The sequence below is a fragment of the Engraulis encrasicolus genome, chromosome 24 (assembly GCF_034702125.1).
Source record: "Engraulis encrasicolus isolate BLACKSEA-1 chromosome 24, IST_EnEncr_1.0, whole genome shotgun sequence".
In the NCBI taxonomy this organism is placed as follows: domain Eukaryota; kingdom Metazoa; phylum Chordata; class Actinopteri; order Clupeiformes; family Engraulidae; genus Engraulis; species Engraulis encrasicolus.
In genome coordinates this window covers 19,303,710-19,444,425 of record NC_085880.1, presented here as the reverse complement: position 1 = coordinate 19,444,425, position 140,716 = coordinate 19,303,710, and the positions used below count along the sequence as shown (strand labels likewise).

The 140,716-nt window shown below is 43.0% G+C and overlaps 10 protein-coding genes across 25 annotated transcripts in view; 3 read left to right on the top strand and 7 right to left on the bottom strand.

Moving 5' to 3' along the window:
- Window positions 1-2,291, bottom strand: part of LOC134441292 (girdin-like) — a 100,914-nt gene extending 98,623 nt beyond the window's left edge. For all 5 annotated transcript variants that reach the window (XM_063191543.1, XM_063191539.1, XM_063191540.1 and 2 more), the window contains exons 1-2: window positions 1,523-2,291; window positions 1,301-1,401 (exon numbers count right to left, since the gene is read on the bottom strand). In XM_063191543.1, coding sequence (XP_063047613.1) covers window positions 1,301-1,401; window positions 1,523-1,585 — 164 coding nt within the window. In that variant the 5' untranslated portion in view covers window positions 1,586-2,291. The remainder of the gene's footprint in view (window positions 1-1,300; window positions 1,402-1,522) is intronic.
- A 3,746-nt stretch (window positions 2,292-6,037) lies between these two features.
- LOC134441230 (serine/threonine-protein phosphatase 4 regulatory subunit 3-like) lies at window positions 6,038-21,107 on the bottom strand. Of its 9 annotated transcripts, none has more exons than XM_063191440.1 (17): window positions 20,673-21,107; window positions 18,854-18,909; window positions 18,487-18,585; window positions 17,000-17,623; window positions 16,307-16,384; window positions 16,060-16,176; window positions 15,282-15,398; window positions 15,155-15,190; window positions 13,804-13,959; window positions 12,469-12,628; window positions 12,086-12,133; window positions 11,552-11,710; window positions 11,018-11,187; window positions 10,770-10,909; window positions 10,115-10,263; window positions 8,538-8,788; window positions 6,038-7,679 (listed from the first exon to the last, which is right to left on the bottom strand). In XM_063191440.1, the coding sequence occupies exons 1-17, from the start codon at window positions 20,812-20,814 to the stop codon at window positions 7,563-7,565; spliced, it is 2,619 nt and encodes an 872-aa protein (XP_063047510.1). In that variant the 5' UTR covers window positions 20,815-21,107; the 3' UTR covers window positions 6,038-7,562. The 9 variants fall into 9 exon arrangements, with proteins under 9 accessions (XP_063047510.1, XP_063047517.1, XP_063047513.1 ...); XM_063191447.1 differs by having other exon boundaries at window positions 8,538-8,713; XM_063191443.1 differs by having other exon boundaries at window positions 12,086-12,136; window positions 12,517-12,628.
- A 6,376-nt stretch (window positions 21,108-27,483) lies between these two features.
- Window positions 27,484-38,164, bottom strand: LOC134441868 (polyribonucleotide nucleotidyltransferase 1, mitochondrial). The gene is made up of 28 exons (XM_063192291.1): window positions 37,703-38,164; window positions 37,391-37,451; window positions 37,222-37,296; window positions 36,937-37,042; window positions 36,772-36,821; window positions 36,598-36,661; window positions 36,397-36,444; window positions 36,157-36,270; window positions 35,637-35,823; window positions 35,480-35,531; window positions 35,348-35,405; window positions 34,797-34,893; window positions 34,392-34,494; window positions 34,179-34,249; window positions 34,023-34,059; window positions 33,875-33,941; window positions 33,693-33,782; window positions 32,135-32,188; window positions 31,935-32,044; window positions 31,618-31,689; window positions 31,447-31,510; window positions 30,873-30,956; window positions 30,685-30,768; window positions 28,490-28,596; window positions 28,243-28,298; window positions 28,048-28,126; window positions 27,893-27,940; window positions 27,484-27,758 (listed from the first exon to the last, which is right to left on the bottom strand). Exons 1-28 carry the CDS (start codon window positions 37,840-37,842, stop codon window positions 27,606-27,608), a joined length of 2,331 nt encoding a protein of 776 aa, XP_063048361.1. The 5' UTR covers window positions 37,843-38,164; the 3' UTR covers window positions 27,484-27,605.
- Window positions 38,165-38,361: 197 nt separating this feature from the next.
- Window positions 38,362-54,708, top strand: ppm1g (protein phosphatase, Mg2+/Mn2+ dependent, 1G). 2 transcript variants are annotated; one of them, XM_063192058.1, is made up of 10 exons: window positions 38,362-38,888; window positions 42,724-42,793; window positions 42,964-43,049; window positions 43,394-43,523; window positions 44,678-45,183; window positions 45,780-45,917; window positions 46,191-46,425; window positions 46,856-46,985; window positions 53,352-53,448; window positions 53,937-54,708. In XM_063192058.1, the coding sequence occupies exons 1-10, from the start codon at window positions 38,778-38,780 to the stop codon at window positions 54,123-54,125; spliced, it is 1,692 nt and encodes a 563-aa protein (XP_063048128.1). In that variant the 5' UTR covers window positions 38,362-38,777; the 3' UTR covers window positions 54,126-54,708. The 2 variants fall into 2 exon arrangements, with proteins under 2 accessions (XP_063048128.1, XP_063048127.1); XM_063192057.1 differs by having other exon boundaries at window positions 44,678-45,243.
- Window positions 54,709-55,835: 1,127 nt separating this feature from the next.
- si:zfos-1056e6.1 (uncharacterized protein LOC107988029 homolog) lies at window positions 55,836-58,275 on the bottom strand. Of its 2 annotated transcripts, none has more exons than XM_063190931.1 (9): window positions 57,963-58,275; window positions 57,535-57,602; window positions 57,285-57,329; window positions 57,101-57,165; window positions 56,916-56,953; window positions 56,590-56,663; window positions 56,414-56,476; window positions 56,255-56,305; window positions 55,836-56,146 (listed from the first exon to the last, which is right to left on the bottom strand). In XM_063190931.1, the coding sequence occupies exons 1-9, from the start codon at window positions 58,030-58,032 to the stop codon at window positions 56,093-56,095; spliced, it is 528 nt and encodes a 175-aa protein (XP_063047001.1). In that variant the 5' UTR covers window positions 58,033-58,275; the 3' UTR covers window positions 55,836-56,092. The 2 variants fall into 2 exon arrangements, with proteins under 2 accessions (XP_063047001.1, XP_063047003.1); XM_063190933.1 differs by lacking the exon at window positions 57,963-58,275 and adding an exon at window positions 57,831-57,848.
- Window positions 58,276-58,321: 46 nt separating this feature from the next.
- Window positions 58,322-79,150, top strand: dna2 (DNA replication helicase/nuclease 2). The gene is made up of 23 exons (XM_063190930.1): window positions 58,322-58,535; window positions 58,783-58,833; window positions 59,231-60,330; window positions 60,755-60,928; window positions 61,390-61,573; window positions 62,081-62,229; window positions 64,415-64,546; window positions 64,901-65,129; window positions 66,696-66,813; window positions 67,736-67,895; window positions 68,898-69,089; window positions 69,650-69,886; window positions 70,271-70,387; window positions 70,843-70,952; window positions 71,144-71,253; window positions 72,920-73,141; window positions 73,434-73,627; window positions 74,461-74,550; window positions 74,770-74,977; window positions 75,469-75,558; window positions 76,708-76,890; window positions 77,478-77,624; window positions 78,521-79,150. The coding sequence occupies exons 1-23, from the start codon at window positions 58,509-58,511 to the stop codon at window positions 78,572-78,574; spliced, it is 4,278 nt and encodes a 1,425-aa protein (XP_063047000.1). The 5' UTR covers window positions 58,322-58,508; the 3' UTR covers window positions 78,575-79,150.
- A 2,279-nt stretch (window positions 79,151-81,429) lies between these two features.
- LOC134441484 (phenazine biosynthesis-like domain-containing protein 1) lies at window positions 81,430-86,401 on the bottom strand. The gene is made up of 9 exons (XM_063191816.1): window positions 86,264-86,401; window positions 86,020-86,119; window positions 85,597-85,695; window positions 85,120-85,229; window positions 84,927-84,956; window positions 84,745-84,833; window positions 83,662-83,837; window positions 82,829-82,891; window positions 81,430-82,312 (listed from the first exon to the last, which is right to left on the bottom strand). Exons 1-9 carry the CDS (start codon window positions 86,375-86,377, stop codon window positions 82,203-82,205), a joined length of 891 nt encoding a protein of 296 aa, XP_063047886.1. The 5' UTR covers window positions 86,378-86,401; the 3' UTR covers window positions 81,430-82,202.
- A 608-nt stretch (window positions 86,402-87,009) lies between these two features.
- On the bottom strand, window positions 87,010-96,654 carry LOC134440915 (phenazine biosynthesis-like domain-containing protein 1). The gene is made up of 9 exons (XM_063191069.1): window positions 96,571-96,654; window positions 96,321-96,420; window positions 95,776-95,874; window positions 95,370-95,479; window positions 92,707-92,736; window positions 92,511-92,599; window positions 90,088-90,263; window positions 89,060-89,122; window positions 87,010-88,679 (listed from the first exon to the last, which is right to left on the bottom strand). The coding sequence occupies exons 1-9, from the start codon at window positions 96,652-96,654 to the stop codon at window positions 88,570-88,572; spliced, it is 861 nt and encodes a 286-aa protein (XP_063047139.1). The 3' UTR covers window positions 87,010-88,569.
- Window positions 96,655-97,186: 532 nt separating this feature from the next.
- On the top strand, window positions 97,187-108,875 carry hnrnph3 (heterogeneous nuclear ribonucleoprotein H3 (2H9)). Its single transcript, XM_063192084.1, has 11 exons — window positions 97,187-97,264; window positions 101,321-101,415; window positions 101,529-101,684; window positions 102,604-102,747; window positions 103,279-103,417; window positions 104,042-104,235; window positions 104,443-104,538; window positions 105,267-105,391; window positions 106,524-106,659; window positions 107,686-107,742; window positions 108,131-108,875. The coding sequence occupies exons 2-11, from the start codon at window positions 101,328-101,330 to the stop codon at window positions 108,220-108,222; spliced, it is 1,227 nt and encodes a 408-aa protein (XP_063048154.1). The 5' UTR covers window positions 97,187-97,264; window positions 101,321-101,327; the 3' UTR covers window positions 108,223-108,875.
- A 1,807-nt stretch (window positions 108,876-110,682) lies between these two features.
- rufy2 (RUN and FYVE domain containing 2) lies at window positions 110,683-138,661 on the bottom strand. 2 transcript variants are annotated; one of them, XM_063192219.1, is made up of 19 exons: window positions 138,084-138,661; window positions 135,400-135,573; window positions 131,003-131,120; window positions 127,875-127,976; window positions 126,794-126,917; window positions 126,619-126,683; window positions 126,294-126,359; window positions 125,948-126,017; window positions 125,744-125,845; window positions 124,407-124,523; window positions 122,590-122,616; window positions 120,705-120,872; window positions 117,736-117,833; window positions 115,037-115,156; window positions 114,261-114,390; window positions 113,189-113,283; window positions 112,819-112,867; window positions 112,311-112,391; window positions 110,683-111,853 (listed from the first exon to the last, which is right to left on the bottom strand). In XM_063192219.1, the coding sequence occupies exons 1-19, from the start codon at window positions 138,412-138,414 to the stop codon at window positions 111,710-111,712; spliced, it is 2,181 nt and encodes a 726-aa protein (XP_063048289.1). In that variant the 5' UTR covers window positions 138,415-138,661; the 3' UTR covers window positions 110,683-111,709. The 2 variants fall into 2 exon arrangements, with proteins under 2 accessions (XP_063048289.1, XP_063048290.1); XM_063192220.1 differs by lacking the exon at window positions 122,590-122,616.
- Window positions 138,662-140,716: the final 2,055 nt, after the last annotated feature.

The window sequence follows — 140,716 nt, the reverse complement described above, 5'->3', positions numbered from 1 at the left end:
GCAACTCAGAGGATGACGAAGACAGTGACGAAGGTCTACTAGAGAGGCAGGTATGCATGACTCTCCTCCCCACTGATGGCATGAGGCTGCAAAAACAACACAGGACTCTCTACCGTGATGTGAAGAAGTAGGGTGACACAATCTGACAGGGCTGCCATTTAGCATGCTAATGTCATCATCAATGGCTCATACAAAGGTCTTGTTTATCACATCCTGTGACAATGTGAGCTCTGTGCAGGAACTACACAGCACTATAGAATCAGAATCACCAGCTGCCCATCACTAAGGAGCAACCCAGACAACACTCACTACTACTCCATCACGAGTAGAACACCACCAGAGTAATACAAATGGGGCCAAGTCATTAGTCACATCACATATCAAACGTCTGATTTGCCAACCACTATGGGAATCTTTAGAGTAACATAAAACAGTGCGTAAAACATAAAGCCTACAAAGCCAACATGAACTTGCATGTCCAGGAGGCTGCAAAAGTTATGTCAGATATTGACATCATTTAGTGGGTGGCCTGCCCATTAGAAAAATATGCCTTTTCTTCTAGCTGTTCCAAACATCAACATGTGATAAGGTCTATGGACATTCCTTTAATGGCCAAGCCAACCTTTCCAATTTCATCCAATTCAATTCGGCATGTCTGCCAAGATAACTCATTTCAGGTTGCACATATCACACAGGAGGGGCATGTCCTCATAGGAGTGATGCACTACATTAAGGATGGGCACACTGCCTCTTCTGCATCACCAAGGCCATTAGGATTCAATTACCCAATAATTTATGGTCAAAATGTTGCCAAAGACATTACTAAAAAAGAACCAAAACCATGCCAAGAATCTAATAGTGTCTAGACAGAATTGCTCTGCTGAGTGACAAAGCATGTACAAGCAGTTCTAATCTACACTATTCCATCTGGGTCTCCAAAGCGCATGCATGGAATATTGTCTGTGCAGACGGAGCAAGCAACTCAAAACACTGCCCTGCTCGCAGCTCAGGAGTGCAACACATTCAGAAGGAGCGTCAGGGCGACTTCCAGTAAGCTGCAGATGACACTTTTAGTTGGAGACGCCTAATGTGATACCCAGTCAACTGGAAGCACGTCTGCTGTTGGTTTGGATGGCGTTGCCGTTGTCGTCTGCGTTGGAAAGGGCTGCGTCAAGCTACACGACCCGCTGACAGATCCCTTTTGTGTTGGTTTGAGAGTTATTGGGGCTCGGGAATAACTGAATAATGAAATATAACGTTAGGCATGGATCACGTGCAATGTTAGGACCAATCTACTTACATTTCCAGCATGATTTCGTTGAGAAATACTCCATCCACTAATTCAACGTATTCCGACAGATTGTTTCCATCCTTGGTAGATAACTGGCCGACTGTCTTCACCTAGAATTTGGGTGAGGAAAGGGGTAGGCTGTAGTTAGTGGTTGTGTCGGCAACAAAACCAAACAGTATTGTAAAATGTGCACACTTATTCAGGTAGACTGTGATTCATGTCAGGACTTACCCAGGCGACCAACGGGGTGAGCATGAATTGCTCCAGTAGCGGAGCAAAGACCTCGTTATCCATTTTGTCGTCGTCTCAATATCAGATACAAATTAATCTAGCTTTTTATTAGCTAGATGGGGTTAGTTGAATGGTCCTCTTGCCAGTCCTCAGCGCGCGACCTCAATTTAGAGGCTGGCTACTCATGTGGTTGATTTAATTAAACACACACTCATTTTGAAGATAGAGTTCATGCATAGCCTCAGTTATGCAGCTTTTGTCGTAGTAGAGAACTGTTAAAAGAAAGCCTGGAGATGGCCTTTAGTCCAACAAGCCTTGATAAATGGAAGCCTGTTAACCTTTCTTCACTCAGCCAAGGAATGCCTTGCATTTCTCAATAAAAGTCGAATGATCCCATTGATTATTCCGCGGTTCTCTCAATAGGTTAGTGATTCCTGCAAGCTTCCACATAAGCCAAAGGCGCACACTTCCCCCAGAAGACGTGTTTGGTTTTAGAAAGAATCCGTTGAATTTACATCCTGATGACAAATCTTGAAGAAAATTCAAAATTCCTCCAGAAGCGACCTGTGAGAAGTCTTTCAAATCTTGAAGTCCCAAATCCAGCTAGTTCTCCAACCGGCGCGTGCCTTGAATGGCACGCGTCACAATATTGTATCCTTTAAAAAGAGGGGGGGGGGGACATACGTGGAGAGTATACTTTTTTTGTCGGTTCTACTCTACTTTACTCAGTCTATCTTTCCAGCAGATGAGCGTAGCCTGTCGGAATAGTAACGGCACAAATCTGCCGGTGGGGTGAGAGGATTCTGCTGTGCGCGAGACCAAGCACCGCCTCCTCCCGTTGCGCCGCCAGAAGCATCGATGCACCCTTGTGTGTCTACCTCCGCCAGACGTACGCGTGTACAATTTGAGATGGGGAAAGAAATAGAGCCAGATGTTGACTGTATAACCTAGTATCGGCGGTTTACTCATTCATAGGCTATTTGTTATCAATTATTAATTTCCCAGAATACGTAAGTGCAGGCCATATTAGCCATAGAATGATAAAAATGATGAACATCATGCACACGGTAGACACACTGTAAATTCGCATTCCGGAAGAAACACACAAGCACACTGTACGCTAGGTTATTAGTGCCACATCATATACTTCAACAAGCCCTGTAAGTGGATGGAGGCTAATGAATTGAATGTCACGCAACATCAAACAGGGCTGTGTAGATCGGTTGGTTTTGTGCGGATTATCTATCATATAACACTGGAATCTGTTGTGTGGAGAACGGCTCACATAGGACTGCAGTTTATTAATTTAACCTTACAGTCCACCGGTTATCATGGTCGACTTTATACAGTCTCTATTGTCTGCGCCAGGCGTTGAACAGTATGTTGGGTACATTGGCCTCTCCATACTGGAACAGCGTGCGCACTGATTTCTGGAGGCAAAAGAGAGACATCTGGTGGACATTTGGGGTCTTGTTTTCCTTAGTGAATGCGCTTCTTCAGCAATAAGGCTCTCAGAGGTGTCAAGTAGGCCCAGTCATTTTATTTAGGAGATTACAGAATAACCCTCACGTTTGTTCATCGCAGAATTAGCTGTTTTTCTTGACTTTTAAAAGGCTCACAGTGTTGTATTTTATAGGATGCAGGGTGTTTGGGGTATTATGGATATTTCCAAATCTTAATTGTACCAAGTGCCCATTTTCTACACACCACCACAAGGAGACTTGATATGACATTGGCAATAAGTGATATTCAACAGAAGAGTTTAAAATGTAACGTTGTAAAGTATCATCAGACATCATCGTTTGAACTTACCTTTATGGGGCAGATTTCCATACAGACGAGTGTTTATTTCCACTCATTTATCTGGTCCCGCTTATGCTTCAGTCATATGGTATCCCAAAGTTGTTCCCTTTTTATGTATGCATCACATGGGATGCACATACACAATAGCCTACTTATGTTGTTGATAGTGTTATTCTCTACCTCCATATTAGGGCTGTTCAACAATTCAATTTAATGAAACTTCACCTGGTCCTTAGGTTAAATCGGGTGGGGAACCTAGTCTCGAGGGCAGTTTACGGCCCTTGAGGCCGTCTTATCCGGCCAGATTATAATGTAATGCAGTTTAATTTTAATGTTATGCAGTTTCACATGAAATATGACATGTTTTGTAAAGAAATCTTAGAAATTTCACTTGCAATACAATCAAGTTGTATTTTCAGAAGACCTAGTGAAGGTGTGGTCTGTTGTAAAGGTATCTGCCTTCAATATAGGCCTAGGCCTAAAGTGCAGGGGGAAATCCTGGTATGTGTTCATACATCCCTTGCAGGACTTTATAACATTTGAAGTGGCCCCTTGAGTGAAAATGGTTCCCCACCCTAGTTTAAATGATCAAATCCAAAATCTCCTTGCATAGGAGGTTACCCAGATTTTCCACCTAAGTATATCTCCCACTCCCAATCTCTTGAGGAGTTATATGATAAACCATTTCCCTATATGCCACTATTTAATGCAATGAATTACGCATGTTGTAATTTACCTCTGCTTGTCAAGCACTTTAATCAGCTGTGAAAGTGTTGCAACATACAGTAAGTAGGCTATCTTGACTTGACCATGGCAGCCTGACTTCTGTTGAGAATGCAGAACATAATGGAAATGAAAGCCATAGCACGGATTAATCCACCAAGCTTGATACACTGTCCAAAGCCAATGCATTAACCAAATCAAGCGAGTAGGACTCAGTAATTCTGAAGGTACATTAGTGCAGTAAAGGTACATTAGTGCAGGTGTTACCACCAAAGTGAAAGTCCATCTATTAGAACTTCCAAATGCCTGTAGTGTAGGGTTTCCACTCACATTGATTTGTTTGTCTGTCTGTCAGCAGGATAATTCAAAAAGTTATGCATGGATTTGGGTGAATTTTGAGTTGTTGGAAATGACAAAAGGAACAAGTGGTTAAATTTAGGTGGTGATCAGGATCATGATCCGTATCCAGGATTTAAAAAAAATATTCTTCATCCATGCAGGATAGGGTGAATTTTGACATTCCAGCTTCTAAATCCACTAAAACCAATCAGGAAGACTTGAAAAAATGAGGGTGCAACATAGAACATTTGACTATCAAACAGCTTAGGGCTGCACTCGGAGTGCATTTCTAGTTAATTTTATTGCCAATGTGCTGCTCTCCATCTAGGAGACAATTTAATTGTAATTTCCATTGTACAGTAGAAATATGAAAATGCTGTAGTCAGCAGGCCACACAGGCAGAGCTTAACAGCTGCCAGACTCAACCTGTCTAAATCCATAGCAACTGCAAAAAAGAACTGGTAGAATCTCCTCCATTAATCTGTTACCATAACAACGGCAGGAGCAGCCACCCAACCCCCGCCCGCCTCCCAACCGCGAGCATCAGCCCCTTCTCCATCCTGTACTGCACTGTGCACGGCCTCCCAGACAAATCCCCTTTGATTAATGCTGATGCACAGTTCTGAAGTGTGCTGCGCGGGGAGATCACTTTGACACATCAGTCACAGTGCTCTGCGGTGTGAAATCAACCCTGTAAACAGATGGAGGGAGGCAGGCAGGCAGGAAGGAAGTAGAGTATTGAAGGAGGAAAATCTTTTCAGGAAGGAAAGGAACCTCTTTTTTTTTTTTTTTTTAAAGAACCACTGTGCATCCTACAGGGTGAAGAAAGGCCCTGTTCAATAATTCTTCTGAACACAGCAGGTTTTGGAAATGGGAAAGAGATCAGACTCCACCAAACACCTAGTGCATTATTGTGAGTGTATTATTTTTTTTTTTTTTGCAAATAATCCAAATCCCCATTTCTTGATGCTAACCCAAAGAAGCATTGGCACAAAGAGAAAAACAAAACGCAAAAAAAGGGAATGCCTTTCTCTCTCTTTCGAGGCTCGTCTGCTCTCTCAGCTTGGTTCCAGGTTCCAAACAAGCCGTGCATGCTTTAAAAACACCCCATACATAATGTAGACATGAGCCTGCTGGAGGAGAGACTAGCCAGGCGTGTCGAGGTCCCTGGAGCATCTGGGCAACAAAAGACCTTGAGGTCACTGCAGAGGGCAGAGGGATTCCTGTACCAGAGCAGTGACACTACTGCAACAACAGTGTTGCCAGATTGCAATTGTTGAAATTGGGCGGAATTTAGCACATTTTGGCGGTTTTTGAGAACCTTTTGGGCGGAATTTGATCAGACACATCTGGCAACACTGACTGCAATTACATTAATATAGCTTTACAACTCCACTTAATTGCTTATAGAGGTACTGGTAACATCATTTTGTTGTATGTACTGTAGTACCTTGACACCTTGTTCCAATTGAAATGGCAGCATTTCTGTTAAAACAATGAAGTAGAACAAACCACACAAATGCGTTGTTAGCTCGCATGAGATTTGAATTCATATCACTTCGGTTAAGCTAAGAGCATGTTCTGGATAAGTTGTTCTGTTCCCTCCCCCCCAAAAAGGATTGTTTTCATTCAATAGCCAGAAACAGAATATAAAGATTCACGTTTAATGCCAGGCTCACATTTAATCTGAAAACGCCCCAAATATCAAATGTATACAAATGGTTTAGAGAGTGGAGATAGTGGTAGTAAATGCACTTGTACAAAATTTCCATGGAGTAAAACAAAAACCTACAGTGCGCTCTAGACATTTTTGAAGTTCTCTTCTTTTTTTAAAACAATTGGGCCCTCGCAGCTTTTCCATTCTTCATCTTCAATCTGAAATGTTTTCCATTTCTAATGTGGATTGCTTTTTTGATTTTCCTTTTTTTTTGCTACATCTGTCAATAGGAATGTCTACATGCTGGGAGAGGCTGGTTTAACCCATCAGTGCTTACAGAAAAAAAAAAAACATCTCACAGAAAACCTAAAGCACAACTAACCGAGAGAGCCTGTGTGTTCCTTAGAGCCGACAGCTGGTGTCGGGGGAACTTGGCAGAACGTAAACACTTCTGGAGACTTGACATAGCAGTGGGCCACATCTTACTTTAAAATCGTATTACCAGGCAACATCACAAACAGACTCCCCAAAAACGTCTGCCAATCAGCTGCGAAAAGAGAATTCTTTACTGCAGAGTTTAATACATCTTATTAAAAATCAGTTGTCATGACTATTCTACAATGAGTCAAATTATCTGATTAAAAGGGTAAACAGTGGTCCCACCTTCTTGTGCAAAAAATATTACACTGGCAGGAATTGACTCCCCCCAAATTACAAAAAAAAATCATTTAAAGAGGCAAAACAATTAAAAAGGAAAATAAAATAGCTGTACAGTACTTTTTAATAGACTCATAAACGCAAGATTCCTGGCTGATGTAGTTCTGCATGAGCCTCTGCAGGGGGAGCTCCAGCTTCCATTCTCAAAGTCCTGTGGCTCACCTTCATAGAAGCGGCTTTTCATCAAAATATTCTTTTTTTTTTTTCTTTCTTTCGTCCTTCCATCCATCCCTCCTCCTCCATATCTCATCTCATCTCTTTTGTTTTGTTTTGGCCTGATTCTCTCCACCCAAACCCCCAAAGTGAAATGTGGACATTGTGGTCGTTCGTTCTTGCCAAGCTTCCGTCACTGAGCGGCTAGTCCCGCTAGCCTGGCCGTCCAGTCCCGTCGTCCCATCCCATCCCATCCCGTCCCGTGCCCCTCTTCTCTGCTGCCACAAGGGGGAGTCTGTAGCGCTTGGGGAAGTGCTGCCTGCATCCCTGCTGGTGTGGCTGCCTGGGTCCCAGAGGGAGAGACAGGGAGGGAGGACGAGTAGCTGTGGAGTGCCTCTGGTCCACAGGCGGTGGGGAGTATGTGTGTGTGGCTGCGTGTGTGTGTGGCTGCGTGTGTGTGTGTGAGAAGGAGGTAGAGTTGGGAGGAGGAGGGTGTTTGTTTTGTGTGTGTGTGTGGGTGGGTTTGGGGGGGATCGTCAGGTAGGTCTCTGTTCAGTGGGCCGTGACACACTGTGGCAACGTGGGACACCAGAGCTCAGGATCGCTTGTGTGGGGTTTTTGTGTTTTTGTTTGTTTGCCAAAACGTCTTTATGAGCCGAGACGGGGTCGTTTCCGTGGCGCCTGCTCCTCCTCCTCTTCCTCGTCTTCCTCCTCCTCCTCCTCGTCTTCATCGTCAGGGTAATCCACCAGGCCCACCAAGCCAGTCTGAAGAGGCACCAGCAGACCAAACACAGTAAGTACACAGCAAGACTAACAGGTTGATCACACCAACACAAAACCAACACATATCAAACCAAGGGTCACCAACGTGGTGCCCGCAGGCGCCAGGTAGCCCTCCAGGAGCTTCTGAGGTGCCCTCTAAGGATGATAAATAATAGTGACGACCATGAGATTTTAGTCACAGTTGGTGTTTTTTTTTCATTTAAATATGAGATTATTTCCTTATGACCTATAAACAAATTATCATTCAAACACAGTATGATTTGGGAATGATGTCAAGACATCAGTAGAGGATTGGTAGTCCTCGGGTGGCCCTTGGTAGTCCTCGGGTAGCCCTCAGACCCAGAAAGGTTGGGGACTCCTGCACTAAACCTTCACAACGAAGTAGATAATGGAGAGAGAAAATAACTTTATTGCAACCCTCTTACATTTAGTGTACAAGTGAATTGGCATTTATTTTCCATGCACTGGAGAAAAACTGTCAAACAGGACTACTACATGAAAATATCAAGTGCATAGACTTCACAAGGAGTTCTACTCCATCCTCCACGGCTGCAGGGATAACAACCTCCCAAAATGTCTCACGTGAGCTCTGACAACATCACCTGCCCACTTTCCTCTTTATACACAAACCTGACTACAAACACAATTATTATACAATGCTTATTAAAAATTAATCATTATAAAAAATGGCGCGAAAATATAGCATGCCAAGTTGCCATTGGAGCTCTGAGGACCGCAAAACAAACTGTCTGCGTTGTTATAACATACTGGATGTGGTCAGCTCACTACAAAACAAGCTGCCTGCGTTATAAAAAAAATACTGGGATGTGGTCAGCTCACCTTGACGACGGGGGTGGCGGGGAGAGCAGCTGGCTTGGCGGAGGCCCCGTTGGGGGAGGTGGCGTTTGTGTTTGCGTTTGTATTGGCATTGGCATTAGCATTAGCGGCGGCAGCGTTAGCGGTGGCCGAGGTGGCGGGCTTGCTGTTGGCGGCGGCGCTAGCTCCGTTGGCACCTCCTGCAGAGTGAGAGAAGGTTAACTTAACGCTGCCAGATGAGGAGCTCCACTTCTCCCCGTCCTCACTGGCTTTAGCTGCAATGAGAGATCATAAAAAAGCAGCGGTAAGGTGAGGAACAGCTGTTCAACAGAGACACAGAAAGAGAGACAGGGATGGGCATAGATATGAACACTAGATACTGCTTTGACCACTCCCTTGTATTGGGAGGAATGGCTGAATTCAGGTCGCAGCCATATTGCTGCCATTGATTGGTGACGAGACAATACACACATTAACCTGTGCGTGGTGGTAACCGCTATAAGAAACATCATTATACAGGGCCTAAAACGGCAGGGCCTAGGGTTGGGCCACGGTGAAAGGCAGAGGACGGCACCAAGCGTTCATATCTGAGGGGTGGCATAAAGGCCAGATTAGACTTCAGCAACTGCGAGCGTGAAAAGTCGCGTGGGAGTGGCCACGAACCAATTTTGTATTCATGCATCTGCGAGCTCTGCGAGGTCCGAGGTCTCGCTGCCAGCCACATTTGAAATTGCGCGATTAGGCTACTTTCACTACATTGTAAGCACTGCGGTCATTATTAAGCAATGTTGCTTTCTATCCCGGTTAGCTAGGTATTTTCACACAAATTGCAAAGGCAATGCAGTGGTATCATTATTTGACATACCCAGTCTGTTTTCACGAGCAGAAAATGCAAGCATGTAAAGACAGTTGATTCTGCCGATGTGTGTTTACATTCGGTGGAGGAACGGTAGTAAAACCGCAGGCATTGTGCCACGAGTGTTCAACTGATGCATTGTTTGCTACTTAGCTTAGCTTCGTGTATTTACACACATTTACACACAAGGCATTAATAAAGTTTGCAGAATGCAGCTCTGCTCTCGCAAACTACTGGCATTGCGCTGCCACAAGAACAGAACAAGGAAGTAGCGAGACGACCAATCATAGTGCCTTTTTGTCTGCGTACTCCGCGTCCGTCCGACGGATAGTTAGAATTTTTTCGAGGCGCTAGACGACGGGCGCAGAGCCTCTGAGAGGGGGGCGTGGACTCGCATAGACAGAAAACGGACGGACGCAGATTCTATGCGAGCGAAGCATAAATCTAGCTTAAGCCTGATTATTTTCGACTTTCCAATCTCCTCGAGACTTGGTCTGACCAAGAGCATAACATTTAACATTGTCCAAACTGCATGGTTGACCCTCCTCCCTTGGTTTGCTACCGTTTGTTTGCTTCCCGACAAAGAGGGAGGAGTTCCGGATTTTTCTGGAGCTCAGAGACTATATTTGTATTGGTCCTGGTCTGACTAGGAGCAACACAGACTTTGTTGCGTCACTAGGAGGGCTCGGCCTGGCTAGGATGACATCTAGTGTTCATATCTGTCGGGGATGGCGTTTCAAGTTACCTTTCTTGGCCTCCATGAACTTTTCGTAGCTCTCGGGGTACTCTTCATCAGAGCGGCTCTTCTCTTCCGCAGCCTCGTCCTCATCATCCTCGTCTTCATTTAACCACATCTCCTCGTCGTCCTCAACGGGGCGAGCCTCGCGACGATACCTGCACACAGATAGACAAGAGCTTTCAGAGCTCTGGCACCTTAAGATAGCATTTTGGGCAAATTAATCCCAGTCTGAGCTCACACACATCCAATTTCTTTTTTTTCCGGGTGCAGGGTCAAAATGTAAAGTTCATGTAAGGCAAGGAAGCCTCGCACACCGATGAGCTCCCTTTAAATCATTCTTTTTTTTATTTATTTCCGTGATGTTTTGGGCTACCACTACATGACCATTTTGGCCACCCCATGATCTCAGGGATAGGCAAGTTAAGCATAGTTCAATTTTCCAATAAACAGAGACACTCCGCATAACTGTGCAAAATGCATAGCCATCTAATCATTTAATAGAGGTGCGTGTGTACATGTGTGAGATCTCAGTAAGTGAAGTTTAAAATGTGACTAGCCACAGGAAAGCTGGCCTCATTTAATGTGCATTGCCTGAGGACACCCTTCTGCTCAGCTTTACCGTTTTTCCAATAAGGTTTCTTCATGTCAATGTGCTGCTCACCTGCGGAAACGCTGCGTCTGTCGGTCCTTCTCCTGCTCATAGCGGCCCTTCAAACCCTTAAACGTTTGGACGTACTCGATGGATTCAAGTGCTTTGTAAAAGTTGTCCACGATGTGCGCGATGAGGGACTTGATGTCCTCCTTCATGGAGAAAAAAAAGAAAAAGGAAGTCACCAATCAGTTCAGTACAGTTATAACACCATAGTATATTTAGTTCGCCAATTATTATTATTAAAAAAAAATACATACCACTTTGATAAACTCGAAGAGTTCAATGATGGCAGAGTTTAAAAGGTTGTATCGCGTTCCATTGTCCAGCAGGGCGTTGATGACTGGCTCAAACAGATTCCCTTTGATGATGTAGCGGTTGTAATACTCATCTTTCAGCCCAATGATCCTCCTCATAAACCGTAGGGCACCTGTGGACACAAAGACAACCCCAGTTCAGTAATGGAGGAAAGAATCTTCCAGCTAAATACTGGAGACTGGAAGGCAACAGAACTTTGCATCTTGTTGCACCACAATGCAGCATCATGTACAGGGCAATTGGTGGACAGTGACAATGAGAGAGAATTTAATTGCAAGCACAAAATAATGGAAAAATGTATAAAAACATCCAACTCAAATGATCCTTTGCACAATTGAGGGTACACATTTAGATTTCAGAGAGGTGATTTGTCAGACATTAAACGGAGCTATGGATTTGTTTTCTCGCAGCAGTGCCTGTGTGTGTGTGTGTGTGTGTGTGTGTGCCTGTGTGTGTGTCTCTTGCGTGCTACTTACACAGTGCCAGGAAGGTGTGTTTGGAGTTCATGAGCACGAGGACCCTCCTGAGCAGGTCCGTGTTCATGATGTAGTTCTTCATGTGGTACGTGTGGTGCTCCACACAGAACGTCAACAGTTCCAGGATTAGGGCCAGCAGCTGCGCCGTCTGGAAATTATCTGGAACCAACACAGACAATTACAATCAAAAACTCATGCATGGAGACGACGACACAAAACACACGTAAAACTCATCAACTCATGATGATTGTCATCATCAATTAATGATGACAATGATGACAATGACAATTACAATAAAAAAACCTCATGCATGGGGGGGGAGGAGACAGAAAAAAACAACAACACACAAGACAAAACATTAAAATGAATGCTGGCACACAATTACAGTCAGGAGGGAAAGACAACACACAAGACAAACTATTTAAATGAATGATGGCACAGGGACAATTACAATCAAAAACTGATCCATGAGGCAAACAGGACAACATTTTCAAATGAATGCCTGTAGCATCCCACTGTCTTTCATGAACTTACCAGGACACACTCGGTTGATTTTGACTGATGATGACTCTTCCTGCATGTCTGCTGGGCAAAAGAGGGAAAATTATTAAAAGCAAGCTACAGGCACACATTGAAAGCTGTTGACAACACTCAAGTTCCATTTTGTTTGTTTATTTTAAAACTTTATTCTTGCCCATAGACATAGGTCTATAGCATCATGGTAAAAAAAACAATTTTCCTAAACGAAAAGAAAATCAGACAAAAAGAAACTGAATGACACACTGAGGTTTGCCTTTAAATATTGACGCACAAGGACAAACAGAACATAGATATGCCATGTCAGACTAGCCTAAGAAAACAACCTGCCAAAGTGGCTATTGGAACTGGAACTATTAAAAGCCACAGCCAAGTTTTACCCGTTTTTGGCTTGCTGGCAGATGCCAGCGTCGAGCCCTGATCCTCACCTCCGGAGTCTCCGTCGTCCCCATCATCTGCCGTGTTGGCCAGCAGTGGAGCCGTGAGCACCTGCATGCAGTACTTGTAGAAGAAGCTGAGGAACTCCGTCTTCTCCGTTTTCTGTGGGGGCAATTACAATAGAATTACAACATGAAAAGGTGAAGACAAGAGGACAATGCAAGGATCAGACTACAGCTTAACATCAAACAACAAACAATATTTTAATAAGCCTGCAATGTCATTTTAGTCTGGATGACTGATACAGCAAACACTAACTGTACGCACACATTACAAGTGTCAAGAGCAGCAGAACCACAGTAATTGATGTTGAAGAGCATTTGGTGGGCCCGGCTGTTGCTTAAATGGTTGGGGCATTGACCGTTGGATTGGATACCTGCCCCACGCGCTCACACTCACTTACTGTCACCATCTCACACTATCCTAAATAAAAGGCATACAAGCCCCTAAAAATATGAAGGGTTTCTTTGCAAAAAGGTGTATCCACCATTTTTGCCTTTCGTATTTTATTATTGGAAATTACTGTTCAGGTGCCATCACATGTGTGAGAGTTCTTGACATTCAAATATTTTGGGAACAGGCTTTTTAAACCTATATAAAATGTATTTTGTAATGCAATGCAATGGAACGGCCAATAAAAAAATGAGGAAAAGTGCTTGATGGATGGCAGATTTTTCATTGTCAGGAGATATTTTGTGGTTTGAGCATCAGGAGAGAAATTTCATTTCAGTTAATTTTATAATAATGAGACATATGGTTTGGCAGCAGCCAATCAGAATATCTAAATGCCACAAAACACAACATTCCTGATCGAACATGAAAATGTTTTCAAGTCATCGTCCATTTTGATGGCCTTGGCTGTGGCTCAAGCATCTAAGGCACAGTAGTGCTGCGCCAGGGGACCCAGGTTTTTATTCAGGCCCAAGATCACCCCACCCCCAACCACAAACTCACTTCCCGTCACCATCTCACGCAGGCCGTTTCCCAATGTCTCGTGTGTGTCCTTCGAAGTGTGTCAGTCTTCGTAATCACACCCAGTGATTTGATACTCTTTGGTGAACTCTGCGGATTATCCAATCACTGGGCGTGACTAATAAGGCCGACACACTACCAAGGCTCATACACTCGACACTGGGAAATAGTGACAGTCCCATCAAATGAAGACATAAAAGCCCCTAGAACAAAAAAAATATATACATATGTTTTTGCTGGCTGTCTGTACAGTCCAGCAGGGCTGTTTGTAGTGGGCTTTTTGCCGTGACAGGAGGTGTACGTACAGTAAGAGTTGCCCATGGCCTTACATTGGTGGGGGCCAGCATGTTCTCTGGGTCAATGAGCGTCCTGAGCAGCCCCATGAGCTGCACGGCTCCGCCCAGCTCTGGGTCCGAGTCGCAGATCATCTGCTTGATGACCACGTTGATCAGCAGCACGTCCTGCATGGGGGAGAAAAAAACAGATGAAGGAGTAGGTTAAAGCCTGCACATCCAAAAACATCGGACCTGGGAGCAGGACAGCCACATGACAAGATGAAGGAGTAGGTCAAGACCGTCTGAGGTCAAAACGCTGTGTTGATTAAGTCGGTGAGCAGCAACAGTGCGCAGATTTTTTTGTCTTTTACGCATCTTTGTTTGTTCCAGCACCTGTTTTACAGGATGAACGCACATTGCTCACACTACTTTTGGAGTAGGTTAAAGCCTGTTCATCCAAAAATTTCTGACCTGGGAACAGGACAACAAAATGACGAGATAAAAAATTAAAAAGAGTCTGAAGGAGGATTTTCACCCGAAACGTTACACGAAAAATAAAAAAGTGGGAGCAAGAAAACCCTGGTTGAAGTGGACATGTTACATGGAAAAACAGAGGTGGGCAAGAAACTCTGGTCATCACCAGAGCAACAATAGCTGTAATGTTAAAAACACAACAAATCACCACAGCAACAATTTGTGCTTGAAGATCACGTTGTTCAGCGGAACGTTCTACATGGCAGAGGAGTGGAGACACTTGATCATCAAAAGAGTAAAAGTATGCACATCCCACCTCACTGAGGCCAGGTGACTGTGTAACAAAGGGGGTCCCCGGCCCAAGAAAAGCTTGAGATCCCCTGACATGGAGGATTGAAGATAAAGCACAATATGACTTTTACCATGATTATAACAAAGAATCAACAGAGAGAAGAAGTCAACTTACTGCAACTCAGATAGATGGGTTAAACCTTCTATAGGAGTTGCAGTTAAGTGAGCTTCTAATATCCCTGTTGATTATTGGTTATAATCATGGCAAAAGTCATATTGTGCTTTATCTTCAATCCTCCATGTCAGGGGATCTCAAACTTTTCGTGGGCCGGGGACCCCCTTTGTTTTCTTCACAGTATGGCAAGGGGAAACAGAGATAGAGAAGACACTTAAGTCCCCATGATGTGCACTTGATTAAAAAAAGAGTCAAAGTGTAAAATTGGTCAAAATTGTTTAAGTCAATTTGTACTTGATCATCAATTCTCTATGCAACACAGAGGATTGAAATTGCATTTCACCAAATCACCGAAGCAACAATTTGTGTAAGGTCAACAGGAACAAAGTAGAACTTGATCTTAAAAATGCTTGGGAAAATAACAGTTACTATATGACAAACCTGTGCATCAGGTTTAACCTTCCAGCGCCTGACAATCTAGAGACACAAATAACACAAAAGGCCCATAAGAATCATATTTTACACTCTCTCTCACACACACACACAGGTAGGTTAAGAAGATACTTACATCATCTGCCTGTTGGGGTTCCTGCATGACAAACTCACGCACCATGGAGGGGCTGAACTCCACCAGGTAGGACAGGATGTCTGTGGCAGCAGCGCGCACCTGAAGGTCATCCATGGCCTGAACACAAAACACAAAATCAGTCCAAATTTTTTATATAGCACATTATCAAACAAAACGACCATTCAATATGCTTGAGAGTAGAGAAAGGGAAAATAGGAGGAAAAAAAAGATTGTGTTATAAATAGTAGATAACTACCTAAAGAACCACCAAAGGTAGATGAAAATAAAGCTGTTTTTAATTTCTTTTCAAAACAAGATACACAGCACAATTAACCCCATGATCAGAATCTTTTACATTCCATTACACTTAGCTGATGCTTTCATCCAAAGCAACAAACAGTTATTTACAGGGTATTGGTTACAGTCCCTGGACCAGTGTGGGGTTGGGTGCCTGGCTCAAGGGCACTTCAGTCATGGATGGAAGTGTACTGTAGGGAGATGGCTGGGATTCAAATCCGCAACCGTCTGATATTAAGACCATCTTCCTAACCATTAGGCCAGGGCTGCCCACCACCACCAATGAACGCCACCATCAGTCTCAGTACCAAAATCAGCACACCAACAGACTTTTACTACGAAAATCATTACATCCCAACGGGCATTTAGAACTACAATATATTTTATAGACAAAGTCTTAAAGGTTGAAAATAGCATAGATGCCTTGTGTAACCAATGCAAAGGCTTCCTTACTAGATCACATGTTTTGATGTTAACATACCATCACAATTTCCAGTGCTGGTAGAATCCCCAGATTTGCCAAGGTCTTGAAAAATGCGTCTCTATTCTGAGGCTGTAACGTTTGGGAAAACGCACAGAACTCTTTGAAGAAGTTCACCTGTTAGAGGAGAGAGACATGCAAGAACAGCTCACAATACCATTTACAGTTATGTGACAAACGTATTTACTTAATAACAAAGCTAAGCACAAAATAATAAATTAATTTTCTCCGGTCATTCAAACAATACCAATTCTCTTCGCTTGCTGTCTTCTGTAGCCTCATCCGTCAGTTGGGCAAACACTTCTGTCAGGAGTTTCTCATTTTCCTGTTTTCAAGAGAAAATGAGGTAGCTAGTCAGTTCGGTACATCCTGCTACACGGTTGATCCCGAGCTGGCATACATTGAATCATCAACCAAGCTGTCAGGATCAAAGGAGGAAAAAAAAGGGACAAGACAGAAGGTATACCACGACATTTTAAACAAAGAAACAGGAAATACTTTTAGTTGGCACACTAGGTACAAAGACTATTTCATGAACACTCAAGAGAAAGTAGCCACATTTTTTCCAAGACATTTATCCATCACATATTCAGTTGTAACTTCAAGTCAATACAGCAATCATTCAACAAAAGAGCCAGACTTTAATGACACTTTAAATAAAAGCTCAGCAATGGGCAAATGCAACAACAGTTATCTTGGGAATCACAGTGAGGTTTTTGAAGACAACACAATGAAGATGTTTTCTTTCAATGTCCTCTGAACATTAAATAATGCTGCTCCAGGGTATACAGCACATCAGTAGACCACCATATCCACACCACACTTTACATGAAAAGGCATAACAAAAAAAACATTTGGCATGAATAAACACAAAACAATGACATGTTAGGATAACTTGAATGGGTACAGCATTTTTTACAATGCACGCTCGCTAACATACCTGCAACATGCTAACAATCTCCACCTTGTTGAAGAATATGAAAGAGGTGAGGGTGGAGAGGAAGTTCTCCTCGAAGACGGACGGAGTGGGCAGGATGATGTCCTGGATGTACTGCACGCGATACGTCTGGTGGATCTTCTGCCGCAGCTCCGAGTCCGTGATGGGCACCACCTCCTTGAACTTGGCCGTCTTGGTGAGGAACTCGCGGTGGCGTTTGGGCTGCACGAGCGCCGGGTCGTACTCCAGGCAGCCCACAACGTCCATGATGCAGTCGTCGGAGAACATCACCTCGAACAGCGCTGCCTTGTTGAGGAACAGCACCCCGCGCACAATCTCATAGAGATGATGGAGGCCCTCGAGATCCTCCAGGTCCTCGCAGGTCCTGAAGAGCTGCAGCAGCTTCTTGATGTAGCCCTCGCTCATCAGCGCCAGCGCCAGCTTCTCGCGCCGGATGGGCGAGGATAGCACGGACGTCACGAGGTCTGCGATCTCCTCGAGGCGCGCCAGCTCGCACGGCGGCAGCTCCACCAGGTGGCTGGTCTCGGGCAGCTCGTCCACACGCTCCTCCTCCGACTCGTCCATGGGATCTTGCGTGATCTCCACTGTCGGGTCCTTGCCCTGCTCCTGAGGAGGAAGAGGTGGGGGTGGGGATGGGGAGTCACGTAATGGGAGAAATGTTAGGAATGGTTTTCAATGTACAGCTTGATTTTTGAGCACATTTCAGCTGGTGGGTGCATTAGCGATGACCCATAGGTCGCCAATCAGGGGGAAAAAATCCTGTACGCTAACCAGGTACATCAGGTTAGCTTTTTTATGAAGTTCTAAGACCAAAACATTTGAATTATATAAAGCGAAATGGTGAGTGTGTGGGATTATAAAGGAATGGTTTTCAAAACAAACAAAAAGTAACAGGATGGCATGTTAAATACAGGTTGTCTGAAGATTCTCATTCATTCAGACACTACGGAGATAAATACCATCCGATTCCCAAATCGAAATTTAGAACTCGAGAAGTGCCAGTTAAGACAAAATATTTACAAGTTCCAAAAAAAAGTCTAGTTGCCTTCAACTAAACTATTTTGACTTAAGACATTTAGAAGGTAAAAAAAAAACCCACAGGTTACGAGTCGCTACCCCCAGCCCAATTCAACCACTCAAAAGCTCAGTAGCTTCCTCGAAAATGTAATTAAGGGTTAGTACAGAAAGGCCCCAGCTAATCTATTCCAGAGATGTTGTTGATAAAAAGAAAACCCAGCAGTGCCATATAGGGCTTAGGTAGACGGGTAGTGGTGTATTTCACGTCAAATGACAAGATGAATGAATTGGCAGTCAGTTGTTTACATAAGTTTGGTGGACTGTTCAGGTGACCTACACACGAGCTGTTTGACAATCCTGTCTAGTTAATAAGTTCCCTTTCATGGGCCCAGCAAAGACTCATAACAACAACAAAACATCTGAATCATAATGTTTCTAGGAAAAGTCAATACCTGACAGATTTTTTCCCAGATTTCATCGCAACCAGCTTTCTCCTGAAAACTCAGTGCAAGCTCGTAGTTTTCAGCTTCTGACCAGACAATCAAGGTGTCCTATGGGGAAGAGAAAGGAAAACCAAGAGGCGTCATGCTAGTGTCCAAGCTTTATGGCCATGCCTCAAAGTAAGTTAACAGCCAATGCCATTGTTCTTCCAGATTACTGTACTTAACTACAATGCATTGATTTACAGACTCCTACAAAGATAAGGTGAAACCAGAAGAGACACAAAAAAACAAATACTCTTGCAAATAAATGGAATTACTAAAATGGAACACATTCTAAATAAAAAAATCATCCATATAACATTTTGGTTCGACTCACTTGTTGTTTCTGATATGCCGTGTTAGGACTGATTTTGGACTCGAGGAGAAGTGACCCTGCAAGAACAGGAAAGAAAATGTGTGATGTTAGTGTCGGGGGTGGGGGAGACGGACATTGCCTTCACTGTTGGCAGGGCTTACAAATTACAATGTTTGATAAATACAATAGTCTGGACACAGGCGCCACATGACTGTTTAAGACAGTATCTATAATCTGAACGAAATAATCTGCTGATCTTGCTATTGTGCTTGCCAATTTGTCAAAATGCATACATTAAAACGCTTATATGGGTGATTTCATAGCAGCTCTTGCACTTTAAAGGAGGCTGTGTTTACACTCTGGATGGCATCAGCTAATCAGAGCTCAATCGGATCTCGTCTGGTGCTTGCTGCTAGTAAACCAAGTTGAGTTAACTTTGAGATAGTGGTCAATCGTCTAATAGAAGAGCCTGGAACCCTCATTTTTCTGAACTAAATGACACCTGTGGGCATGGACGTAATTTTAGGGGGTGATGGTGGGAACGTGTCAATAACACTTTTCAGATAAACCTAGCTTGTCCCCACCACTTTTTCACGAATATAATGCAAAAACAGCATACCCGGACAATTTGCCTTTGAAATGTCCCTACCACTTTTCGAGCCAAACCTACACCTTTGCCTGTGGGTATGTCTATTAGTAGGTCAACCATCTTCATGGAATACCCCCTGTATTTGTGAAACCAAATATCAACATGTCCATATCACTGAGGATTACCTGGATGCAGTGAACTAATAAACTAACAACACATCAAACACTTAAGACTTCGATTGGGCACTGAAGTCAGTACATTGGACTAACAAAGACTTCAGCTTAGATGTTGATGTAATCAAAACATTACCTACGACTACTGCCAGCCTATCAACACTACATACCGTGTGCTGCAGTGCAATACAAACATCAGCTTGCACAATGCCACCGCTGAAACTAGTCACTGGGGGGGCCATAGCATTTCTCCCAAACTTAAACATGCAAACAGAAGGGGCCTAAAACCACGTAAATAATTAAGGCCCTGTATGATTTAATGCCATTGCCATTGTAAATCGTTCAGGGCTTTCGAGCCAATTGCTCAGTAAGGACAAAGTTCCTGTAAGTTAGGAGTTAACATTGCCCTGACAGTTAGCTATTACTAGCCACTTGATTAGCAAAGTTACTGTGAATACGACGACTGTACACTCCATAGAAGGTTATTACATCAACACTTTTTTTTAGTGATGAGGTAGTTAGCGATGGTTATGAAGGCATGTGTGGGTGCTGCTATCTTTGTGTACATCAGTTGACTCTAAGGATAACAATGAGAGCACATCTTATCTCCATGCAAGGCAAACTTTGGGGGTTGCTAGCCCAGTTTTTGCATAGACACAATTAAGTAACGTGTATGGTTATGAGCCTTTACAACTTTCATAATCAGATACTTCGCTGATGTCCAATCAGTTTGCAACGCTACAATGGGCGAGAGAAAAGCTAGTGCTACCTTTCCAAATGGCTAACATTGTGAACAAGGTCTACGTGGAGGACATGGGCCAAACTGACCAAAAAGTTCAGCGACGATTTATTTTGCGGCCTACAGGCCAACGGCTTGACTGATAAATAAAGCAAGCGGTTGCCACCAGCTTCAACTAAACTACAAAAGCTGATGGACTCGTGTGTCCTGGCATTGGAGATTTTAGCCACACGACAACACTAACATCTTGTTAAAGAACAGTCCGGAGCGGAGCTCGAGAGAAAATGTAAGCGCCGCGAGCTCGCTTGGCTAGCTAGCCGACAAGCAAAGGCTACTCACCATCAGACTCGGCCCGAACCAACAAACATAGCCCCTCAAGTCGTTCGACATAAGTAGACGAAACATGTCCAGTTCCTCTGTCATCCCACTGCCGGTCTTCGTTCAGCGTGTAGACTTTTACACGCCGCCGAGTATCCGACATCGTTTTCTTGAGCTCAGATAGCTTCACCCTAATTTCAATTTTTCGTATGTCTCAACCCAACGCCTCAAACTTTACTACTACCCGCATGTTCTAGCCACGCCTCCGACAAATAGCTAAAATACACATATATGAACTTCATAAATGGCTTAAAATGATAAAAACTATTTTTCGCACGTAAGGCCTAATATCTATAACTGCACTCTAACAAACACAACAACTAGCTATGTCTGCCGTTCTTCTATCCGCCATGGACCGCCATCTTGTAATCGGATCTTGTGTCTTTTTCTTCCCCAACGTCAATCAAAACGTTCACCGCCGCGGGGTCTCCTCTAAGGGGCTACGGAAGCCGAAAGTTATAAACCAAACGCCACATTTTCATGAAAATAACCCATATTTCTGTGACAATAACCACCTCCGATTTGAGGCATGATGGACATTAATTGTGTAGACCAGGGGTGGGGAACCTATGTCTCCCGGCCCCCGATATAATTTTAATGGTATGCAGCTTCACATGAAATATGACATATATTTTGTAAAAGCATCTTAGAAATTACATTTGCAGTACAATTAAGTCAGGGGAACTAGAGACGGGTGGGTGGCTGCCTACAATATAGTAGTGGGGTCGTAATTGGCTCAGTCATTTCAAATTGGTGTTAAAGTTTGGTTTTCACTTCCAAGTTGAAGTTTAGGGTCTATAGAACAATTTGAGTTCGAGTGTCAAACACATAGATAACAAAATGGCCTGCGGGGGGCGCTCTAAAATATATAAACGGCTATAACTTTTGATTAGTTAAACCAAATTTAACACATGAGGTATGTATGGATTCAGCATTAAGAGGAGAAACTGTTGGGCTAAATAGTTGGTTACCAGATTAAAGACACACTATGTAATAAACACACTTTTAGCCAATGGACAGCTAAATCCGGGCTTTTTTAAGATAAAGGGTGGACATGCCCTCAAAGTTGCAATGAAACATCATTTATTGTTACAAGTTATTGTAAATAAAGTCTGGGTTATCACTTCATTTGATTTGTTCAGAATATCCCTGAAGCACACAGATACTTAGGATACCTATACACAAATATGGCTGCATAAAGCCTATGCGATATTTAGCACCCAACTTGCAACTTTGAGTTTATGAATTTAGGATAATTTATTTCAAGCCATCATTTTATTCATAACTTAAATACTTTATATCTGGAAGAAAGTAAATCAATAATAATAATAATAATAATAATAATAATAATAATAATAATAATAATAATAATAATAATAATAATAATAATAATAATAGTAGGCCTAATAGTAATGATGATGACAATAATGATGATGATGATAAATACTATGGGGAACATCATTTTTTCCTGCATTCAAAAAGCAAACAGAAGACCATAGGGCTAACATTTATTCCAATACTCCACTCTACAATAACTATGACAGAGAACAGATGCAAAAACAGTCAGTGGTCAGTCTTAGAAATTGCATGTGCACTTACACAGATGTGTGCACTTTAACTCTGCCTTCATGCACTTGCACCAAGATCTGGTAGGTCTATTTGTACAAGTACTAGTACAGCTGCACTTCACCTCTAGTTGGAATGCATATTTGGCAACTGCATCTTTGGTAGTGCAGTCCAAATCTGGGAACTGTTCATTTGCTACCAGATTGGCAGGCATTTCAGGCAATTTCTTGCATTTTTCGCTGGCCTACCCCCTTTCATTTGTTCACCAGACATTTTTTTCTCTCTGTTTTCCCCCTCATTGAAATGAATGGTAGAATGGTCAAGATGATGATGTCACAAACTGTGGCAGTTAGAGTGAGAGGTGACCTGTCCTGGGGTTTTTAACTAGGTATCAGTGGTGGACAGTAACGAAGTAAATGTAATTCGTTACTGTACTTAAGTAACATTTCCATACTTTCATACTTTACTCAAGTATTTTTATTTGGTAAGACTTTATACTTTTACTTCACTACATTTCAAAGCGAAATTTAGTACTTTCACTCCGTTACATTTACAGAAACACTCGTTCCTTACTCGTTCCTTTTTTTTAAAAGGCGATACACGGCAGGTGAATTAATTCATTTTTAATGCCCTGGTCAAATGAAATCTGAGATTTCACGCTTGTGTGAAGAAAGTGAAACTGAATCCGATTGGCAGACTCAGAGATTCGGCATTGTGATTGGTTGTAATGTGTCACGTGACAACAAGCTCTAGGCCTACAGAATTAGTTTCAGAAGGAAAGCGAGCAGAGCAAGACCAGACACTGATGTGTCCACTGTTGCGCCTTGCGAGACGAATTGAAATATGAAGAAACGGTACTTTGTAGTAACACGCGGAAAGCACAGCAAAACAATAAAGCAGGCGACAATAACGTTGTTAGAGTGTAGCGTCGTATTCGTTGTGTGAGGGGGAGAGGTTTAGCTCGTAGGCTGCACTCGCCTGAAAAAGAGGACATGTGTCAGATAGGTTTCGCGTTTGAACTGAATAATCAGCGAATTGATACTTAATGTTGGCCCTACTGCTTATTTGACTTACTGTGCTATATCTGTGTTATGTCTTACAATAGAGTCACATAATTGCCGCTTTTGTAGCGTGTTGATTTCTTGAGTCGAGTACACAGGATGCCTAAACATGCTGCTTATTCCAAACCATCAGGTCCAGGCGCACAAACGTGATAGCATTCTTTCCCCTCAATACGTTGCAGTATTTTCTGAAGTAGTTTGGGATATCAATTACTTGTCTAATAGACTCCCCTGTCACCAAAAAAATGATTTGCTTCAACTTTATGGAAAAGAGGCTTGTGTAAAGGGTTTGTATCTTTACATGAGGATTGCCATGCCCACCATATGTTGCAAAGTGAGGCTACATGCAACATGTCCTTGCAACATGTATCCTTTCCCTTAAGTCAGGTCAGTAGGCTACAGTGGGTATGAAAAGCACTGGCAATACCACCAAAGTGAGGTTGTAAAAAACAAGAGTAAGAACGTTTTTTTAAAAAAGAGAAAAAAAGTGGACTTTGGCTAAATATTGGCCCAGTGATGTGCACAAGCACAAAAGGCTTTTTCATGATCAGACAGATAAGTGTTCCAATTAAGTTGTATCAAGTAGGCTATTGCAAATCATTGGCATCTAGCAAATAGAGACCATTACAAGTATATGAAGATGTTCCTATCTTTAAAGGTAGCTTAGAATCGCAAGAAGTCTGTTTGTCCATACATAGGCCTAAGCCAACCTTAACATAACCAAACACTACATAATAATAATAATAATAATAATAATAATAATAAGAAGAAGAAGAAGAAGAAGAAGAAGAAGAAGAAGAAGAAGAAGAAGAAGAGGTCTACCAAAACCATAATTATAACAAAAATTAAACATAAAGTACTTTATTGGCTACTACTCTAACTCCTTGCTGTCACAAATAAGTAGGCCTATACTGGACTGTAGGCCTACGGCTGGGGTGGGGGTATTGTAGTAGTTGTTCTAATAGGCATATAATACATTTCAGCCTAATCATTCTTAATATTAAAGACCCTTTCATGTGTTATTTTGGGCATGTTAGGGTCAGTAGTAAATGGTTAGAGAGGTGAAAATGAACTTCTGATGCTATAACATCCATGGACTTTCTCCACAGTGTTTCTGAGGCCTGTTATGGCCTAGTTCTAACATGTTGGTATAGCCTATATGCAAATCAGGGGATATTTAATTAGATATGACCAAACTAGGCCTACAACACTTAAATATTACAATTGCACCAAAGGCTTCATTTTTAAGTTTTTACTTTTTACTTTTAGTACTTAGCCTAAGTATTTTTGACGGCAGATACTTTTGTACTTCTACTCAAGTAAAAAAGTGAGGTGAATACTTTCACTTTTACTTGAGTAGTTTTCAATGCAAGGTAACTGTACTTTTACTCAAGTACATAACTGGTGTACTTCGTCCACCACTGCTAGGTATCAACTAGGTAGGCCTAAAGGCATTGTCAGAGAGGTCTTGGCTCTGAATACAAACTTTGTGAAGATCATAAGCCAACTCTTAAAAATGTTTCAAAGACAGCAGTTTTAAAATCCCTATGATGTGACCCCATTCACTTACAAAAAAATGTGTGAACAGCTCAGCGCATAGGCCTGATGGTGCATTCATGTGGTCTTCCGAAGTAGATATTGTCTAGTTGCGAAGTGGTATTTACAAGTGCGTTGCGTTCATGTGCTTTTTTGATGTTGTTTACAAATTAAAGATGGCGAACCAGATTGAGACTTTTTACTACAACGATTATAGACTGTTGTTCATCAGCTACAGCAAGCAAATGAATTAGGAAGTTAAAGGTAAAAATGCTGTATATTTTCTGACACGGTCATTTACCATGACTGTCTAAACATACTGAATGCCTGTTTTTGAGTATTTCAACTTAGCGGTTGCCATGGTGAGAGTAGAGCCAGCTGTTGGGTGCGTCATCATCTCGTAAACTCGTTTCTTAAAATTTGGAAGTTGTCCAGTGGTAAATACCAGAAGCGGTGGCGTTCATATGTGCTTCGAATGTCGGCGTTTGGTATTTACGATAATTACGAGACCACATGAACGCATTATGAATATGTCAATTTTTTGACTGAACCATTTGGCTTAGAAAAGTGATCTCAGCTTTGACATGAAGAGCAGGGTTCTGCCATTTGTGTGTCAATATCATCTGACAACTTGCAAAACTTTTGGCGATATGACAGCATAAAATTAAGGCTGCACATATTATTCAGCTATTGAGTGCGTATACATGCAGTTCATTATCCCGAATATGATCGGGATATTAAGTATCCTGAATTTGCGTTTTCGCATATAAACACTTCAGTATCCCGAATAAGCCCTTATTCGGGATACTGAGAAATCGGGATATGCTAGGTGGAGTTCTCCGAAAGAAGCCGGGATACTGACGCATGTATACACCTTATCCCGAATACAGGGGCTTCCCATGGAACGCTGTTGCTGGTATCCAGGCTACACGCATTTGAAGAGAATTCTATAACGGCCAAGAATGTAGACTGGGATATAACGTTCTGTGCGCATATAATCACATTATCCTGAATATGATCATAACCGGGATATGCCTCATATTCGGGATACTGAACTGCATGTAAACGCACTCATTGACTGCCAAACTGTCACCTTTAGAATCTGCATTCATACACACACACATGCAGCCTTGTAGAACTTTAGACCTCTGCTGTCACCTGGGCAACCGTGGTCTGTCAGAGGGTTGCAGGTTCAAATCCCACCCTTACCTCTCCCTACCCACCCATTGCTGAAAGGCACCTGAAGCATCTCCATACACGCACGCACACACACACACACACACACACACACACACACACACACACACATCTCTCTCTCTCTCTCTCTCTCGCACAGAGAGACAAACACACAAACACAGACCTCTATCTCTTTCCCTCGTGCTTCTGTGTGTGTATACAACAGCTCTGTGTGTGTGTGCATAAGCCGCAAGCATACTAATACTATTAGTAATAGCATTGTCTCTCCGGAAATGCAGTCTAATTATTATTATTATTATTATTATTATTGATTTCCAGATATAACAGTTTTTTTGTGATTTTATGTGTGAATAGAATATGGCTTGATTGAAAAAAGTTGATACATGATCCTAAATTCATAAACTCAAAGTTGCAAGTTGGGTCCTAAATATCACATAGTCTTCATGCAGCCATATTTGCGTATAGGTATCCTAGGTATCTTTGTGCTTCAGGGATATTCTGAACAAATCAAGTAGAATGATATCCCAGGCTTCATTTACAATAACTTGTAACAATAAATGATGTTTCATTGCAACTTGGAGGGCATTTCCACCCTTTATCTTAAAAAAAACCCTGAATTTTGCTGTCCATGGGATAAAAGTGTGTTCATGACATAGTGTGTCTTTAATCCGGTTACCAAATACTTAGCTCACCAGCTCCTCCTCTTAATGCTGAATCCATGCATACCTCATATGTTAAATTTGGTCGAACTAATAAAAAGTTATAGCAGTTTATACATTTTAGAGCGCCCCCCGCAGGCCATTTTGTTATCTGTGTGTTTGACACTCGAACCCAAATTGTTCTATAGACCATAAACTTCAACTTGGAAGTGAAAACCAAACTTTAACACAAATTTGAAATGACTGAGAAAAATTGCACATGCCCACGACCCCACTATAGGCCTAAAGTGCAGGGGGAAATCCTGGTTTGTGTTCATAGTGGGGCCTTGGAGGAATTTGAAGTGGCTCCTGGAATGAAAAAGGTTCCCCACCTAGACACGAATAACCAACCATGTACCTTGGGGAAAAGCAATGTCTTTGCATCTGTATTGGTTAAAATACCCAATCTGCCCAAGTCAATATTAAGAATAAATGAATAAATGACCAATGATTGATTAGAATCAATCATGGGTTCAATCAGTCCTCAGTGTACATAGATGCTCAGTTATACATTTCATTGACATACTTTCTTTTTACATTGCTATCGCGATTTTGTGAATTCCAAAAAATTAACTTCCGTAAAAGCATACGAGCAAAGTTGCCTGGAAGCCTACACAGCGTCCCACCACTGTTGGACAGTATTGGGTACCAAAAGTGACTGAAAATGCAAACTGCCATAGATTCACAGGCTGATATTATACAAGACATTTAAAAGAATGTTCACACATTTATTTTTATTTACACGTGATTTCTTCATAATACAGACAGACATAGAAAAAACATGCACATGTAAAAAATGGTACATTTACATAATAGCCTATATGAGTCCGTTTACATCAGGAGGCACTAGGAGTATGGTTATTTCCTGTCCCCATACTGATGCTTTGTTTGTCATTCAGTGTTTTAACCACTGTTGCTGCAGGAGACAGAAGCACCTTGCGTGAGAGTCTCATTCTACCATCTGTTGGGTCACGTCCAAAGAATTTCACCTGTTAAGAAGAAAGCACACCTTATTTTCCAGACAACAGGTGAAAATACCAAAGTACATCAACTATGTAAATCAAACACTATTACTGTGTTGAAAACAACCTCAGAACCCATGACAAATCTCTAAAACACTTACTTGAATCTGCTGCCCAACTTCAAACCCAAGTGCAGTGGGATGCTTAATCTGGAATTTAATATACAATTTGTTACTTTTTTTAAAAATTTGCTACTTGACATGCAGTCTCTGTTATTGTACCTTCTCGCCTCTTACACAGATGTTCACTGACTTACCCTCTTGTGGTCCAACTGAGAATTGTGCAGCAGTACAGGAGTCATGTTAGGATAAAGCTTTACCATCACTCCGATATCCCTGTAGGAGACAAGGCGGCATGCCATCTTATTATAAACCTCCATTAATGAATCATATGACTGATTAAAAAAAAAAACAGAAAAAAAAAGATTTTATGAGGCAAGTAATGCATGTACCTTATTTCAGTGATGGTTGCTGTGTAAATAGCACCAAACTCAAGCTGGTGGTCTTGCTGTACACACACACACACACACACACACACACACACACACACACACACACACACACACACACACAAACATTTTTTTAAACCATTTCTCATACATGACAAATTAATTCCATAACAATAGAATTCAAACCACTTAATGTTAGATATGCCTTGAATACATATCAAGAGTTGACATAATCCATTTTGCCACTCACATCATCCTTAACCATCTCTGTTATGAAGTCCTGTGCCTCACTCATGGCTCCCGGTGTAGGTGCGAACACAGAGAAGGTCTCCTCATCCACCTGACTTATCGTCACACCTATTGGAAACAAAACACTTACAGTGAGTCCAATACGTATTTGATCCCTTGCTGATTTTGTTGGTTTGCCTACTAACAAAGACATGATCAGTCAATACATTTAATGATAATATGTATTTTAATATGTAGAGGCAGAATATCAAAAAGAAGATATAGAAATAAACTTCTGAGAATATATATTAATTTATTTCTATTTCACTGAGGGAAATAAGTATTTGATCCCCTGCCAACTGATAACAGTTCCGGTCCCACAGATCAGATAGGCACTTCCTATCAACTTGTCCTCTGAATTAAAGACTCATGTACATACTAGCATGCATAAAAGACACATTGAATCAGCAGAAGCAGAATCAGTCCACCATCAGTTCAGTGAATCATTCATACTGCAACCTCACCAACATGGGAAAGACCAAAGGATATCAGGGACAAGATTTTAGACCTGAACAAAGAGGAAATGGGCTACAAAGTCACAAGAAAGAGACTGGATATTAAAGACCCAACTATTGATGCATTTATTCCGAAATCTAAGGAATACAAAATGACCATCCATCAGCCTGTCTGGAGTTCTATACACGATTTGACCTTTTGTAAGGATTCAATAATCGTGAGAACAGAAAGAAAGCACCCTAGACCTGTACGGGATGAACTAGGCAATGATATCATTTTCTGGGACCAAAATCACTGAGAAAACAATTGGTAGCACTTAATGCCACAGAGGATTAAAATCCTGTAGTGCACACATGGTACCCCTGCTTCAGACGGAACCTGTGCACTCCAGCCTGAGGTTTGCCAATGAACATCAGACTGGTTTAGGATATGAAAAGGAGGTACTGTAGTCAGATGAAACCAAAATCAAGATGTTTGGCATTAACACAGTTCAATGTGTTTTGAGAAAGAGCCTATGATCCCAAGAACACCGTCCTCACCATCATGCATGAAAGTGGTATCATTATGGTTTGAGGGTGTTTGTTTGGCCAAGGCACAGGACAAACTTGACATTGTCAACGAATGGATGGAGGGAGACATGTAACGTGCAATCCTGAGTGCAAACGTCCTTCCCTCCACCACTATAATGAAGGTGGAACATTTTTGGATCTCCCAAAATGACAATAATATGCAACATACAGTCAAAGCGACGAAGGAGTGGCTCAAGAAGAAGCTTATTAAAGTCATGAAATGGCCTAGACAGTCTCCAAACATTAACCCTATAGTAATTCTATGGAGGGAACTGAACCTCCCATTTGCCAAACTACAGCCACAAACTATTTATGTTTTAGAGATAATGTGCAAAGGAAAGTTGTCAAAAATCAATTCTAATATATGCACAAACATTGTCAAGAACTAAAAGAAGCATCTGAATTCTGTGCTAGAGAACTAGGACTTTGCCACAAAGTACTTTGTCTTCTTTGGATATAGGGGTCAAATACTTATTTGCCTACATGAAATACAAATCAATTAAAATATATTCTTTAAAGTTATTATCTGGAATTTCTTTTTGATATTCTATCTCTCCATGTTAGAATACATATTATCATTACATTTAAAGACTGATCATGTCTTTATTAGTGTGGAAACTGGGAAAATCAGGAAGGGGTCAAATATATATTGGACTCACTGTATCTTTTAGATTAGTATTTCTCAACGGGGGTGCTACAGCCCCCCATAGGGCATTGGGGAGCCCTAGGGGGACGTTGAGAAGGATACGGCTGAGTAAGGGTGGGGCTTAGGTCCCATTGGGGGGCATTAGTCTATTTTATTTTTCAATACTAAGGGGGGCGTTGGCAGACTTATGATGAGGTCAAGGGGGCGTTGGGAGGCTTATGATGAGGTCAAAGGGGTGTTTGTTCAACAAATGAGGAGAACCACTGGTTTAGATATTAGTTATTTACTGTACCCCATGATACATAAGATAATTTCCTTTCAAACAGGATAAAAGTAGAAGGTAAACAACTCCCTCATGCTGTCCTCCTTTGCAAGTTTATTTGCAATGCTTCGGACTAGTGAACTTAAAGTTTTAACATTGATGACCCTTGGAATCTCGTACAACGCACCTGACCAAAGGAGGAGTGCAAGAAGAAGAAAAGTAACCTGTCTGAGCTTGGAGTCTGCGTAAATTGTAGCCACCAGGTCCCACAAAACGAGCTCTCTTCGAGACAGGTACACGGACGTTTTCTAAAGACATAAGGGCAGGCATACATTTCACAGTCAGGACAACAAACCACCACGTCTGTAAAAAACAAGAAAAAACAAGAGCATCCAAGTGATAAAGGTCTTACCAACCACAGGCCCATTCTCCTTTCTTGAGCTTCTCGGCTTGGCAATGGTCCGCTGCATGATGCCCAAGATCTCCTTTCTGGCAACTGGCAAAACAGGAAATCAGTTTCAGGAGAATGGTATACGGATCAATGACATTTTAGAAGTAGCACACGTTGAGGTGGTGCAACAACAACTAATGCCACTATTGTATGGATTTTTTTGCGTGTTTGTTTGTTTTTAGAGGATTATCTAAGAAATATATTCATTGCAGTACATCGATAACCAATTAACTAATTAATTTATGGGCATTAGCTGTCATTGTACCACCTGATGTCTGAGCCCAAAAAAGTTGTTGACCCACAGGTAGCAGTAGCACAAAAACAACATTGTTTAACCCACCATCATGACGAAGTTATTTCCCAAGATTCAAAAGAAAAGATCATCATGTGTTAATTATTATTTATAATACTAGCTATTTATGATGAACAACTATAATTTACTTCATTTCTTTTCATTTTTAAGGTTCTGATCCAGTACATGCACTGGTGTGTTCAGTGGGGGTTCTCTTGTCATTTTAGATTTCCCAACACTTACCCGTGGCCTGCTGAATAGCTTCCATCACAATCTTCAGTGGCAGCCCAGGTATCTTGATATCCGCCTGAGACAGAGCCATAAGCATGTTAGTGCTATTACAGAACTCTGTTGTTCCAGAACATGTTGGAAAGTAAATAAACTACATTTGACAACAATTTGTGGTACTTGTACCTGTAGGGCATTGATGCCTTTACTTGTTCCTGCCATTTTGAAGTCCATATCACCATTGTAATCTTCTATTCCCTGTATTGATGGGGGGAAAAGGTAACTTGTGTGGTAACTTCAATGCTAAAACACTTGTTTTTTTAAGCATACAGTGAAATGGCTGTGTAATGTAGAAATAGGACACCATTTACTGTGCATCAAGGAAGCAAGTACATTCTATCTGCTTGTTACTGAAGCTTTAGTTAAGTTTAAGTTTAGATTCGCCTTTTATATTGCCTCAACATATAAACGGCTGCCTGTGTGACAATTAAATGAATTCATACCAGAAGATCTGTCAGCAGCCTATAATCCTGAATTTCAGATGGTTTCTCTGGATCCGGCTTGGAGATCAAGCCAATTGCCACACCAGCCACAGGCGATGATATTGGCACACCTAGAAAACAATGAATACACATATTGATTGATGCAGCTCTAGATAACATCCCCTGCCGTGTTTGAGTCATACAGCTCCTTTAGTGCATACCAGCATCCATTAGTGCCAAACTGCCTCCACACGCGGATGCCATCGATGAAGAGCCTGGAGAACAACATAGAGAAGTCAGTGAAGGCAAAACATATTTCTTAGAATATACAGGTCCTTCTAAAAAAAATAGCATATTGTGCTTTAAGTTTTTTTTCTCCATAATGTAATGACAAAAATAAAACTTTCATATATTTTAGATTCATTGCACACCAACTGAAATATTTCAGGTCTTGTATTGTTTTAATACTGATGATTTTGGCATACAGCTCATGAAAACCCAAAATTCCTATCTCAAAAAAATAGCATATCATGAAAAGGTTCTCTAGACGAGCTATTAACCTAATCATCTGAATCAACAAATTAACTCTGAAGACCGGTAAAAGTTTCCTAAGGCTTTAAAAAGTCCCAGCCTGGTTCATTACTCAAAACCACAGTCATGGGTTAGACTGCCAACCTGACTACGTTTAACATTGAAGTCAATGGCAGTGGCATTGCATGAGAGTTATGGAAGCCCAGATATCCTTGAGGCTTAGCTGTCAGCTGTTTTTTGTTGTGTTCCCTCTTCATTATACCCCATACATTTCCATACCACGTTTTGGTGCTTTGGTGGTTATGGACATTCTAATTAGCCAGAAATGAAACCCCATTGAAAGTCAATGGGATGTTATGTCTGGTGATTTAGAATGTCAATAACCACCAAAGTACCTAAGCATGGTATAGAAATCTATGGGGTATAATGAAGAGGGAAGTGTGGGTCACCAGATCAAAGAACAAAAAACAGTTGACAGCAAGGCATCAATGATATCTGGGCTTCCATAACTCTCATGCAATGCCACTGCCATTGACTTCAATGTTAAACGCAGTCAGGTCAGCAGTCTAACCCATGACAGCGGTTTTGAGAAATGAACCAGGCTGGGACTTTTTAAAAGCCTCAGGAATCTTTTGCAGGTGTTTACAATTAATTAGCTGATTCAGATGATTAGGTTAATAGCTTGTTTAGACAACCTTTTCATGATACGCTAATTTTTGAGATAGGAATTTTGGGTTTTCATGAGCTGTATGCCAAAATCATCAGCATTAAAACAATACAAGACCTGAAATATTTCAGTTGGTGTGCAATGAATCTAGACTACAATATAAAGTTTATTTTTATTCATTGTATTATGGGAAAAATGAACTTTAACACAATATGCTAATTTTTTGAGAAGGACCTGTATTTGTATATGTAGTATAAGTGCTGCTTAACCCATTGATGCCTGATGTTGCGTTGCGCAACATTGGCCCTGGCGCCTGGAGCTGCATTACGCAACATTCAGGTTCATGAGATTTGAGACAACTTTACTAAAAATCTCTGTTTGTTTGAGATGAATGAACACATTCTAATGAAAGAGGAGGGTCTTAGTGTTTAAATGCAACTTTGTGCATGTTTGTATGTGCTTCAGAAGCTGAGATATTTAGGTTTGTATAGGGTGAGGGCAGCTTTTCTTAAAAAGGGCTCAGGCATTCAGCAGCCTTTTTTGCAGGTGCCTTAGGCGTCAATGGGTTAAGAAAGACATACCATTGGATTCCAGAACTTCAGATGTGACACGAATTGTGAAGGGAAACTCCTTAGGGATGATACATCGCAAGGATTTCTCAGCAAGTGCTCCTGTCCATCAAACACAAAGATGGGAAACATTAGGAATCTGATGTTACAGCCAACCCAGGTGGCATATTGTTTGGGATTAAACGAACACTGACCGTGTCCAAGTTCTCTTCTGTTCGCCCCGCCCATCTTTCCAATCTCATTTGTTGCATATGGTGGGAACTGGAAGAGATGATGTGTAAAAATGTGTTACCAAAAAAACCTCATAGTTCTCATACCCATGCTAATCACTGTGGTGCTTACCTCATAGTGCAACATGAAATTTCTGTCTTTAACTCCACTGTTGAATGAATAAAATGAGGACCAGATTTTAATAGGATTCAGTACAGAACACTCACATCCTGTACAACATACATATCGAAATACGTAGGAGTGTTGATATTTGAATGGAAGACTGACCTTAAAGCAGTGGTAATCAAGTCAGGTTTCACACTGGACTCTATGGAGTCAAATGTAACAGTGCAAAGAACCTATGGAACGAGTCAAATAGCTATTTTTAGTGTGTATTTCAATATATCAATTAGTATCAAAGTCAATTAAAAAGTCAAACAATCATACTACAAAGCATCAATGTACTATATTATCAAAATTGCAGATATGTGCATCTTATACCTGGGTCTGCCCTCTTTGGAAAAGTGCAGAGCCATGCAAAGGCTTCAAGACATCAACTTCACAAGAGATATCCCTTAGTGCTGTCAAGCTCCTGCCATCACACCTGGAATGGGGATGACAAAGACGTGAGTTAGTCCTGATCACTGCAGCATGAGTTGTGGGTTGTATGTAATGAATGTATGCAGGCCGGTATATAGGCCGGAGTCCTCTGTTTTTGTCAGTGGTGCAATAGTCTTGTGATGTGATATTATGTGTATGTCCTAAACGAGTATTGCTCAAGGATGCAAAATGAAATTCAGTGCAAACTGACAATAAAGTATCATTGCATCGTATCGCAAACACACTCATCTACATGGGAACACACTCATCTACAGTACATCGAAGGTTGACTAGTTAGTAGCTTACCTTTTGTACTCATTTAGCACTAGGTTTCTAAACACCTCCTTGGAAATCACATTAAATGATTCGATCACATCAAAGGACTCTGCATGCTGATACTTTTCTAAAAACACAAACACATAACAAGAGTAAGACACAAAAAAATGAATGAACGGAACAAGCCATCTTACAAATAAAAAGCGCTACAATGCTAGGGCAGTCATGGGTAAGCGGTTAGAGCGTCAGACTTGCAGCCCAAAGGTTGCAGGTTCGACTACCAACTCGCCAGGTTGTTGGGGGGAGTAATCAACCAGTGCTCTCCCCCATCCTCCTCCATGACTGAGGTACCCAGAGCATGGTACCGTCCCGCCGCACTGCTCCCCAGGGGCGCCATTGAGGGCTGCCCCCTTGCACGGGTGAAGCATAAATGCAATTTCGTTGTGTGCAGTGTACACTTGTGTGCTGTGGAGTGCTGTGTCACAATGACAAAGTTGGAATTTCCCAATGGCCTTTCGCTTTCTTTCGCTTTTCGCTGTAACATGTTGTTGATGAATGATGTGTGATTTTTTTTAGGTTACCTTTAACTTGCTCTTCTGTCTCAAGTCGGATTTTGTTTACAGCCTCATCTCTGGAAACCTGACGATAAAATTGGTATGAGTTGTGCATTTTCACATATGGACAATTTATTTAGACCAATAACTTAAGCTCACCTTGTCATGGGTGTAGTCAGTAAAAACGTCATAGATTTTTTCACTAGCCAGTCTGTAACGAAAACATTCACAACATGTTCAACCCAACTGGTGCATATTTGCATCCAACATCTATAAAAACACAGCAATGACAGGGCAGGCATTGAGGATTTCTTACTTGCGAACGTAATCCACCATCTCGGGAGGGGCTGTAAATAACTTTTGAGGTGTTCGTTTGACCACTTTCTGCTCTCTGACGAGCTGCTGAATACCCAAGATGATCTGTGTTATGTGTTTGACCCCCATCTTGATGGCATGACAGAAGTCTTGCTGTAGAACATTATCTGCTGATGCCTCCATCATTACTGCAACAAGACAGATACGAAGGAAACCGTTATAAATAAGATAACAGTTACAGTACGCTAAAAGAGACACATTTTGTTTTCAATTATTTCCTTTCAAAAAGTTAAACTTTTAGTGATACCTCTTTATCATAATACTTAAGTCTGTGTGAAGCTTACGCTTTCAGTCAACTGTTTATCAGGTAACAGGTTACTTCTGACATTTGAATTTGACATAATTTGCAATGAAATGTCCAGTCTCAAAATGTAGAGCTATGACAATATGAAAACTGTATTTAACGTCTTCACCTGACTCCTACTGAACTCTATCTAGGTGGAGAAGTGGGAGTCACATACCAACTTGACTGTGTGCCGCTCCTGCTATTACAAGGTCCAAGGTGCTGTCAGACATTTCTTTCCGTGTTGGGTTCACAACCACTTCACCGTCAATCAGGCCCATTCTTACCGCACCTTAAGACACACCATATTCATTAGACACAGCTGTCTGCAAAACACACTTGTACACTCATTCCTTTATTGTTCTACAAAAGATTGACAATATTAATACATTAAGAGAAAGGATCCATCCTTGCCTACCTATTGGGCCGTTCCATGGAATGTCTGACAGTGCCAGTGCAGCAGATGCTTTTGGGGAAAACACACACACACACACACACACACACACACACACACACACACACACACACACACACACACACACACACACACGAGAGGTGTCCTTTACAACTAAATAATAATTCTGCCATCTCATGATAAAAAAAATCAACTCATACTCACCTCCATTGATGGCAAGCACATCTGGATTATTCACGCCGTCCACTGCCAACAGGTTGCAAAGCACCTTCAACATGTCAAACACACATTACTCAACATGATGTGATTGATTTTATAACACCATTATTTCAGTAAACACCCTTTTCAGTGCATATTTTAAGAAGCTCCATTACTCACTTGCGTGTCATAAAAATAACCAGCAGGGAAGAGTGGCCGTATTGACCGATCTAGGGGGAGAAGAATAGACAGTAATGTTTCTACCCACGACCATGCTGAATTCAAGGCAGACTTTTGATCTTGCCGTCAGAAAATAAGAAAGAAGAAAAATGAAATTGGCCTCACCTATGAGTCGGCTGGTGAGTATTTCGTGATCTGTGGTGCCAAGCTCTCGCCTTAGATAGTTGGTTGGTATTCGCCCTGCTGCTGCGGCTTTCTGCCTGTAGTCCACCTAGTTATCAGCAAACAGAACAATAACATATTGCATTACACACTGGTGGTGTCAAAACCAAAGTACATACTTCCTAATGCAATACCTACTAAGATCTTCTCATTCTGATGATCTTATAATGTATTGGGAAAGTTAGGAACCTAGACATGACTTAAGACAGAGAGGTAACAGGCACTTACAACAAGTGGCATGAACTGTGATGGAGAGGGTCTGGTCTTGCTGACGGCTGTCACCATGACTGACGTGTCTCCAAGCTAAGGTAATGGAAAAAGCATCAGACTCCATCACAGGACCAAAAACAGTGACAGTAACTAGCCTATTACTATGTTTTTAGGTCCTGCTGTTTACCTGAACAACTGCAGATCCATCCGCAAACCTGGCAAGTTTCCCAGTAGATATCTCCAGTTTCCTTCAGTGACAAAAAAGGAGAGCAAGTTATGCAAAAACTATACGTTCGTAGATTGGATACGTTCATACATTGACTGCTTCATGCATTCACATGCTCGCGTTTTGGGCGAAAAGGCGTGTATAGCAGCCCACTACCCAATGACACTGTATTCCACACAAATCGAAAACATTAGGAGTAAAGAATATTGACGAAAGTTAAACAACTATCTGAAATGTGAATAGGCCTATGATTGATTGAGACATGTTACTTACCTTTCCCCTAAATCCACAGCAACTTTCCCGATAGTCCCACGCTTACTCCATACACTTTGGTGACAGCATCGTGCACTACATCGGCCCAATAAAGGCCTCAGCTTGAATAACAGTCTCATGTTATCACCCAGAAATTGCATTTCTATCTTCTTATTTCATTGGCACTATTGACAGGTTGGGGTTACTGTACAGCGCCATGTTGAGTCACATGGCCGGAAGTTGTCTCTGAGGGCAGTTCAGGTTGATTATTCAAATCAAACACGTTGTGCCTTTGTTCACTGTGAAAGTATATAACTTTGACTATAAATACACTAGACAATTCATCATATGTTCTTCATTAAACCGACTTTCTGAGAAAATAAAGGGAGGCTGTTTTTTCAGCAAAAACGTGCAGTTTAACGCACTTTTTTTTAAGATAGAGAAGACCGGAGATCTCCAGTACAACAAAACACTCCAGAAACAATCAAATCATGCATGACACAATGTCAGTGTGTAAAACAGGTCATCTGTCTGACTTGGTGTTGATTAATACGAAAGACTGTCAATTAATATGTACAAAACAGCCATAAAAAAATACTCTTTGCTTCTGTATGAAAGTCAGGGGAGTGAGGCGCGCGCTCCACCACGTATGACGTATTTCCTTTTCCGGTATATCTCTGGTTCTTTTGAGGGTCTGTTGATAATGTTGGCAATTACACGTGCTGGAATTTTTACTCAATTAGATTAATATCTAGGTGTTAGATTAACCATATCTTGTGCCAATATATATGTCTTATGCAATACGTTCATTACATTGTATTCGATGCGTTCGTTTTTGCAAACGTTGACTCCAGTTTGCAAGAAACTCAAGACTGCACCTAGTTGTGTTAGCTAGCAATTACACCGGCTAGCTTCAAAGCTTGTTCCACCAGCCACTGTTCCGTGAGATGCTTGAAAGTGTTCTTCGCCAAAATTAGCGAGTTGGCTTGCGCTCTCTGTCGACTTCTATAAAGCAGTGTTTTGCATCTCTTTTGTCTAATCTGAATTAGTTCTGTAGTTTGATATTCTTTTATCTTCATAAAGTTCGTGTTCCATCATGGGAGCTTACTTGTCGCAGCCTAGTACGGTTAAAACAAGTGCCAATGGAGGAAATACCAGCATAAGCTATGGATTTTCAGCCATGCAGGGATGGCGTATCTCTATGGAGGTAAGAACCCCATGTGCTATCAAAACTTTTTAAATATTCTTAGTGGCCTTTGTCACAACTTGGAGAAATTGCTACACTGATGTTGGGTTTACCTAGCCTGATGCTAGCTGCTGGAGGCATTCAGACTGGGACTCCCAACGGAGTTCGCTCCCGGACGTGCGGTCCCCGGTGTTTCTATCACTCCCGGACTTGCGGTCCCCACCCGATTATATCTCACGTATTATCATATATATACACACTGCCACCTGATTATATCACACGTATTCACCATATTATTTCTTAACACCACTTATTTTTTTCTCCAGTGGTAAGAATACAGTGGTAAGAATAACACTACTGGATAAGACGAAGCGGATGACGGAGTCTTTTCTACATGCAGTTATAGAAAGAAATGACGGCGGAGTCAAATAAATGAAGCTTGTAAAAGTTAGCAATATTGTTAACGCTTGTTGTTCGCTCTCTTCTACATGCAGTTATAGAAAGTTATAGGACTTATAGAAATGAAGCTCTGCGGTAAAAGTTAGCAACGGAAACGGAAAGCGGGTACAATTATCGGAAACGGAAAGCAACCAAGCGACCAAAACAAAAGCCAATGCCATTTTCCAACCTCACGTGTAGTAGTATAGTAGGTATATAAGTATAGTAGGCCTACTGCTATATATGATAATTTAACCATAAAGTATTTAACCCCCTCCAATTCCACCCTTGCCAGGAGACTAGTCTAGTCAATATAGGGGGTCCACGCGTTGTGGCCACTCATTTCTTTAACCATTAAGTAAAACTTTTGAAAAATAATGCAAAGTAAAACTTTTGAAAAAATAATGCAAAGATGACAGTAATTGCAAGCATTTACGACTTAATACATTCCTCGACTTCGGGTGACTACCATACTGCTGTCATTAACATCAAAACATCCCTGCAACCTTTTAGGGCTAAGCTTATGCTTAGTCAGGTTGATGCCAAAAGCACACAATATTAGCAAACTTGACCCTCACAAAACAATTTTGTAATTTCAATCAAAAACATTAAAAGGGCATGTCCAGGAATATTGGCACCCCTCCTTCAAGGGTTAATGCACACTATTAGACAGCAATGGCAGCATCTGAAGGTTTTGGTTTTCATCAATGACTGTGTTCTTTTCATTTTTACAACCAATCCACTGTGCATTTGGTTGTGTTCTTTGGGTTTTTGTCTTTCTGGAGTGCACATGATGTTCAACTCAAACCAAGTGTTCTTGCCATGGTTACACATTTTACTGTAAATGATGATACCTGTCATGTCATGATGCCTGTCATGATACCTGTGATACGGTCAAATCCTCCAATACCTGATGCAACAATGGGGTGACATAATATTATGGATCGGACACCATGCTTGCTTTTTGGTAGGGTGTCCTTTTCCTTAAAGACTTTCTTGCAGAGTATGCAAACATGCTGTTTGTGTGAGTCACTGAAAAAACTGTGCTATTGCTTCATCTGACCTTAAAACATTCTTAAAAGGGCTGTGCTAGGCCTGTATTTTTTCATACAGCCGTCAGGTGTTCCCTGTTATGACTTTTATTAAGCAATGTGGTCTGCCTTGCTCTCCAACCAAAAGGCACTACTTTGTGTAGTGTTTAACACGGGGTGCTTATTGAAAAAAAACTACCCAGAACAGTTCAAAGTTGACCGTCAGGTCTGTAGATGTTAGTCCCTGTGTTTTTTCATTATTTGCACCGACTTCCAAAGACTTTTATCATAATATCTTCCTCTACCCCCCACATCCAAGGATGTTTTTTTACAGTTCCATGTTTGGCAGATTTCTGAATAACACAACACAGTGTAGAAAATGGTTTACCAAGGTCTTTTGAGATGATCTTTTATTATTTGGAGGTCTTGTTTTTGTAAATAATAGTATTTGTGGTGTCCTCAGGCAGCTCCTCTGTCTTCAGATTGGTGAAAGACACACAAGATGTAACAGGTGGCTATTTAAACACAAATATCATAATTCCTTGCCTAATTCATGTTCTATGGGCAAAAGCAATTAGTCAAAAGTGATTCCCATTTGCGATTTACCATAATTGAGTCAAATTAGGTTTCCAAAATGGTATCCAGTAAAGGGTGCCAATACCAGTGATCCTGGGAACTTTACCATCTTCAATTATTTCCCTCTCATAGTTTAGTATTTAATGCTGTTGATATTTTTTATATTTAGTTTCAACCACAAGCTATCTATAGAAAAATCATGGTTGACCATATTATTTGTTTTCTGGAGATATGTCCCATAATGTACTTAAACTTCAAGGGTGCCAATAGTACCTGGCGGCACTGTACGTAGAACATTATTACTCTGTGTGTACAAAACTTCTGGCAGATTTTTCAGTAGTATCAGATGTACGTAGAACATTATTACTCTGGTGTGTGGGGCCTGTGCTCTGCTCCAAAAGCACACAATATTAGCAAACTAATATTAGATACAGATACAGATAAAAGTATTTCAAAACACTAGGCCTAATGCAAAATACCCAGCACTGTAACTGTTAGAAATAATCTACAAGATACAGTTACTGCCGTGCATCTTGTATCTTATTTCTAACCGTTTCATAATTACTTGGAAATTTTTCTAGCGGTTTCATGACTACACAGTTAATGTTGTGTACTTATAGGTTGTTTTAATGCTGGGTAGGCCTACTTCGCATTGAATTTGGAAATACTTTTAGATGTATCTTTGCCCATCCCTGATTACTAGGCCTACAACTTCAACTTCAACTTTTCAACTTTATTGTCCCCAGAAGGGGCGATTAGGTGTGCAGCAAGTCATAAGCACATATAGACAGCAACAAAAGATAGGCTACCACAGGACAGACATAAAGTGCAGTGGTCAATAAAAGGTTAAAATGACCATAAATACAACAACTACAGTTACTACTACTACATCGTACCACCAAACCAGAGGCATGGCGAACTCTGGAGTATCTGCAGAGACAGTTCAGATACCTTCCTATCAAAATCTCTGGTATCTGTGGTGTGACGTTTACTGACCGGAAACGGAAAGAGGATGTATCCACCACTTACATTTGAAACGTAACGACAAAGTCAATTCATAGCCTAATGATCATATTGTAGGTGTATTTGAAACAATCTGGCGCTAATTATATGTGAAATACACTTGTACGTAACAAAAAACTAACATCAACAAGATAACTGGCTCCGTAATATGGCGGTGGTACCGCTAGTCTGGCTAGTGGGAGCGAGATGAAATGGGAGTGTAATGAGATGGGAGCGCCAGTCTGGGAATCCTGCTGGATGTCCCACACTATCAGTGGCTGTACCCGCCTTTGCTGGTTATTAACGCAAAGACTGTGTAGAGTGGTTAACCACAGCAAGCGTCTTGGAAACATTTGTTGATTTATTTTTATTTCAGAATTGAAATGTATTTTTATGTCACTATCTATATTGATTTGTTGCTGCAGCGCACATGCTAAGTGGACATCATGTAACTGGAGTTTGAATCATTGTTCAGCGTGATGACTAAGTGGCAGTGATGTTGTTTATTGCTTTGTTTAATTAATAGTTTGAATTTTGTACGGCTGTCTGCTGTTTTGCTTAAAGTGATGTCTTACTGGATGACCCACCAAGGCTATGAATCAAAAGAAACGAAGCCTAGTGGGGAAAAATGAACGTGTTGAATTATTTTGGAAACTTTCTTTTCGCAGCCTATTCAATGAACATGTGTGGCTTGTGTTACATGTCCAGTCATGCCTCAATACCCATCATGCTTATTTCTGGAAGCGTTACTTTCATTTGCAATAACGTTTCTTGCACTAATGGAAGTTTTACACCACTTATTTCTTTAGGATGCCCATAATTGTATTCCAGAGCTGGATGATGAAACCGCTATGTTTGCAGTCTATGACGGCCATGGAGGTATGGCATTGGTTTTTGGAATTTCCTCAAATTTTCTAGTTACTTTAACTCGCTATGAAAGTTCTCATCTTCACCAACCGCTCTGTAATGGCTTTCAACACCACGTGCCCTTATAACCTGTAGCCTACCTGCCATGACTATTTTGAATGAGTTCTATGGTGTCTCTGTAGGTGAGGAGGTTGCCCTGTATTGCTCCAAGTACCTGCCAGATATAATCAAGGAACAACAGGCCTACAAAGATGGCAAACTTCAAAAGGTAACACACACGCATAGACGTGTACAACAGTTTTCACAAATCATGGGCATTGTACTTAATGCAAGGCCAACATGTTTTCATTGCTGAAGACTTTTAATAAGGACCTTAATTCACACGATAACAATGATATGATGTTGTGGTTCAAGATCTGGGCTTGCATGCCTGGGTCATTTCCCAGCCCTAGCCCATCTCTCTCCCACTGAATTCCTGTCATTCTCTCAACTGTCCCATCAACAACCAAGACAAAACCCTTACAAAAAATAGACATGATGATTATAATAATACCGGTAATAATAATAAAGATAGCCAGCCATAGGAATACTAAGTTGCCTTCTACATCGCAGGCCCTGGAAGATGCATATCTGGCCATAGATGGAAAGATCACAACGGAGGAGGTGATTAAGGAACTGGTTCAGATAGCCGGCCGGCCTACGGAAGATGCCGCCACTGACAAGGTGGCCGATGAGGACGATGGTGAGTGGCTATTGTTACATTACGCTACATTACACTTAGCTGACGCTTTTAGCCAAAGCTACTTACTTAGTTATACGGTAATGGTTATGCCTTGCTCAAAGGCACTTCAGTCATAGATGGAAGTGTGGGGAGAAGGGTGGGATTCGAACCTGCAACCCTCTTAAGACTTCCTCCCTAGCCATTAGGCCACGAGGGCTCCTATTATCATGTTGATGATCACCACCTCCCAAAGCCGTTAACCCCCTGGGCCAGAGGTTTGGGCTTCTGACCGAGTAACTGCTTTTATTCGTAGACAACAGGAAACATAGAGTGTTGCAACAACCATTTACATAGAATATCTCATACACACATCCAAAATGTGCTTACACAGTGATGATAATAATAAGTACTCTGATATTTAACATTTCAGTTGGGTGGCCGTGATCATAATGAAATTTCAGAAAAATGTTAATGTTCTATCATACTTGCAAATATAAGAGTTTTGAATTTAGCTACCTTAGTGGAGTGTGTTTTTGCAGTGTTTCTCAGGTATTAAAAAAGAGGACCTGACCCTTGTTGTCCATGGAATCTTACTCTTACTTTGATCGTCTCTTTCCCTTCCTTTTAAGTGGACAAAAAGAGGACATGTTCCCTTGCAATACATGGATGGATACTTAGTTCTATATCTCCACGTCATTGTGACGTATGTTGTTCTAGACTTACAATGTTTTGGACCATGTTCATGGTGATACACTCTAATACAGTGTTTCTCAACAGGGGTGCCGGGGCACCCTGGGGTGCCGCGGGCCCCCCTCAGGGGTGCCCTGGAAACCTGACTGATAAATAAATTATAAATATAAATAATTCATATTTGTCTAAATTGATAAGTTAATGCTAGTCAGTGGAATCTTTCATCTGCCATTTATGCACAATAAAGTAAATATAGGTCGCCTCAGTCATGTCGTGTGTCATCTCCAAATGTGTTACTTTTCTAAACTTGTGTGGTATCGGATGCGATGTCATGTTACGGCTTGTTGGTTTGGGGTGCCTTGAAATTTTTCATGAATTGAAAGGGTGCCTTGCCTAGAAAAAGGTTGAGAAACACTGCTCTAATAAACTGAAATTCAATTGATATTAACGTTACTATCTGTCTGTCTGTCTGTCTCTCTCTCCAGTGGACAGAGAGGAAGCGGCCCTGCTTCACGAGGAGGCCACCATGACCATTGAGGAGCTGCTGGTCCGCTACGGCCAGGACCTGAGTGCTGCCAAGCACGCCAGGAAGTGCGGCGGGGGTGACGGCTGCAAGGGGGCGGCAGAGGGCAGCGAGGGGAAGGGCATCAACGGGGAGGTAGAGAGCGAAGGGGCAGCAGGGGCTGAGAGCAATGGCAAGGCCAACGCAGCAGCAGCAGCAGGAGGCTCCAAACTGCGAGCCTGCAGGAGGGCAGCTATGGGCACTGCAGGGGACTCTGGGAGCTCCGGGTCTGGGTCTGGGTCAGGGTCGTCGTCCAGTCCAGACAAGGCGGGCAAAGCTGAGGGAGGCTCCGGCTCTACGGGGGATGCCGGTCCCTCCTGCTCCGCGTCTGCCACCCAGCCACAAGGCGGCAGCACCAAGTCCAAGTTCTTCGAGGACAGCGGGGAGTCGGAAGATGGCGAGGATGAGGAGGAGGGCAGCGACGAAGAGGTGAGGACTGCCTCGCATGCCTCGTTTAATCTAGCCTGGCTGTACCAGACCACATTACCGGTAATTACTTTAATTCATTTTTGATCTGCATCCTCAATGAGGAGTGCTTGGGTGGGAGGAGTTACCTCAGCTCTGATTTGAAATGAGTGGTGACTAATCGCTGACAGTTGACGTTCAAGACTTATGTAATTATGCGCCCAAATATGTTCGCTTATTGGCCGGCTGCCTGGAGGACGACTGAACCCTCCTCAGACAAACGTAATCTGACCATTTGTGAATTACAAAGAAATTCAAAATGAATGGTCTGACCTGTCGGGCTACGTTTATTCCCGTCTAAAGATTTCAGTCAATTCTGGTCATATGTTCTCAAAACAAAGTGGAGTTGTACAGCAAGCCGCTGCAAGACCTCTTGAGCTTGATGCATTTCAATCAGGAGAATGATGAGACTACTCATGAAGTTTCATGGATGAAGAATAAAAAGTTCATCAAGCTCAAAATTGTGTATTCCCCTTTATATATTCCTGTCATTAGAAGGATAACCGCAGTTATTGGAAGAACGGTTTGAATTGACCAGCTGTTTTTGTTGTGATTGACAGGACTGCAGTGAGGACGATGAGGGAGAGGACAGTAGTGAGCTTGATGACACGGAGGATATTGAGGAAGACTCTGAAGACGAAGAGGAAGACGAGGATGAGGAGGAGATGTGCCTACCTGGCATGGATGGCAAGGAGGAGGTACTGTAGACATGGGCTTTCATTGGCTGTTGGACTATTGTTGGTTTAAAATGGACACCTTTTACAGTGTTTTGGGTGGTACAGAATGTACTATACAAACCACACAGCAGCCAAATTACCTAAGCAGTTTAAATTTTTCCATAATTGGAGAGTGCGTGGACGCACAGTTATTGTAACCCCTCCTGAAATTCCAGTGAATGCTCTACTTTGCTTTGTATAATGTCTTCCATTTCTTTTAATGTAACGTAATTTCCCCATCCTGGCTTCTCCCAGCCTGGTTCAGACAGTGGGACCACCGCTGTGGTGGCTCTAATCCGGGGCAAGCAGCTAATTGTGGCCAACGCTGGTGACTCCCGCTGCGTGGTGTCAGAGAAGGGCAAGGCCATCGACATGTCCTACGACCACAAGCCCGAGGACGAGGTGGAACTGGCCAGGATAAAGAACGCCGGAGGGAAAGTCACCATGGACGGACGCGTCAACGGCGGACTCAACCTGTCCAGGGCCATTGGTAAATATCTTGTGTATAAAGTAGAAGTAGAGAATTGGCGGTAGGGCACTTGTCTGTTACGTGGCTGACCCGGGTTAGATTCCGGCCCGGGTACTTTGCCGACCCTTCCCCTCCCCCCTCTCTCTCCCCATTCGCTTCCTGTCATTGCTTCACGGTCCTATCAAATTAAAAGGCAAAAAAGCCCCCCAAAAAAGTACAGGAGAAATTAGAACTAAGCAGAATTGTGAATCTGGGGTCCTTCGGGGGATTGAATACAGCAACCTACAGTGTGAGCAGAGCTACATCATTAACTTAGTGGACATGGGAATCAACCCTCATCAGTAATGTTGGTCTGTGTGATCAATTCCAGCCAAAGGAGGTGTCCTTAGAAGGATTAGATGTCTGAACTTATTTGTTTCTGAACCATCATGTGTCTGTGTCTTGATTGCAGGCGATCATTTCTACAAGAGGAACAAGACTCTGCCTGCAGAGGAGCAGATGATCTCGGCTATGCCAGACGTGAAGGTTTTGACCCTGAATGAGGAGCACGACTTCATGGTGATTGCCTGCGATGGAATCTGGTATGCATTGTAGTGTTTTTGTTTGTTTGTTTTAAAGGTTCGCGCATCCATTTGGATTTTTACTTCAAGCTTTTCCCTTTTTTTATTCATTCAATGGCATGATGATGCATCAACCTTGTGCAGGGATTAAAGTTTTCCGTCGCTACGACGGATTTCCGTCAACTGGATGTTCGTTTGGACGGATTTCCGTCCGTATAATTTATGTCAATTAATTCACAATTTTTACTTTCCAACTGAACACAAATCGAGAGCACTCCTGGTCATGAGAAGGTGACAAGAGGTGTTTGGTGTACGGATTTAGTTATACACTCCACCACTGGTGTGATAGGCCTACAACAGATTCACTCATCAGTAGTTTTGAGCCATCCCCGTTCTTCCCCCCCCCCAAAAAAAAGAAGTACAGCACGAGCGGTGAACAATTCGGTAGCGGTGCAGCGCGAGAGACTAAAAAAAAATAGCCAACATTGTTGCTGATGGCAGAAAAGAAAATAAGTGTAATATGTCTTTAAAGTGCAATGACAATCGTTAAACGAGTTGGACTGAGATTCCAATATGGGCTAATAATGCATAGCTAGAAGAAGGTAGGACACGTTTCCATTATCGTTGCACCTGCCGGGGCAGATTGTTAGAAAAAAAGAATAGTTTACTTCGACTGCGCATGATGTCTTTTTCATGAAGGGTTTGCATTTTAAGCATTGTGGCTTTTACTAACATTATTCATAGCCCCAATGGGACGGCTATCATTGGCAGCTACGCGTTTCATCCTCAAAGTTTAGCGCGTTTGACTGGCTGCGTAAAAGGGCTATGATAGAACTAGCTCTAGTTGTCTTTCTGACAACGGATACTTTACTGTCTCATCTGTAATCATAGCAGATTAACTTTGTTGTTGCCGATATATATTCAAGAAATAAGTTAAACGTGGGTTGCATTTTACAGGAGTCACTGTTGCTATCCCAGGCAGAGCCAATATTTTATGCCACGTCTTGTTCTGGGAAGCAGTGTCCTGATGGGTGGACTCATATGGTCGATAAATGCCGTTTCGATGTTTGTTTCACTTTCAAGGCTTGTTGTAGGCTATTGTTTGATGCTATTTTTGCTAACTGGAATAGTGTGCAGCAACAGTTGTGTGTGTGCTTGTTTTTGAGTGGCTCAACGTCTGTGTCCATCTTCTCGGACTATGCGTTTCGTTTGAGTTCAGTTATTTGCGCACTGCGCACAGGGCTGATGGGTGGGCGATTTGCCTTGATTCGAGTGGAAAGTTGCGCGACAAGCTTGGGACAAGTGTGTTACTTTTGTTAAACGATAGACGTCTGGCTGTGACTGTGTCGTGTCTGCGTGCGTCGTGTCAGCTTGTATGAGAGAACACGAGTGCGTGCAGGAATTGGGGACGTTTTTTTTATATCAATGGTAAGCGTGTGCCTGGCACCGCACATCGAGAGGCAAAAAAGTAGCCATAGGTTTTCAAAACGGTAGAACACAGAGGCAGACTACCGTCCGCACCCTGTTTGTAAACGTCAATAAGTTGTTCCGTAACAGGAATGAATAGTGAAAAAGGGTGAAAAACATACAAACCAACAACTAGTTTTCTCCCTCTGATTGCTATGACCAGACAGTGCATTGTTTTTTAAATGTACAGAAAATACAACTGCAAGCAATGCGCACCAGTGCTTTCACCCAAACAGTGTTTGCCCATTCTGATGTGAAAGACAAAATATACCGGTAGCCTGCTACTACTACAACAACAACAAAAACCATAATGGGATCACTGTATCAACTCATTGCAATTCCAAGTCAATAATTCTGTGAGATCAGCTACCATTTTGAAGCAAAACTCATTGTGAATCCATTCTGCATAATGTTGTGAACAATTCATAAATAATGGGTAGAAATAAGAGGAAATAACCAAAACATGCCCCAAATTGCAGTTCAGTGCAATCTGGTGGCCTAGGCCTGTCCCCTCTCCCTCTTTCCATTTTTTTTGTTAGGAATTGGCATCTGTAAGCATAGCATTGTAGGCCTACATCTGATTGAGCACATCTGATTTAGTACCTATAGGTACATTCATCAGGGATTAAAGTTCTCCGGCATATACCGGATTTCCGGCTTTTTGCGATTGCCCGTGGGTTAATTTGTTTTTTAAATAGAGCTCTTCAGCGTTGACGTCAACTTGTATGCGGCGTTTGGACTACCGGTTCCCTGGCGATTTTTTACATTGCAAAACGCCATAGAGATTCAGGTTTGGCAAAAATATAAGTTGCACGGCAACAACGAACATTAGCGTGTCCCCGCATCCCTTTCTCATTAGTGGAACGGATCGTATCATCATGTTGGTGTATTCACATGTTAAATAATGACGATTATAATTCAATATTGCTAACCCCTTTCTGATCATTAAAACTTCCGAACTACATACTTTCCTTTGGTTGCCATGGGTACAACCTTCCGCACGTACATGCCGTTAGATACTGGCGCCGTTTCTGTAGTCGCCAAAAGCTTCCGGGTTTAGCATATGGACGCAACATCGTATTTATGTCGAAGTTTGACACAAAATGATCAACCATGTCATACCTACAGCCTATTTTTAACACCCTCGACAGTTTGCGGGGGTTCGCTAAGCGCGTGCTTGCACTCGGAGCTTATTTGAAATTTACCCCTATTCATTCCCAATGGAGGCCGGAAGCCGATAGGAACCAGGACGTCCTTAAATGCTAACATGAAAGACTACAATCTACTACATGCTTCCGCTTCCGCTGAAGAACTCTATACTCGGAAATAAATTGACGGTAAATAAATAAATAAAAAGACAACCGTAATCCCTCCTGCGTTTGTCAGCCAATGGTAGCAAAGGAGCTCACTAAAACTAACATTGTTAACCAATCAGAAGAAGAAGGGGGCAGGTCTTAGGAAAGCGTGCTACTTCAGTATCTCGCTCGAGTCGGACCACCACAGAGCCGGCGGTCTACGAGCAGTCGCCGACTCGCCGTTCTCATGCCGCGGTCACAGAGCAGTGTCAACAACTCGCTCTACATGGCAAGGCACCTTGCACCGTTTATTGCTCTATGAGCAGAAATATGTGTTAAGATTACTAAACTGCATGCTATGTATTGGTGATGCCGTTGTCGTCAAAAACATAAATGGAACTGGACATTGTGTGTTTGGACATAGCCTACAGAATGTCGATAAGCATACAGTGTTGATAGAGCTTCTCTGCTCAGTGCTAATAATTAGCTCTCCACAACACACAAGGTTCTGTTTTTTCCACAGACGTTCGATACCTCTGTGTCTTTTCATAATTTCTGAACCCAACTTAGAACTTAACACAGAGCTGTCACAGCATCTCCCGGAGTGTGGAGCGGTCGAGCGGACCGTTTATCTTTGTCTCATCTCCTAATGTCAACCACTGCCTGTGCATTATGCTACCGGTAGTTCCATTCAAAATAATGGCTGGATAGCGTGATTCATGAATCAATCACCAGATTACTTTCTGAGGTTGTAGGAAGATGTGCTTCAGTCTACAACTACTTGTGAGAACACCAACAGTAAGAGAATAATTTGTTATTAGTTAGAATTTAACAAAAAAGCTTAGTTTCACTTCAGCATGTTGCAGATGCCACACTCATGCTGAGTTTTGTTAGCGCGCTAACTACCGAACTTTTATGCTAATGTTTTAGCTAAGAGGAGTCGGGTTACTTATAATAAACACCACCTACATATTAACTGATATTATCTCCGATGGAAAAATCAATGCAAAAGTATTGACATTGGCGCTGTGTTCAACTTAAAAGTGACTCAAATAGCGCCTAGCAAGATGGCAGTCTGCATGCAGACAGCACCAAGTTTCATCCCACTTGGTTGTTGGGTGTATAATTCCGGTCATTGGCACGTTTTTAGTCTACATTCATCTCAAGTTGCCGTTTTCATGATGATTGTGAGATCGTTAAATAATATGTCACATAGGCCTAATGGCTTGTTGATGGCTTTTAACAATCTGTTAATGGGCTTAGTTTTCAGTGGAATTCTAGTCATTGATTTGAGGCTAAAAAATAATACTGCTATATGGTGATGGACAGAACAACTTGAGCTTGATGATGAAGCAAGGCAGTCTTTTTTTCTGAGAATAGCCCAATAGGAGAGTAGCCAGAATATTTACAGGGCAGGCACTACAAATTCTGACCTAGAGCTAGCTCTATCCAAGGCTCTATTCAGACTGACTGTACAGCTGAGAAACCTAGAACCCATCTATCTACAGACACAGACAACATCTAGTCCATAGTAGCCACCAAAATGACATTAATGAATTAAGTTGATTTGCATTTGTAATTCGTTAAAACTAAAGGTATTTTGCATTATTATTCAGCCATGTCCAGGCATTTGCATTTTCTTTTTTTTAAAGGCAGGATTAAACACTTAGGCCTAAGTAACCAAAGATTATGCTATTACCTCTGTTATGTATCTAATATGTCATGGTATTTCAATCTTTGTTGGTCATATTCTGCTACACATACTTTTCTCATGCTTTTGTGATGAAATGGCCTATGTAACTACAATATTATGCATAATAAGTATGTAATTATGTAATAATGATTATCGCTACACCCTTTTGGTCTCCTTGGTAGGCCCTATTCGAGTTGCAAAAGTCATTTTGAACCTGACATGGCACCCACATCAGAATAAGATAAATAAGACAAACATAAGTGTAAATACTAAGCTTAAAAAGCAATGAAATTCTCGTTTCACCGTGTATCGAATAGGGTCGCGTGGACGCACCAAAAAGTTCAGGCACAGGATTTTTTTAAACTTTAATCCCTGATTCATATTGAGTGTATACAGACCTACTTAGTGTATAATGAATATTCATTGTTAATGTGAAGTGTAAAGTTTTATGTTGGTTGAAGCTCTGATTTTGTGGCAGTTTTTGGTATTACTAGCACCCTCAAGACATAGGCCTATTCTGCTCTAGGCGACTGCCCTGTCTGCCTATGTCTAGCGCTGGCTCTGAGCCTCTGACACCATTCCTTGCGTAAAACCAGTGTATATTTCGTTACGAGGGCAGAGCCTGGCTACATTGGTTTTCGTAGGGTTACGGAGTGATACTCGATCGGGTACCTAACCGGTAAAAAAGTTCAGTCAGATGACTTTTTTTTGCTTTAATCCCTGCTTGCGGTCTTCTCAGATTTGTCATTGTCATTGAATGAAAAAAAGAACTTGAAGAAAATATCCAAAGGAGTGTGCAAACCTTTTTGTTTCTGCACCGAGGATTGTGCCCAGGCTAAGCCACAAACACCTCGTTATATGACCTCTCTATTTGCAACAACGGTTGCCGATGCTACCATCATAATATACTGGTCCGTGTGTATTGAGTTTTCAGCATTAGAGCATTCAAAAGCACTGAATGTGCCGTTTAAACGAAAACACAGTTCTTTGCTAGTCGTGATCATTGTGTTGCTGACTGTTGATGTCATTTAGAAACCCTGGGGACCATTCCATCAACGGCGTTAACCCCAAATCCGAGTTCAAGTCGGTAAACTGCGCTATTTTAAGACACAGATCCGTTCATGCTAACCTGAAACTCAGCTGAGTTGCCACAGTAATTTATGCTCCAACTCTAACCTGGTAGCTCCCAGGTTTAATACCAGGCTAAATGAATCAGTGTTGCAAAAAAAATTAACCTGTAGGAAACAGTGTCACAACGGGTACGTTCCGCTTAATTCCCGCCATCATTTTACGAGATGAAAGCGAACCAGTCACTCTATTGTAATAGTCTATGATGTGATAATGCCAGTAAAAACTACTGTAGTTACCATTGTCTTTCATTTCGGGGGATTCCTGAAATCAGCACATTTTGAAAACTTATATAGTGTTGATTTACTAACATGATAGTGAACACTTTCATTTGCGCAGACGAAGACGTGAATGGGCCAGTGGGCAGGTGTGCTGCGTAATGTGGTCGCCCTGGGTTCAAGTCCTGCATGGTGACATGTTATAGTAAATGAAAACTTCATAACATACTTAAGCCTATTCTCTCCTTTGATGTCGCTTTTTGGCTGGCTTCATTTGCTATCAAGCATAGGCCTACAGTTAAATGTAGACCTTTAGGCTACATCTTACAGCATAGGCAAAAAAAAAACATCTTCACAACCACCCAGACGCCGACGCTTGGAGTTTGCATTGCAATGATTCAGCAAATGATCTCTGCCTAACGTTTTACGCAGTCTATGCTTTATTTTATCATAAAACAAATTCTTCTGAAAGGTAAAATTAAAACACATGATGCAAGCATTTTATTTTTACATTGAAATGATGGCATTCGAAGTACGGACGATTCCCCGATGTGATGTGAACACCTGTTGTTGTTTTCGAACGCAGGAATGTGTTGAGCAGTCAGGAGGTGGTGGACTTCGTCAGCGAGAGAATCAAGCCTAAAGACGGTGAACACCGGGCGCTGACCTCCATCGTCGAAGAGGTGAGCCGCTTCAGTGAATGATGGCAACCTGGGTTTGCCTTTCAGGGGTGCATTTCTCAAAGCCATCGTTGCTAACTATGTTAGCTACTTTGTTGTTTACAATGCACTTTCCCATTGGCAACTATCCAAGTTGCTAACTGACTAACAACTATGCTTTTGAGAAACTCACCCCAGGAAAGCATATTTTGCTAATGATGTTGTTTTGCTGCTTTATTGGCATCAATGCCTTTTCCCATCAGTAACAAATTAAATTGCTAACAGGCTAGCCAACCAGCCAAATGCTGATAAATTCAGTTTGGTAGAAAAGACCAACTTACTAGCCGCTTTGACTGATGCTGAGTGTATGAATTGCTAGTGAGATTTAACATCAACATCCAAATTGGCTAGTGATGAAAAATGTTGATTTATAGCCTTGCATGAAATTATATCTTTCTTGTCCTTTATTTTTGCTTATCTTTTTTTTTTTCAATCTGTTCTTTTCCCCAAAGCTTCTTGACCACTGCCTGGCTCCAGACACGTCGGGCGATGGCACGGGCTGTGACAACATGACGTGCATGATCGTCACCTTTTCCCCCTACGCTGGCATGAACCAGGCCGAGGCCACCAAGAAGAGGAAGCCGGCGGACATGGAGCCAGAGAAGAACGGCAACGACGCCAAGAAGTCGAAAAGTGAATGAAGACGAGATTCCTCCCCTCCCAAGAAACTGACTATCAGAACTCTCGGACACCCTGCGATGAAAAGGCTCCTATAAGACGGTGACGTTGTCTGACAAGGGATGTCGATTTTAGTTAACCCCAGACTAAAAAAAAAAACATGAAAAGGCCAACGTGCCATTTTTTTCCTCTTTTTGGAAATTGAAAATCATTTTGCTTCTCTGCCCAATTTTCAACACCATAATATTTGGATATGCTAAGCAGCCACCTAAGATGATGACATGATTCAGGTAGTATGTGAATTCTAGGAACCTTACATGTTCTTTTCTGTATATAGTATTTTCTCAGTCCCTGTCCTAAAGGGTTTTTATTTGCCTTTTATTGTGGCTCAATGTGAGATTTGGTGACTTCGACCACCAGTGTTTTATGTTGGAATGTGTTGTTTTTTTTCTTTTTCTTCTTCTTTGTTTTTTTTCTTGTTTGTTTTTTTAAAGACACAAATGAGATTTTGTCTTATTTTACCAAGTTGGAACTTCATGTAAAACACTGCACAAGTATTTTGACTTCATCCCATCCTCTTTTTTAATAAAAGAAAAGGATACTGCAGTTCCATTTGTTTGGTGTTTTACCCCAACATTCCCATGCTTTTAGTTGTCGACGGACCCATGAACCTTTTTGAGTAATGGGTTGCTGTTCATGTTTAATTTGGCACCATGCACTAAATCTTGTAAACTACATCCAATGTTAGCTACCAGACTGATTATCTGAAGACGTTGTGACAAGTCTATGAAATATAAAGACATGAAGGTTGAAGGCTGTGAGTGTTCAAATGAGTCGCAGCCCTAGGCGTCGTCTGTGTCATTGTCTTGTTCGTGTCCTTCACGTCCACATTTCAGTGAGGTTTATATACAAGGTATTTTGGAAAATATATTTTGGTACTTTTTCAACATCATTGTGAGTTGCATAGGAGAAAATAAAAGCACCTGCTCAAACCAAGACCTTTTTGTTTCCATAAGCCAATAAACTGATGTTAACAACACCGTTTCAACCTAGACTGTTTTTTCAAAAGGTGTGACCGAAAACACTGTTACAGTGTGTGGATATTTTGGATAACTTTTTATACTACAAACGCTTTACAATGGCCATAATCCCTGTGCTTGTTTTTCACAGAAAGTAAAAGTGTGTTGCCAAAGGTAAACATTGCTAGAAAAATAAGAGCACATCAAATGGTGATCTTTCGACTGCATGCTGCTGTATACATTATTTTATCCAGCACTATCCAAATCTCTATCATAGGTTTAACAGAATGTGAACAAACTTAAACAATGACCCAAATATCACTAAGATATAAATTCTCTAATCAACCGGACTTTCATGTTTGATGCGCAAATGGTAAGAGAAAAACAATTTATTTTTTAAAAATGAATATAGAATGTTAATGGTTTGATGGTTTACAGATCATTTAGCCCTCCCCCACTGATGACCAAATCCAATTCAAGGAGTGTTCTTGTTACTATAGCCAAACTACAAATTACGTTATTTGATCATATGAACATGAACGATATATTACTCATCTACAAGTTTAGAGCACTGTGGTCACACCTTTGACAATCCATAATCATCTGCACTCAGTCAGTTCATCCCTTCTTCCTACAGCACACTATCTCATTTAAACACAATGCCTCCTCTACTGTCACAGTGATGCCTCAAGTAAGACTAAGTTCCTCATCTGATTGAACATTTACAATGTATTTGTCAAATGAAAATGTAAACTGTTACAGATAACAATACATAAATAAACAAATGGCCTTCTGTTGACAGTGTAAGCAGAATACAACTGGTCTGATTCTACATCTTAATAATTATATGTAAAAATCACAAGATAAACTTTTAACAGTGAGTCTTCTCATCAATCTCAGTTGCGTAATCAGTCCATGCCTCTATTCACCGCTGTTCCAAGGAGATATGCAGGAGATCCATACGGCTTCCATTACCAAAGCGGAGGCCTCACCAGCTTCCCTTTCCAGCAATGAGAGTCTGCCATCTGTAAAAAAAAAAAAAAACAACAAAAAAAACCCACTCAACTACAGCCTACAAGACATTCGAAAATATTGTACGTTTTCTTAAACCATTGTTATGATGTGGGCATTACCTTCATTCTTTTATGAAGAAATATCAGCTTCTGGTTCAGCAGATCAATATCCTAAACAAGACCATTTTAATCATTCTTATAGAAAAACAATTAGCCAATAACACTGGCCCTAAAATTGCATATACAGTGAGCATGTACTGTAAATGTCTCTCACTATACCTTGTTCATATTTTCAAGATGCTGCAATTTAATCTGAGGTAGAAGTTCTTCAAGGCGCTCAATCTAAATTAAAATGAGTAAATAAATAAAATACATCACATCTGGAAAAAAAATCCAGAAGTAACTGGAGCTGGGAGCAACTACATGCAATTGCATCAATTTCAGAAACATCTTACCCTCCTCACAGCACTCTGGAGTCTTGACTTTAAGCTTTTATGGATCACAGCAACAACCCTGGGCTTTGGAGTAACTTGTAAGGGGGATTTTTTAAGGATAAGAAAACCAAAACAATGATACATTACATAACATTACATTGTATTACGCTGCATTCAGCAGATGCCTTTTAACCAGAGCGACTGACAATCGAGGACACAATCATAGCCAAAATCACTAGCAGATACAAAGTGCACAGATGTTGGACAATATCTATTACATACACGTTAGTGGTTACTGCAGTGTAAGTAAGTGGTAATGATTCAAGATGTCAGCAATTTCATCTCACCATGCTGGAAGGTCTTTGCGACTTCTAAAAGATGAGGCCTAAGGAGGTGAGAGATGTTTTTTTTAACTGAAATGAAATCTTTTGAAGGCTTTATGATATTAATCAAAACTGCATTAATGCACTGTACAGTCTGCATTATATGTATGCAAGCATAGTCCATTTATATACATTTTTAAAATACTTGCCTTTGTTTAGTGCTGCCAGGTAGTGAACTGTTCAGAGGGATTAAAGATCCCTTGCTATTCCGTATCTACAATAACGATAAAAAAAGGTTAATTACCTGCCTAGATTAGTATTGAATTTAGATTCTTGTTTATCTGACTATTAAGCCTATGTGTAGAAAATGATTAATGAGGAGGACATGCTTGCCTTCAAGGTAACATGGGAAGTCAGTCCAAAAGCATGTATTATCAGCTGAAAATGTAGAGATGCATTAGATGAGGGCGATGCACGGGGTTCAGGTACACAACAACAATGACAACAGCCAGACCTACAACAGTAACAGCAATGATTATAATAATAATAATCATCATCATCAGCATCATGTGTTCATAAACAATAGCCAAGGACTAATGTGTAGAACACCATCATCATCATTACCTTCATCATCATAAATTACCTGTTTCACCGTTTCCACCTCTGCATGTCTACTAATTTTGACTTCTCTTAAAGCAATTACTCTCTCATCTGCAAAAGAAAATAACACAGCAGGTCCAAGCAGTGTTGATTTTGTTAGTCTTGCTTGACAGAGTTTGTCATCTGTCAAGCACACCTGTGGCAGTGATACACAGTCATAATTTTCCCATCACATGCAGGCAATTTTCACGTCGAAGGTCTGTTTATCATTACAAATTAAGTGAAATGCTCTAATCAACATCAACACAGAAATCAAATCTGTCAAGACATGAGGAAAACCTTTATGCATTATCCTCGTTTCTATGGAAACCACAATATAAACAGAACACAAACTGCAATCTAATGTTTCAGCATGAATGAAACGGATTTGCGCATTACGCAAAGCAAAGTTCTGTTTAAATTTACACCAACCGTTTTGATCGAGTCTTTTCAAAGCAATCCAGACGTTTGAGTGCTGTTTATCGTAACTTAAATTAGCCATATTTCGCTTTCTGCACAGCTCTTGGAAGTCCCGCCTTTTCCTTTCGTACTCTCAAATGTAATGCTGCATGAGATCAAGGTAGTAGTGGTAGATAAGATCTTCGGTCTTGTTAGCAAGATGTGCAATGTAGGTCACACCTGAACGATGATATGTAATATTGCAACAATATAACGATCATGTAAGAATGAGGATGCAACATTGTAGCACAGACAAGTGTTAGTGTGCACCCCAGTACAGCTGGTGGCGATGATGAGTCGAACGATCGGTGATTAACGTCAAACAAAGAAATTCGAAACACCAGGCGCAAAACACAAACAGCGGGAAGATTGGGGTCACATTTTATTACATTTTATCTGTTTTTGTACAGCGGTAATGCACGGACACGGCCATTCGGATGACAAACAACGTTATAGAAGTAATGTCCGCTCGGATACCACAACACATGTGAATCATTTGAAGATCTAGCACTGCTAATCATGCCTACCAAATTACAGAAGCGTTCGGTGAGTAATGGTACACACTACACAACCATTGAATAACAACATCGATTACCTGTGATATAGATCAACTTTGTTATTATTGAGTCTGCAGAATAGCATGTCACGAATATTTGGCTCATGACTAAGTATCTAGCAAATAAATGGCTATGCAACCTAAATGCTGAAACAAATAACTTGAGTCGAGTATGAGCTTGTTCTCTTTTCTGTGGAATAGTCAGACTGGTCAATTTACAAACTATTGAAATTGCAGGCGGCGAAAGGGGGGCGTCAAGTGGATATATCCTCATTTTTCTCTGCTAAGGTAAGGAACCTGATCAACTTAGTGAATGGGGTGTAAATTGTACGAGATGAAAATCGTTAGATAATTTATCACCAGTCGATCAACCACGAATTATTTTAGGACTTTTAGTTACATTTTAGCCTAATCTGGGATGATAATATAATGTTATACAGAGTTGATATGCACAGGTGAAGTGCACAGTTGTGTATACATCAGAATAAGCAATAGCTTCCCTCATGTCAGGCTTGGCGTATTAACCCATTGACTGCCAAAACTTGCCTTTTAATGATTGGGGTACAGAGCTACTTGGTTTGTATTGTTTGTCTGTGTTGTATGGAAGATTCATATGCACCTGTAGGCGGCATGACCTATGTGTTGTTCTTCTCTATGAGTGTTTTCGTATTCTTCTTCCTATCAGGTGCCAAACTCCGGTCTCAACAAGAAGAGTCCACCTAAGACTGAGGTTTCCTCTGGTGTTGTTGAAGTTTACAGTGAAAATATCTCCCAAACCCCAGAGACCACCTTCGTACCCGAGACGCCAGACAGCCTCATCAGGACACACCGTCCCACCACGGCTGACCCCCATGGCGTAACACGATCCCCGGTCTCTCGTAGTCCGTTGTCCAAGGCCTCCGGTAAGAAAAGCGACCTCTTTGGTGCCAGGAGGCCCATGCAGACTCTGCTCAACGAGAGTCCGAAAGCCAAGCATGGGGACGGTTCGAAGGCCCATACGCGTAGTATGGGCTCTGTTAAGAGGCAGATGTTTTCCCCAGAGGAGGGCGCCCAGAAGGCGAAGCGGGCCAGGCCTCTGTCTGTGAGGAGACCGGCTCCGAGCCCTCTGAAAGACCCTAACTCCACCGACGCCGATGGTCTTGATGACTTTCTGGACGAGATACAGCGGCCCAAAAGTACACTGTTCAAGACGAAATTACAAACAAGCACAAACTGTGCCACTAAGCGCAGTAAGGTGGGACAGATTACATTTAAGAATGACTGTGCATTGACTCATAATGCTGAAACCTCCAAAAAGGTTGAGAACCCTGTTCTTAAAAATAAATTAATCCCGGCTTCTATGAAAGCCCGTTCCTCTCCCCCCAGCAAAAGTGATGAAATGGATGAAAACAGTTTCACTCTAATATCTGAACCAAAACCTGCCAGGAACCATGTCGGTTCCAGTGAATTTACCGCCAATGGAAAGCTGATTAGTTCCTCAACATGTGAAGTGCCTGTGAAACCCGCCACGAACCATGTCAGTTCCAGTCATATTACAGACAATGAAAAGCTGATTAGTTTCTCAACATGTGAAGTGCCTGAAGAAAATGTGAATGAGATGGAGTCCGCTCCGCTTCAGCAGGCAGAGGCCGATGGGGGAAATGCTGGTATTTGCCAGACGACAGACAGACCTGCAGATGTAAAGGCGACTGTAGATGAAGTTCAGGATGAGCTGGATGACAGCTGGTTTGATGATAAGATGGAGGCAAGCCATACTGAGGCCAAAGACAAGCCATCAACATCTGAGTGAGTCAAGCCAAGTGTAGTTAAATATAAAAAAATCTATGCAACAAGGTTAGCACAGAAGATTGAAATTGCATTTGTCTAGTCTCCAATGTGCAGTTAAACTAAACGTAAATAAGACATTGACAATAATCACACACACACACACACACACACACACAAGCACAATGTGCAGTAAAACTAATAATGTGAGTGAGCAGAACCCATTCAAAATATCACTATTAGAAACCACCATTTATTTTTTATTTACTTACTCTTACTGTTTTTCTCTACTGAGATGGTTAATATAGTGTTTTTTGTTGATGCGCTAGAATTACAGCGATTAATGTACAGTACATGGTGTGATTGCGTGATGTTGGTAGTTCATGTAATTTTATTGAACTCTCACACAGACTAATGCTCTCTCTTCTAATCCTTATCATTTCAGAAAAGCTCGATCCATCCCGGACCATGTCCTATTGTCCACCGGGCTGCACAACCGCTACTGGGTCCTGGAGGTGCAGGAAGGGACAGGCCCTCATGGCTATTCAGAAAAACATTTGACCATCACAGCCTCCAAGACTGGGCAACCCACTGAGACCTGCATCCTAAAAGATGGCTGGTAAGGCAGAAAGCTCCTAAATGAACCGTTACAAATGAAAACATAAAAAAAAAACCAAGTATACTCACCATTTCTCAGTTGAATCGTGTGCACATTTTAAATAAACATTGGCATGAAAAATGGAAGCAGAAATGAAGATTTTGTTGATGATCTGGTCAGCCGTGGTGTAATGGTTAGGGAGTTGGAGTTTAGATCACAGGGTTGGAGGTTCAATCCCCACCCTTACCAATCCCTTCCTCCCTCCTCGGCTGGAGTGGCCTTGAGCAAGACATGTAACCCCACCTTGCTCCAGGGACTGTAACTAATACCATGTAATATCTATAAGTCGTTTTGGATAAAAGCTTCAGCTGAGTGTAATGTAATGAAATGTGTAGAATAGAATAGAAAGCGGTGATTGTCATTATACACAGTGCAATGAGTTGTAATGAGATACTGAGGATTACTCTGATTTTGTGCATCAGGGATAGCACCCCTGTTGGCGTGGGGGATGTTGTTCATGTGGAGGGCGAGTGTGCGTCGGGCACGTGGGTGGTCAACAGAGACGCCGGCTTCCTGGTCCTCCTGCCAGACCTGCTGATGTCCGGCACCAGCATCGCCAACAGCATCCGCTGCATGAGGAGGGCCGTGCTGGGGGAGATATTTAAGGTAGGCCTCCCATACTCTTTTTTATTTTTTTATTTGTATTTTTTTTGTCTTTTTCGACTTTTGAGTTTTGATAGGACAGTGTGAGAGGCGGACACTCCGGAAATTAAGCGAATTGGGATAGAGACGAGGAGGGGCCAGCAAAGGACCCGGGCAGGGAACTGAACCCGGGTCAGCCACATGGCAGGCGAGTGCCCTAACGGCTGGGGTGAGGCATAAATGCAATTTTGGTCTGTGCAGTGTGCAGTGAACACTTGTGTGCCGTGTTACAATGACAATGGGAGTTGGAGTTTCCCAGGTGCACTTTCACTTTTTTGTCACGATCACTTTGCCAACACCAACATCAAGTGGCTTAATCCATCGTCACATTCCAGAATTAACCCACTAAAGAGGTGGTAGGTGCAGTGTTACTTGAACTATGACTCCACTTTTACTGTAACTATGCCAATTGCACACATTGCTGTTGCCCTTCAGAATTTTCTTATCAGTTTGCATTGGATTTCTGTCCAGGTTTTTGACGGAGGCTCCAAGCAAATGCTGACCGGTACCATGGTTCACGAGATCTTTCAGAAGGCAGCCATGTCTACGGACTTCTCTGAGGAGACTCTGAAGAAGTTTGCTGAAGATGCCCTGCTCAGCCCAGACTACCTGGCGCAGATGTAAGACAGTCATGCTTATTTTACATGCTTGTTTTACACACACACACACACACACACACACACACACACACACACACACACACACACACACACACACACCTTTTCAATTATGTATCTTTGAGGGGTAAGAAACATGTAATAAAGAATGATTGTTGGCAAGTGAAACACAACACTGTGAATTTGTTCATACTCCAGCACTGAAATGTCTGGGAATTTCTCATCACACTTTGCATGTTGCTGATTATGTTCTCTATGTGAAACAGTCTGCTAATTGAAATGTTTTTTTTTTTTTCAAGTCAAGTCAAGTCAAGTAGGTTTTATTGTCAATTTCTTTACATGCACTGGTCATACAAAGAATTTGAAATTACATTTCTTGCTTTCCCATACAGACATAGACATAGACTAATCTAGGTAAGGACATAGTATAGACATAGACAGTACTTATACATGGACTTAAGACAGTATGGACATAGACAGTGCTCATACAGACATTTAAAGTGCAAGACTGGACAACAGAAGACTTGTAGAGGACATACATTAAGAGGTATTGTTGTGCTTTTGTGCTTTTCCTAAAAAAGTCCTTTATAGCGTTCTGACATGGTAATAGTAGCATTTTGAAGAAAAATAAATATTAAAAAGGTCTGTCAAGTACACCAGCAGCAGTGTGTGTGTGTGTGTGTGTGTGTGTGTGTGTGTATGTGTGTGTATGTGTTTAGTGCAGGTAGAAGGTGCGGTGTGCGTCTGTGTGTGTGTGTGTGTCAGTGTGTGTATGTTTGGGTTTAGTGCAGAAAGTGCAGTGTGCTTGTGTGTGTGTGTGTGTGTGTGTGTGTGTGTGTGTGTATATGTGTGTGTGTGTGTGTGTGTGTGTGTGTGTGTGTGTGTGTGTGTGTGTGTGTGTGTGCGTGCATGTTTTGAGTTAGTGCAGGTTGAAAGTTCAGTCACAAGTATAGTAGTGCAGGTGGAATGTTCAGTCGCAGATATGGTGATTGGGGGGGGGGGGTTGTCAGTTGCCTTGCTGGCTAGAGGCTGACAGTGGAGGGAGAGTGGGTTGAGTGTTCAGCATCTTGATCGCTTGGTGCATTGTGCTGCTCGCCAGCCTGGTGGTACGGGAACGGAGGCGCCTGTACCTCTTTCCAGAGGGCAGGAGGCTGAACAGTTTGTGTGCAGGGTGGCTTGTGTCTTTGATGATCATCAGTGCTTTCCGGGTGAGGCGTGTGGTGTAAATGTCCTGCAGGGAGGGGAGTGGTACTCCAATGATCTTCTTCGCTGTGTTCACAACACGCTGGAGTGTCTTCCTGTTTTTCTCCGTGCAGCTTCCTCCCCACACTGTGATGCAGTTGGACACGACGCTCTCTATGGTTCCTCTGTAGAATGTTGTCATGATGGAGGGTGTAGCACTTGCCTTCTTTAGTTTGCGCAGGAAGTAGAGACGCTGATGGGCCTTCTTCGCCAGTGATGTAGTGTTGGTGGTCCAAGAGAGGTCGTCGCTGATGTGCACTCCAAGGAACTTGGTGCTGCTCACTCTCTCCACAGCATCGCCGTCGATGGTCAGTGGTGGCAGTTGTTTTTGGACCCTTTGGAAGTTGACAACAATCTCCTTGGTCTTGTTGACATTCAGCAGGAGGTTGTTGTCTTTGCACCATCTGGCCAGCAGGTCTACTTCTTCTCTGTAGTGAGTCTCATCGCCCTTGGTGATGAGGCCCACCAGTGTTGTATCATCCGCAAACTTCACTAGATGGTTAGTGCTGTGGGTCGTTGTGCAGTCGTGTGTCAGCAGCGTGAACAGCAGGGGGCTGAGAACACAACCATTGAAATGTTACACAGATTTCAGGAATAACTTTTGCCAATTTGTTTTTGCAAAGTAAGGGAGTACCCTGCTGGGTGAACACCCACACACTGTCTTAATGCTGCTATATACGTACAGTCATGGATAAGCGGAGGGCAGTCATGGGTAAGCGTTTAGGGCGTCAGACTAGTACCCCAAAGGTGGCTGGGTCGCTGCCCCCTTGCACGGGTGAGGCATCAATGCAATTTCGTTGTGTGCAGTGTCCGCTTGTGTGCTGTGGAGTACTGTCACAATGACAATGGGAGTTGGAGTTTCCCAGTTGGGCTTTCACATCCCCAAACTCCCTGTCTTTCTGAGTGCTTTTGTGATTTTGACCCAGTGCCCTGCTGTCCTCCTCAGCTACAGCCTCGGTCTGGCCCAGGAGGAGGTGAGGCAGAACGTGGAGGAGTACCTGCCGTCTTTGTCGGAGTGGGCCAAAGATTACCTGGACTCCTCCTCACAAGCCGGAAACAAGACACTAACACTAAAACTGTGAGTAGTAACAACATGAGCCATTGCGAGCACAGAGCAGACTCGCTAACCAACAATTCATGCAGAACACCACTGTGTGTTTCTCTATGGCCCTCCAATCCCACTGCTGTAGGGACGGAAGATTGTAAATTGTTTAGCACAATTATTTGTCTTTAAAAGAAATATCGTCTAAAAAAATTGTGATATCAATATTGACTGACATAATCTTGATATTGATTTTGCTCATAATTGAGCAGCCCCATGTCAAACTCATTTTAGTTCAGGACATTACATGGTTTCCAGACCTGAAGTAAAAGAGTGAATGCACCAGTTAACATATTGTATTAAATTTTTGGATACTCAATTTCGTTGCAGGCCGAGTGACGGTCGCATGAGTAAACAGGACAGCGCCTGTACCGTGACGGTCACGGACTTCAGTGACATCGAGGAGAACATTTGGTCGCCGCGCTTCGGTCTGAAAGGGAAGATTGATGTGACCGCTGGAGTGCGCATCCACCGCAAAGGTCGGAGGTCAATCGAGCGTGTGGTCCCTCTGGAGCTGAAGACCGGCAAGGAGTCTAACTCCATCGAACATCGCAGCCAGGTAGAAAGACACCACACAGCCAGGTAGAAAGACACTGCAGTCAGGTAGAAAGACCCCACACAGCCAGGTAGAAAGACCCAGTAGCATCCAGGTGGAAAGACCCAGTAGCATCCAGGTAGAAAGACCCAGTAGCATCCAGGTGGAAAGACGCCACACAGGCAGGTAGAAAGACGCCACACAGGCAGGTAGAAAGACCCAGTAGCAGCCAGGTTGAAAGACTCAGTAGCAGCCAGGTAGAAAACCCCAGTAGCATCCAGGTAGAAAGACCCAGTAGCATCCAGGTGGAAAGACGCCACACAGGCAGGTAGAAAGACGCCACACAGGCAGGTAGAAAGACCCAGTAGCAGCCAGGTTGAAAGACTCAGTAGCAGAGATGGGACCAAGTCACGTCACAAGTTACGACACATTTGACCAAGTTTTGTCCAAGTCCAAGTCGTGCCAAAGCCAAGTCAAGTCCATGTCCAAGTCTTATTTTTTCCAAGTCCTTAACAAGTCACCTTGTATTTTATGTACAATATTGACAATTACCTTTGGTCATAAATTCATTACCTCTCCACACTGCTTTACATGTCCCCCTTCGCCAGTCATGTCCCTTACGAAAATCGACCATGGTATACCATGATTTCAGTTTTTTGAGCATGGTTCGGCATTGTTTTTTGGTTTTACTTGTTTTTTGGTTTGAACTATGGTTTAACTCTGAAAACTAACCATGGTTTTACCTTGGTTTATAATTATTCATTAAATTTCTTTTATCTTTTATCCAGCGCACATATTGGTGACGGTCCTTGGAGCAATGTGGGGTTAGGTGCCTTGCTCAAGGGCACTTCAGGGTGGGTTTCAAACCTGCAACTCTGTGATCTTCAGTCCAACTCCCTAACCATTACACCCGGGCTGCAGACAAGCTTTCATGTTTTTTTGGGTGACCATGCAACCCACAATTGATCATAATTTTTTAGCATGGTTTGTGACTATGGTTAAAGGTAAATCGTTTATTTTTTCTTTCTTTCATGCATTTTTTTCACACACAAATGCAAAAAAATAATATATTCATTGACTTGGAGCACTATTGCAAGTCATTGCAAGCTAAGACTGTCAAGTCGAGTCAATAGCGTACAAGTCGAGTCAAGTCACAAGTCATTCCTAATATTGGCAAGTCAAGTCTCAAGTCGAGTCATTTGTGATTCAAGTCACAAGTCAGTCCAAGTCACAAGTCACAAGTCCACATCTCTGCTCAGTAGTAGCCAAGTAGAAATACACTGCAGCCAGGTAGACAGACCCAATAGTCTTAATACAGTCACACACCACAACCAGGTAGAAAGAGCCAGTAGTCACATCAAACATCGTTGCCAGGTAGAAAGACCCAATAGTCTTAATACAGTCAAACATACCGCAGCCAGGTAGAAAGACCCAGTAGCAGCCAGGTAGCAAGACCCCACAACCAGGTAGAAAGACTCAAAGGAAGCTGACTGGAAAAGGGAAGAAACGTAATGCCACATTTTGGGACAGTGTGTGTGGGTGGATATACAGTATTGATGCAAACATTTTGCGTGTGTGTGTGTGTTGCAGGTCATCTTGTATACTCTAATGAGCATGGAGAGGCGTAGTGATCCTGAGACGGGCTTCCTGCTCTACCTGAAGACTGGCAGCATGCACCCCATCGTAGGCAACCACATGGACAGGAGAGGTACCGTAACCGAAGTACTTACTTACTTACTGCCCATTTTGCCTCCTGGCAAGTAGGGCAGCAAAAAAGGTTCCCCACTCTGGTCTTTTCTGTGCTTTTTTTCTGGATACCATCCCATGTGAGGCTCATAGATTTCATTTCTTCCTCAACTGTGCGCCTCCAGGTGTTCTTAGGTCGTCCTCTCCTTCTTCTTCCTTCAGGTGTCCAACGTAGGGCTACTCTTGGGATGCTGTCTTGATCTCTCCTCAAAACATGTCCTATCCAATTCCAGCGCCTCTGCGTAACCGCAGTAGTGGGCCACATACAGTTAACACTGATATTGTAATTCATTTGAGAGGTTCTCATATCTATTTAAATGAACGGAAGAATGAATGAATTAATTAATGAACGTTCTCTTTCTGTCTGTTTTGGTTCCCCCCTCAGAATAAGAACTGATTGGAAAAGAGTCAGTAGAAGAGACAAAAGTGCTAAATAAAAGAGCAGTTACGACAACTGAAGTATTTTAGCCATCATTACATTACATTACATTATTACACTTAGCTGACAAGTTTATCCAAAGCGACTTAGCCATTACAGGGCTCTGATTACGGTCCCTGGAGCAGTGTGGGGTTATGTTATATGGCTTGCTCAAGGGCACTGCAGCCATGAAGGGAAAAAGGGATTGATGAGGTTTGGGATTAAATCTGCAACCCTGCGATGTACTGTCCTAGCCAGGCCACACCCTCGTAGTGACGCAACCTTTGCCTTCGCCGTTGCTTCTAGTCAGGCCAAGAGCAATATAAATATCATTTCTGAACTCCTGAAAAAACGAGAACTCGAAAAGATTTAAAAGTCGATGATAATCAGGCTAGTACAGTCCAACTTCCTTACCATTGCCCCACGGCGGACCTTCATCTGTCTTTTTCCTCTTCCTCTTTTCCAGAGCTTGTAAAACTAAGGAATATGTTGGCACATCACCTTGGCAACAATTTGAAGAAGGTGGAGGGAGGTCCCTCTCAGCTGACGCCGTTACCGGCCGTAATATCTGATGGGCTGGCGTGCAAGTACTGCGCTCAGAAACAGAACTGTGCCGTCTACAACAGGTGGGTACCACATGGGAGCACACAGTTGTGTGTTTGTGTGTGTGTGTGTGTGTGTGTGTGTGTGTGTGTGTGTGTGTGTGTGTGTGTGTGTGTGTGTGTGTGTGTGAGTGAGTGCGTCATAAACTGTATTTGAAATGTGTGTTTTTGTCTCTTTTGAACATGGTGTCTCTTCAAGACACCAATGAGCAGTGTTTTCATGTTCAATGTTTTTTGAGGCCAGGTAGTGTATTGGATTCATTATAAGTGGTTACTATCATCCAAGGCTTACCATGCCTGTATTGTTTTCCACAGCCGAAGATCACGTTCCATGTCTCAGTGTCGCGCATGAAGTATTTGTCAAACTTGGCTCTTTTTTTGTTTCTATTTCCTTTTTGTAATCCATCACTCTGGCATTTATGATAACCTGTAAATATAGTACTCGTCTCGCACCACAGAGAGTTGGGCGAGGGTCCAGCTTGCTCGACTTGGTGTGTTGTTTTCCACTGTCAGAGAGGCTGTCCCCTGTAGTCAACAGTTCACCATTTCCCATTATTTGTCAGATTGGCTCCCTGAACCTCTTTGTTTTCTTTTGCTGTGTTCTCTTACAGCATTTTGGTTCATGACATATGCACTGTGTGTATCCACATTGTTTTTCATGATGAGATGATCTATTTTCTCTTATGTTCATGATAAGATTATCTGTGTATTATATCTTCTCTAGAGCGTGGGGGAGGGAGCCAGCCGATCCCTTGGGGGGCCCCCTCTGTTTTCTTTTGCGTCACCTTCTACATGTTCTTTTCATATAATGTATGTAAATCAGGGCTGGGGAACCTATGTCTTGAGGGCTGTTTACGGCTGTTTTTAAGGTGGCCACCTTCAATATAGGCCTAATATAAAGTTTTCATTGTACGGCCCTTGGAGGACTTAATTTTGAAGTGGCCCTCGAATGAAAACCTCTGATGTAAATGAACGTATCCGCATCCTTGGTCATGATGATGTGTTTATATTTATATTGTGCTCTAGAGCGTTTGAGAGGGACCCCACGTGCCCTCCCGGCGCCCCCGAGCAGCCCCACCTGGAGCAGGAGAGCGAGCACCTGTCCCAGCCCCACCTCAGCTACTTCAGCCACTGGGTGCTGCTGTGCGCCCTGGAGGAACGCACCATGGAGGCCAAGGGGGGCCGCCGACACATCTGGCTCAAGCCTGCAGAGGAGAGGTAGGGGGGCTGTAGTGGACAGGAATCAAGCCTGCAGAGGAGAGGTAGGAGGGGCGCCGACACATCTGGCTCAAACTTGCAGAGGAGAGGTAGGGGGGCTGTAGTGGACAGGAATCAAGCCTGCAGAGGAGAGAGGTAGGGGGGTGAACTGGGTAACTGTTACTAAGGAGAGGTAGGGGGGCTGTAGTTGGTAGGACTCAAGCCTGCTGAGGAGAGGTAGGGGGGCTGAACTGGGGAGGGGTGCTGAACTGGGTAGGGGTGCTGAACTGGGTAGGGGACTGAACTGGCTCAAGGATGCTGAGGACAGAGGTAGGTACTGAACTGGGTAGGATCAAGCCTGCTGAGAGGAGAGAGCTCAGGGTAGGGGTACTGAACTGGGTAGGGGATTGTACTGGCTCAAGGATGCTGAGGAGAGAAATAGGGGGAGTGTAGTGGATAACACCTTATTTCTCAAGCAAAAGTGTCTCTTCTGCCAGGGAGTCCTGGTCAAAATGGCCACCAACAAAAAGTTCCAGATGCAGACTGACAGACATATTTACACACAACTCGTGTCTTTCTAGGGAGAAGAGTGGTGGTTGCCTGGGCAACATGTTGAGGACGGGCAAGGTGTCTCTTCTGGCGTCTGATGTTTACCTTCATGCGTTCGAGCGGAGAGGGGGCGGGGCCAGCCAGGTCCTGACGGGGCTCGTCGTCGGGGACCGAGTGGTGGTCAGCGGCCAGGAATCCAAACTCATCGGCCTGGCAACGGGATATGTCACCGAGGTGTCCGGCGCTGGACTGAGCTGCACTTTAGATCGGTGAGGTCATTGTGTGTGTGTGTGTGTGTGTGTGTGTGTGTGTGTGTGTGTGTGTGTGTGTGTGTGTGTGTGTGTGTGTGTGTGTGTTTCAGTGCTGACCATGACCTTTTTCATTAATGGTGCCTCAGTTGAGATGGATCAAAGTGTAGTATTTAGGACTGTAACAATATGGTATCAAACCGCGATGAAACCCTATTTAGCATCTGCACTTGTATATTTCCTGTGCACTTTGTATCTAGTGATGTTGACTATGATTATGTCCTCAATTGTAAGTTGCTTTTGGTTAAAAAAAAAAAAAAAAACTGCCAATGTAATGTAATATATTGCAACATCTTTTTTCAGTATTACTTTACGTGTCAACTGAGGTCCTTCTGTCTCCTGTAGTGATCTGTCAAAGTACCCTGCCAGCATGGTGTTCCGACTGGACCAGGACGAAGGGGCTGGCGGACTCAACACACACTTTGGCAACATCTCCAAACTTATGGAAAATTCCCCAAACAGGTCAGTGTTGGGCAGGTGTGCGTGTAAGGTTGTGTGGGTTTTTTTCTGTGCAGGGCTGAAGGGCTTTAAGCTGTGTGTCTGAAATTACGCGTTGAACAGGCTACAATTAGACTTTACTACATATACGCATGTGCTAGTTTATACTAGTATATTCTATGCTAATCATAATAGTTTTGAGACATTCAGCAACAAAATTATTTCCTGCTTGCTGCCTTGTCTGTGTGTTTGTCATTGCCATAAAAGTGGTGATACGATGCAAGAACCTCATGATGTGGGTACTCGTGTGTGTGTGTGTGTGTGTGTCTGTGTCTGTGTCTGTGTCTGTGTCTGTGTGTGTGTGTGTGTGTGTGTGTGTGTGTGTGTGTGTGTGTGTGTGTGTGTGTGTCTGTGTCTGTGTCTGTGTCTGTGTCTGTGTGTGTGTCTGTGTGTGTGTGTGTGTGTGTGTGTGTGTTCAGCCAGAGGCTTCGAGAGCTGATTGTGGATTTCCGGCCTCCGCAATTCATCGAGAGTCTGAGCAGCGTGTTGCCTCGAGATGCCAAAGACACCGTGGCCAACATCCTCAAAGGTCCACCTCTGCTCTGATTTTTAAATGTTATTTTATTCTTTTTTTGTTTCTTTTTTTTGACAAATGACCCATGGATTTCCTCTTTTCTCCACCAGCAATCTAATAAACGATTTATTACTTGCCCTTTTAATCCTTTCTGTGCACAATGCTGTCGTTCAACAAATCCATGTGCTTGCTTTACTATGTCACAGGTCTCAACAAGCCCCAGAAGCAGGCCATGAAGAGAGTGCTGTTATCTAAAGACTACACTCTTATCGTAGGAATGCCTGGCACGGGCAAGACCACCACTATTTGCACACTGGTAAGCAAAGCATGCAGGATTTCTGCTTCCTGCCTTTCCCCTCCACTTCCTGTCTGGGGAGCCTCGCCAGCTCACCTTAGCTGCCCTTCTTGCCCTGTGTCTCAATCCACGCCTGTGCACTTCGTGCATAGAGTGCTTATGCTGAAAATTTCGGTTGAGTCAGTGCACTGAAAGCGCCCGGATGATCCCCTAACAATGGCGGAAAACGCAGTGCTTGAAGGATGGACACTGTACACACTAAACAGACGCCATGTTGATGAATAAACGGAAGAAACGTGGCGTTCAATTTAGTAGAAGAGTGTGGCCAACTGTTTCCTAATTCTGTAAGTAATGTTGCTGAGACGCCGATCTTTTCATGCCAAGCCAAGTATTGTATGCGTGATAGTTGCCCTTTGGGGTGAAGGAAATGTAAATACAAGCAGGAGACGCTGTGCAATGTAAACAGTAGCCAACCGATATTTTGGCGAGCTAATGCTATGCTCAGCCGTCACTTCCAGCGAGGGCACAGTGCATAGTACTCACACTGTGTGCACTGTGCACTAACTGTCTGTGCACTGACACAAGTGCGTGGATTGAGACATGGGGCAAGAATTATCTTTTTCCTTTAAAGGTGGTAGTACAGGTTAAGTGATTTTAGGATTTAAAATAATTTTCACCATTTTCTTGTTAGTAGTACACATTTAAACTATTATCCATTGTATTTGGACCAAATCATTTGTTTGGGTACCACAAAACACAATCTTATACACAATAAAATGTATGATGAAGATGTAGGATTGGTAGGAAATGTGACTATGATGTTTAGTGAATGCATGAGATGGATGGAAGAATATACACCAATTTTAAGTATGATTGATAGTTTCAAAAATGAATGATTGGACTGAATGAGTGTATAGGCTGTTCTTATGATAATACTGTTTTATTGTTATTGCTGCTATTGTATTGTTTTAAAAGCCCTTCTAGGGACGAGCATTGGAAATTAGCTTTTGGCTATAAATGCTATGATGCTTGCTGTTTGGTTGTTATGCAACCTACATGTTATGTATCTGTCCCTATCAAATAAACTAAACTGAAACTGATAAAGCCCCCATAAAGCTGTGCATGACATCTTGTCGGGGACTGGAGAGCCAAGATTCTATGGCCTCTACTGAGGGGGTAGTCGGTCCCCAATATGGCATTTTGATTTAACACCATTTCAGAGAATTTTTCAAATGGCTTAAGTGCCTATTAATCATCAGACGTGGTTTACCAGCTCCGCTACCTTTATCTATCTCTTCACTATATTCATATAGAACGCCTCTGGTAATTTAGGTATTTAAAGTGGACATCATTAGTCTACGAACGTCTGAACTTCTGTATATATTTCAGGAGCATTTGTGTAGAGAGAAGCGAAGATGTGGCTTCACTTGACAAGGTGATAAATAAGATTCAACTTGTGCTGTAATGATAATTGCTGTCATGTCTGTGAAGATTCTCCTGCCTGATATCCCAGTTTTAAAGTTGGTGGATTTGTGTACAACTGTACCTGTATACGTGAGAACTCCAGGGAACTCCTTCACATCGTCACACTGTGGTTCTCTGCCACAGTTCAGTGTAACAGAAGTCTTCAGGTGGGCTAAAACTGTGTTCATTTGTGCGTCCTGACCTCCATCCGCCCCACCCGCAGGTGAGAATTCTCCACGCGTGCGGATTCAGCGTCTTGCTGACCAGCTACACGCACTCCGCCGTGGACAACATCCTGCTCAAGCTGAAGAAGTTCAAGATCGGCTTCCTGCGTCTGGGCCGCGAGCAGAAGGTGCACCCGGATATCCGGCCCTACACGGAGGAGCAGGCCAGAGCCAAGGGCGTCCGCACCCTCGCCGACCTGGAGAACCTCTACAATAAGGAGGTAAGAGAGTCCTTAACTCCTTCCCCCAAATGATGAGTTTTGCCGACCCCCGAATATGTGTTAAATAATAATAGCTCCTGTAAGCAGAAAGCGACAATGGACAACTTGCAAAGAAATCTCCTTGTCTTATTCTTTCCCATTCACTTGATCTTCATTTCTGTCTCAGCTGATGGTGGCCACCACACCCCCTCCTGTGTGTTTCGTGTTAGACATGTCAATGTGTCCATAGAAAGCAACAGTTAATGATACCGACATGCCTTTTTCTTACATGTTCATATGTGCCTGTCCTCAGCTGGTGGTGGCTACCACCTGTATGGGAGTGAAGCACGCCATCTTCAGCCGGCGACGGTTTGACTTCTGCATCGTGGATGAGGCGTCGCAGATCAGCCAGCCCGTGTGCCTGGGGCCGCTCTTCTACGCCCAGCGCTTCGTACTGGTCGGGGACCACCAGCAGCTGCCCCCCATCGTGCAGAACACAGAGGCCAGGTACCTACTTAGTATACTAGGCCACATGGGTACTATACCGACCCAGGTGTGTACCTACTTAGTATACTAGGCCACATGGGTACTATACTGACCCAGGTGTGTACCTACTTAGTATACTGAGCCAGGTGGACACTATACTGAGTACACTGAACCAGGTTGGTACCTACTTAGTATAATAGGCCAGGTGGGTACCTACTTATTATACTAGGCCACATGGGTACTATACTGAGTATACTGAGCCAGGTTGGTATCTAATTAGTACACTGAACCAGGTGGGTACCTACTTAGTATACTAGGCCAGGTGGGTACTATACAGAGTATACTACTCCAGGTGGGTACCTACTAGTATTTGGCCATTGGTTTCAGAGGTAAATGCATAATGGCTACTTCATTTTCCAATAATAATACAGTATTTTTACGAACAAGTAGGCGTCTGGTGTAAACCGGTTGAGTAATCAATGAGCTTGAGGGTATCCATATGGCGTATAGCTGAAGCCATCGGTGATTAATATGCCTTCTAGTAGCGCTGACATTCATATTACAAGAAGAAATCGCCTTTCTTTCACTCCCTTTTGTCTGCTGACTTTACTTTGGCAATTAGGATTTCACTGTATGATGTTTTGCGTATGGCATTTCTACTGTGTACTACTTTAGCACCATCCATGGCTGAAGTGCCCTTGAGCAAGGCACTAACCCCACTTACTTTGCTCCAGGTACTGTAACCAATACCCTGTAAAATAATAACTGTAAGTCTATTTGTTTTTTTGTTTTGTTTTTTTTAAGTGTCAGCTAAGTGTAATGTAATTACTTTGTGTATTGTAAATGAATGGCAGGTCCCTGGGTATGGATGAGAGTCTGTTTAAGCGTCTGGAGCATCACGCTGCTGCCGTGGTCCAGCTGACGGTGCAGTACCGGATGAACAGGCGAGTACAGCGCACCGTGCCTCATGGCCTTTCATATCTAGCTCCTCTGTGACATTAGGAAACATTATTGTGTTTTAAAGCTCACACACTGTGTACCATTATACCGATGTAAAATTGTTAAAGTTGCTTTAAATTGCTGAAGTTGCTAAATGAGGACTGCAGGGTCTTCTAGAAGATGATTTACCTCTCAACTCACTCACGGTAATGTTGTTTTTACAGTAAGATCATGTCTCTGAGCAACACTCTGATGTACGAGGGGAAGCTTGAGTGTGGCTCAGAGAGGACGGCTAGTGCAGTTCTGCAGCTGCCCACTAGGGACAGCGTTGAGCAGGACCTGGAGCTTTTTATAGGCCAGCCGGAATACATGGACTGGATCAGCGCGGCCCTGCATCCTCAAAACCCAGTCTGCTTCCTGGATACCACCAAGGTATGGCCACAGCAGCTTTAATATGTACTCTACTCATCAATGTGGCAGAGAGAATGGATCAGTGTTTTAGTCTTGAAAAGGTGCTTCACCCAGAAACTAAAAGGCACACATATGAAAGAAGTGTTTTCACCCACAAAACAACTGTTGACCTGTGATTTGACCCGCAAGTTTGCAGTATATGCAATTGCTGAAATTGCGGTGTCTGAAAATGTATTTGTTTGGTGTACGTGTACTAGTTTGCAAGCTTTCCAGATACAGTATACGCCCCCTTTCAGTGCAGTGAGTATAATATGTGCCCAAGCTGCAGATTCATATCTAGCTATCTACATTGTACATGCAGGCAGACAAGTATGCCCAGTCTAAAACAGCATGTGACATATTGAGCGATTCTGTCACTGATCATGTTGAGTGACCCTATACATATCTCTACCATGTGACACTATCTCTACCATGTTGAGTGATCCTGTCTTTAATGGGGGTGGTTGCTGCAGGTCCCTGCTATGGAGACCGCGGAGAAAGGAGGGATCAGTAACCAGACGGAGGCGACCCTGGTGCACGCCATTGTCAGCCTCTTACTCAAGGTGAGGACCTGAAAAGTCACACACTTGCGTCCATCAGTGCTGTGTTATCTTCAGATACAGTTTGTCAAATGTGAATTATTGGCATTATATGAAATTAATGTCTGGCTTAAAAGTAATGCATGATTCTCAGCGGTGCGTGTTTCTACTGAAGGAACGGAACATCTTCAAGTAACGCATTGCTTTAAGACAGCTGGTCGTTTCAAACAAGTCCAATGATTGATCATGCTGTGTAATTGCAGAATCTGGTGACCTTTTGAAAATAAACTGGTGTTCATCGCAGAGAGACATGCAAAAGACCTCATTGAAAGAACATGTTCTTCAGTTATGCATGCAACTTTTGGCTACTCAACTTCAAAATGTATTTGATATCATGTAAACGTATGTTTAGCCATCATCGGTTGTTGTTGTTCTATTTGGTGTTGTTTATTTGTACTGACACCTGAGTATGTCCACCGCCCTCACACTGTTAAAACTGTAGTCTGAATGCATTTTCTGCAAATGTATGCATTTTTTTCATGGTAAATGAACAGAAAGGTGAAGGTCTTATTAAGGCCCTTTTAGTGTTGGTTGAGCTTCAAGATGTTGTATTAAGTCAGCTATGAGTCTGTGAGCATGTTTCCGTTTCCGTGAGTTTTATGGTTTGGCTTTGGACTTTGTCTCTGTGGTGAGTTGCAGTTTAACAGAAGTTGATTTATGGTGACCATTAAAGCCGCGGACAGGACCAGGGACATTTCTGTAGTGCAGTTTGTCATTGTCATGGAATATGTTGAATCATTCACTGACACTACTAGGCATGCTTGTTTCACCCATCTTCTTGTCTAACAAATGTGAGGAGGAGGCAAGAGAGAGAGGGCACATTAGTCTGTGTCTTAAACAGTTTGTCTCACAATCATTTTTTTTGTTTTATTTATTTATTTATTTATTTATTTTATATATTTTTTTATGTCCTCTTTTGAAAGTCGCTTTGGTTATAAAGCGTCTGCCAAATGCAATGTAATGTAATAATGTAATATTTTCTCCCAGTGACGAACAACATAAAATGACCTTTCAGTGAAGCGATAGTAGAAATAAACAGAAATTGCACGTCATGGTTCTGCATACTAAAGTGGTGTGTGTGTGTTTGTGCATGTGTGTTGTGTTGTGTTTCAGGCGGGCTGCAAGGCGGGTGACATTGGCATCATCGCGCCGTACAGGCAGCAGCTGAAGGCCATCTCTGGGCTGCTGGACAGGCCGGTCTTCAGCGCCGTGGAGGTCAACACGGTGGACAAGTACCAGGGGCGCGACAAGAGCGTCATCATCGTCTCCTTCGTCAGGAGCAGCCTGGAGGCGCACGTAAGTGCTGACGTCTCAAAACTGCTTAACCTTTAAGAGAGTGGGTTTTTGAGCATTCTATAAAAAGAATGTGTTCTATAACGATGTAAGATTCTACAATTCCATATTGTATTGAATGACGGCCAGAATTCTATAGAACTTTCACTGCCTGAACATTCCTGTCACACCGGTGTGACGGTACACTTTTAATAATAATAATGGTAGAGTAGAGTAGAGTAACTCAGCAGGGTAATGGGTATGGATATGTGTAAGTATAGTGTCATTTCAAAACTTTTGTTGTTATTGTTTTGTTTGTTTTTTTTAGCTTGGCAAACTTTGTGTTTTAAATGGTGAGTGTTTTGTTAATGGTATTGTGATATCACTTGCCCATACCTCCTCTTACACAGATTCCTCAGTCAAGCACATTTGTTTTTATTGTTGCCTGATTTAACAATGTATAAGCTAAGTCATCTTATCGCATGGCTGCTGACTTCGTAGGGGAATATAGTATAATATCAGGAAGTAGTTCTGTACATATTGCAGTACACTGTGTCCACTGTCCAGCGTTGGCATTTTAGCCTCAACGTGTGACGTGCGTGTTTGTCCAGATGGGGGAGCTGCTGAAGGACTGGAGGAGGCTGAACGTGGCCATCACGCGCGCCAAACACAAGCTGATCATGGTGGGCTCCATCAGCACGCTACGCCGCTACGCCCCCCTGGAGAAACTCCTCTCTCACCTGGAGAGCCAGAGCATGATATCCTTTACATCACTCAGCACTGTACCGTCTCGCTCTTTACAGATTATAAAATATATTCTCACACAGCAGACCATGGTGTCATTTACATCACTACTGTCTCATTCTATAGTATATATAGGCCATGATACCCTTTACATCACACAGCACTGTCTCACTATTTCTGTAGTGTGTTAGTATATCCTAGCAGCAGAGCCTGATATCCTTTACCACTCTCTATTACTCATTAGATCCTATACTCTGATCCTTTTGATCACACATGTCTTGCTATTTCTATGTAGTGCTGTGCAAGTATATTCTTGTAGCAGACCACAATATCCTTTACATCATGCAGCACTGTCTCTTTCTGTAGTGTGTGAGTATATCCTACTGACATGGCAGATCTGTTAGCGATCTACTGTAGTGCAGGCATGATATCCTTTTTATCATGCAGCACTGTGTCTTTCTGTAGTGCGTGAGTATATCCTAGTGACATGACAGGTCTGTCTTCATATTGGCATTCCCCCACTGTGCACTGTGATGCAGCTGGCAGGTGATGAGTGATGGGTACAGTGGAACTCCACAATAACCTGTTCTACTGGTCTGATGGGGATCTAGTGCATGGGAAGAACTATTACAAATGGTTTCGTTCCTGTGTTTTTATTTGTTGTACTGACATAAATGTGGCTCGTTCTTGCACAATGTTGCTTGAAAATGTCTAACTTTTTCAAAACGCTTAGTAGTAGTCTGCATTAAAACGGGGAAAAGGGGAGACCTGCATGAGAATGTGCTATGCTGAAGAAATAATGCTGTATCTGTGATGTTGAATTTAGCTCTGTAAGCATATTCAATGGAATCCTTTAGTGCTTCCTGCCATGCCAAATGCTTAGCTCATATCCTCCTTGACTCAAGCGTACGTGTTCCAGCTACCAGAGGCAGCTCATGAAGCGCTGCCCACAACATTCCTGTAACGCACAACCAACGTTCCTGTAACGCACAACCAACGTTCCTGTAACGCACAACCAACGCTCCTGTAATGCACAGCCAACGTTCCTGTAACGCACAACCAATGCTCCTGTAACAAACAAGCTACTGTATATGAATACTTTCTACTTGTATTGGCCCTGATATAGCCATAGCGAACTGGAAATTGATGGAAACAATACAATCAACTCAAATAAATCAGCACAAGCAACTGTAACACACTCAACGTGAACCTGTGGGTTACCATCACCATCTCAGTTTACCTCACAAACTTCACCACCTCCCTCTGCCCACACACAGACACACACATTGTCATGGAATGCACTACTCAGCTGGAAGAATATTTTAATGTGAAACTTCAGTTGTTTTAATGCAGTTAAATATGTTGAGTATTTACTTTAAACAAGCTGCTCTTATATGACCTCCATTAATTTATACTTGAATTTTTTGATACTATTATCTTATCAATGGTGCTAATTTGCCAATTTTGTACTATACATTGTTTAAACTTTTGTATTTGTGTTTTTACTTGTCTTTTCAAATAAAATTGTAATATGATAATACCTATTAACGTGAGCATTCAGTTATTACTTTTAGGCATATTAGGTGACAAATATTTTTTTTAGTTTTGCAAACATCAACCTGATGCCCTGACTCGGACACATCATCAGTGTTGTTACCTGGAGTCACTGGGTGTTTAGGGTCTTACAACAGACACCCTCGACCAGGCGACCCGACCAGGGCTGATCAGACCCCGGCCTGTGTCCGAGTGGCATTCTACTCCCCCCCCGCCCCCCCCCTGGCTCTCTTCCGATTGGCCCCTGTTATGCCTAGTGTTCCGTAGGCCTTGCTCAGGGAGTGGCTGGCAAATCCCCGGCTCCCTACCTCCACTGGCATACATCTAGTTCTCCAGCCATTTCTGCGACAGTCCTCCACCAGCTCCTGGTACTTTTTTGGCAAGCATACTCATCGTCAGTGCGAAGAGGGTCAATGAGATGGTGCAACCAGTGATTATGCCCACTTCCAGCTGGTGCCAATCAGATGTCAGCTGGCCGGATGACGCTCTCAAGCTGAACTTGCTGTAGTAGTCCAGAATGAGGCTTTTCACCTTCTGGGGTACATGGTGCTTCTCCAGTGCGACCTCCACCAGCTTATGGGGTAAGGAACCATATGCGTTGGTGAGATCCAGCCACAGCACAGCCAGGTCACCTCTGCCCTCTTTCGCCTCCCTGATGAACTGGATTACCACTCCTGTGTGTTCCAGGCAACCGGGAACTCCCGGTATCCTTCCCTTCTGCACAGACGTGTCGATGTAATTATTGCTCAGCAGGAAGTTGGAGAGTCTCCTGGCCACGATGCTGAAGAAGATTTTACTCTCCACACTTTACAAGGAGATTACCTGAAACTGGTCGATGTTCTCAGACTTTTCTTCTTTCGGTATGTACACTCCCTCAGCATACCTCCCATGGCTGGGCAATCTTCCCTCTCCTCCAGATCACCTTCAGGGCCTTCCAAAGCCGGCGTAGCAGTTTCGGACAGTTCTTCTAAACCTTATACGGCACACCGCTCGGGCCTGGAGCTGAGCTTGATCTTGCTCCCCTCACCACTTCCTCCACTTCCCTTAGGCTTGGCTCCTTCAGGTTGAAGTCTGAAGTAGGCTCTGGTGGTTCTATCAGTGCATTGCATGGGCCTAGCGGTTGTTCTCTGCTGGGGTCACTGTATGTGGCCTTGAGGTGGTTGTTGAACTCCTCCTTCGAGCAAGTGAAGCGGCCCGCCCTCTTTTGGCCAAGTAGCTGCTTGGTCAAATTGAAAGGGTTAGCCAGGAAAGCTGCCCTCTTCCTGGCTCTTTCTTTCCGCCGCCTCCTGTGGAACTCTGCTCTCCGCAGGGTCAGCAGCTGCTTCCTCAGGATTGCTCTCAGGTCTGCTAGGCCCCCTCGCTCAGCTTCTCCTGCTGTTCTGTATTGCTTCTTAAGCAGCCTGAGCTCTTCCCTGCACCGCTGGATTTTCCTTGCTCTGTGGCTTGGAGCATAAGCCGATGGTGCTGGCTTAGGAGCCTTGGTTCCAAAACGCTCTGCTGCGATGCTCACTATGAGCGTTGCCATTGTTCTCAGCCTCTGGTCCACATCCCCCTTGGCGGTCACCCCCAGGATCTGATCCACATCCTCATCAAACTGCTTCCACTCTGCTCTCTTTGAGGACTGGGGCCACTGGATCCTTGGTTGAGCTGAAGGAGCACTGCCCGTTGCTGGAGCTTGCTGTCTCTGGAAATCCTGCAGGTTGTTGGGAGTTACCTGGAGAGGGCTCTGGGTGTCAGGTGGGCTGCTGGCAGTAGGCGCTGGTGGCAATAGGAGGCTCTGGGCAATTTGGTTTGCCTCCGGGCCTAGCTCCTCCAGTGTCTGACCAGAAGTGACTTCTGTGCGTTGTGTCATCATTGCCACTGTCAAGCATCTCATCCTGCCTTGATGTATCCTAGGGCCTCTCTCATTCTTGCAGGTTTTTCCACAGATGCATGTTGTTGCCGTTGGCGTTAATTCGTTTTTCTGAGTCGTCATTTTTAGATCCGTCCTGGTGGGGTGCTCTTTCTCCCCCCTCTCGGGCACCCCTGGGGGTATTTCTCATTAGTGGGTTTGGTAGCTTGCTTTGGGTTCTTCTTGTCAGAAGAATTGGTTTGAGCTGCCAACCCTCCCCAACCCGGGTTGCCGTCTCTCCGGCCGTCCTCTGTCTCTCCAGATGTCACCACACTCTTCGTGGTCGTCACCCAGTCTGTTCCTGGTTGTCACTGGTTTCCCAGCTGGTTTCAGTTTTGCAAACATCGACCTGTTGTACTGACTCGGACACATCATCAGTGTTGTTAGAATAATGGGGCTTTATTTTGACTAATTTCTGTGAAACAAAGTGTGTAACATTGTACTCCCACGGTACCATACAGTTGGGGATTGAATGGTGTATGCACAGTATGTTACATTCAGTATTACAGGTAGAAACACTGGATTTGAAACTGAAATGCAGGCCTTACTCCACATCGTTTAGCAACAACACCCTAAACTAAGGAAATACTGTCAAATTTTACATGCTATAATAAACTGAGACTCATATCCATAGCTCACTGCCATTTATGCGTTAATTAAACTACAACTATTGCTTCAAAATCATGGGAAAAGCTGACTGAAACAGCTTGTATTAATTTTACAGAATGGAAGAGCTCACTAAAGTGGCTGCTGAGGTTCTGTGATCTGATTCTGTGAGGTTCTGTGATTCTGTGGTGCTGTGAAGTCCGCTATAACGTCACCAGACTGAAGCAGCTCATTGCCTTGCGGGAAAAAGGTCTAGCATGAAAATTCTGTAGAAACCAAGTTGAAAACGGCTGGAAAAATGAGTGTCTTCATTTGAAAACCTAACTGGTTTTACGTGTATATGGAAATTAGAACACTTACTGGTCTGTTGGTCTCTACTGGCCCAACAGGTTGACCAGCAATAGTGTTGTAATTTCCATATAAAGCCAGCTGGATTTAGTAAGAGTACAGTGCTTAACAGTTGAAACCAGTTGGTTTTCAACTGGAGTTTTAAACTGGATTTCTACTGTTTTTTTAGCTAGGGAAGGTAATCTGCACAGGTCTAGAAGGAGAGCTTTCCCTGCAGGACTGACACGGCGTGGCCCGCTATGTCCAACCTCTGGCCCTTAATCTCCAGCTGTAGCTCTCCCCCTCGGATGGAGCTCTGGTAGGCTGCGGAACACAGACAGAAAATAAAACACATTTGCATACTAAACATTTAACAGTGTATTTTCAGAACCATAGTGGACTACACCTGATGTAATATTGGAAGACCAAGGCAGTGAAATATTCCACCCACAACAGAAAGATTTAAATGACATTAAGAGGACGAGATTTACATACTATAAATCTTACTTACATGTACTTACATGTAAGGTAAGTTTTCAAGACCAATACCTTTCACATTTCACATACTGTAGTATTTGATGACTTTGATGAAGTTGTTTCAGAACAGATTAAGTTGTTGTATTAGTCAGAGACCATCAGTAACTGTAAGTAACTGTTGTAGGGGTAGGGCATCTCTGCCATATTTGGCAGCATGCGGGATGCGACAGCCTCCAGAGCTGGTGTGTGAATGTGGAAATGTGTAATTGTGTGTATTTCGAAAGTGCTTTGAGTCAACTTCTTAGTTCTTGATATTGCGCTATATAAATTCAGGTTGTATTGTATTGTTTATCCATTCCATACCGAGTAGTTTCTGCTTCCCCAGTTGGTCTCCCCAGTATTTGGCAAGGACTGAATGTGCTGATCCTGTTCACAGAATGGGGAAAATACAGGGACAACTGGTGTAGATTATATTGTTAACACATCCTAGACTTCTGCACTTTTATTTCTTTGTACCGTATGCAGTGCTGCTTGCATTGTACTGTAGAGTCAAACTACTGCATTGTCAAAGTAACATCTAGTCAGGCCCTCAGAACGAAGCTCCAAGAAAGATCAGTGCATAGATATCATGGACCCAACTGGAAGGTGTGTGACTTGGGCTCTATAAAATGTTAAGACTTTTTTTTTTTTTTTTAACAACAATGGATGGCCACCTCATGCAATATGTTAGCGACGCTTGCACACCATCTGGACCAAGGGGCAGTTTCAAACTGTACATGCACTGTTTAAACTGCAGACTAAAATATAAGAACTCCTTTGTCCCAACCGCCATGAGATTGCTTAATGACAGATTGACACATCATACTCACACAGTGCAGTGCACTGTTCAATGTTTCTCTCTCTATGTTTTTATGTTTCTTGTTTATGTTGTGTTGTATATGTGTATATGTGAGTACTGTATACAATGCAGTGGGTGAAGCCCAAGATAAATTTCCCCCTGGGGACAATCAAGTACACTCTGACTCTGACTGACTATATATGTGTTCTTTCCATTATCCTAACTCCCATCCTCTCTTGTGCTCGTGTCCTCAGGGACGGGAGTTAGCATAATGGAAATACGGTAACCCCATGTCTACACATTATGGCATTTGTGTTGCATAATGCATTGTGGTTCCCAAGCTCTACTACTCACTTACCTGTTACGGGGTCCTCAGGTATGCCGTTCCATGGGGCGAAGTATCTGGAGAAGAAGTCGTAGCCAGGCTGTGCTTGAGGAGCGCCCCTCATGGTGACGATCACCCCTTTGATCCTGCCCGAGCTGTCGCTCTTCATCATCAGCTGCGGGTCAGGCTTCAGGGCCGTCAGCGCCGACCTGAGGGAAGGTGAGGCAAGGGCACCATTTTTATCTTCATTCTTTATTTATTTATAACAATGTTACTGCTACTGCACTCTACTCATTTGTCTGCAGTAAACCTGATTTAGGGAGGGTCCAAAGTGGGGATGCAAATGCACCACTGCATCCCCCTTTCCGACACCTGAGATAAGGTGTAATGTGGCTGGCAAACTGCCTTGGTGTACTGGACTCGCTGTTTGTTTAATACTATCGGCGAATGCTTTTGTTTGCATTTGAGTGCTGACTCCCAATGGGTTATATTGCAGCATCTGAACGCCACTCCTACTTACAGTATTGTTAGTCCCACCACTCTCCATGTTACATTACATTGTACATTACAATTAGCTGACGCTTTAATCCCCAGAGCCCATTCAGAGTGTTTTACAATTATTGGAGGGTATTGGTTGGCTTATAAGTCATCAGATCAGTGTGCCTTGAATGTGATGAGCAATGCAATGAGTGAAATGTGCAGATGCTGCCATATATGAACTAAGCTCATGACTTGTCTATCAGTATGTTAGTGTGTGTGTGTGTGTGTGTGTGTGTGTGTGTGTGTGTGTGTGTGTGTGTGTGTGTGTGTGTGTGTGTGTGTGTGTGTGTGTGTGTGTGTGTGTGTGTGTGTGTGTGTGTGTGTGTGTGTGTGTGTGAGTGAGTGTGATTGTTGTGAATGTCTGATCTATATGTTTAGTTTAATTGCACATCGTCGAACGCAATTTCAAACTTCTGTGCTAACTTTGGTGACTTGACTTATTAGGCCTGCACATCTTCTGCTACAGGACAAGCTAGGTGGGCCTTTTTTGCAACTGTATGCATATGGGCGTTGCCGCTCCCAAGAGTCCTTTCTATTGTAACTAATTATCTTGTTTGAATTTTAAAGGGCATTTACACATCACACGTGTCTGCAAGTCTCAGCAGCAGTTTCTTGGTGTCTCCGCTGTATCGTAGATCTTCTAAGGGCAAGTCCCCCACAACGACCTGCAATACAGAGGTGGGTGGAATTTAGCATTGCACGCATCTGCTTGATAGTTGATTAATTGATGCAGGACTCTATACAGTGTGTAGACTTACTTTGATTAATTCCGCAATCTCTTGTCGTTCCTGGGGGGAAAAAACAATAGCTGAAGTTGAAACTCATGTTCACGTCCTGCACAGCAATGTTAGAATGTCACACTGACTTGCTGAATACTGCATGAAGCACTTAATTATGCATTGTTAAAAAGTTTTGTAGCTTTAGTAACATTAGTGTGCTGTAGTGTCTGACCTGGGGAACAGTGGCATAGAGTGGGAAGTCCATGACAATGCTGTCCCCACGCAAGCGGATGCAGAGCTCTCCACTCAGCGTGTCAAATGCAATCACCCCATTGCTGTTTTCTGATGATGCACAGATGCAACAGTAGAATCTTTCAATCGTATTTAGTGAGCAGGCGGTGTATGACTGTCGGTGATGGGCAAAATGAATTCATGATGGCCACATTACATGATGGCCACATTTTCCAAAATGACTTTGTTTTGCATGTTCAATTCAACCAGGTGATAATTCAACCAGCCAATCACCTGCATTGTTTTATACAAGGTCATTTGGAATACGTGGCCCTAGATTGTGACTAATGAATCCATTTTGCCCATCACTGATCTGTGTACATTTAAGAATAAAGGCCTACTAAGTCTGGTTATAAATGAAAAGCTAAATCTCGAAATGGTTACTATAGTAATCAACGAAACGTTGCAGCACACTTACTTTTGTGGTAAAAGAGAATAGCAGAGGAGGCAAGAGTGGCGTGTCCACAGAGGTTTACCTCATTAGTGGGAGTGAACCAGCGTAAATTAAAACGTGATGCTGAAAGAATGAAAATAGATATTAAAACGGTGAAATTAAATGACTGCTACTGAACACTGACTGTAATTATTTACAAAAACCTGTTCTACTTGTGGAAGAACCAGTGAGGTAATGTTCAAAACTCACTGAGTTGAGTGGTTTCTCTAATAGTGTTTTAAAAACTTGTCTTTGATGAGGCTTTGGTAAGAGCACCTCAGTGGTAGTCTGTTGTCATTCACACTGTAGCTACCTGTTTTCACATTACTCTCTCACTATATTAACTTTTTTCCCCTCAATCCCAATGTTTACTTTGTAAAGTCCATGCAAACATACAGAGACAAGTACCTGTGCAGAAGCTGTCAGTTGCATTTTTGCAAACGATAAAGGCTGTTTCAGACAAGTTCATCTCTGTTGCAATTTTTTGGTACAAATCCTCTGTCAATGGCTGTGAATGTTGAAAAATGGTTTAGCAATTTCAGGTCACATTTTTAAAACCACCACTGTTGATCATTAAAGCATCCCAATTAGAAATTATAGAGTAAATTGGTTTTTAATGCAGACTAACAGACAGAAAACAACATTGACTTACTTTTTGCAGCAGGCACACAGCTGCTGGGTTACCTTTGAAAGGTAAATTGGTAAATGCATCCACGATAAAAATGGGGATGTCCATGATTCTTTTCCAGAATGAGGCCTGCCTCATTTCTTTTCTTCGACTACTTGTGGAGTTAATGGAGGGAAAGTTGACCTTTAAACCTTGGGCATCGCCACGGCCCACCCTTAAAGGGGCAGGCCCTGTAAATAGTGGCTTCTTGCCATTATCCTAACTCCTGTCCTTCCTTGTGCTTCTGGCCTTTTGATGATGTCGCAAGACGTCACTGAAAACAGAAGTTTAATTCAATATTCACAAAAGCGCAATTCAAAGGTATTTTTTTTCTGATTTGAAACTGGGATGTTGAATGGGTTTAAGTCCCCCAATAGTTGTTGTGACTAGTCTGACAGCGGAGAAACGTTATTGTTTTGTCCACAGAGGCAGGGCGTCAGTGAAGCGCAAGGCCACAAGCACAGGTCGAGGATGGGAGTTAAGATAATGGAATGAACATGGTGTCTTTGGTTATTCTCCGTAGGCACTGACTGGCAATGGGTGTTTAATTTTACTTACAGTATACGTCGTGGCCGCATCACCACCTAGGTGTGCATTATTTTTCCTGTTATACGCACACCGTGTCGTCAATTATCCCTTACTTATTTCACCTCAAGAACACCATCAAGACTTATATTGTGTTTTTGATATAGGTGACTCGATGAAAAAAAGTGTCTTAACAGAACATGGAATGAAAGAAAATATACTGTATTTGTTAATCACAAATGACACTGTGCTGTCAAACAATTTCAAACATAGATGTATATTTTATTAGTGCTCAAGATGAATCATGCGCCAGTCGCACATAAAACCACTGTGTTCAAAGAACAAAAACAACAAAACATGAATGACGTACCAAAAAATAAAAACAAAACTGAGCGCGACATCACAAATCATCATGGGATGAATGGCACTTTTGCCAGGCCATGGACATTTTTGCCATAAATAATTTTAGATCTTAACATGAATGTCCATCAGTGTCTTTCAGTTTGTAATGGAGAAACCTTAAAACATGGCATAACAGTAAACATTTTATTCGATGTAAAATGGTACTTGAAATGCAACGTTTTTATAAAGGTATTAAAGTAATATGTGAATTGCAAAAGCATGTAAATGCTTCCCTTGGACAAATCTACCCCTATCACTTCCAGACTAGACTACTGCAATGGCCTCCCCTCAAATATTCTTCAAAAACTGCAATATGTCAAACACTGTGCCCGGCTGCTTACCCGTCCGGCTGCTAGCCTGGCTGCTTACCCGTTCCCCCTCCAGAAAACACATCACCCCCATCCTCTGTCAACTTCACCGGCTTCCCATAAGCTTCTCCCACAGCGTATACATTTCAAGATTCTCTTCATCACTTACAAAGCCCTAAATAACCTTGACACCTGGTATTTCACTGATCTCCTACACCGCCACTCTCCTCCTTCCCATCTACGCTCCTCATCCCCACCATCAACACCAAATACCGCACCCTTGGGGACAGAGCCTTTTCCATCGCTGCCCCCACCCTCTGGAACACCCTTCCCCAGGTCATCCGTGAGTCTGACTCACTGTCATCTTTCAAACATCATCTCAAGACCGACCTTTTCCAGACCACTTATAACACCCCCCCTTGCTTAGTGGGAAATGGGAGATATTGAAAGTGTCACATAGGTTTTCTGGTAAAACAATACAGACTACTGTACTGATACTGACATATTTGGAATAATATAGAATATGGGCAGTCATGGGTAAGCAGTTGGCGTGTCAGAATTGTAGCCTGAAAGTTATCGGTGTGACTTCCGACCCACCAGGTTGGTAGGGGCACTGACTAACCAGTGTTCTCCTCCATCCTCCTCCATGACTGAGGTACCCTGAGCATGGTACCGTCACAATGACGATGGGAGTATTCCAAGTGGGCCATCACTTCATATAGATTAAAACAGTGACCACAAAACAGCTGAAAGAAACAGCAGGCTAACAAAAAACGTCAATGAACTAAAAGCGTCAATGATGAAAGTTCAGAAGACACCTCGCTCTAAGAAATAAACAAAGAAAATAGTACAGTATTCAGTGAGATGTGTTTTCTAAATGTTCATCATTGATCATGCTTTCCTGCCTTACACCTGCCCCTGTAGTACTGAAGGCCTGTGCACAAGGACTTTCATGAACTAAAAGCGTCATTCAGTGTGATGTCCTGCGTCGATGCGGTCACCAACAGGAACAACAGGCCTGGTATCTCAATGCCTCATCAGTCGGTGTCCAAAGGCCTAGAGGGACATCATGCCCTCGAGGATGAACACGGCACGGCCGGCAATCATCAAACGGTGGTCCTTCACCTCCAACTCCATCTCTCCTCCTCTGGCAGAGCTCTGGTAGGCTGCAAAGCAAAGACAGGAAATGCAAATGTGACAAATCTGGAACGATTAAGGTAGAGAGAATACAGGAAGAGAATATTGCATTCTCTCATTCAGGTTCCTCATCAGTGGTGGAACAATTGCACTCTAGGCCCTAGGGCAAAACACAGATAGGGCCCCCCATACAGCCTGCTAAGGTCGTAATACCTACAAGAAGGGCTGTTTTCATTGTGGGTAAAAAAAAGGAAATCAATTCCACTTGACTTGTTAAAGAATATGGATTTGAAATAGTCAGAGATAGATTCAATACAATCGGACAATAACACTCATTAATAACAAAACACAAATTATATTTAGATAACACAACACATATATTATGGTGGTAATGACAGCTTCTCCATACCAATTAACCGCTGTTTCTCCAGTCTGTCTGACCAATATTTTGCAAGGATGGAATGAGCTGATCCTGAAAACAATTTAAAAAAAGAGTTATCAGAAGAAATCATAGACATCTCTGCTCAGTTTTAATGATGTGAGATTAATAGCTGATTAATAGCTCAGTTGAATGGCCTTTCAGACCCCATTTACAAATAGCCTATGTGCATGTTTGCTTTCTTCATCAGCTTCGGCCTCTTTTGTACAGGTTACGTTTTAGCTACCGAAAATGAGTTTTGGGTGGACATTTAGACAGGTCTACAATGGATATGTGTAAAAAAAAAAAAAAAAAAAGGCAAAGTGTTAAAGTTTTAGTCCAACAGATACGTATCTCCCATGGAGAGTGATTCCATATTCCATACAATTTGTGTTATGACAAATATACTTTTTAATGCAAATGTCATGTAAGTGTAAGAGGTGGTCTAAAAAATATAAACAAATAAAAATATTTGTTCTCAAAAAATATCCATGTGATAAAAAATATCCATGGGGCCTTAAAACCCCATAATGCACACCATTCCACCAGTGAAACTGTAATAGTTCTTGAAAAGGCTTAATGTGATGGTTTGGAATAGATTCACACTAATGCCATTTGAACCGTGACATCCATCCAGTTGTCCACCCTAGGTGTTTTCTGGCTTGGGCGAACATTAGCAGAGTTATCGAGTTATTGTATGGTTATTCCGAAAAGCTTCACAGTATCTCCAGACTTACCCCACAAAAATCACATTTCATGACGCCAAACTTCAGTAGTAGTACAAATATGGTCTCTACTCACAAAACGAAGCATGTTCGCCCAAGTTCGATGTTCGCCCAAGCCAGAAAACACTTAGGGTGGACTACTGGATGGATGTCACGGTTCAAATGAATCTACTCCAAACCATCACTTTAACTACCCCAGTAGTAGACTACTATGACATGGCAGTGGGCCTTAAGTTGGAAACAGCAGGAAACAACAACTTTATAACAGGGGCCATGTCTTAACGTGTTAATTACCAGTTACTGGGTCCTCCGCGATGCCATTCCACGGTGTAAAGAACCTGGAATAGAAGTCGTATCCCGGAGGGACGTCAGGCGTTCCTCTAATAGTCACCGACACCCCTCTTATCCTGCCAGTGCGTTCACACCTCAGCATCTCCTCTGGGTCCGGTTTTAGTGAGGCCAAAGATGATCTATTGAAAGAAAAATATTTTAAATGGTTTCATCATTATTAATATATCAGTTTAATTGTTTAACATGTCAGTCAGAATTGGCTTATAGTCTACTGTAGATCACATTCAGGCTCCAGGAATGTTTTTGTCTACAGACTACAAAGCACGAGGGCAGATTGGCGACAGGCAGAAGCACAGAGATCAGATAGACAATAAGTGACACTGTTTGTTACCTTTGGGGCAAAAGGTCAAAGACTTTTTTTTTGCAGTAGCATAGTCAAAAATGGGCAACTTACTTCAAACAAAGAAATCTTTCCTTTTGCCCTTTGTGAGATATGTTCATATGCTAAAGAGGATAAACAGGTTGGGATAGGGAGGGCTTCATGCCATACACCAATTGTTCTCGATTTCATTGTTCCTCTGTCTGTTAGTAACGTTACAGAAAAAAAACTTTGGATAACGCTGTATATTCAGGAAAGGTGTGAAAGGAAAGTTTTGTCAAAAAAATAACTTTGATGTACTGTACTTCGTTGGTCGCAAAGTGATGGGAAGGTTTGTTTTCTCATACACTTGCAAAACCGATACACGTGTGGTGTATACATGTCTATAATAACAACATGAAAAACAACAATATTTACTTGTATGGTCAATAAGCGTACTACTGTGGTGAATACAGATCTGCAGGGGACTGACACAGTGACCTGACCTTTTAGCCCACTGGTCAGCACCTTTGCTAATGCAGGTTGACCTCGGTTACAATATAGCATTGTGAAGATGTCACTTTAAAAATGGTTTATATGCCGACACAGGGTAAAACGAAGGACCCAGGACAGTCATACTGCATCAAAATATGTTTGCACTTGCTATAGGCCTAAGTCAGATACTACTGTTACAGTACTTGCAATATTAACATGACTTGATAAAGGCCAGGCAAATCTGCACACACTGCATGGCATTGCAAACATGTTGCATTGACATTTATTCCACACTGAAGAATCAGACTGTATTCAAACCTGATTGAAACTCAAAGTAGTGTTCAACTAGTCTGATTATCATCGACTTTCAAATCTCATACCGAGATGCTGGTCTGACCAAGAAGATAACGAATAACGTTTCCCAAACAGCCTGGTTAACCGGCCTCCCTCGGTTTGCTACTGCTGAAGGCCAGAAAAGGCTGTGCCGAAGTTTAAACCAAAGATTTTCTTAGTCCCAATAGAATGTCTATGCTTAAACCTTGTCACTGCCTTGAATACGCCTCTACCCAGGGCCATTGGAGCTTCTTAAAGTTGATTGCTCAGTTGACAAAGTGGGTGGAGTTCCCGATTTCTCCGGAGCTCAGAAACGATATTTGTATTGCTCCTGGCCTGACTAGAAGCAACACCAGAGGTGTTGCGTCACTAGGAGGGCGTGGCCTGGTTAGTGTTCAACAGCTTGCTCTTCCCACACAACTAAATCACTGCACAAAACCATGTGTTTATGCCTGTTGCTCAAGCAAACAATGTATTCTGTGACAAAGAAAAGGAGGCACCCCTGTGTGTCAAAGCAGGCCTCACTCTTCACTACGAATGGAGTGCTCAAATGGACACAATAGTCCACTCACACTGCACTGTGCTTTACAGCTACATCAGACCGTTCAAATACAAGCCACATTTGTTTTTAGGCCTTAATCAGGGCAGGACAGTGGGAGAATTTGAGAGGAAATGAGTGAGAGAGAGGGGGAAAGGATCTGCAAAGGACCTCAGGTCAGAATCGGACCCGGGTCGCCGGCATAATGGTATGGCGTCTTAGCTCATTGAGCCACCGCGTCCCCATCGCATACAGTAATTAATATCCCTGTAATATCACATCACTTCAATGTCTGCTCAAAGCCAGCAGTTTACTTTTAGCACCTTTAGTACTTTTAGCACAGATAGCATAGCCACTAGTTTTCATGACTCCAGCTTTCAGCATCTTCCCCTTACATTCACTAATCCCATTCAGTCATAACATGACAACATTAGATATGAACACACACACACACACACACACACACACACACACACACACACACACACACACACACACACACACACACACACACACATGGACCTTCCCTTCCCCATGACAGTGGCGTTCATCAATACTACACCCTTAATTAATTATCTAATTAAGGAAAGAAAACACAATGAAACATGCTCTGCATAGTAGCAACTTGCTACTAGCAAGCACTCCCACATTATACATTTCCTCGGTGTTGCAGACGGTACGAATCAAAGAAAATGTATTTACATTTCAAGTTTGTCCGCCAGTCTGAGTATGAGTGTCTTACTGCTTTCACTGTATTGCACATCGTCCAGTGGTAGGTCTCCCACAACAGCCTGTAAATATATAAAAGACAAAGTTGAGTCTTTCGGCCACAGCTGTGCTGTGATGTACTGTTATTGATTCGGTGGATTGATACTGGGTTTAATACCTGGTTACTTACTTTAATTAGTTCTGAAATCTCCTGTGGTTCCTGTAACACACAGCTCTGTTTATTATTTGTGTCAAGGTCTCAGTGTGTGTGATCTCAGTCGTTAATTTACAAAATGTATGCAGCCCGTTCACAAATGTAATCTTTTTTAATGCATATTTACTAAATAAAAATATGAGCAGCAGTTTTGCAAGCAAATATGCCTATTATTACACTGAATTACATTACATTACACTTAACTGATGCTTTTACAGTCCCTGGAGTAATGAGGGGTAAGGTGCCTTGCTCAAGGGCGCATCAGCTATGGATGAGGGAGTGCGTTACAATTGTGTCATTCCATGTCAATTCACATGATTCCCTAGAATCTCCCCACGTGACCCTCTCCGATTTATCCGATATCTCAGATACATGTACCTTTTGATGTCAATTGAAAGAATACCACGTATTAGCACCCTACGCCTAACGGTTGCAGAGATGAAGCCCTCCAAAGTTGGGGTGCCATGATCACTTTTCAATCCTGTGAATTGCATACAAAATTTACAAGCAGATTTTGACACCTCTGGTTTTAGTTTGAAGGAAGATAGAGGCCTAAAAATCACCTTGGCCTCTCAATATGACCCTGTCTACCAGATGGTGTGCTTACAAATAGCATGCCTTGATTATTTTTGGCTATATTAAGCCTTAAAAACTGAATTTGTAGATAGCGTAATGAAGAGTCTTGCCATTTTGGGGTTCCAGATCTTGGAAACTATGTATGCTTTGGGAGTTATAATTGATTTTCCATCATATTTGGGAACTGTACAGTGTATTCCAAAAGAACTAGGGCGCTCAGACTTTAAATGATAGAATGGGAGGGACTCAAAAACAGCTTTTGGACAAAATGACCTTACAGTACCCTCTACTTTAGGCCTCAAATTAACCATGTGGGCACTTGTTGACTGGAACGCCCTTTTAACCCCATGTGCTGTAGCACTGTATCAAACATTCAAGCTTGGAGTTTTTCATATTAATCTGGGCCTTCAACGTATATTTTTTTCTTTATATCTTAACACAGTGTCTGTTTTGTCTGCTGCCATCTGCTGGTCTAAAAAATGTTTTTCTTCTAATGTAAGAAAACAAAAGGGGCTGGAAAGTCTTGCCCATACTTTACCAATAAAGCACTGTAATTATACAGTATACTGCTACATACTAATTATGATTTTAACAAGCATGATGAATATTTCTAGTTTAAATAATTTCCTGTGTGACAGCTTAATGCTCAATCATGATGGCAATCCCAAGATGACCTCGATCCTGCACTACATTTCTACCAGACATGGGGGTGTGGGTGTCCTGGTAGAAATGTAATCATGATTGAGCATTCTGCATAATGCCTGTTAAAATCATAATTAATATATAGCAATATACTGTAGAATTAAAGTGCTTTATTCTATTGGTAGCCTAGCGAGCTTGACCCCTAGGGTTGTCTAGATTTCTAGACTACTTTATTGGTAAATTATGGGCAATATTTTCCAGCCCCTTTTGTTTTCTTACATTACGCTGTTGTTACGTTTTTTTTCAATACATTTTGAAGGCCAAGATTAATATGAAGAACTTTGAAAAACAAAGTTTTTCTAAGCTTGAATGTTTGATACAGTGCTACTGTACATGGGGTTAAAAGGGCGTTCCAGTCATCAAGTGCCCACATGGTTAATTTGAGGCCTGAAGTAGAGGGTACTGTAAGGTCATTTTGTCCAAAAGCTGTTTTTGAGTCCCTCCTATTCCATCATTAAAAGTCTGAGTGCCCTAATTTTTTTGGAATACACTATACAGTTCCCAAATATGATGGAAAATCAATTATAACTCCCAAAGCATACATAGTTTCCAAGATCTGGAACCCCAAAATGGCAAGACTCTTCATCATGCTTTTCGCAAATTCAGCTTTTAAGGCTTAATATAGCCAAAAATAATCAAGGCATGCTATTTGTGAGTACATCATCTGGTAGACAGGGTCATATTGAGGGGCCATGGTGATTTTTAGGCCTGCATCTTCCTTCAAAACTAAAACCAGAGGTGTCAAAATCTGCTTGTAAATTTTGTATGCAATTCACAGGCTTGAAAGGTGGGCATGGCACCCCAACTTTGGAGGGCTTCATCTCCGCAACCGTTATACGTAGGCTGCTAATACTTGGTATTCTTTCAATTGACATCAAAAGGTACCTGTATGTGAGATATCGGGTGAATCGGAGAGGGTCATGTGGGCATGTGAATTGACATGGAATGACCCATATGCGACCTTGCCTCCTCCACTTGTGCTTGTGGCCTCGCCCCGCCTCCTGGCCCCTCCTCCGTGAAGAAAACGATAAAGTTTCCCAGCTGTCAGCCTAGCCACAACAACTTTTGAGGGACTGTATTTCATTCACCATCCCAATTGCAAATGAGAAAAAGACTGTACAATTGAGCTTTTGCTAGATATTGAAATATAATGCTGTTGTCAGTGATTACTTCCTGTTACGAGGAAACAAGCACAAGTGGAGGAGGCAAGGTTGCATATTGTAACGCACTCGAGGTGTAGGGAGAGGTCATGTGGGATTCAAACCTTTGAACCCCAAATTGAAAAACCAACTACCTAACCACTAGGCCACTGCACACATTTTGAGTCATTACAGTGTGTGTAAATGTCTCGCCAGTCTGACCTGGGGCGCAGTTGAATATATGGGGAAGTCCATGACTATGCGGTCTCCACGCAGGTGGTTGCACAGCTCTCCACTCATCGTTTCGAATACTATCATCTCGTTGATGTTACCTGACAGAATAGAGTAGAGTAGAGTGCTTTATTGTCACTATATAAATACAGTGAGATGATGTTTGGAAGCAACCCACAGATGCCCATAAAATTAAAAGATATATTAACAGTATAACTATGTCATAAGAAAAAAAAGTTCATGTAAAAATAACACAGCAATATAGAGAAAATGCCTCTCATGACCACATTTTCTTAAAATACTAAGTAGGCGTACATATGCAGTTAGAATTAAATAATAATAATACAATCTTTCAAAGTGTCATACTTTTATCAAAGTAAAAATATGGCATACTTACTTTTGTGATAAAAGAGTACAGCTGATGAAGCAAGGGTGGCATGTCCACACAGGCTTACCTCATTTGTCGGAGTGAACCAACGCAAAGAAAAACGCGACGCTGAGGATTAAAATGAATATAGACAATACACACAGATGTTAGGCATTTTAACACACTCTGTGGCAGGTTGTGACATAGGGGCAAATGTTATAGTGCCTAAACAAAGTTTTACACTCAACAACATTGACAGTGCAAAGGTATTTTGGCCCACACAGCAAGCACTGGGGGTTATAGAACTCTCCATAAAATATAGAATTCCTTTACTATAGTATTTTGGCCTTACAATACAATCTTAAACATGACTTTTTAACAAATTGAAAATACAGTGTCACACTACAATTCAAATACATGGGAGATACAATGTTTGTCTTTTCATAGCAGCATTTACACATATGTTCTATAGTCTCCTGATTGACCTACAGCGGCCCTCTACTGTTGGCACCCCTCAACAATGCCTATAACTGATAGCCTACTCCACAGAATTGTGAGCAAACGTACAAAAGTACCTGTGACAAAGTCGTCAGATGTATCTTTGCAAATGACAAAGGCTGTTTCAGGCAAGTTCATCTCTGCTGCGATTTTTTGGTATAACTCCTCTGACAATGGCTGTGAATATGGAACATGACACGGCTAGTAGTTTTAGTTACATCTGATTGTGATAAAGCCATCACAGTCACATCTAATGATGCCATTGGTAAAAGTGTTCAAACTGATGCTGATAAAAAAATAAATTTAAAAAATCAAACACTAACTTACCGCTTTTATAAGGCATACAGCTGCCGGATTACCTTTAAAAGGTAAAGTAGTAAAAGCATCCATAATGTAAAGCGGTATATCCATTGCTGCGTTTTCCCTGACGGCTATGAACTCTGGTTGACTCTGGCTGAAAAGGGGGAGTTGAATTTTATACTTGCAGCATCAGCATTGTCCACCCTCGAATGGGCAGCCTGCAAAAAGCTGCCATAAGTCCAGCTCTCCATAATAACACTCCACGGCTGTGAGTCTTTTGTATTGGCACACAGATGAATGATAGCCTAGGCCTACAATTTATTTCCCTCAGAATTTGACATCAATGGGCCTACAGCAGTTTTGAAAATGGGAAACGTTATAGGCAAGATTGGCAAGTGTAACTTTTTACCACTTTATACCCTTTCTTTTCAATTTAAACTCTACGCAGGGCATGGCTCTGGTGGCACACACACACACACACACACACACACACACACACACACACACACACACACACACACACACACACACACACACACACACACACACACACACACACACTGAACAAGACAACATTGATGTTAGGCTATAAATAAACATTTCAACAGCTTGGCGAGGCTCTGCTTGACAAAACAAAGTCTCGCGAGATACTGGGGATAGACGTTACCTACCTAAACGCTGTTCCTTAGCTACCTACCTGAGGACAGACAGGCGTCTGACGGTAAAGAGAAATGTCGTTTCCTTACTCATATTCATGTACGATTATTATGCATTGATGTGGTAGCAGGGCAACGGTCGACATATTCGGTTTGGTGTTTTATCACGACATATGCTCATATTGTCCGAAACCATTGCCATTTTGTACGACGCTAGTTCTCTATACTACGTGACCGACGACAACTAGCTAATGTTTGCTAGCTGGCAAAGTATTCAGTGCGGTAGTAGTAGTGGTTGAACTCGTCTTTCCTGCCACCGTCGGCTAGATAAGCAATAATAAAATGTGTCTTTGTGTTTAATACTGCGGTTAAACTGTCACTACGTGGTTACTACAATGTCGGGCGTAACATTATTCCGGTGTCATTTCTTGTTTGTCTTGAGAATAGGAGATTTTGGCTAACCAGCACTTGACAGGGACGTCAAGTTAATTGTTCCTAGCCTTAGGTGCCAACGCTAGCTTTATTTACAAGGTGGGAACCACCTCGTACATGGCTATCTCCTGCTGTTTCAGCAGACCACATTGGATTAATAATCAATACTCTTAGTCTGTGCACAAGAATCCGTCTAAACGACTCATGGTAAAACGCTAAAATTGCGATTTCATTACCGGAAACCCCATATGCGCTACAGGTGAAGGTTTGTGAGTGACAGCTAGCAGGCTTGTTTCTGAAGGCACTGGTTCTATGGTTTTGGTTTTGGAGAGCTGACAATTTTCACATTAAGGATTGAGACTGGAATGTGAGTGTTGTTCTACACATTGGCAGCTAAGAGTACGCTCTCACAATGTTTGCCAGCTAGTTACCCACCATAGCTAAGGTTGCTTTCTGAACGTCAACCTGGCTTGTCACAAGAAGTTGACCGTTAACTGCTAGCACTAGAACTAATCCACCGTCAGGCGAAGTGAGCGATGCTGCAGGATAGTGTTGTTCTCTGTCAAGGTTGCAGAATAATATTTTAGCACTACCGAGATGTAGCATTGCAGCAAACACAGCAAGGTGATAAAACGAAAGCACTTGGTGTCAATGTCATGTGAGGAGTTAACCTTGGAACAGTGGATTTTCCACCCGCGTAACGTGACCCTGTGATAGACCCCTTCCTGAACATGACGACTCGGAAACTACACGTTGCTTAATCATCTTCCTCAGTCTTATATCAGTAGTGTACCGGTATTTTAATGCCTTGTTAGAGAAATCGATTATGTACCAGTGACGTGCGGTCAACTTTATGGCTGGTGAGGCACTGACTTTTCCAATATCAGATTTTCAAATATATAATACTACAGCTACAGTTTTAGTAAATTTATCAAATAGGCCTACCGATAAGTTTCATATGCCATAGCTTTCTTAACATAAGTTAGGCCTACATAATAAAACATGCTGCATTTCCGTAGAGTAAATGCTACTAGATCTCTCACTCACACACACACACACACACACACACACACACACACACACACACACACACACACACACACACACACACACACACACACACACAGGATTCAAACAGTGGTTTCACATAAACCACACTGCACCAATGTGGACAAACAGGAGCATCACAGCAGAGGGAGAGGAGACGAGGAGAGAAGAGGAGAGGAAAGGAGAGGAGGAGAGAAGAGGAGGAGAGAAGAGGAGAGGAGAAGTGAGGAGAGGAGAGAGCAGGAGAGGAGAGCAGAGGAGAGGAGAGGAGGGGAGAGAAGAAGAGAGAAGAGGAGAGGAGAGAAGAAGAGAGAAGAGGAGAGGAGAGGAGAGGAGAGGAGGAGAGAAGAGGAGAGGAGAGGAGGAGAGGAAGAGAGGAGAGGAGGAGAGGAGAGGAGAGGGGAGGAGAGGAGAGGAGAGGAGGAGAGAAGAGAGGAGGAGAAGAGGAGAGGAGATGGGAAAAGAGAGGAGAGGAGAGGAATAGTGAAGAGTGTAAGCTCCTTCAAAGCCCACTGCTCTCACACACACAGGATTCAAACAGTGGTCTCACATAAACCACATCACGGCGGATGCTCAATGAAAGACACACACACACACACACAGGATTCAAAACATGGTGTCATATAGACCGCTGAGCACCACGGCGAACAAACTGGTGTGATAACGTTTGTGATAAGCACCGGATTCTCGTGCAAATGTAGGCCTACATCTACTTGTACGAGGCTACGACATTTAAACAGAGATTACTACACAAGCTTCGATATGGTCACCAAATATTTTGGGACTGTCATTTATGTTATGCCTACACTTTGGAATTAGATCAGAGTCTTGTAGTTACACGGGTATATTTGATTTACCTCAACGGTACCCTGTACTCAACTTTACAAACAGTTACAGGGCACATGAGAATCCTGTTCAGATCACAAAAGCTACCACCACACCAGACAGAATCACGGCGGATTCACTCACTCCCCACGGGTCTCACAAACACAGGCTTCACACACATAGGAAACACTGATCTTACCTTTAACTCGTAGGCTACATCAGGTCCATGCGCCGCTCTTTTCCTTCACTTTGGAGTTGCGCATGCTAACGTTACTTTAGCCGGTGCTGTTCATCCAAAGCCACATCTATTCGAGACGCACCAAACGTCCAAAGCAATTTGGCATTGAATATGAATATGAGTAGCCGCGAGGATTTGTGTTTCGTGAGGCTCCTTAGTCCTTAGTAAATTGTTAAGTCGTAAAATCCCATGCGAATGGTCTTCCACACATTCTCGCCGGTTGCAAAAAAGAGATAGGGGAAACAAAAATAGTTTCTGTTGTACCACTCACTTTGAAATGATCGGGTAGTTATAATCTTCTGATCGGTCATCTGCAGTAGCAAACCCTTCAGCTCTGTCGGTCCTCCATTCTTTATCACATATTTTCCCCTTGGAAATCCAACTTTGAGAATGCTCTTAGTTTCGTTATGAAATCCACTTGTAGCAGTCAAAGAGAACAAGCTAGCCAACAACACCGACTGACAATATTGTGAACTTCAGATTCGCTATGACGTAACTGGCCAGCAATACTCTCAACGCCAGAAGGAGTCTGCGGCCAGGCTACTGCTGGCCTCACCACTGTATATTTCAGTGGGCGTTATGCCAAAGCGTTCAGAGTAAAGAAATGATAATCACACGTAGAAAATAGTAAAAAAATTATCAGGAAATGAGGGCACACCATACATACTTCTATTAAGTGTATAAAAACGTTTAATACAATATTACCAGGTTGCATTCACAGAACGAGCAAAATGGCGCATGCGCTCAAGCTTGTTAACGAGGTATTGCGCAATCCGGGGGTGAGGCAAATTCAGAGTTTCCCCAAATTCGGCGTATTCGGAGGAATTTGACATGAAATGGGCAAATATTACGATTTTGGCCACAAAAATGATTGAGAACGAGTGAAACAGTTTAAACACTGCTCAAATGGTAGTTATGGTGCAGATGCTAGACAACAATAGCTGTTATTGTAACTATTATTCACATTTACTGCATCTCATCATAATCATCTGGAGCTGGTGAGGCCGTGCCTCCCCTGCCGTATTGGAGTGCACTTGCCTGTTATGTACCTAACACAAGCAGGTAATTGGAGTGCTTCTGGGTCTTATCCTTTTTTCCTTGGTGCTCATTAGTGTAGGGTCTTTCAAACTTGGTCCAGAAAGACAGATGCTGAGGCACTCAAGGTTGCAATTTTTTTTACTTTTTTATTTGGCTACAATGCCTACGCGTTTCGGCCCTTATGGCCTTCTTCAGGGCGTATCGATCGATTATGTACCTAATGAAAGAAGTAAAATAATTGATATTACTAAACTTGATACAGATGTGAGCTTGAGATACCTTGTCAGTTTACTGTGTTCAAACCATATCCTTCAAATATGCAACTCGAGTTCTAACTTCTATGTTTAATTAACTGAGGGAAATAAGCATTATCCCCCAACACACACACACACACACACACACACACACACACACACACACACACACACACACACACACACACACACACACACTCCACCGCCACCAAAAATGAAAAAATGCTACACTATCTTCCATTTTTAAAAAATGATCAATTCATTTTATTCACTGATTTTCCTCCCAGATTAAAGATGTCTCACAATGATGAAGGGTATGTGGTCCGGATCCGTGGGCTGCCATGGTCATGCACGCAAGAAGAAGTCGCCTCCTTTTTCTCAGGTGAATGTTTTTCTTTTAGTCAGTCACAAGCATCCTAGGTACTGTAGCAAGCTAAAATGTAATTGAATGGAAATTGCAAGCTCTGCTGATTAGTTTCATGCATTCTCTTTCAGATTGTGACATTGTTGGCAAAGTGAATGGGGTATGTTTCACCTACTCCAAGGAAGGAAGACCTAGTGGAGAGGCCTTTGTAGAGTTGAAAACATCAGAGGATTTTAAGAATGCGTTGGCCAAGGATCGCAAATACATGGGGCATCGGTACATTGAAGGTAAATGCCTATCACTTACACCATGTGATATCACGTTACAACAATACAGACACACATTTAAAGTCAACAGAACTGGTGCTCAGAATGCTCAGAATTCTTAGGATCAATCCAGATCTGGAAAAGATATTTCATGTGGTTCATGAAAATGGCAACACTTCTCTTAAAGTCTTTTTAGAAAGATAGTTTACTTCATCTCCTAGCCTTCTGTAGTTGCTGTTGTTCCCTAGGTAGCCATATGTGCAGGTACTGTTACCCGCCTCTGAACTGTGCTGTGCCCGTTATGCAATCGCTCGGCTAAGGCCCCAGGCATCTACTACTTGCAGGGAGTTAAATTTTGCATTCTGTGTGTGCGTCTACAGCTTTCAACAGTTCAAACCTGATAAAATATGCAGCTACAAAGGGAGCAGCGGCCAAGAAGGCAAGGCATTCGCTCTGTTTCATAACACTGTGTGTGTGTGCGTGCTGCAACGCATATTTGTTTTTGTCCAGTACAAAGTGACTTCGCTGCGCTACATATGACATTGAACCAGGTCACTTCAGTGTGGTATACGACACAGAGTTATGTGATAAAGCCTGGTGCAGTAGAGGAAACGTGCAAAACTTGTTTGTAGAAGAGCCCAGGGCGCAATTATCACAACCAAAGAAAATCAGGGTATACCTGTATATCAGGGTTTGCCATTATATCTCTCCCTTGGTCTCCCTCATACCACCCAAAAACAAAAAAAGACCCCAAAAAAACCCAAAACGTGTGAGATGCTGTGCTGTTGCAGTGTTTTAAGTCGAGCTGCAGTCAGATGGACTGGGTTCTGGATGTTTGCAGATGAGCCCAAGGCGTAACTCTTCACTTGCAAGCAAACAAAAACAATCCAAGCAGAAAGGGTTCCTCATCTATCAGGGTTTACAACTATCTCTTTTGCAGTGTTTAAGTCAAACCGCAGTGAGATGGACTGGGTTCTGAAGCGCTGCGGCCCCACAGACTACGACAGTAGCAGCGGCTGCACGCTGCGCCTCAGAGGCCTCCCCTTTGGCTGCAGCAAGGAGGAGATCGTACAGTTCTTCGCAGGTACTCAGGGACGTCACGTTTAACGGCAATGACGTCTACAAACAGTTTATATATATATATATATATATTTAAAAACAAAAAAAAGCAAGCATAAACAAATTTTGAGCATAGCAACACTGTTTATTTTTTGCTGGTGCCTTGCGTTTTTTAAGTCTTCTGGCCTACAAATGTAATTTGAAATGGTCTGAAATGTTTTCTAAAAGCAAAGAAATGACCGGTCGTTTGTGCTGTTCACTGTATGCAAAAGTCATCCAAGTGAATTAAATGTAAGTTGGTGATGTGTACACTTTGAAATCTGTGTGCAATGTCAGTAATGGGTGTAATAACCAGTAAATGTATTATTTAAATTCTTCAACCAAGTGTTATTTTGGGAAAATAATGTTCCTATAAATCTGAATTGGTGGCAGGGTGTGGTTTGTTTTGTTTTTGGGGGTGTTTGTGTTCTGCTCATCTCTCCACAGTTTGGGAATCTGCTGCGGCTCTGTTATAACATGTCTCCCCTTGTGGGGTTATTTGTCCTTTGGGTTAAAGGGTTGAAAATCGTTCCAAATGGGATAAGATTGCCGATGGACTACCAGGGGAGGAGCACAGGGGAAGCCTTCGTGCAGTTTGCCTCAAAGGAGATAGCAGAAAAGGCACTGGGGAAACACAAGGAAAGAATAGGGCACAGGTGGGGCCAGCAAGACTGGGAAATGGGAACTGGGGGCTGTGGTTGGACTGTGCTCTCACTTTACTGTGGGGCCCAGGACCGGGGGGAGGGGGAGGTGGAGGGAGGGAGAGGGGAGTGGAATGGGTGTGTATGTGTGTGGGGGGGATGCGGGGTAGGGAACAGGGTTGGGCGGTGGGGGGCAGGGTTGGTTGGGATCATGCATCTTTCTGCTCTAGAACAAAGATGTACCATTAATATCCATTTCCATCTCAACCTTCCCTCATTTCCACTCATGGGCTACTGATCTCACCTTGTTCTCCATAACACTTGGAGTTTCTGTAAAAGGCACAGATCATAGATCCTATGGTTGATTGATAGTGGGTGGAATGGTTTGCTGGGGGTCAAAAATGTTTCTAATTTAGCTGGAAATGAAAAGTCCTCTTGTGTGGCTGTATTTTAATGAATGAAGTTAATCTTAGCTCATTGGAGTGGTAACTCTAGGTATTGGCTTTAAACCACTGAAAAAAGTAATTGTATCATCAAGGCTCAGATAGCTTTATTATGGCTATGTGTAAATATGCATAAGATGTGACACCTTTTTTGTATCTCGTAGCACATTGTGATGTTGTGCCTCTTGGAACCCAGGTACATCGAGATATTCAAGAGCAGTCGCAATGAGATCCGGGCATACTACGAAGTGCCCCGCAGGATGATGCCTCAGCGGCCGGGTCCGTACGATCGGCCAATCATGGGGCGCGGGGGCTTCTTTGGGCCTGGTCCGGGTAGAGGCGGCGCGGTTCTGGACCAGATGCGCAGTGGAGGCGGCGGATACAGCGGAGGTGTGTTACCCCTTACTGCAGTGGTCTCCAAATAGCAGCCCGAGGACCAAATCTGGCCCGGACATGGCAAACATTTGGCCCGCACAGTTTGCCTTTTTTGTTGTTGTTGTTGGGCCACCATATTGTTAATGTTTGGGTTTTTTCATGTTTGCGTATTGTAAGTACTACAGCATGAAGTCACCATCTACCTCTGTCTGTGTTTTAAAGGTTACGGAGGCTTTGACAACTACAACGGCTTCAATAACTACTGCTTTGGCAACGGCATGTTTGAGGAGAGGGGCGGCAGGGGCGACCGCAGCAGAGGTAGGAGGACCAGGACCCTTTAAAAGTAGCCTGTGACCGGGCTCATTTGGCCTGGGAAACATGACGTGTGTGTGTGTGCGCACGTTTGTGTGTGTACGTGCGCGCGTGTGTGTGTGCGCGTATGTACGTACATACATGTGCATGTGCATGTGCTTGTGTGAGTGTGCGCCTGTGTGAGAATGCATGCATGCCTGGGTGTTATTTTGTTGGTGTGTGTGTGTGTGAGAGAGAGAGAGAGAGAGTGAGAGAGAGAGAGAGGTATGTGTATGTATGCATGTGCTCACGTGTGACTGAGAGCTTGCATAATGCTGTATTGTCTTTTTTTTCTATTCATGTGCCTATGTGTATGTGTGCATATATGTGCACCTGTGTGGTTTCTTTGTGTTTTTGATTCCTGCTGTGTGCAGGTGTGTTTGTAGTCAGCAGTGGTAGCCATGGGGATTATGGTGGGGGCAGTACAGTTGTGTGTGTGTGTGTGTGTGTGTGTGTGTGTGTGTGTGTGTGTGTGTGTGTGTGTGTGTGTGTGTGTGTGTGTGTGTGATATTTATGTGTGTGTGTTCCTGTAGGCAGCAGTAGTAGCCATGGTGATATGGTAGGGGCATTAACGTGTGTTATTAATGTGTGTAAAGTGTGTGTGTGTTTTTGCAGGCTGCAGTAGTACCCATAGTGATTATGGTGGTGGCATTAATGTGTGTGTTCATGTTATTACTGTGTGTGTGTTCCTATAGGCAGCAGTAGTAGTCATGGCGGCTATGGTGGGGGCGGCGACAGCAGCAGTTCCAGTTTCCACAGTGGCCACTTCGTGCACATGAGGGGCCTCCCCTTCCGAGCCACAGAGGCCGACGTCGCCAGCGTGAGGCCACACACCATCCACACTCACTCACTTAGGAGCAGTATCCGGCTATACCGACTGAGGGCCTCCGCACATTGGCTCCGACAGCACTGCGGAGCACTTTCGCTTCCGACACTATTCTGAGCCCCAAACCCAATTTCACACGAACATAGCATGGAAAGTCAATGGGCGGCTCCGACAAAATAGAACTTGCCTCTAATCGCTAGCCGACATCCGCGAATGGCCGCAGACATCGGCGTCGGTGTGTGAGGTTCTATTGACATCAATGGAATCGAACTTTGGCGGAGCAGTGCTCCACACTTTGTCGGAGCCGATGTGCGGGGGCCCTTAGGAGCAATATACAGCTATACTCACAGACATTTAGAAGCAATATAGAGCTATACTCACTTAGGACCAAATAAACCGGGCACTCACAGACAGTTAGGAGAAATATGCACAGACACTTAGGGATATTTAGCCTTCAGTAAAATACATGAAAAAGTGAATTAGTGTTAAGTGTCAGGTCCAGCCCGAGGTCATTTGCTAAGCCTGCTCCGTCTGGGCAGCCGAGACAAAAATGTTAAGGAGATGGGCTTTAGATCGGAGGGTTGCTGGTTCGAATCCCACCCTTCTACTACCTACCTCATTCCTTGAGCAAGGCACCTAACCCCACACTGTCACCAATACCCTATAAACAGAGGCGCATCTTGCCACCAGGTAAGGCAGGCAGCCGCTTGGAGCTCCCAAGCCCCTAGATAGTGAATAACAGCCCACACATTACCACAGTAGTGGCGATTTTGGTTCAAATGTTGATTCTTTTGCATTTTTGCTTGGGGCCCCATCTGATCTTAGAATCGCTTCTGCCTATAAATTGCTTTGCATAAAAGCATCAGCTAAATGTAATTTATTGTAAAGATTTGTGCAAGGCAATTTGTTTTGATATTTCACCGGTTATAACCAAGTGTGCTTCTGAAGACATTTTTTGTTTCATCAATGTTCTTTGAAATACGCGTCTGTAAATAAGACACAAGTCTTTCCATCGCTCTTCCATTGATGTTTCAGACAGGTTTATTCACTGATGAGTTAGTGGATTTGTGTTGATTTTTGGTGTGTGTTAAATGTGTAGTGATGTGTGTCTCCTGTGTCATTGCAGTTCTTTGCGCCGCTTCACCCCATGCGCGTCCGCATCGACGTCGGCCCGAATGGCAAGTCCACTGGGGAGGCAGACGTGGAGTTCGCTTCGCACGAGGATGCCGTGTCAGCAATGTCGAAGGACAAGAATCACATGCGTACGTATGCGTCTGTCTGTCTGCCTGCTTGCCCTGTCTGCTCCCCTCTGCTTGCCCAGTCTACAGTACACATCTCCGCTTTCCTTTGCCTGCCTTGCCCATTCCCCTCTGTTCCCCTCCTCTCCGCTTTCCTCTGCTCTGCTCCATTCCCCTCCACTCCTCTCTGCCCCCCTCCACTCCTCTCTGCCCCCTCCACTCCCCTCTGCCCCCCTCCACTCCCCTCTGCCCCCTCCACTCCCCTCTGCCCCCCTCCACTCCCCTCTGCCTACCCTGTCTGTTCCACTCCTTTCCTCTCCTCTCTGCTCCTCTCCACTCCCCTCTGCTTTCCTCTGCTCCGCTCCGTTCCCCTCCGCTTCTCTCTGCCTACCCTGTCTGTTCCACTCTTTTCCCCTCCTCTCCGCTCCTCTCCTCTCCCCTCCCCTCTGCTTTCCTTTGCTCCCCTCCACTCCACTCCTCTCCGCTCCTCTCTGCCATCCCAGCGCTGCTCTCTTTGGAAGCGTCACATCAGGACCCGCAGCCTCCAGGATTATGTGAGGAATTTGCTAAAGCTGCTCAAAGATAACGGCTGGTATAGAGAGAGGCCATAATGGCGGGCCACTGTTTAGTGAGCTGCGCAGCGCTGCGCACGGTGCCCCAGGCCTGACCTCTACACTCTGTTGTCATTGTCAAAGCACGTGGGGTCAAAACATGGGGCTTTCTGATTGTTTGTGCCCTGCCCTGTCCTGCCTTGGTCTGTCACCAGAGGTGGCAGGTGAACATTACACGAGTTGAAATCGTACACAGGAACTATTATTTATTTGTTCGTTAGTCCAAGACGAGTCAAATCAGTATTTTAGAGGAGGGACAACATGATTTCAGAGCAATACAACTTTTTTAAAGTGTGAAAGATACCAGATCACTGTATTTGGCACCATGTGAGAACCCTCAGGTGTGGTACATTTCAAGGAATAGTTTGTCAATGTAACAAACGTGCTTTACTCGCTTTATGTATTCTCCAACTTCTCTCTTTTCTGTCTCTCTTTGCAGAGCATCGTTACATTGAGTTGTTTTTAAACTCAACTTCAAGCGGAGGATCTGACATGGGTCAGTATCATTATTTTTCAAAAATCAATGTAGTTCTCCATGTTGTTTGGTTGCTGTGTGGTATGCAGACAGGTGTCAAAAGTAAAAATAAAAGTGAATTCATGGTGTAAGTATGACACTAGCACATGCTATTGCATAGATACATTTGCTCCATTGTACCTAATGAGGAGGTAGATAAACTGTTTTGTTACTAAAAACCTAACAAGAACCCAACACAAACTTGATCAAACCAGCACGGGGTCAGCTGATCATAAGACTAGTAAACGGGTAAACAGGACTAATAAACAGGTCTACTGGAAGCAAACTGTGTTTCTTTTTTTACTTTTACTTTTGCTTTTGACACCTCTGGTGGTTTGAAATGTAACTGGTATGGTGTGTTGTTGTGCAGGTCGCGGGGGTGGTGGCGGTGGCGGTGCGTTCTACAACAGCTCTGGAGGCGGCATGGGCTCACGAAGCAGCGGACTCCGAGGAATGTTCTAGAAATACACTCTGCACTGGGGCCTATACTACAAAGCTGGTTCAGGAGTAAACCAGGTTAAGCTAAGAGGTAATTCATCTAATAGAAGATGATCTATTTAGAGCTCTTAACTTAACCTGGTTTACTCCTGAACCAGCTTTGTAGTACAGACCCCTGGTCTCTTCAGAGTGGCACCGTTTTCAACCCAAAGTTGGAAGAGTTGTTTTTGTATTTGGATGTTTTCACATGTTCATAAAAAATGTACTTAGAATATTTCCAGTCTCAAAGAGTGGAATAATAATAAAAAAGAAATGTCTATTACACACATATATAAATATATATAAATATATATATATTTGGGATCATTACGTAGGCTAATAACCAGCTATTGTAAATTTTACTTATAAATTAAAGTTTTATATAAAACTCTTGTCACTGTTCATGGTTCATTGTGGGGTTTTTAAAATGTTATGCGATAATTTGACAAGATAGATTTTTCTGTTTACTGTTTCATGATCAGAGATCCCTTTACTGTAGTTTTTTTCTTCTCATTTTTCATTTTATAAAGGCTATATGTTTGCTTGAGTTGTGCAGTTGTCGGGGTGATTATCTCTGAATATTTCAAGAGCTAACCCGGAGACACAATAAAGACAACACTGCTATATTTTACAACCGACCTCCAGCTATGTTTTCATTGTCATGACTGGTTCAAAGCACAAGTCAGGGTCCCCCTGGTATGTAAACAGTGACAATACTGGACATGCTCTGCCCAGAATTGTTTCTAAACACAAGCAAAATTGGTGAGGCGTGGGTTGACATCTCACTAGAGATGCACCGGATCCTACGAAAGGGTTGAAACACATAGCCTATTCGCACATGTGGGCCCTTTTTATTACGTTGGCTAAAACTATTTTTTAGACTCATTGGCTTACTGCCACACTGCCTGCAATGGCCACTTCCAAAGGGCTTTCACTCCATGCAGCGATTGGGGTTGTGAAAGACTGACTGAAATGCCTAGCTACGTAAAAACTAGAGATGCACCAGATCCTGATTTTTAGGATCCTACCGGATATTGGATCCACTGCTTAAGATCCTGCCGGACCTGGACCCTGTGAAAAACCCTATTATCCTGCCAGATCCGGAACCGGATCTTGGATCCGGTGCATCTACTTCTCACACTAATTTATCTAAAAGTACAGTATGTATCACTATTGCTACACAATATTCAGTCCATGATGGCATATCGGTCACCTACCGTAATTCTTCCACATGGTGGACCTTTAAACTGATAAGTGCAAACCACTATGACTTCAATTGGCAATACCATGACTCAAATCCCAATATGACTGGATTAGTGATTGTCTTAAAATCCTTTGCAATGCAGCACATGATGGAGTGCAATGTTTCCCCATAGACATACTGTAGTGTGTTAACGAAGCACAAAGCCACCAGGACGTGCAGTGTAGCGTTGCTGTCTGTCTTTCACACGTGGGTCTTGTATATTTCGCAGGTTCTCGACGTCATACTGGAATGCCCTCCCAGCTCAATAGCTCCAAACACAATTAATGCTCCAAGTAATACACACACACACTCAATAGACACAGGTCCATTCCTACAGTATGAGGTGTTTATTTGAAATCTGGTGAAAATGTGATTCTTAAAAGCGAACATTCAACAATGGTTCTTCAGTAACCTTTACTCTGCCAAAAACTGCTTTCTAAACAGCCTTTTCATTTTTTGCTTTCTTTCAAACCATCTGAATGAGGACTGCGCTCAGCCTGGGGGCCGATGTCCACAGTTGCGTTTTGTGTGTGTGTGTGTGTGTAGGCTGTATACCAGACAGCCAGACGCGATGGCAACATTTGAATCTGTGCTTGACACTGTGCTCTCACACAAAAACAAATACAATCAACAGATACAACCATCAGTGGTTTGAGTCAATATTTAGCCTACTGTACAACAATTCACATTTGAAATATCTTAGCCATTTTATGAAGGATTTATGGTACAGTTTTGTTTTTTTCCAAAATACATGACTGGCATAAATTAATTATATAAATCATATTGAAAATCTTTCCAGTTGCAATTAAAAAAGAAAACATAGAGAGGAAAAAAAAGAGAGGAAATACCTTGGGCAGTCATGGGTGAGCGGTGGGCAGTCATGGGTGAGCGGTTAGGGCGTCAGACTTGCATCCCAGAGGTTGCCGGTTCGACTCCCGACCCGCCAGGTTGGTGGGGGGAGTAATCAACCAGTGCTCTCTCCCATCCTCCTCCATGACTGAGGTACCCTGAGCATGGTACCGTCCCACCGCACTGCTCCCCATGGGGCGCCACTGAGGGCGGCCCCCTTGCACGGGTGAGGCATAAATTCAATTTCGTTGTGTGCAGTGTGCAGTGTTCACTTGTGTGCTGTGGAGTGCTGTGTCACAATGACAATGGGAGTTGGAGTTTCCCAATGGGCTTTCACTTCACTTTCACTTGGCATACATTTTATGGCCATTATGTGCTGTATTACATATGATATTACTTAATTCTAAACACAAGACACGTTGCTCTTAGTAAATGGCAAGTTTTGTAGAATTGTGGATACTGTGCAGTTTTCAACTTTAAAATGAAAGCAGCATTAAGAATCTTAGTGCTTTAGGGTGGTCAAACGTTGTTTTGACTTCTCTATGTAGAAATGTCTGGAAATGTCCTCATACATTATTATTTTGGCGTCTTACTCAGGCACATGTGAATAATATAAATCAATCAATATCTTACACTTGCTATCTGTCAATACAGATATATACATAAACAGTCTTGTCCATCACAGGGATAGAGCATTACATGAATCGTCTTCACTGGTTTGATGTGTTGCATGGACAACATAGAGGTATTCATACGTACTTCAAGTTTGGAATGTTCTATCCATCTGAATGTCTGATTCTGGCCAGCTGCCAAAAAGCAAAAACAGTCGTGTCTTGGCTCAGGCAGAACACAGTGGAGAATGTAAACGTCTTCCATCAACACCTTAGAACCAGTGGTGTGGCCCGCCATCTTGGATTGTAGTTTGGAGGAAAGAAAATGCTGTCAGTTGCTTGCGACAGACAGGCAACTTCTTATACTTCAAAGTTCAAGCACCTCCTATGCTGTGTCTCAGATGGTGCACTTGTGCACTTCAGGGAATATGTTTCACTATGTTTAATGCCATACGCACCGAAACGTAGTGACCGAAGTGCACAAGCGCGCCATCTGAGACACAGAACTAGTGTGTGGCCCTAGTGCGTTGGATGTGCTGTGTGTGTGTGTGTGTGTGTGTGTGTGTGTGTGTGTGTGTGTGTGTGTGTGTGTGTGTGTGTGTGTGTGTGTGTGTGTGTGTGTGTGTAGTGTGACAGACAGCCCTCCTCTCTGGTCTACCCCTCAGGGTTATCATGTGGTCGTGGAAGTGGGCTCCCCAGCTCTGTCTTTACTAGGCGGTCGTGGAAGTGGGCTCTCCCTCTGGCTTAATAGGTGGGCTCCCCCTCTGCCCTAGGTGGCGGTGGAGGAACAGCGCTGAAGAAGGAGCGCATGGCACGTGTCGCATACTCGCACCGGCTTGGGCGAGGCAGGCAGCGGCAACTCGTTATCAGAGCAGGCGTTGCAGAAGATCTCTCCGCAGTTCCTGCAGTGGTGCTACAGGTAGGAGGAGATGTTTACAAAATTAAATCAGGGTGCTATCCAGGCATAGACATCAGAAATAGTAGTGGAACACTTGAACATTAGAACATTGCCCTCTTATTGTAGCTTGATGTTGCTTCACAAATAACCAGCAAGAATTTACAGATCTTCCCGTAGTTCCTGCTGTGACGCTATTCATGCACAGACATCAGAATGAGTAGTGGCTCAACAGGAGGATTTTCTTTAGATGTAGGTTGGTTTATCTGGGTTAACTGCCAATTATGCAACTATGGTTATTTCACTGCCAAAACAGCTTTACCCTGATGCTATTTTACAAATACACATGTTGTAATATTAATGAAGGAATAAACATACAGTAACACTGGAAATTACCTCTCTAAATTGTTTAACACCTTCTGTAAATTGTTCCTGTTGGTATGGAATTGTTCAATTGAGTTTAGGGGTAACCAACCTTCCTCCTGGAGATGGAGAACTCCTTTTCACACAGCTTACAGTGCGTGGCGTCCTTATCCTTCAACCAAACTTGCCCACCCTGAAACAAGTACAAAGAATGCCAATTGAAAAAGACAACAACACTGTATGTGAGATGAACATTAATTTTAAAAAAGAGAAGTATGACGAATTGACAGATGGTTCCAAATATTATTTTATGTACCACTAATTGCACAACATGAATATTTCTTCCCTGTGATGGAGTCTAGTTATTACTAATTCATTAATTGGTTGAATATATTATTCATTTACGTATATTTATGGAACTGTTTTTCCAAATTAGACTAGATCATAGAGGTAGCAAACAGACAGCAGACACCTGTTAAACATATATATATAACATATATAATATAACTCAATACATGTAAATGTACCTCTTAAACAAATACAACTTTATACATGTAAATGTACCTGTTAAATACATGTAAATGCACAAGTGAGACAAAAGGTAAGAGGCGCAACCTTACCTGGAGAGCCTTGTTGGCTTCCTTGATATCTTCAATTTTCAGTTTGGATCTGAAGAGAACCAAAAGGCACAGGAAAAACAATGATCAGAGGATATTCAAAATACATGCAGAGGTTACTACTATCTAATGGAGCAGGTGATGTATCACCAAGTTGGTATATACGTATGGTAGGTATACTCAATACTACTTTAATTCATGTAAGGAGACTAACTGTGAACACATTCAGAAGATGATGTTTGTCTCTTTGTACTCCACCTGGCTCCGGTTAGCCTGCTCATGTAGTAATGGCACCACCCATATAAGCCTGGGTTATAAGGCGGATGTTCTGTACGCTATTGGCGTTTACCAGATGTGAATGATCAATATTTACTCGCTGAGTTTGCAGCCCAGCTCCTCCAGGGCTTGTTCCTGCTCCTCACAGATCCCCTTCAGCTGCCGGTTCTCATCATGCATCCGGTGAAACTCCTGAGAAAGGAAAGAAGAAATGGCCAGCGCATGAGGAATCAACAGGATCATCATGACAGCTGAACATGCCCTACAACATCACTATGGTTACCAACTCCCTGAGGACAAATAAGGGACACCACATTTGTGCGTAGGGTAAGATAGCCAGATAGATAAGATATGGGGGTCCTCCCCCTGACAATTTGTTTATTTTTTAGGTGCAATTTCCTGCATTTTGACCAACTCGAGGGAGAATAATGGCAAATTCCTTCTAGTTCCCATTTATTCCATCGACATTTTGAAACTTGTGTTGATTCTCACGGTAATACGGGACAAATTGCATCCCGTTTCAGCTCAATAGTACCCGTACTTTTGTTTCTAAATACGGGATGATTCTGTATTTCAAGGGGAGGTTGGCAACCCTATACATGACACACCTGAACATGCCCAGCGCAGAAAACATTCTGGAATACATCATATTATGTATGAAACAGTCAGTGTGCACACCAATGACACCAAGGGGATATGTGGCCCAGTCTACTGATTACTACAGTATACAGACACCCATAGTTCATTTGCAGAATATACAAATCTGTTAACTGCGAATCATAATTAACTTGACATACAAATACCTGTAGATGTACACATAGGGTAGTATGATTAAACCCTACTGTCCCTATGCTGTGTTTCGCCTATGATGAACGTACAGTATGTGGTCATATTCAGAGGCGCATCTTGTCATCAGGCTAGGCAGGCAGCCGTTTGGGGCCCCCAAACCACAACATGGTGAAAAAGAGCTCAAATTTAAACTATAATAGCGCAGATTTGTTTCAAATGTTCATTCTTTTGGGTTTTTGCTTGGGGCCCCCACTGACACTAGAATCGCCTCTGGTCATATTTGTGTGAATGTGGAAGTTTACTCAGGCACACATGGATATAAATGAATCAATATTATACAGCGACCCATTTACCGTAGGCCTATGTTGTGTCTGTCTTACTTTTTTGAGTGCATTTATCTGTAGTGCCTCGGCACTGAGTTGAGCCACAGTGTCTCGCTCTCTTTCCAGATCGTTCTGTAGGGTCTGCCTCCATTCCCGCTCGATCTTCAAGTCCGTCTCCAGCTGCTTCCTATTGTCAATAAAGCACACGAAACACCAGGCTCACTTAATCAATACACTGATAGCATGGATTAAGCACAGTGGCCTATGATATCTGCTAGCTGTACCACTGTAGCAACTGACAAAACATGTTAGTGGATATTTTGGTCGAAACCCCATTATTGCTTTCCTATTTCATGAGCTTGAACTTTTTTCATAAATCAATTACAAACACAAGGGGACATGTTGGAGACTGCTCAATTCGATACCTATTCAGTCCTGTAAGTGTGTCATGGATTGAGAGGCAAAGAGGGAATTGCCTCAATGTGACTACCCTAGTAAAATTAAGGAGAAATAAAAAAAAAAATTGTGGCAGTTTTATGTCACAAGTGATCACAACTTTGCTGTTAGTAGATGTAAACAGTAGTCATGTCAACAGAGTAACATACGGAATGCGGATAGAATGCGGAATGCGGATAGCCTTTATAAGAGACAAGGGGGCGCCATGGCTCAGTGGGCTAAGGGACTGTACCGAAAATACAGGGACCCGGGTTCGAGTCCCACTTGAGTTCATATCATTATCCTCCCATTCATTTCCTGTCATTCTCTCTCTCTGTCCTATCAGAATAAAGGCATAAAAGCCTAACAACCAATCACAGAAGAGAGACAGGACTTACATCTGCATCTCCTTCTGGGCGATCTGCTTCTGTAGGCTGTCGGCCTTGTTGACAAAGTCCTGCTTGAACAGGCGCGTTCCCTCCTCGGCGTTTGAGCGGTCTCTCTCGGCCTCCTGCAATCTGGCGTAATTCAAACCGAATGGGTAAAACTGAGGCTCCCATCACGAGGGGGGGCGGACAGGGTGAGGGGGTGAGGGAATGAAATGACAAACAAATTGTAATGAAACTGAACAACCACGACTTAAAAAGTAAAATGAATAAATTAATGAAATAAGAAGAAGAGGAAGAAAGAAGGGAAAGAGATAGCCAAGACATCTACGGAAATATACTTGCAGAAAAAAGAAAGGCAGAAGGACAGAGGTGGTGCAGTGTGCAGATGACTGGGAGAGGATTTGGGACGTGGTGTAGAGCAGCTGGGAGAGGGATTGGGACGCGGTATAGACAGAGACACTCTACATGAGACAAAACACTTCAGAAAACGTCCATAGAAATGAATGGGGGCGTTTGAGAACGCCAATATGGTGTATGCTTGCACATCTCCCACCTTTCTGGCAAAAAGAGCCAATTGTCTATTGAGCTGCGCCATCATTGATACAATCTCGCAAGCAAATTCTGCTTATGTGCAGTTGACGAATGGAGAGAAACAGCTGCCCGAAAGAGCTGCCCCGAGGAGTCAGTAAGGAGGGACTTATACAGATGGACTTTGGTGGAGAGTAGAAAGAGACATAGCTGGGGTTGTATGCCTACTCAGAGGGGGTACTTCTGGACAGGCAGTTTCTCAGAGGGGGCACTTCTGGACAGAGTCACACAATCGATAGAACATTTCAAAACATCTATTGTTTATTGATTCACATGTTAAAAGACACATCTTTATTTGTTAGTGGTGTCTAGTGAAACAGTTTACATTTTACTGTTGTTAATCACTGTGTTGTTTTTACAGTACCACGATAATTATTAGATATTCTATAAAACTGCTCCATATGAAAAAAAAACAACAACACAAGTCTGTCGTAGAAACAGCCAATTGAGGAATAACCACTGCAGTGGAAGAAGAGGAACAGAGAACAGTCCAAAAAAGTCACAATCCAATTACACACCAGACTTTGTGTTATTATTATCTTCGAGTTAGTGTTTACAGACAAATAGTTAATAGTCAAGGGGTCTAAAAATTCAGAAGGAAATATCTTTGACAAGCTTGTATTGGTGCTCTGTGTCTGTGCTGGCACATTTCACGAAGGACATGGCGAGAGTTCTGGTTTGACTCAGCAAATCTTTGTCGCTATGGAGAGCCAACGGAAGTGTGAGGGCAGGGGTGGGGGTGGGGTGGAGTGGAATGGGGTGGGGTGGGGTGGGGTGTGGAGGAGGGAGGTGAGGTGGTGTGGAGGAGGGAGGTGGGGAGGGGAGTGGCATCACAGATGCATTGGCGACGGAAGAGAGAAAGAGAGAGAGAGACATCATGTATGTGTTGCACAGGAAAGAAGGATGTCAAAGAAAGAAAAAAAAGATGATTGGAGAGGAGAGGGGGGAAAACAGAAAAAAGGAAAATCAGAAAAGGAGAAAATAACAAAATGGGGGGAAAGAGGATGTACATATCAGTGAATTTTCATGTCACTCAAAAAGCCTCAAGATTATTAAGCAATGCACTCATCAAACTATTCCAGGTAAGATGGTGGTAAAGCAATGGAACAGATAAGGGGAGGGGATGGATCTGTGGGGACTGAAACATGACAAGGTGCCCATGGAATCACAACTGCACAATACAGGCACAGCACTGTAAGCTACTCAAATGGGATTTTGGTAACACTTTATAATAACGGATGCATATTAAAAAGCATTATAGAAACGTAGTAAATAATTAACTAATGATGATCTAAACCGTACACATTTTGGTAAATCAGTGAGAAATGTTATATTTATATTTTATAGTTACGTTTTTTTTAAATCAAATATTTTCAATTTCCGTAAATTAATCAAAAATACTGTTCAACAACACTTAGTAAATAATAATTTAAAAAAAAACATTTGTTAACATTTTGTTAATCATTGGTTAATTATTTGTTAAGTCTACTTTTTATGCATCCATTATTATAAACTGTTACCAGATTTTTTGCAAACTGGTGGAATAAGACAAGTTTACAGAGAACATGCAAAACAACTGAAGAATTACGTGGCCCATTCAGAATGAAACAATCATGTTTGAACTCAACCAATTACAGCAGGTAGAGACGGTTCAATACACAGGACCTTTTATGTTTAATAATCCTGTATTCAATGAGCTAAAGTGCTACTAAGGCCTTGCTTACATGTATGCAGATTTTTATTTTTTTTAACCATTTACTTATTTTGATCCTGTGTACACAGAGTGGATAAAACAAATAACCATTGTGACATGTGCATTTTAGAAATCTCCAATTTAAACTCATTCAGGGAAACTCCATGTGCTATGTGCAGGGTGCGATTTATGGGGGGGGATAGGGGGGATTATCCTTTAGTCTTTATATCGCCACTTTTACTACATGATGTTATCACAGTTCAATGTAATTACAATGATATTGCTTAAAATCTGAAACATATCCCCCCTTCTGGTTTTCTGACAAATCGCACCCTAGCTATGTGTAAACAACAGGCCCAAACGGCCCCAGTGTCCATATGCATGTAAACAGGGTCTACATGAGGTAACCGCTGCACTGCTGTCTTACCTTTGTTCAAGTTGCTTCATGGTGGCGGTGATCTGATTAGTCTTCTCCTCCAGTCGTATGATCATCTCATCCTTCTGCTTCAGGCCGTCATCTGCAGCCTGCGAGTAGAGTAGAGAAACATTTACGGTGTCTAGTAGCATACATAAATATTCAAGACACTACTCATCCTTCTTCTTGAGGCCCTCAGCCTGCGAGTAGAGTAGAGTAGAGTAGAGTAGAGCAACATTTAAGGTGTCTAGTAGCGTACATAAATTCACAATACACAAGACATTATTCAGCCTTCTGCTTGAGGCCGTCAGTCCCTGAGTAGAGTAGAGTAGAGTAACATTTAAGGTGTCAAGAAGCATACATAAATACAAAATACATAAGACAACATTATTCAACCTTCTACTTTAGGCCGTCATCTGCAGCCTACGAGTACAAACACACACCGTCATTCAATCAACAATCAACTCATACTGTAGGTCAAACATTAAGACGAATTTAATAAATGTAAAAGATAATTTCATTTGCATTAACTTAAGTATTCCTAAGTTACAGTTTAGTATGAAAAGTGAGAAAGTTATTTTTAGTTCAGTATAGCAAAGAACTTTCAAGTGATTTTCATTTCCTCATTGTCATTTCCTTATTTTGGCCTATTTTGGTACCTTCTAATACTCGAAAGTGTGCCAAAAGCCCCAGACTAAACCACATGCCCATGGCTATCACTGCTAACTACGGGCAGTCATGGGTGACAGACTTGTAGACCAAATGCTCCTGGTTCGACTGGTAACTAACCAGTGCTCAACCCCATCCTCCTCCATAACTGAGGTACTCTGAGCATGGCACTGTCCCGCTGCACTGCTCCCTTGGGGCGCCATTTAAGGCTGCCCCCTTCCACGGGTGCGGCATAAATGCAATTTCATTGTGTGCAGTGTGCACTTGTGTGCTGTGGAGTGCTGTGTCACAATGACAATGGGAGTTGGAGTTTCCCCACTTCGCTTTCACTTCACTAACTGTATCAATGGCTTTGACCCTGAAGCACTTTGAGAACTAATACCTGTTTCTTCTGACCTTTCACCCTGACACCCTATTGACCCTGAAGCACTCGGAGACAGAGTTGTATACAGTAGACGTAGAAGTTCTTTTACAGATGTAATTACAACACTCATAGTATGCTATTACAAAGTTGAAACCACCTGATATCTTACATTTGTAAGCAGTGTTGGGAGTAACTCGTTACAAAAGTAACTAATTACTGTAATGCATTACCTTTTTGAGTAACGCAGTAATGTAACTGATTACAGGGGGAAAAATCGGTAATATGTCCTCGTTACAATGCAAGTAACTTGCACATTACAACACATTTTTTTCACCTAAATTTTGTGTGGGTATTTTGTTTTCTTTATACAATGTTCGCGGATCACCGCGAGATCAGCTATTGCCTACGATAGCCTACGTCCTCGCAGAGATTTTAAAGTTTCACGCAGAACATCGCTTCCTCTTTCACGCTTCGTCTCTCGAAATGGCAGGCTGACAAAGGATGACCGATCCAGAAGATCCAGCTTGCTCGTTTTCAAGATGGGTATATGCCCACTACTTTGACTCCATTGAAAATAAGGACACCAAGAACATTTAGCCTAAGTTAAATGCACGCTGTACTTGAAACCCAAACCGCTTTCCACGTCGAAAAACAGTAGCCTACAAACAATTTGAGGATTTGAAGAGGTGCCATAGCACCACCAAATTAGTCAGGAAAGGAGGGGATGCATCCCATTCGCACGAGACAGGGACACGGCAGGGTAGGCTATCCGACGGGGGGGATGTTGCACCCCCCTCACTTTTGTTCAACTAAACATCACTAAAATAAATCAAATAAAATATTATAGGCCTCTTGGCTCATTAATGCTTATTATATTTCATTGTAGCTTCAGCTGTACTTATCAAGCCTCAACTCCACTATCGTCCTTGGCATTGTTCAACAACGTTTATGACAGAATCTGGCGCATGTGGGGGGTTGGGGGGGTCGGACATGACCGGACGATGACCAAACCTGACAACCAACCGGAACCAAACTGTTACTTTTCTTAGGCCTTATTGTATGTGGGTAAGACGCAATTCCTGAAAATGTTGGTTTTCAGTCTGCAGGCTTCCAAAACGACTTGTGGATGGCAGGTGAAAGTCATGCCACCTCATAGATTTGCACTGTAGAATCCTTATTTCCAGTCATTTTGGCTAAAGTAACTAAAAGTAATGCAAAAGTAGTGTAATGCCTTACTTTAAAAAAAAAGTAATGTTGTAATGTAAGGCATTACTTTTAAATGACAGTAACATGTAATAAGTAGTGCATTACAGTTTTTGAGTAACTTTCCCAACAGTATTTGTAAGAGTACTTATACTTATACTTTATACAACTCTGCTCGGAGACCCGATACCTGTAGACACTGTTGAGATGAACTGTACCTGTGTTGAACCAGACCTTGGCACCAAGAGGGCCTTGACCCTGGCAGTTCCAGAGGTGATCCTTACTTACTTCCATGCTGTGGTTGCCTGGTTATCACAAGACCTAATTACAAGTGAGATAAGGTCTGGAGAACTGCCTACTGTAAATCCCGTAGGGGGTTTGTGGTTTAAGATTGACAGCAGCTGTTTATTGGGCGTTACAAATGTGTATCATTCGGCATACATAGCCATAGCCAATCATGTCACTAGTATAAAACAGTCTAGGGGGGTGGTGATCTCTATCTGCACTCAATGTTGATGGTCTCGACTCTTGACAGTATAAAACAGTCTAGGATAGTGTTTCTCAACGGGGGCGGTACAGTTCCCCAGGGGGCGTTGGGGAGCTCTAGGGGGGCTATGTTGATGGCCTTGACTCTGACAGTATAAAACAGTCTAGGAGGTGATCTCTCCCTGGATCTCGACACTGATTGTCTCGACTCGGACAGTATAAAACAGTCTAGGAGCCGGTGTGATGATCACTACAGTACCTGCATCTTCTGGTACATCTCGACGTTGATGGCCTTGACGTCGTCCAGCTGGTTGCGGAGGCCGATGAGCGTGTCCTGCTTCTCGTGGATGTCCTTCTCCAGCAGCTTCATGGCCAGCTCCATCTCCTGCTTCATGCTCACCTGGACCACGAGCTCGTTCTCCACATCCTGGAGAAAGGGAAAACAGCACAACACAACAGTCATTTACTGGCTATTACTCCAGCATTTCCTCTATCAGACCAGCTATCTCTCTATCTACTGCTCTATCCATCACTCTATTCTACCCTTCTCCTGCTTCATGCTCACCTGAACCACAAGCTCGTTCTCCACGTCCTGGAGAAGGGGAGGAAGGGAAACGGCAACACTTTATAATAATGTCTGCTTATAAAGCACTAATAACACTTGGTAAATAATCACCAGGTCCATCATATTCACCTGGACCACAAGCTCGTTCTCCACGTCCTGGAGAAGGGGACCAACACAACACAACACAACAGTCATCTACTGGCTATTAATCTAGCACTCCCTCTAACTCCATCTATCTAGCCATCATGATATCACTCCACAGTATTATTCTGTCCATCACCATCTCCAGCTTCATGCTCACCTGGACCACAAGCTCGTTCTCCACGTCCTGAACGGCAACACTTTATAATAATGTCTGCTTATGAAGCATCAATGACACTAAGGTAAATAATCACCAGGTCCATCATATTCACCTGGACCACAAGCTCGTTCTCCACGTCCTGGAGAAGGGGGAAACAGCACAACACAACTCCCTCTATCTCCATCTATCTAGCCATCACGCTATCACTCCATCACTCTGTCCATCACCATCTCCAGCTTCATATTCACCTGGATCTATCTATCTATCTATCTATCTATCTATCTATCTATCTATCTATCTATCTATCTATCTATCTATCTATCTATCTATCTATCTATCTATCTATCTATCTATCTATCTATCTATCTATCTATCTATCATTCTGTTCAACCCATCTCCATATCCAGCTCCAGCTTCATGTTCACTTGAACAACGAACTCGTTCTCCACGTCCTCGAGAAAGGGAAACAGCACAACACTCATTCACTGGCTATTACTCTAGTACAGGGGTGGGGAACTTTCTTCATTTGAGGGGCCACTTCAAATTCATCCGAGGGCTGTACAAGTCCTCTGAGGGCCGTACTATGAACACAAACCAGGATTTCCCCCTGCACTTTAGGCCTATATTGAAGGCAGCCACCTTTAAAACAGACCCTACCTAAGGTCCCCTGAATATAACTTAATTGTATAGCAAATGTACTGTATTTTCTAAGATTCCATTACAAAATATGTCATATTACATGTGAAGCTGACATTAAATTTACATCGGGGGCCGGATAAAATGGCGCCAAGGGCCGCGAACGGTCCTCGAGACATAGGTTCCCCACCCCTGCTCTAGTACTATCCTAGCCAGGCCACGCCCTCCTAGTGGCGCAACACCTTCGGGTTGCTTCTAGTCGGGCCAAGAGCAATGTAAATATCGTTTCTCTCGGGAACTACACCCACTCTGTCGGAGCCCAGTCAACCCGTAGCGAACCTAGGGAGGTGGGTCAATCATGCTGTTTGGGAAAAGTTAATCGTTATGCTCTAGGTCAGACCAAGTCTCGAAGAGATTTGAAAGTCGATGATAATCAGACTAGTACTATCCATCACTATCCACCACTCTACCACTATCTAGCACCATCACACTATCCACCACTCTTATCTAGACTGTAACACTCCTGCTATCACAATCACTACTATATCCAGCAGTAACACTCTATTCTACACTTTAACACTACCACCATATCTAGCAGTGTCCCTCTATTCTACCCATCTCCATCTCTTGTTTCATGCTCACCTGAACCATCAGCTCGTTCTCCACGTCCTGGAGAAGGGGGAAACAACACAGCTATTACCAAACATCTTCCATCAGAGTAAGATACTTCAAGCACATGCCTTTCCTGGATCCATGTGATGTCAGGTGAACGCCCCTTTAGGAGACCCTTCGGTTAGGAGATCTTTGGAGTCTTACAATTGAGAATGAATGGAGTTCCCTTGGCACTGTAGATGGCAGTAGCACACATCTCATGCAAGCGGTCACCAAGGAGGACGGGACAACGCCCCCTTAGGAGACCAAACTTGAGAACACTCCTTTGCATTGGGTGCGCAGAGTTTAGGTTATCTTACTCTGATAGAAGATGTTTGCTATTACTCTGACACTATCCACTGTAACCACTGTCCAGCTTGTTCACAAAGAGTGGCAGGAGCCAAAGGCTCCTCTTTGTTTGGTGCTCCACCGAAAGGTTTAGAAGATGCTTTATTCCTTCAGCAATCAGACTTTTTAACAACAGCTGCTGAGTGGTTTCTTAGTGTTTTACAATGTTGTGGTGATTCTTTGTGTGTTTTTATGATGGACTGTTTTGTGTTTCTTATTTGTTTTTAGGTCTTATTTATTATGTGTTTGTCTATGTGTTTCTCATGTGCTGTGTGGTTGACCAGATGGCATTCAATTTCCACCTTGGGGATTCATAAAGTTACTCATCATCATCTCATCCCATCTCATCTCTATCCATCTATCTCTACCATGATAATATTAACACTACACACCCCCCCCCCAAAACTGGCTCCTTCACAACGCACCCCACTACCCCCAGGGCTTTTATGCCCCCTGGGGGGCTTCAGAGCCTCTGTTGAGAAACACTAACGTACAGCATCATTTCATCACTCTCTTCTATCTCTATATACCTGGATAACTGTAACTTTTTTAATCCCCAATTGTACAATACTGTTAGGCCACACCAATTTAATTTGTTGGTTCTCGGATTTTTTCAGGAAAAAGTTGAAGCGAGAGGGCGAAAAAAAAAAAAAAAAAATTAGTCGTGTGGTTATACCACCTGTATATCAGCCTCACATGGACCTCCAAAGGAAGGTACAAGACAGGCAAACACCTGGACATGGAGAAGGACAGTGTAGAAGGGAATTAAGGCAGCCAAATAGACCAGGCACAAAATTAGCTCACAGGGCAATTATTATATTAATCTGGTTTGAATAAACTGAGATGATTCAACAGTTGAATAGTTGTTGTTTTTCTTTTTTTAAACTTTTATCCCACTCCACTAATTCCACTAAGAGCCATACTGTGTTTCACCGCTGCTACTGCTAACCCACAGGGGCTTCAACTTGCCATTGCATGTTTGTCTGTAAATGTTTGAATGTAACACGTTTCCTGATTCGCTAGTCGTAATCGGCATGTTGAAAGGAGTGGTTTTATTGGTTCTCTACGTCAAGTGACCTCCAACTACTAAAGAGACACCTCCCCGTTCATGAAAACATGCAGTCTTCGTTTTTTTTAGCGATTTCATTTTTTGGGGTATTGAAACTGATTTTTTTTTTTTTTCATTTTGTTACAAAATACAAGAGGCGAATCCGAGAACCAACAAATTAAATTGGTGTGGCCTTAGGGGGGGAAAAAATCACCCTTTTTTCAATTGAGTTTCAGTTTCAGTTATGATATTGAGGTAAATGTAATATGATCTTCACAAGAAAAAGTATCAATTCATATTTTGTGTTTACTTGTGTTTCAGTTTCAGACATTAAATTGAGGTCAATGTAGTATCATCTTTACAAGAAAAAGTATCAGTTCATATCTGTTCACACGTCACATCCCTGACCTACCTGCCGTAGCTGGCACTCCTCCCGTAGCTGTCGTCGGGCCTCGTTGTACATCTCGTCCAGGCCCTGCCGAGACTGCTTATAGGTGTCCAGCTCACAATCCACATCGCCCTGCGTGGTCTGAACACACACAAGGGAGATTTGTCTTTAGAAACATATACTGTATGGATTACGTTCATTATGTCTAACTGTTTAAATCAACACTAGAATTTATTTTACTTAACATCAGCTCATTTTAAAGCACGTCATACATCAACATCCCAGTGACCCCCTGATGAAGACGGAAGTAATACCGTCGAAACATGTCAGGTAAAAGATAAAACTTTTATATGTCTTAAAGGTACACTGTGCAGGAAATGGCCAAAAAAGGTACTGCAACTATGCTGCTCATTGAAATTCGGTTGCCCATTGCCAAATTTGATCTTTTCATGAAAGTTTACAAAGTAATAAACTAATATTTTTTTCTAGTACGGCCCAAGTACAGTCATTTTTGCAGCTAAAAATGGCTATTTCTGGAAATTCAAAATGACGGACCATGGAGAAGATCCCCCTTTTCATGTATGAAAAGTGCAATTTTTCCAGTCATAATGAATACTTAGAATTTGATGGTGGTGGTAAGTATTCATGAAAAAGGTAACATTAGTGAATGGGTAGCATGAATTCTGGGAATAAACAACAAAAAATCTTACACAGTGTATCTTTAAGGAAAAGAAAATCTAAAGTGTTGTGTCTTTAGAAACACTTGAAAGGAAATGAGAAATGTATTTTGTGCCATTAAACTTTGTTTGGGAGCATAGAACAGCGTTGTGGACCTTCATCATTTCCTTCCGAACAAACAAATAAAAGTTACATTTAAAGGTGCACTGTGTAGGATGGTGGCCAGAGTAGGTGCTATTGCCAAATTTGATCTTTCCATGAATGTTTATTGAACAATAAACTAATATTTACTAGTATGACAAAAGTACATTACGTTTTGCAGCTATAAATGTTTTTTTCCAGTCATATGCTTAGCATTTGGTGGTGGTGGTAAGTATTCATGAAAAATGTAACATTTGTAAATGGGCAGCATGAATTCTGGACAGAAACTGCTAAAAATATTACAAAGTGAACCTTTAAGACTACATTGTATACGACCATCTATAGTACTGCATGCTCAGAACAGTGTTGACATAACAAAATAAACTGCGTAGGGCCAAGTCATTTTCCACGACAGCGCCCACCCACGTCATGTTTGTCTTCTTCCCAGGTGCCAAGGCTTCTACTGTATGTCGCGAGAAGAGATAACAATGACTTGGACAAGAGGGTTTAAGCATACATGGTTCATGAGCATGGTTCACTACCTCTAGACGACGTTGCGTTTTCATGACGATCGCAGAGTTCTCTGTTCGTAGCTGTTGATTCTCTTCCTGTAGTTTGATAATGTTGTTTTTGGCTATGGCAAGCTGGGTAAGAAAAAAACAAAACAAATGTTGGTTTAGACAGAGCAAAACAGAGTGGATGAAACTCAAACGAAGGCAGTGTTTATAATGACAACAGTACTATACCTCCTCAATGAGTTTGGAGTTGGACTTCTCAAGGGAATCTACTCGTCCTTGTAAACCCTGTACCGATGAGCTGCATAGCAGACAGACACAAGGGGAGTAAGTTAGAACGAAATGAGGGAGGTACTTTACAATTCAGTTTGAAATGGTGAAAACTGAACACAGAATCTGTGACTATACAGCATCAAGAATTCATCTTCAGGAGGTATACAACTGCTAATCATCCACAAGGACAATTACACAGACTTACTTGTAGCGTGGCAGTGGCAGTACAAATGTGCAGGATAGCATAGTGTGTATATGGGTGTTTACATGTTTCTGGGTCTACATAGGTAAGAAAGCATCTCACTTCAGTTGCCTGTTCAGCTCCTCTACATAGTTCTTCTGGTCCAAAATAGCAGCGATCTGCCCATTCCTGAAGAAATACCAGAAGAGAACACATTATTTGACATTAACAAGCAGCTTTGCAAAAGAAGAAAAGAAGCAGTGGTACCTCACAACAATAAATAAAAAAAACTGTTGCGGCACCTTTAAATAGCATGTGTGAAATAGTTGTGATTTTTTCATATGGATTACATTACATTACATTATACCTAGATGACAAGCAATACCCAAATCAATGAAAGAGTAATCATGTATTATGTATCGTGTTTTCACAATATTCACAATATTACCTCTCCTCGCTTCTGTAGTCATCAATGTCATTCTTCAGGTACATTGAGAAGTCGATAACTCCCACCTGTGAAAACACAAAGTCTTGGTCATTTAAGAGTGTTCGTTTTAATAGGATTGACAATAACTATTGTGCTGGTAACGGCACAGAAGCAAACAGTAGTGATACTGACGGACCTGAGAGTCGAGGTCTTCTCCCTTCACACACAAGTTTGCATCGATCACATTGAGTCCGACGAGGAGCCCCACGATGACCGCTCCTTCCTCCTCCAGCATCACCGCCGCGCTCTCATAGAAGTCACTGACACGGAGCAAGAAGATATATTTAAGACGCCGTTTTACATAGAAGTCACTACAACAGACCGAAGGCGGGTAGCCCCTTACTGCAGCAGGGGTCGCCGGCGACCCTATTCACTTGCTGAAAATAATTAACTATATCATAACAACATTGCTATGACATTACAGCATTGCCATAGTGCTGCGCTAAGGGGTTAAGATTAATTTAAGATGTTGTTCTTGGATATATCACAAACAAACTTAAGTTTTGGAAAACAAAGACCTTTGATGGTAAAAGGTTTTGATTCCCTTCCGGTAAAATCTGAATATTATCAGTGTGTGCTGGGCTACATTTAAGAATGTGGCTGGCTTGGAAAGAGATAGAGGGAACTTGCAATAATATAGTAATACCACTACTACTACAACTACTACTACAACTACTAAGAAGAAGAAGAAGAATCATCATCATTATGAAACTATTTCCACATAGAGGAGTGGCTCTCAACTTTTCTTTTGGACATACCCCGCCTTCTCCTCTTCACAAGCCTGCCAACGCCCCAGTTACAAAAAACACTAATGCTACTTCTACTGTAATACTCCTACTACTTGAAGAAGAAGAATCATCATCATCACCATCAGTATGAAACACTGACAGTGGGCTCTTTCTAATATGCTAGCTCCCCTCCTCCCTTGCACACTTGCCTGCTTGTGGCCTCACGATGACGTTACTGATCACAGAAGTGTATTTCAATATCTCGCAAAAGCGCAATTCTAATGTCATTTACTCATTTGCAATCGGGATGGTGGATGAAGGATAGTCCCCCAAAAGCTGTCGTGGCTAGACTGACAACGGGGAAACTTGATTGTCTTCTTCACGGAGGCAGGACATCAGCGAAACGCGAGGCCACAAGCACAGGTGGAGGATGGGAGTCTGCATAGTGGAGAGATCCCATATATGATGTAGCCGTGCCTGTGTCTCTACCTGAGTATGTCCTTGCGGGTGATGAGGCAGCGTAGGTAGTCCGCCAGACGCTTCTGCATGAGGGCCAGGCGCAGCCAGGCCCGGGCCTTACCCAGCGGGGTCCTGCAGAAAATTATAAATTAGCATTATAATTATTATTATATTACATCACATGCCGAGCGCAGCCACGCCCGGGGCTTACCCAGTGGGGTCCTGCAGCACAATATAGAACATTATTATAATTATTATATTATCATTATTTTTACATTCAGGACCATACATTTTTTCATCACTTCACGCCACCATCCCCCACTCTCCCCCACACTCATGGGTCAAAGTGGCTAGTGAGTTGGTATTTTCTACCAGCAAAACGGAATTTTCACCAGCATTTGTCTTGCTGGCTGGTGTTATAATTTCGAGCCCTGATTATATTACATTACATGCAAAGCGCAGCCACACCTGGGCCGCCTTAGCCAGTGGGGTCCTGGGGGTCAAAGAATAGGCTTGATGATTGTCATTTCTTTTCCTGTCTTCATGTCCTCCTTATTATAAGCAACCAACATTTTTGCCATGTAAAAAATGGTTAATGCTGCTAGTGATCTATTCTAGATGGTACTTCATTAATGCTTCACACACACACGCACACATGCACGCACATACGCATACACGCACACACAGAGACTCATCATACACATTGCAATGAAATCCGTAAGGTACTTAACAGGTCATAATGTTTGCTTATAAATTGTGGCATTCATTCATTTATAACTTGTGGCATTCATTTTCAACACAACGGCGTGTTTGTGAACATGATATTCTCAGTTCTTTCCCATTTATAAATAGAGCAATCCTCATGTAACTAGCCATGATACACATGATTCTCAAACCTTTTCAGACCGGGGACCATGTTGTCCCCCTAAAAATGTTCAGGGACCACCTGTCAACTGAATTGACAGTTGACAGGTGCTAATTCGACACTGTTCATTTTCATGCAGATCACATTGCAGGGCCCTTTTTATTCACATTTACAAGCCTGTCTCATTGTGGTAAAAATATGACTTCAGACATGTTTGGCTTTGTAATAATGTTACCAATCCTTCTACTAGCTTGTCGTGGAAAAGTAGAAACTCCCCTGCGGACCACCTGTGCTCTGTCACGGACCACCAGTGGTCCCCGGACCACACTTTGAGAATCACTGTACTAGTAAAAAGAATCAATCTGAGTATGGGGCAGATCCTTTTAAGAGTGGCTTGATGTGATTTGATGCACAAGGTGGTATCTTGTGCTTGAATAGTGTACTGACATGCGATGCGGCTATAACAAGCACAAAGAGTATCGCTTGGCTGTCTCAGCGATCCCTCTGGGCCCTGAAACCAGAAGTTGCGACTGCAAAAAGCCTTCTCACACTTCCTCATTCAGAGCCTGGTGCAGCAGAGGACCAGAGGACACCCGGGGAAAGGAGGAACCAGCTACTGTACCTGCTGTTGCCTTTTGCTGAAGACACACACAGCTGATCCAGCGCTATGAAATGAGATGTCTAGGCCATGGGACTTATGGCTCATTCCTTTGAGGTGTTGTTTCCACGTAGCAGGATATTTTTTTAGCAGGGTGTTTTTTTCTCCTGTTTAGGTGTAAACGCAACATGTGGATAAATATGTGGAAACAGCTCCTCGGTTGTCGGTTGTCAATGGACCTGAGTTTGTTCTCCCGACATCCGTTGTAAATGTGTTCTATTGCAACAGCTGGAGACAATACAAATGTCTGAAAGTGCTCCGAATTTTTGTTTCGATACCCAGAGTTGCGTACCCGTTCTTTTGCACTTTCCCGAGGCGGAGATCAGGATTTCCGACAACGGAGTTTCAAAAGAAAGCATCATAAACTGCTTTCGAATCTGTTAGTGGAAAATGACTACATTTCCTTAGCCAGGCCGTGCCCTCCTAGTGACGCAACACCTTCAGCGTTGCTACTAGTCAAGTCAAGAGCAATGCAAGAACTTTATGATCTCCTGAAAAAATGGGAACTCCTCCCACTTTGTATGGAAGCAAACAACCAAGGGAGCCGGGTCAGCCACGCCGTTTGGGAAATGTTAATTGTTATGCTCTTAGTCAGACCAAGTCTCGAAGAGATTTGAAAGTCGATGATAATCAGGCTAACATTTCCTCTGAGTTATGTCCAAGCTGACAAATGACTCATGGACTTGTAGTGTTCCTGGAAAATATGTGAACCACCACCACAGCTGCAATCTTCACTAGACAGTTAAACTATTTTCTATGGGAGTATTCCGGTTTTGTGACCGAATTTTGATTGAAATGAGATAGGCCGTAAGAAAATTGACTTCTCTTTGTAGCTTAAAAACAGTTTGCTTTTTTATTCCAAGAGGCTTCATATTCAGGGAACCAGGAGCAGAGGTGCATAAAGTAGAAGTACTCTTACTTACTGATGTAATTACAACACTCCTACAGACACGTTATCTTACATAGTTCATCATACATCAGTTATTCCACTGTATCTAATACAGTAGACACACTGTAAAGGGTACTTCTACTTTTACCTCATACACGTCTGAGCAGGAGTAAGATACTGTATTGGGTCACTGCACCACCAGAGGTGGACCTGTAGGCCACTACACCACAACAAATCCCTCCTCACATGACAAACACAAGTCTACTGAACTCCAGAGAGGCAGATGGGGAGGGAGGGAGAGAGAGAGAGAGAGAGAGAGAGAGAGAGAGAGAGAGAGAGAGAGAGAGAGAGAGAGAGAGAGAGAGAGAGAGAGGGGGAGAGAGGGAGAGAGAGAGAGACAGCGAGAGAGAGAGATAGCGAAAGAGACAGCGAGGGAGAGAGAGAGCGACAGAGCAATGAAGAGAGAGAGAGAGAGAGAGAGAGAGAGAGAGAGAGAGAGAGAGAGAGAGAGAGAGAGAGAGAGAGAGAGAGAGAGAGAGAGAGAGAGAGAGAGAGAGAGAGAGAGAGAGAGAGAGAGAGAGAGCAATGAAGAGAGATGGCGAGGGAGAGAAAGAGAGAGAGAGAGAGAGAAGGACACAGAGAGACAGAGAGAGAGTTGGTTACAACTAAATTCCTTTAACGAACATGACAAAAACTGGACGAATGAAAGTCTTGACAGACGTGTGAAACAATAAGAAGGTGCGTACTTGAGCCCGGGGAGATCTCTGACGCTGGCGGCGATCTCGGCTGCTTCGGGACACAGCTTCTCCACCATCTCCAGGGGCCCCCACAGGGACTTGTTGTAGCCCAGGAACGACTTCTTCACTGAGGAGGAGGGAGACAAGGCACACAGGTGTTAGCCAGGCCATGCCCTCCTAGTGACGCAACACTTTCAGCGTCGCAATTAGCCAGGTCAAGAGCAATGCAAGTACTTTCTGAGCTCATGAAAAATCCGGAACTCCTCCCACTTTGTCGGTAAGCAAACAACCATAAGCAAACCCTCCATGGGAGGCAGGTCAACCATGCCGTTTGGGAAATGTTAATTGTTATGCTCTTGGTCAGACCAAGACTCGAAGAGATTTGAACGTCGATGATAATCAGACTACACAGGTGTCACCTCAGGTCAACTGGGGTCATTACACAACCATGAACCAAAGTTTTTCAACTTTTACACGCTAAAGAAGGGCTCTGCCCGAAATATTCGTAGGTGAATAAACAAAGAAAAATCTTAAGAGTGGCGACCTTCCCTTCATTTATTCCTCAATGTTTTATGTGGGATTCAGAAACCAGTTAAAAACAGTAATAATCATTAGGCGAAAGTGGGAGCGTGTCTCCTCCACTTTACAACCATGAATCAGACATACAGTAACACACGGAGGAGTGCTACTGTATGAGCAGAGCATTTATTAGTCAAGGTGGCTAGGAAGAGGTTAGCCAATATTGCAGACATATGACCATGATCATTGGAGAGGCTATGCTGAACAGTTTTGTATGAAATAAAATATAAAAGCCCCAAAGTAAACAGCTTACACAATTTTTGTACAGCAGCTTGAGAAATTATATTTCGATACAAAATCTTTGTCTTTTCAGGCAAGCTAGTCAAGATTGGAGGTGCCTTGTCATGGTGGCTCCTGTTCAGTGGGAAAGCCGTCTGGAGGGATTGTAACATCCACAGTTGTCATGGTCTCTCTCCTGGCTCCTGTTAAATAGCACCAAAGAAACTCAACAGAAGAACAATCTCTCGGGGGGAAATGCATTGGCCACGGTGTAGTACGGGGGCGTTGCCTGAGGACACGAGTGGATGGAAAATTAACTCCCTTGCGCATGGTCATTGGTCAGTGGGTGCGATGGATACAATTTTCGTACTCCCTTGCACATGGTCAGTGGGGGCGACACCATGATGGATAATTTGTGGCCAATTAACGGCAGCTGTTGGTCAGCAGTAATTGCTGGGGGTAAGTAAGGACAGCTGACAGACATTCACGCTGTCTTATGACCTGTTCCACAGTGAATAACATTTCCGTACTCCCCTCGCCATCATTTCGTACTACGCTGTTATGACGTGAGTAAGCCCTCTTGTCTCAAGCCTCTTTGAATAGCACTCAGTGGTTTCAATTATCTCTCACTCTCACTCTGCTCTGCTTAATTTCAACACCTGTTCTCACTCTGCCTCCTCATTGGCCAGCCAGCTGCAGTGCATTCACCCTGGCATTAAGCCCTGTATATACAGCTCTGGTTTTTAGTTCCTCTCCGTCAGACCGTCAGGTATCAGCAAAGAACGTAGATTGGATAAGAGGTATCACTCAATGGAAAATGCATTGGACACTGTGTATTATGAGGGCATTGCTTCAATACCATAGAACTAATACAATTCTATGCTTAAAGACACGGTGCACATGGTCAGTGGGTGCAACGCCATGATGGATAAAATTTGTACTCCGTAAATTCAGTCGAAAGAGGATATCCGGTTGTCAGTGCTCAGTTTGTGGCCGAATGAACTGCAGCTGTCGGTCAGCACTAGTAATTGCGGGGGATAATTAAGGACAGCTGACAAAAATTCATGGTGTCCAATGACCTGTTCCACACTCTGACCCTGGCGGTAGTGGCATTGCACTTTACCATGCTTCCAATTTGACCGTAGAAGAAGAAATTTGGACTGCCCTCGCCATCATTCCGTGCTACACTCCGATGACGACTGTAAACCCTCCTATCTCTACCTCCTTGGGTATCAGGTGTTCCTGACACCTGTTCCCTAGTCTAGCATTCTACCTCTGACTCCTGAGCACTAACCCTGACCGATCTGAATCTCTGTTTCTGATCTTCTGCCCTGGAAACCCTGATCTGCCTTCTGCCTGACAACCGCTCTGATCTCCAGCCTCAGTAAACCGACCAGCCATTCTATCTTCCAACATACGATTACCGGTAATGCCTGCCCCTGTCTGTACATCTGCCTTGTAATGGTTAATTTGCTTTGTTGTGTGTGTGTGTTTCCCCCAAGACCTCCGGACCCTTCATAACCAGCATCGGACGCATCTCGGCCTCTGGACATGGACACACGGACACACACGGACACACACACGGACACACACACGGACACACACACAGACACACACACAGACACACACACAGACACACACACAGACACATACACAGACACATACACACAGACACAGACACATACACACAGACACAGACAGACACGTGCGCACACACACACGCACGCAAATACACACACTCCCGGACCCTGCATTCTCCTAACTCCCTTTATAAACTGTGCGAAACGTGATGCGTTTGTGGTCCTCCTCTGTCTGGTTACATAATAGTTACATAAATTATAACAAAAACGCATCGCTATAAATAAACTAGAATAAGCTGAGGGAGCTTCAATCTTCGATGAAAATTGGCCAATAGGCTCGTTCGTGACGAAGCAGTAAGATTTTTGCTAGGCAGTGGGCATGCGCACTTTGCCTGTTTGATGCATTCTGGTTAGAATTTTCTAACCACAATGCATCAACCTGATCAACAAATCATCTCTGAAATGTTAGTATAAATTCGGACAATTTTGAACATTTAAAAAGAAAGATATCCCTATATTTCCTCGAGGGTTTCTAATAAGCTCAACTCTAATGGGAAAAAAAATACTTAAATGGTTATTTCTCATTAAATTAAGACTTTAAAAAACTTCAATAAATATGAAGAGTGTAACAATGTTCATAAAACTCCATCAAGCCATTTCTACATTACTTAATATATATATTTCTTAACGTCACACCAAAGGACATATTTTCAGCAAATTGCTTTATCAACGTAAATAAATAATCAATTAATAGACCAACATTGTGACCACTTGGATTTTTTTAAAGATTAATTGCTGCACTATGTAGACATATACTTTTTTCCCTCATAAACAATGTTTTGTAAAAAAAAACCCGTTTTTTTCCGCCTAACTGTCATCTACCCACATACCGGTATATGATACTACATCACGGAAGAGTACAGCGTTTTCCATCTATGACACCAACTGCCAGGAAATCTTAACATTAACAACACACTGGTGACACATCCCTGGTGTCCTCAATGTACTAGTGCCCCAGGGCCCCGCCTCCTACACCACAGGTTGCTGTGACCCCCCCCTCATAATTACAAGGTAGAAATAAGGTTAACATGTCTACCAACTATACTCAATCATGATTTTTTTCAATATTGCATCTTGTCACAATTCTGCAATTTTCTACTTTTGTCTAGTCAGAGGCCCCCTGGCAGGTGGGGGGCCTTAGGCTGCAGCCATATCTAGCCTGTGCATTCATCCGGCCCTGGGTGCAATCTCCCTGGTGTCCTCAGTGCACCTCGTGGGAGTGAGGACTGCCTGTTCATGTTCCTTTTCATAAACACCCTCTCATTAATCACCAGCGTCACTCAAGACAGAGGTGTGAAAAAAACACATCATATCCAGCCTAGCCTACCTTTCAGATGAGAGAGAGAGAGAGAGAGAGAGAGAGAGAGAGAGAGAGAGAGAGAGAGAGAGAGAGAGAGAGAGAGAGAGAGAGAGAGAGAGAAGTATGCACACTGAGGCTCCAACCGAGACTCCAACCGTTCATTGAAACTTCAGCCATTTGCAAGGACAAACCCTTTGTAGCATTTCCTTAAGAAGGGGTTGTCCTTGCAAATGGCTTCAGTGAGGTGCATAGGGGTTGGACAAAATAATGGAAACACCTGTCATTTTAGAGTCTGGAGTTTCATGGCTCAAGTGGACCAGCCTGTTGGCCAATCTTCATTAGTTCCACATTGCACCAGTAAAGTGAACTGTGAAGGTTCAATTAGCAGGGTAAAAGCACAGTTTTACTCAAAATCTTGCAATGCACACAACATTATGGGTGACATATAAGAGTTCAAAAAGGAGAAATTCTTAGTGCGCATGTAACTGTTGCATCTTTGACCGAGACAGCAAGTCTTTGTGATGTATCAAGAGCTATGGTATCCAAGGTAATGTCTGCATGCCACCAAGAAGGATGAACCACATCCAACAGGATTAATGTGGATGCAAAATGACAGGTGTTTCCATTATTTTGTCAAACCCTTCTACTTTATTGAATGTTTAGCATACCTTTCAGGCCATGCTTTAAACAGTGCTCCATCACCACGAAGAACTGTTGAAGGGGAGGGTAGTCAGAGTCCAGGGTGCGTCCAAAACTCAGGGCCGACTCGATCAGGCCCTTGATGCTCAGCTTGGCCATGTTGAGCAGATTGGCACGCTCCATGGCCATAGGGTCTCGGAAGGCTGAGAGGAGAGAAGAGAAGAGAAGAGAAGAGAGAAGGGAAAAGCAGAGAAGGAGGGAGAGGAGAGGAGAGGAGAGGAGAGGAGAGGAGAGGAGAGGAGAGGAGAGGAGAGGAGAGGAGGGGAGGAGAGGGGAGGGGAGGGGAGGGGAGGCAAGGAGAGAGGAGAGGAAAGGAGAGGAGAGGAGGGGAGAGGAGAGGAGAGGAGAAGAAGGACAGGACAGGACAGGACATGGAGAGGGGGAGAGAAGAGAAGAGAAGAGAAGAGAAGAGAAGAGAAGAGAAGAGGAGAGGAGAGGAGAGGAGAGGAGAGGAGAGGAGAAGAGAGGAGAAGAGAGGAGAAGAAAGGAGAAGAGAGAAGGGAAAAGGAGGGGAGGAGAAGACAGAGGAGAGGAGATGAGAGGATATGGGAAGACAAGACAGGGGAGGGGGAGAGGAGAAGACAGGAGAGGACAGTAGAGGACAGGAGAGGAGAGGGGGAGAGGAGAAGACAGAGGAGAGGAGAGGAGGAGATGAGAGGAGAGGAGAAGAGAGAAGAGGGTGCAGATGAGAGGAGAGGGTGCAGATGAGAGAAGATGAGATGACAGGAGAGGAGATGAAAGGACAGGAGAGCAAAGGAGATGAGAGGAGAGCAGTTGAGAGGAGAGGAGAAGACAGGAGAGGAGATTAGACAAAATGACCGGAGAGGAGAGTAGAGCAGAGGAGAAGAGAGGAGAGGAGAGGAGAGGAGAGGAGAGGGGGAGAGGAGAGGAGAGAGGAGAGAGGAGGAGAGGAGGAGAGGAGAGGAGAGAGGAGGGGGAGAGGAGAGGAGAGGAGAGGAGAGGAGAGGAGAGGAGAGGAGAAGAGAGAGGAGGAGAGGAGAAGGATGGAGGGAGAGAATAGAGGAGAGGAGAGGAGAGGAGAGTAGAGCAGAGGAGAGGAGAGGAGACGAGAGGAGAGGAGAGGAGATGAGAGGAGAGAGGAGAAGAGAGCAGAGAAGACAACAGATGAAGGGAGAGGAGATGAAAGGAGATGAGAGAAGAGTAGAGTGAAGAAGGGGAGGGCATGAGAAGAAAGCAGAGGAGGCAGACAAAAATAGATGAGGAGATTAAGATTGGAAAAGAATACGTTGTGAGTGTAACTACATAACTACATATCTGAGGCAAATCCAGTAAAATACACCTGCACTGCAAGTACCTGTAAGCCATAGACTGTCCATCACTTCAGGAACATGCAAATTGCACTTTTTCACATACTGGTTATTCAGCAATTGTACCATAATAAAAAATATGTCTCCCAAACATTTGATCTGGCATGAATATCAAAGAAGACCTAGTAAGTGATGTGTCTGATCAAAATAACTTTCCCTTTTGCTCGCCGGACTGATTAAAGCAAATAGTGTTATTGGTGAGGAAAAGCTTTGGAGCATTTTGCAATGTGTGTGCCAATCCATTCACATTCTCTGTTTCATTAAGGCTACACTGTCTTATCTCAGCTTTGAGTCTCTCTGGGTTTACAATTACCATACAGACTGTTCAATCAACTGGTTCAAGGCTCTTACAGGCTCTTTTCTGTTTATTTCCAATACAGTATCTTGTGATAAATAGCGGCAGGTCAATATCTGGGGAAGCTGGCAAGCCTTCCAACATAAGTGTGTTGGTTCTGCATTGTGTAGTAATCAGAGGTCAGAGGTGTCAAAAGTAATAAGTAAAAGTGAAAAAAGAAACAGCTTCCTTACAACACCGGTAACTTATAATTGACCAGTGGACATGTGTACTTGTCTTGTGATCAGCTGATTCAATACTGGTTGGATCAAGTTTGTGGTGGGTCCTTTGTTTGGTTTGTGCTTTTCAGTAACTACACAGTCAAGTAAATGGTGTAACAGCTATGTAATATCATGTGCTAGTGTTGTACTTACATCATTAATTTATTTTTTACTTTGGACAACTCTGTTAGTAAATGTGCCATGCAATCATCAGATGACAATGGTTGGAAAAAAAGGTTTGACATTTCCAATGTCAACTCCACATAATGTCACTGTCAGAATTATGTCATCATTTTAGACATCACAAGAACTGGAATCGTCTGTAGTGACCAAACCTCTGTCAGATATGGACTGCCTAGCAATGCGCAATAGTTTTCGCCGTGCACATTTATTATCATGAAAATGACTAAACATATGGTGGCCCTGGGTGATCTCGATGATCATCACGTTAGAATCACACCAAGACACCGGGTGTGGTTCAGGCTGATTCCCATCGCCAATTGGACAATGATGCACCACGTGTCATGGGGAGAAAAGAAACATATGATGAGTGTTGAAAATGGAACTGAAAAAAAATCTGGGCACGGGTCTGTCATGTGGCCTTGTTAAGGTATGGAGGAGGAAAACTTCAAAAAGCGCACACGCACACCATCAGTGTTGTCCTGTTAGAAATTACATTGTTTCAATTATATCGGAATCCTCATAAGGATGTGCAACCAGAGGGGCCTCCACTATACCAACCAAGATGTACAAATCACGTCCCCACTCACCCTTGGTGCTCCAGTCATCCATGAAAGGGGGCGTTTTGTGCTCTGCTACCTTGGGAAGAACATGAATGCTTCCTGAGAAGGTTTCTGATGCTTTCCTTGCCAAAGCGAAGATAGGCGCCTGCCATCTCCCGTCCACAGATTTGACGCCACTGCTGCTACTACCGCTGCTACCACCAATGCTCGCAGCTACGGCACTAGCTTTCTCCCCGGCTGCCTTGTCTTCCTGCAGCCTAAGAATCCCGAACATTTGAGTCCTCTCTTTGCTGCCTTCGGCCTCGGCTAAGGTAAGATCGTGCTCCGCAGGTGCCGCCATTACTGAAGTGAATATCATAAGAATGTGTGGGATCCCTGCCCTGACAGCAGCGGCGAGCACCGTAGAGATCTTTCACTATCGGATGGCATTTAGCAGTGAATGATCCGATTCCAACCCCGGTAGGGTTGTTTCTCAAAGCCTCCGGCTCATAGAGCTACATCCTTGGCACCAGTGCATGCAAACGCCACAGTAAAATCTAACACGTCGGTGTTATCAATAAGACAGCTCCTCGGCTTGTCGATTTGTTTACAACGAGCAGTCCCTATCCAAGTCCGTCTGCAAAGAAGGGGTGGTGTCAAACGCTCACAAGACACAAAAGCGCTACGTAATGCCATAGTCGAGCAGGTTTGTGCTGCACCCTGGTGGCGACAACCGTGACCGACGCAGAAATATTCTAGGGTCCATAATAAATATTCCATCATATTTTGGTGAGTTAAAGCAACATGACTATTTCAAGGCAATAACTCCAAGACGATTTGCGTACAATTATAATAATGGTTCTACTGCTTGGATGGAATATGGGGTATGAAAAATGTAAGGGAAATTCACATCACTGGCCCAGTGGTGACTGACAAAAAAAGACACAGGAACAACACCCAAAAAAAACAAGCATATAACGCACACAAAACTCTGAAGTTGCTTATCATAAAGAGGCACAGACACGCACACTCTCTCTCTCTCTCTCTCTCTCTCTCTCACACACACACACACACACACACACACACACACACACACACACACACACACACACACACACACACACACACACACACACACACACACACACACACACACACACACACAAACACACCACTCAAGCCTTGAGTCTGCATATTGTCTGTGAAGTCACGGGTTACCTTGGCTGTAGGCGAGGCGCTCCATGCTCTCGCTGTGGGTGATGCCCCAGCGGTGGAGGCTCTGAGGGGAATACATCAGCCCTTCCACCAGCTGCTCACTGGGTCAAGATGGAGGAGCTCTGGGTCAAAATGGCTGGACGCTGGGTCAAGACAGTCCGACACTGGGTCAAAATGGCTGCACGCTGGGTCAAAATGGCTGGACCCTGGGTCAAGACGGCTGGCCTCCTGGGACAAGAAGGAAGGGGTCCGGGTCCTGGATGCTGGGTCAAGATGGCTGGACGCTGAGTCCTGGATCCTGGGTACGCATCCAAACACCTCCTCTAGGCAGGGCTGGTCTACACTGGAATGACAACACACTGGTCAAACACTAATATGGAAAGCACTCGGGGAGTGTGGACATGCAGCATACATTCTCCACGGAATGACATAGATTTCCAGGAAAATATATACAGTATTCTTTGAGGAAAACAGTATACATATTGTACCATTATCTCAAACATTATCAGTTTAACAACAGAGAAGCCACTGAATTCTTGCCAGTATGTTTGGTACACTACATAATACACAAAAATGTAGACTTTTTCATTGCACCAAACCTGAATAACAACATTCAACAGCAATTGTTGCATATAAATCAAGAAATACTCACCACACATTTTTCAGGAAGATAGCGCATTCTTATTTGCAGTCGAAAACAACTCTCACACACCCAACCACATTTGTGCTAGTCTCTGTCTCTCTCTCTCTCTTCCTCTTTCCCCACCTCTCCCTCTCTCCCTCTCCTGGTCACTCTCTTCTGATTAACTCCATGGCCTAGCTAACGTGGTCATATGACTCTGCTTTCCTTTCCTGTTCCAGACTCCTGTTGTTGCCAACACCACTCCTTCTCCCATGAAAACTCAGAAAACGCAGCAACTGACCCACGTAAATCCTCTGCTCTGCAGAAACGCAACCTTTGTACTTTAAAGTTCCAAGCGACTGTGGCATTAAATGCAAAGCAAAGCAAAATGAAAGTCTAGTCTAGTAGCCTACAGGCCGTGGCAGCTGTCCTGTCTTGCTGTAGGGGTGGGGGGCTTCTGTCCTCGCATGCATGTCCGACTGGACCAAGAAATGTGATGACAGGAGAGGAAATAGAAGAAGTAGCACATCCTTACCTCAGCTGCTGTGGCCGTGGCTGCACCCTGGCTAGGTCTCACAAACACAGAGCCAACGCAGACAGGCAGGCAGGCGGCCAGGCTGACAGGCAGGGAGGAGGACCGGCAGGCAGCTGGACCGAGGAAGCTAGCCTGGCTGTTGGTGGGGCAAGGCCACTGGAGCTGTGGGGTCCTCACCTCACATCCCTCTGCTGTGCTTTGGGCTGGGTGTTGTGATGTGGAGTAGGCTAGGGGATGTCGCGGCGTGGAACGACAACACAGCAGTAAGGGAGCAGGGAAGAGGGGTTGCATCGGGCGGGATGGAGAGAG

Excerpts from the sequence above, each read along its gene's own strand:
- LOC134441230 (XM_063191440.1), bottom strand. The coding sequence starts at position 20,814 with ATGTCGGATACTCGGCGGCGTGTAAAAGTCTACACGCTGAACGAAGAC. Across the intron at positions 17,624-18,486 it reads TCTGGGAAAAAATCTGTCAG|GAGCAGGGCAAGGACCCGAC; the intron begins GTATTGACTTTT and ends CTTCCTCCTCAG. Across the intron at positions 8,789-10,114 it reads GTTCATGGAGGCCAAGAAAG|CTAAAGCCAGTGAGGACGGG; the intron begins GTAACTTGAAAC and ends CTCTCATTGCAG.
- LOC134441868 (XM_063192291.1), bottom strand. The coding sequence starts at position 37,842 with ATGCAATTTCTGGGTGATAACATGAGACTGTTATTCAAGCTGAGGCCT. Across the intron at positions 37,043-37,221 it reads CACAGTTCATGCCACTTGTT|GTGGACTACAGGCAGAAAGC; the intron begins GTAAGTGCCTGT and ends GCTGATAACTAG. Across the intron at positions 34,250-34,391 it reads TCCAAAGAGGGCAGACCCAG|GTTCTTTGCACTGTTACATT; the intron begins GTATAAGATGCA and ends CTCGTTCCATAG.
- ppm1g (XM_063192057.1), top strand. The coding sequence starts at position 38,778 with ATGGGAGCTTACTTGTCGCAGCCTAGTACGGTTAAAACAAGTGCCAAT. Across the intron at positions 45,244-45,779 it reads TGTACCAGACCACATTACCG|GACTGCAGTGAGGACGATGA; the intron begins GTAATTACTTTA and ends TGTGATTGACAG. Across the intron at positions 46,986-53,351 it reads ATTGCCTGCGATGGAATCTG|GAATGTGTTGAGCAGTCAGG; the intron begins GTATGCATTGTA and ends TTTCGAACGCAG.
- si:zfos-1056e6.1 (XM_063190931.1), bottom strand. The coding sequence starts at position 58,032 with ATGGCTAATTTAAGTTACGATAAACAGCACTCAAACGTCTGGATTGCT. Across the intron at positions 57,330-57,534 it reads AGGTGGAAACGGTGAAACAG|CTGATAATACATGCTTTTGG; the intron begins GTAATTTATGAT and ends CTACATTTTCAG. Across the intron at positions 57,166-57,284 it reads CTTCCCATGTTACCTTGAAG|ATACGGAATAGCAAGGGATC; the intron begins GCAAGCATGTCC and ends TCGTTATTGTAG.
- dna2 (XM_063190930.1), top strand. The coding sequence starts at position 58,509 with ATGCCTACCAAATTACAGAAGCGTTCG. Across the intron at positions 62,230-64,414 it reads CCAGACTACCTGGCGCAGAT|CTACAGCCTCGGTCTGGCCC; the intron begins GTAAGACAGTCA and ends TGTCCTCCTCAG. Across the intron at positions 69,090-69,649 it reads CTCAAGCCTGCAGAGGAGAG|GGAGAAGAGTGGTGGTTGCC; the intron begins GTAGGGGGGCTG and ends GTGTCTTTCTAG.
- LOC134441484 (XM_063191816.1), bottom strand. The coding sequence starts at position 86,377 with ATGAGGCAGGCCTCATTCTGGAAAAGAATCATGGACATCCCCATTTTT. Across the intron at positions 84,834-84,926 it reads AGATTGCGGAATTAATCAAA|GTCGTTGTGGGGGACTTGCC; the intron begins GTAAGTCTACAC and ends TCTGTATTGCAG. Across the intron at positions 83,838-84,744 it reads CTTGCAGACACGTGTGATGT|GTCGGCGCTGACGGCCCTGA; the intron begins GTAAATGCCCTT and ends ACCTTCCCTCAG.
- LOC134440915 (XM_063191069.1), bottom strand. The coding sequence starts at position 96,654 with ATGGATATACCGCTTTACATTATGGATGCTTTTACTACTTTACCTTTT. Across the intron at positions 95,875-96,320 it reads ATCTGACGACTTTGTCACAG|CGTCGCGTTTTTCTTTGCGT; the intron begins GTACTTTTGTAC and ends TTTAATCCTCAG. Across the intron at positions 90,264-92,510 it reads CTGGCGGACAAACTTGAAAT|ATCATCTTTGGCCTCACTAA; the intron begins GTAAATACATTT and ends TTCTTTCAATAG.
- hnrnph3 (XM_063192084.1), top strand. The coding sequence starts at position 101,328 with ATGTCTCACAATGATGAAGGGTATGTGGTCCGGATCCGTGGGCTGCCA. Across the intron at positions 101,416-101,528 it reads AGTCGCCTCCTTTTTCTCAG|ATTGTGACATTGTTGGCAAA; the intron begins GTGAATGTTTTT and ends ATTCTCTTTCAG. Across the intron at positions 104,236-104,442 it reads AGGCGGCGGATACAGCGGAG|GTTACGGAGGCTTTGACAAC; the intron begins GTGTGTTACCCC and ends TGTGTTTTAAAG.
- rufy2 (XM_063192219.1), bottom strand. The coding sequence starts at position 138,414 with ATGATATTCACTTCAGTAATGGCGGCACCTGCGGAGCACGATCTTACC. Across the intron at positions 126,918-127,874 it reads ACCCGCAAGGACATACTCAG|TGACTTCTATGAGAGCGCGG; the intron begins GTAGAGACACAG and ends GCTCCGTGTCAG. Across the intron at positions 124,524-125,743 it reads AAACGCAACGTCGTCTAGAG|ACCACGCAGGGCGATGTGGA; the intron begins GTAGTGAACCAT and ends GTGTGTGTTCAG.